The sequence below is a fragment of the Panthera tigris genome, chromosome D3, assembly GCF_018350195.1.
Source record: "Panthera tigris isolate Pti1 chromosome D3, P.tigris_Pti1_mat1.1, whole genome shotgun sequence".
NCBI classification, from domain to species: domain Eukaryota; kingdom Metazoa; phylum Chordata; class Mammalia; order Carnivora; family Felidae; genus Panthera; species Panthera tigris.
The window spans coordinates 56,893,413-57,035,903 of NC_056671.1; the positions used below are offsets into that span (position 1 = coordinate 56,893,413).

The 142,491-nt window shown below is 38.6% G+C and overlaps 2 protein-coding genes, 1 non-coding gene and 1 pseudogene across 11 annotated transcripts; 2 read left to right on the forward strand and 2 right to left on the reverse strand.

Moving 5' to 3' along the window:
• Positions 1 to 12,517: 12,517 nt before the first annotated feature.
• On the reverse strand, positions 12,518 to 12,628 carry LOC122232826. The gene has a single exon (XR_006210240.1). It is a non-coding gene; the product is annotated as a U6 spliceosomal RNA (small nuclear RNA).
• A 1,965-nt stretch (positions 12,629 to 14,593) lies between these two features.
• Positions 14,594 to 21,587, forward strand: CD3H18orf21 (chromosome D3 C18orf21 homolog). 3 transcript variants are annotated; one of them, XM_042962324.1, is made up of 5 exons: positions 14,594 to 14,682; positions 14,910 to 14,924; positions 17,835 to 18,034; positions 18,971 to 19,167; positions 21,401 to 21,587. In XM_042962324.1, exons 1-5 carry the CDS (start codon positions 14,628 to 14,630, stop codon positions 21,549 to 21,551), a joined length of 618 nt encoding a protein of 205 aa, XP_042818258.1. In that variant the 5' UTR covers positions 14,594 to 14,627; the 3' UTR covers positions 21,552 to 21,587. The 3 variants fall into 3 exon arrangements, with proteins under 3 accessions (XP_042818258.1, XP_042818259.1, XP_007090799.1); XM_007090737.3 differs by lacking the exons at positions 14,594 to 14,682; positions 14,910 to 14,924 and adding exons at positions 15,302 to 15,466; positions 15,547 to 15,569; XM_042962325.1 differs by lacking the exon at positions 14,910 to 14,924 and having other exon boundaries at positions 14,660 to 14,682.
• Positions 21,588 to 24,915: 3,328 nt separating this feature from the next.
• LOC122232612 lies at positions 24,916 to 25,798 on the forward strand (annotated as a pseudogene).
• A 14,591-nt stretch (positions 25,799 to 40,389) lies between these two features.
• On the reverse strand, positions 40,390 to 110,121 carry RPRD1A (regulation of nuclear pre-mRNA domain containing 1A). Of its 7 annotated transcripts, none has more exons than XR_006209699.1 (9): positions 109,805 to 110,121; positions 86,243 to 86,372; positions 83,174 to 83,280; positions 82,996 to 83,093; positions 79,922 to 80,048; positions 79,639 to 79,814; positions 43,699 to 43,896; positions 41,108 to 41,178; positions 40,390 to 40,525 (listed from the first exon to the last, which is right to left on the reverse strand). XR_006209699.1 is itself a non-coding variant. In XM_007090735.3 (8 exons), the coding sequence occupies exons 1-7, from the start codon at positions 109,953 to 109,955 to the stop codon at positions 43,747 to 43,749; spliced, it is 939 nt and encodes a 312-aa protein (XP_007090797.1). In that variant the 5' UTR covers positions 109,956 to 110,121; the 3' UTR covers positions 40,390 to 41,178; positions 43,699 to 43,746. The 7 variants fall into 7 exon arrangements, 3 of the variants coding, with proteins under 3 accessions (XP_007090797.1, XP_007090796.1, XP_015396865.1); XR_006209698.1 differs by having other exon boundaries at positions 40,390 to 40,550; XR_006209697.1 differs by having other exon boundaries at positions 41,108 to 43,896.
• Positions 110,122 to 142,491: the final 32,370 nt, after the last annotated feature.

Here is a 142,491-nt window from a genome sequence, read left to right on the forward strand (position 1 = left end):
AGGTTACACGTATACATATTTGCATATACCAATGATGTATTATTTAGAGGAAGTGTATACGAGAAAATTATGGGGGCACCTGGTTGGCTCAGTTAGTAGAATATGTTATTCTTGATCTCAGGGCATGAGTTAAAGCCCTATATTGGGTGCAGAGATTTCTTTAAAAAAAAAAAAAAAAAGAAAGCTATGGATAAATATATATAAAGAAGCTTATTTTTAGACAGAAATATAAAGAAAAATGCACATACACTTACACACACACACACACACACACACACACACACATACATGAACGTTTGAGCAGAGAGAAAGATATAGAAGGTTACAAACCAAACTATTCAGATTGGTTGCCTCAAAGGATGGAACTGGAGAGAAAGAGAGGATTATTTCATTTTTGTTAATGCATCTTTGCTTTGTTACACGTGCAACAAGGGCATGATTTTTTTGCCCAGTAATCAGAAAACATCTAGTCAAGAGAACGAGAAAATAAGACACAAACTGGGAGAAAATATTTGCCAAAGATATATCTGATACAAGAGTTTTAAAAGGAACTCTTAAAACCCAACAGTAAGAAAACTGAACCTGATTTTAAAAATAAGCAAAAAGATCTGAACAGACACCTCACAAAAACAGATATAAAAGTGGCAAATAAGCATATGAAAAGATGCTCAACAGCATGAGTCATTAGGGAATTGAAAATTAAAACAACAATGAGATACCACTACATACTTATTAGAATGGCCGAAATCCAAAACACTGACAACACCAAATGCTGGTGAGGATGTGAAGCAACAGGAACTCTCATTCATTGCTGGTGGGAACGCAAACTGGTACAGCCACTTTGGAAGACAGTTTGGCAGCTTCTTACAAAACTAAATATACTCTTACCATATGATCTACCAATCACATTCCCTGGTATTTTCCCAAATGAGTTGAAAACTTATGCCCACACAAAAACCTGCACAGGGATGTTTATAGCAGCTTTATCCATCATTGCCTCAACTTGGAGGCAACCAAGATATCCTTCAGTAGGTGAATGGTACTTCTCCACATTGGAATATTACTCAGCACAAAAGAGAAATGAACTATTAAGCCATGAAGTGACCTAGAGGAAACTTAAATGCACATTACTGAATGAAAGAAACCAAACTGAAAAGGTTAAATACTGCATGATTCCAGCTATATAACATTCTGGAAAAGGCAAAACTAAGAAGACCATAAAATGATCAGCGATGGGCAGGAGGGCAGAGCACAGAGGATTTTTAGGGCAGTGAAACTACTCTGTATATACTATAATGGTGGATACATGGCATTACACTTGTCAAAACCCATAGAATATACAACACCAAGAATGAATTCTAATGTAAACTATAAGCTTCTGATGATAATGATGTGTCAGTGTAGGTTCATCGACAAACGAACAAATGTCCCACTCTCTGCTGGGGATATTGACAATGGGGGAGACTAGGCATGTGTGGAGGGAGGGGTTATATGGGAAATCTTTGCACTTCCTGCTCAGTTTTGCTCTAAATCTAAAACTGCTTTACAAAAATAAAGTCTACTAGAACTTGGTTTAATAATTCTGAAAAATTCTAGCGAGGTGTTTAGTTTTAGATACAGCCTATTTGGAAATGACCACATGGGATTGGTCGATCCTGGTCCTGCCATTCAAGAGGAGGCTTTAGAGCAGCTAAAAAGAATAAACTGGAGCCATAGATGCTGCAGTGGAAACACATCCCAGCCCTAGAGATGGGTAAAGAAAATACGTCATAAGAACACGTACAGTGTGACCATTTGTGTTGAAATAGAAGCAAAGCATGCAAGTACATGTTTGTTGATGTACAGAAAAATTGCTAGAAGGAGGATAAGACACTCTTAGGAGTGGTTGCCTACCTCTGGGGGATGGAGGGAGGTCTCATACCCTCTTGTCCTGTCTGAACTTGATAAGAGTACATTAGCTTATAAATAAGTAAAAACTAATTGTTTTAGGAAAAGCGTTTTCCCCCCTTGCCTTTATCAACAGACTGCACAGAGATGTGAGTGTACAGTCTGACCAGTGGTTATAAAGCCTGTGTCAGGCTCGAGCTCACAAAATCAATCATAATTTTCTACATGTGGTACCCCCCTGGCCCTCCAGTGTTACAAAAAGAAATGTCACAACCAAGTTAGGGTATGTCCAACTTAAAGAATTACAGGGATGCCTACATTTAGATAGTGCTTTACAATCTAGGAAGGGCAAAAAGTCCCCTTTGAGGAATTTGTCTTCATGGAAGTAATATATAATAGAAGCAGTAATTTTAAAGGTATATATATCATAAGCAGAATGGCAAACCTGTACTCACTATAAACACTTACAAAATATATCCAATAAATGCATCAACAAACTGTATCATCCCTGCCCGTAGCTATTAAATAAGCAATTATGAGAGAATCCACTTTACACAAAATTTTAAACCCTCCCTGCATGGAAGATCACATGTACATTGGGTTAAGGCACAGCCTAGAACAAATTGAAACTGTGTCTTTAAGGGGTGCCTGGATGGCTCAGTTGGTTAAGTGTCCAAATCTTGATTTCAGCTCAGGTCATGATCTCACTGTCATGAGTTAAAGTCTCCACACTGGGCGTGACACCTGCTTAAGATTCTTTCTCTTTCTCTCTCTCTGCCCCTCCCCCATTTGCTTGTGTGCGCACATGCATGCACACTCTCTATTTAAAAAAAAAAAAAGTGTGTCTTCAAAAGCGCCCAGATGTCCCTGGTTTTTCTCTTCAGTTGCCTCTGTCCCAGGGGGAGCAGTGTAAGTCCCACCCAAAAGCTGCATTGGAGGACCATGTGACATGGAATGCAGAGGAACGCCTCATGCTTTCAACCTCCCCACTCACCCCAGACAGAGTGAAACCAAGTGTATGTGATATACAAAGACTTTTGGTTATCTTTAGTATATTATCAGACAATGTACCTTTCAATTCATGATTTTGAAAAAAAGATTTGCAGTATTTTAAAAGAAGTTTTTATTTTATTAAAAAAAATTTTTTTTAAATGTACATCCAAATTAGTTAGCATATAGTGCAACAATGATTTCTGGAGTAGATTCCTTAGTGCCCCATACCCATTTAGCCCATCCCCCCTCCCACAACCCCTCCAGTAACCCTCAGTTTGTTCTCCATATTTGTGAGTCTCTTCCGTTTTGTCCCCCTCCCTGTTTTTATATTATTTTTATTTCCCTTCCCTTATGTTCATCTGTTTTGTCTCTTAGAGTGCTCATATGAGTGCAGTCATATGATTTTTGTCTTTCTCTAATTTCACTTAGCATAATACCCTCTAGTTCCACCCACGTAGTTGCAAATGGCAAGATTGCATTCCTTTTGATTGCCGAGTAGTACTCCGTTGTATGTATATACCACATCTTTATCCACTCATCTATCAATGGACATTTGGGCTCTTTCCATACTTTGGCTATTGCTGATAGTGCTGCTATAAACATAGGGGTGCATGTGTCCCTTCGAAACAGCACACCTGTATCCCTTGGATAAATGCCTAGTAGTGCAATTGCTGGGTCGTAGGGTAGTTCTATTTTTAGTTTTTTAAGGAACCTCCATACTGTTTTCCAGAGTGGCTGCACCAGCTCGCATTCCCATAAAAGAAGCTTTTAAATGTAGTAATGTGGTTGAAAATAATCTTTTCAGTGAGAAAAAAAATTCTCATTTTATGACAGACATCTATGGGAAAGTATCACTTGACTGATAGCTAACTTTTCAAGATCATCAGTTCCATAAAGGAAGCTCACAGTTGCTTGTGTAAGTTACAACAAAACAGTAATTGCCATGGCCATCATTTATTGACCACACACCATGTGTTTACATGCACTCTATCTTTAATCTTCACAATAACCCTATGCAGTGGGTACCATTAGTTCCACTTTACAGATGAGAAAACTCAGGCAAAAAGCAAGAAAGCCTGCTCAAGTTCCCACAGCCAGCAAGGGGTGTAGCTAGGACTTGATCCAGGGTCTTCAGAGCTCAAGGACCACGTCACTCTCCTGACTAGGAAAGGGATAAGAGGTAAGGGATGTGCAGCAAATCCAGAGCACGGCAATGACCTTGCCATGGCCTGGTTGCAAAATAATCTGATCCAAGGTTTCCACTCTAAGAACAAGAGCTAGGTGACCTGACAGCAGCAGGGAGCTGCAAGCTCACAGTGTGCACAGAGACGGTTCAGGAGCTACCTGAGGGGTACAGGCACAGAAGCTTCAGAGAAAAAGGGCTGAAGCGGAACATAGGAACTCAGCTTATGTGGGTGATCCAATCTCATCAATGCCAAAGGATGTGAGTAACCATCCCAGGGGACGTGCTGGGATGTTGTACAAATTTCTACCGTGTCCAGTGCAACTGAGGACATCACTAATGAACCTCACTTCTTGGACATCCTGGCATTTGGAGGCAGGGGGCCAACTGATTGTGTTTCAGCCCAATTCAGCAATGATTTATTATCGCTGACAATTCTGTAAGTTGGCAGGGCTTACCTGGGTGGTTCTTATGTTCCATGTGGTGCCTACTGGCGCTCAGCTGGGGCTGGCGCATCCCAGATGGCTTCATGCACATGACTGAAACCTCAGCTGAGGATGCTGGAATAGCTGGGACTGGCTACATCTCTCCTCCATGGTTCATTATTTGGTAATCTAGTGCAAGCCTCTTTACATGGCAGCTAGATCCCAAGAGGGCAAACACAGAAGTAGCAAGGCCTAGTAATGCATTCTATTGGTCAGAGCAAGTCACAGGGCCAGCCCCCACTCCAGAAGAAATAAATTTCACTCCTTGATGGAAAAAGTGACATAAGCAAGAATTACTGGCAGCTATCTTTGCAGACAATCTACCACAAAATGTGAGTGGAAGTTGTTACATCTTATTCAGCTACAAGTGACCTTCTGCCCTTCTCCCTTTCCTCCTCATTCCTGCCTAGAATGTGGGTGCGATGACTGGAACTTCAGCAGTCATCTTGGAAGATGGAAGCTACACACTGAGCACAGCAGAAAGAGGCAAGGAGATTAGGTTCCGGGTGAGATAGAGGAGCTGCTATGCCAGCCAAGGGCTGCCCCTACTTCCAGAGCATCTACACATTTAAAAAAATTAGTAAATTTGTAAATAAATAAATAAAGTACAGACCTCTACCTTACTTAGGCAATAGTTATTTGGTTCTTCCAGGGGACATAGGCTCAAATGTGAACCACCAACAGAAGGAATCACATAGCCCACACTCATTTCCTGTTTAAAAAAAATAACTAATAGTACATGTTCTGTTTAATTGTTAAGTTCCATCAGAGCCATATAAAATGAGCTAAAGCAAGATTTAAGGTAATAGTTTAGTGACAAGTACCTTGCCTCCCATGTACTAGGATGCAGTCCCTGGAAGCTTATGAGAAAGTGCTAAGAGGCTCCTCATATAAACCCTGCCTCAGAAAAATACTTTAAATGTCTTTCGGCCAAAACTAAGCAGAGTACCTATTCTGAACACCTCACCGTGGAGGAAGAAATAGTATGCAAAGTTCAAATAGTTCAAATAAGATCACCATAGCCTCCCTCCCCACCCATTTCTCACTTCCATCCAGTCAACAAACCCTCTTCAATAACCGAGGCTTTATTGCCATATCTGATTCATGGATAAGTAACCTGCCTTTTCTTCCCCCTTTCAAATTTTTAAAAACATCACAAAAGGCAAGTTTTATAACAGAATAGGATTAAGAAGAAGAAGAAGAACAACAACAACAACAACAACAACAACAACCTAGGAAGACCCTCAGACTGGTAAGCTAAAAAGTGGCAAGGCCATTCAGGTATTACAAGCCTGATGGGCACACTGACGGGAGTCTGCAATGACAAATATCCACTCAGCCCTCAAATACAAGAGCGGAGGAAATGGCAGCATCCGCGCATAATACCTGTCTTTTGAAAAGTAGCTGAACTTGCCTGTGTTATTACTTCACTCATTTTCATGTAGCGTTTGGCAAATGTTCTCTTTGACTTTCGTATATATTTCAAAGTATTGGAATATTTTATATTCTCATCTATTTTAAACTAGTAGTTAGCTATCTAAAACAAATGAACACATTCTTGAAATACATTTAAATGTAATTAGAGTTCTGCTGCCATAGACAATATTGAGAGCTAGAGTAATGAATAATTTGTTGTGCTGGTTTTTACCACTTTAATCCTGAAGTCTAATTATTTGCACTAAATGCTTTTCTAGAGATTCCTCCTTGAACGTTCATCGAGGTATAGAAAAACACAGCACCTTGCAATTTATCTACTAATCCAATTACATATCTTATGATTATATCTTACCATTTGATCATTTGTCAAAAGAAAACTTGTCGCCTACATGCTGCATCCGTTTCTATACCTGCCGTGATAACTTTTAAAATCCCAGTGATTAACCAACGTATTCCTAACTAGAGGCCTCCTCTGACTCCAGGGATGGGTTCAGGGTTCTGTCCCCACACATTTCAGCCGGCACAGCTCTCCCGCGCTCTCCCGCGCGCCTCACCGAGCTGTGGGATCCACTCGGCTGTTTCCAGGTGGTTTTTGTTTTGTTTTCACTTCCCATATCTTTGCTTCTTATCTTTCTGTTCTTTGCTTTCCGTTTCCAATCTCTCTCACTGCTTCAGCATCCGCTGACTTTCAATCTTAAAGCACCCCTGAAGTGGTGGCTTTCTGCCCGTCTGCAGCTCATGATTTACTCACGCGGTTACTCAAAACTCAGGGGCACAGACCCAGGCTGTGCCTCTGGTTACAAAATAAACAGTTTAGCCAAGGTCCTCAAGGGAATGATTAATGCTCAGCACTAATAAAATAACAACTCAACTGCCTCTCCCATACACATCATCTCATTTGCATGATTTGTTTTCAAGGCTAAAATACTACGGACCCGCTCGGTGGAAGAAGGTCCTTTCAGATCTCCTGACCCCAGCCCTGGGAGGCAGAACTGTGCCCAGGCCCGGACCCTGAATCACCAGCCGGCCGCGCTCTTCACTTCAACCCATTTTGCCCACGGACTGCTTGAGTCCTTGGACCCGACTCTGACCGAGGCGCTGGAGTGGCCGGACGCGGGCTCACCTGGATCCGCCTGGGAGCCGGGCGCGGGCTCACCTGCTCACTCGCGGACTCACCTGGATCACTCTCAGACCCGGGCGCGGGCTCACCTGGTCACCGCGGGCTCACCTGGTCACCGCGGAGCCGCGCGGCCGCACCTGGGTTCGCGTCCTGCCCGCGCTGCCTGCGGCGGCTCCGGAGGCGGCTCTGCGCTGCGGCAGCCCTGCCCGCGGGGTCAGCGGGGAGGTCCGGCCAACTTATCCGTGTGCCCCTTAAGAGACGGCGGCTGGAAACGCGGACACCCCATTTCGCGGGGTCTTGGCGTTTTCAGGGACCCCTGGAGGCCAGTTCCCTCCGTACACTGACACAGACCTCCCCGGCGCTCTTCCCTTTTCCTGTGGCTAGGGAATTAGCGGCGAGGCGCGGGATCCATCGAAAACAGAAAACTAATTTCCCCCTGCTGGTGACTGTGGGGAACTGCATGTGCTGGAACAAACCTGCCACCGAGGATCCTTGGCCTCCCAGCTGCTAAGGTTGGGGTCCTTCCACCCCCCCACCCCCGTCAAAAGTTAGAAAACCTTCCTTTTATTCATTTTTTTAAAGTGTCGTATTAAGAGAAGGCAACTCCGTTTTAGCCTTCAGATTAGTGAGAATGAGAAAAATTAAGACATTGCACAAACTAATTTTTTTAACAATTTATTTCCAAGGAAAATTGTGAACATAAAAGGCAGCAGAAAAGAATAATGAGGTCCTAGCTTTTGGTATCGGTGGACTAAAGCTGAGTAAAACATTTAAAAGCAGCATTTGAAGGCCTTGGAGACTGACCAAAAGACGACAGAAATTGGGCAGGAAAGCAGTTTTGAAAGATGAACAGAAATTGTTGAGATTTGTGAGTTTGTGGCTTTTTACCTGAGGGCAACCTCCAAGCCATGAGCAGCTCCCAACTGCAGACAGCCACAGACTGGCTTGAAGAGGACAGAAAACAGTGTGAGGCCATGAGGAGAACTAGAAAGGGAGGGGAGGAATTCAGAGAGGAATCAGTGGAGAGGATGAACCCCTAAATATACACTGTATTAGATTTCTATGGCTGCCATAAGAAACTACAAGCTTAGTGGCTTAAAACAATAGATTTATTATCTTAAAGTTCTGGAGGTCAGAAGTCCTGAACAGGTCTCACCAGGCCAAAGTCAACTTGTTGACAGGCTTTGTAGAGGCTGTAGGGCAGAATCCGTTTTCTGCTCACTCAGATCGGTGACAGAATTCAGTTCCTTGAGGTTGTATGACTGAGTGTCCTGCCTTCTTGCTAGCCGTCAGCCGAGGCTCATTCCCAGCTCCCACAAGGCACTGCTGCATTCCACGACTCGAGGCTTCCTTACTCCATCTTCAAAGGCCACCACTTTGGGTTGAGTCTCTTTCATGCTTCAAATCTGTCCTCCTTTTTCTTCTGTCTCATCTCTCTGACCAACCAGGAAAGGTTCTCTGCTTTGAAGAATCATGTGACTAGACTGGGCCCACCCAGATTATCCAGAATAACTTCCCCATTTTAAGGTCAGTAACCTTAATCCCATGTGCAAAACACCTCTTGCCATGTCAAACAACATGTTCACAGGTCCTGGTGATTAGGTCACAAACATCCTCAGTGGGCCATTATGCTAACAGAGTCTGCCCTCCGCCCTCAAAGATCACCTCCTGGTATCAGGAAGTACCTTAAATACACGAGGCATGCCAATTAAATGAGATCGTCAGAATGGATTAAAAACAAAACAGAAACTTAAAAAAAAAAACAATTGCACACTATATACAAAAAAAAAAAAAAAAGGACCCTGTGTACAAAGACACAAGTAGATTGAAAGTAAAAGGACGGAAAGAGTTATACCAGGCAGCGAGAAAGAAGAAATCTGAACTAGCAAACGTGAAAAGATGCTCAACTTCACAAGTCATAAGAGAGATGCAAATCAAAACCACAGGGAGATATCCTCTCAGACCTACTAGATGGTCACCACTAAACAAACACACACACAAGTCAGGCAATAACAAGTGACGGTGAGCATGTGGAGGAACTGAAGTGCTTTGTGTACTGTTGGCAGGACTATGAAGTGGGGCAGCTGCTGTGGAAGATACTTAGTTTCTGGAGGTGCCTCCAAAAATTAAAAATACAACTACCATGTGACCCAGCAATCCCGATTCTGGGTATTTGTCTAAAAGGAATTTTAAAAAAGAAAATAATTTAAAACAGGATCTGAAAAAAATGTCTGCATACCCACGTCCGTTGCTGCATTATCCAAAGTGGCCAAGAAGTGGAAGCAACTCAAATGTCTGTTGACAGATGAATGAATGAAGAAAATCTGGTATATACATACAGAGGAATATGCTGCTTTTAAAATACAAAATCCTAGAACGTGTGAGTGGCTCAGTCAGTTAAGCATCCGACTCTTGATTTCAGCTCAGGTCATGATCTCACAGTTCATGGGTTGGAGCCCTGCATCAGGCTCTGCATGACAGCACCAAGCCTGCTTGGGATTTTCTCTCTCTCTCTGTCTCTGCCCTCCCCCACCTCTCTCTTTCTCTCTCAAAATAAATAAACTTAAAAAAATTTTAATAAGAAGCAAAAATAAATAAATAAAATGATGAAATCCTGTCACACGCTATACAACATGGAGGAACCTCAAAGACATGCTAAGTGGAATCAGCCAGTCACAAAAGGACAAAATCTGTGTGATTCCACTAATATGAAGTATCTACAGTAGTCAAAATCATAGAAATAGAAGATAGAAAAGTGGTTTCCAAGGGCTGGAGAGGGTGAGAAGGAGGGTTTACTAGCATTTCAGGGTATAGAGTTTCAGTTTAACAATATGAAATGGTACTAAAGATCTATAACCACAACAGTGTGGGTATACTTAACACTACCAAACTGTACGCTTAAAAATGGTTAAGGGGCGCCTGGGTGGTTCAGTCGATTGAGCATCTGACTCTTGATTTCAGCTGAGGTCATAGTCCCAGGGTGGTGGGATCGAGCCCCGCATTGGGCTCTGTGCTGAGCGTGGAGCCTGCTTAAGATTGTCTCTCTCTCTGCCCCTCTCCCCTGCTCAAAAAAACAAACAAACATTGGGGCGCCTGGGTGGCGCAGTCGGTTAAGCGTCCGACTTCAGCCAGGTCATGATCTCGCGGTCCGTGAGTTCGAGCCCCGCGTCAGGCTCTGGGCTGATGGCTCGGAGCCTGGAGCCTGTTTCCGATTCTGTGTCTCCCTCTCTCTCTGCCCCTCCCCCGTTCATGCTCTGTCTCTCTCTGTCCCAAAAATAAATAAAAAACGTTGAAAAAAAAATTTAAAACAAACAAACAAACAAAAGATTAAATGATTAAGATGGCGAATTCTATGTTATGTGTTTTTTACCTCAATTTTAAAAAAGGAATCTGAAGTGACTGTATTAATATTTGACAAAATAGACTTTAAGGAAGAACATTATTACAGATAATGGGGGAAATATCATAATGATAAATGGGTGAAAACATAACAATGAAAGTATTTATGCACCTAATATCAGAGCTTCAAAATACCTTAAGAAAAACAAACAGAACTAAGGGGAGGAATAAGCAAGTCCAAAATCATGGTGAAAGACTTTAAGACCCTGTTCTTGATAATATATAGAACAAGTAAATACACACAAAAAAATCAATAGAATATCTAAAAAACAATACAGATCAGGAATTGGTGAACTATGGTCTATGGGGCAAATCCCATGAATAAAGATTTACTGGAAAACAGCCACATTTACTCGTTTATGGATTGTGGACAGCTGTCTGTGGCTGTTTTCACGGAGTGGAGGGGAGGCAGCAGAGACCATAGGTCTTGCCTCAAATACTTACTACCAAGCCCTTCATGAGAAAAGCTGGTTTTCAAGGGTGTGACTGTTTGGTGAAGCAGTCGTACAATAGCTGTGGACAAGTCATTGCCAGATAATTCCAACATCTGTGTCAATTTTACTGTTGATGTCTGTTGATTGTTGTTTTCCCACGTGAGATGAGATTTTCTTGGTTTTTCATATGCCAAGAATTTTGGACTGTCTCCTGGAAATTATATTTTGTAATGAGACCCTGGGTCTTGTTTAAATCCTATGCAGTATGTACATATTTTTGTTTTAGGGAATAGACCTGCTTAGGGTCATACTACAAGCTCAACCTGCCTTTTGTGAGTTGTGGTTCACATTTAAGTTGTTTCCAAAGCCTTTGCAGTACAATTTGGATAGACCCTGAACAAGTTACTACTCAGTGGTCATCTGGAGCCTGGTTGATGGTCTGTTAGTTCGGTTCTCCAGTACTTTTCTACAATGCCCCTTTCTGGCTCTATGACCAGAAAGCTGGAGCTGGAAAGTTACTCCATGGTCATGTGCCTCTGTGACTGCTCCCATCTTTGGCCAAATGGCAGGAGGCAGAAAGAGAAACAGAGGTCTGCAGAGCACAGCTAGGCAATTTTGTTCCAGGTGCAATGAGGAGTCTGGAGACTCTGAGCAAGGACATTCCATGTCCAAAAAAATGACTTACATTTTAAGAAGGCCACTATGCCCTGTGAAGAATGGGCTGGGAGAGAGGACGCAGGAAAAGAATGTAGGGGGCCATGCTAGGGATGCAGGCAAAAGGAGAGGGTGGCCAAGGTGTGCGGAGAAGTGAAGAGTCCCCATCTGCTCCTGGTGGGGAGCTGGCACCCCAGAGTGGATTGGCTACAAGGGGTGGGAAGAGGATGCAGCAATGGTGCTTGGTGGGGCTGACACAGAGGAAGACTGGGTGGCTGGGCAGGCTGGTGGGGGAAATCAAGAGTGCCATCTGGGCCACAATGTGTCTGAGAAGACAAGTTGCAACGCAAGCAGAGATGCTGAGGTGGCATCTGGAAGTAGGAGTGTGGTGCTCAGAGGCGAGAGAAGAACTGAAGGAAAGTGTGGTGGAGGGCAGGGGAAGTAGGTGTACGTGCGCACACAGTGCATTTCTCCTCTTTTCTGCTGTATTGGTTAGTGAAGCAGATAAAGACTCTAGAAACAGATGCAACTGTGTTAAAAAAAAAAACCTTATGTGATAAACTGGCATTTCACCTAATGCCACGGGGTATGAGGATTATATGAGTTACAAGTAAGATGCTTAGAAATGCCTGGCACACATTCAGTGTTCACTGCATTGTTTAAATTTCAATTCCAATAGAAAAAGAGTAATTTACCTAGTAAGAGTTATTCACGTAACTTGCTAACCATCTGGAAAAAATGTCAGTTAGATGCTCTACCCTATACTTAAGTAGAAATACATTTCATATTGATTAAAGATGTGCATGGAAGAAGTCAAACTAGAAAAGCATGAGAAAAACATTTGGATGGATAGTTGGTTGTTTAGTCTTGGCATAAATGAGGCCATTTTATTTTATTTTATTTTATTTTATTTTATTTTATTTTATTTTATTTTTAATGTTTCACAAATTTGCATATCATCCTGCATGGGCAGGGAGGGGCCATGCTAATCTCTGTATCCTTCCAATTTTAGTATATGTGCTGCAGAAGCAAGCACTAAGCGAGGCTTTTTAAAGGTACACAGGAAACTCAGATCCAGTAACGAAAAACGTTTGACCACATACAAAATCCTATATGGCAAAAATGCTATAAACCATGCCAAAGAAAAATGGTAAGCAAGAAAGTACTGCATTCTATATGACAAGCAGAGGATAATTTTCCCCAAGACACAAAGATCTCCTAGAAGAGGAGAAGATTTCTCTTCACAAGAGAAAATGCAAGCATCAAGAAACATATGAAAAGAGACTTTATCTCACTTGTATTTAGGAGAACCAATGGCTTTCACATTTTCACCCATACAGTCGAACCCAACTTTCTCAGATATTATGCTTAGAGTACAAATTGCTACAACCTGTTTTGGAGGTCTGACAAATACAGATGCGCACATCATTCCACTCAGTAATTTCTCTTTTAGGAATTCAGACAAAAGAAATAAAAAGTACCAGTTCATACAAGATTTTTTGCTGTTGCAAAAATATATGTACTGACCTGGAAAGATGTCTGCGGTCTTTGGTTAAGGAAAAAGGCAAGTTATGTAGTAAGGGACTAACTTTCTAATTTTCGCTTAGCTTTTTTAATGTATGTTTTGGTTTTTTAGTGCGTGTGTATGTGTTCGTGGTAGTGGGGACAGTGGTTAGAGGGGATGTTTATACACGCATCCATTTACTTATGTGTGGACGTAGAGGAGAAGATACCTATCTGCTAAACGTCCATCAACCAGAGAAGTAGGATGAAAAGGTGGGAAGAACAGATGTAATAACTTTTCCTTTGAAAAATTAAAATACGTCTATACAGATGTAAATATATGCTTTCTTTTTACAAACTTCTGTATCATTTTGATGTAGACAGGCCAGGTCCAGGAACACAGAGGAGGTCCCACAGGACAAGTCAAGAGGGTCCTTGGCTTTGTGCAGGAGAGAAATCAGGAAGTGGGAAGTGAAAGCAGAGTTTATTGAACAGTGTAAGTGACAGAGTATAGCAGACAGAGTGGGAGACTCGGAAAGGAAACGAGAGTGAGTCTCTTCACCACTTGGGGTTAAGAGTTTATATTGAAAGGGTCTAGGGTATGTGTTCCTCCAGGAATCCAGGGTAGGGTTGGATTCGAGGGTGAGTGACAGGTGAGTAATAGTTGTTATTTCAAAAATCATCGCAGGGAGGGGATATCGATGCCAGCGGTGGGTGAGATTTGTTTGAAGCTAATGTCCTGAAACATGTTTGAAATCCAGTTCTTCTTAGATGTTATCAGGCATTTGGAGGCCTAAAACAAAACTCAAAGAATGATTAACTTTCTTGCCTCCTTCTTGGAGTGGGAACATAGGTTATTTGGTTTAGTCAGACGCAAGGTGAAATATAGAACATGAGTAAATGGGGCCTTGCAGAAAAACAGCAGAGATGGAGCCTTTCTAAAAATGGAATCCTTTCAGTTTCCCTATCTCAATTTGAGTCCTTTCAAATATTGAAAATGAAGGATAAATAAGGGTCTAGTCTCCAGAATATATCTTTTAAAACTCTAACAACTCAACAACAAAAGGCAAACAACCCAATTTTAAAATGAGCAAGGGACTTGAATAGACATTTCTCCAAAGAAAATATACAAGTTGTCAACAAACACATGAAAGGATACTTGGCATCATTATTCACTAGGGAATGCAAATCAAAACCACAGTGAGATGCCACTTCACACTCGCTAGGATGGTTAGAATAAAAATACAAGAAAACAAAACAAAAACCAAAGTGGAAAATGAGGGTTGGTGAGGATGTAGGAGAAATTGGAATCTTTGTTAAACATGGTATTACTTTAGGATCCAGCATTTTCACTCCCATTTACCCCCCCCCCCCAAAATAGAAAACATACATGTTCACAGTAGCACTATCCACAGCAGCCAAAAGGAAATAATCCAACTGTCTATCATTGATGAACGAATAAAGACTACTTGGTATACATACGACGTAAAGTCATAAAAGGGAATGAAGTTCTGATATAAGCTACAAGGCGAATGAACATCATAAACATTATACTAGGTGGAAGAATCCGGACACAAAAGATGACAGGTATGATTCCACTTACAAGAAATGGCGAGAATAAACCCACAGATTCAGAAAGCGGACTAGTGGTCGCCGGGGCCTGGCAGGGAGGGGAGAATGGGAAGCAACTGCTAAATGGGGAAGGGGTTTCTTTAGGGTGATAGAAATGTTTCCAAACTAGGTAACAGTGGTGTTTGCGCAACACTGAGAATGTACTGAATCGTCAACACTCTCCTATGTGTATTTCACTTCAGTTAACGGGGGTGAAGGTAAGCTCGCTTGTGCACTGAGAGAGGAGGCTGGCCAGCTGCCGCGCTTACCCCGGTGGCCTCCTTGCGGACCCAAGTCCACATCCTCGATGGAGAATCCAGAAGGCGGCGTGGGCTGAGGAAACAACAGGGGTATCACATAGGACGCCATCAGAAGCCAAAGACAGGCCGGCCGGTCACTCTTTTCCAGCGTCGAAACCACCGCCGGCTCCCGCCACTCCGCGCAGGCGTGGGTCTGAAGCGGATCCGGGGGGACGGGGCGGAGCCTGGGGGCAGGGCCAAGGGCGGGGAGGGGGTCGGCCTGCGCGCCGGGCGGGACTCGAGGAAAACCGGAACGCCTCTGCGGCGGGCGCCTGTTTCCGGAGGGAGCTTGGAGTCCGAGGTCAAAGTCCGGTGCGCTGGGAAGCCGGCTTCCGGAGTCCGCTGTCGTCTCCGGGGCTTAGCCGCGTGGGAGCAGTGGGAGAGATGAGGCAGAAGCATTACCTTGAGGCTGCGGCGCGGCAACTATACGAGAGCTGTCCGGGCCAGGCCCGGTATCTCCTGTAAGAAAGGGGCAGGAGGGGATGCGGGCGGCGGTGGTGGGTCTTCCCTCTTCGCTCACGGTTCTCCTCCTCCTTTACAGCTGGGCCTACAGTTCGTCACACGGTAGGGAGAACGTCCGACGGTTGCGGGTCAGGCGCTCGTCGCCCCGCTCCCCTCCATTCCGCACAGCGCTCAGGATGACCCAAAAGAGAAATCTCATCGACCCACTGCCCTCCTAACCGCCTCCCCCCGCAACTACCCCAGAGACTTCTGTTTCATGAAAAGTTCCAGTTTCCTTGGATCTCTTTTCGTTAACCTCACTTCTTTGTGACAGTTTTTCATCCAGTCTCATGGCTTTTAAATTCTGTATGCTGAGGACTTCCAAATTTGTACCCCCAACCAGGACTTCTCCGCATTCTAGACATCTATCCAGAAGCCTTCTTGACAATTTCTTTTGAGTGTCTGTTAGGCCAAACTCGAGCTTTACCTCCCAACCCAGCCTTCCTCTAGTTCTTACCAGTTCAGTTAGCGGGAATTCCATCCTTAGAGTTATCAGCCCCCAAACTCTGGGGCCATTTTTGACTCCCTAACAGCTCTCCTCCCCAAGCCAATATGCCAGCAAATCCTGTTGGCTTTAAAGTATATCCACAATCTAGCCACTTATCACCATCACTTATCATGTTACTATCCTGGACCACGTCAACAAGCTCTCATGCATACTACAGTCCATTCTCAATTGAGCAGCCAGAGTGAGCCCAGTAGAAACCTAAGCTAGATCATGTTATTCTTTGCTACAAACTCTCAAATAACTTCCCATCTCAAATGGGATGTTTGGACCAATGGGATTTAGTCCAATGATGGACTAAATCATTTAAAAGTGAAAATCTTTTAAATGGACTACAAGGACCTACATCAAAGTTCAAGGTTGCCTCTCCAACCTGCTCTTCCCTTTTGTTTACTCAACTCCAACCACTGTTAGCCCTCCTTGTTCTAAAGCAGCCTTTGCAGCTGTCCTTCCCTCTACCTGGAATTCTTAACCTCGTGTATCTTCATGGATTCCATTCTCACTCGCTTCCTTCTGCTCTCTACAGATGTCATTCCACAAAGCTTTCCGTGGCTACCTTATTTAAGACAACAGCAGCTGTGTGGGTGCCTGGATGGCTCAGTTGGTTAAGCATCTGACTTGATTTGGGCCCAGGTCGTGATCTCACAGTTCGTGAGCTCGAGCTGCGAGTCGGGCTCTGCACTGACAGGAACGGTTCACCCTTTCTCTGCCCGTCCCCTGCTTGCTTTCTATCTCTCTCAAGATACATAAAAATAAACTCTAACAAAAAAAAAAAAAAGGACTTCAGCACCTCCATTGCCACTCCCTATTCCCCCTTTTTTCCCCAGCACTTAGTATTTGGTGTTGCCATATTTACTTTCTCTCTCCATGAATTGTCCTTTATTCACTGTTTTATCTCTTGCACCCAGAACTCTTCCTGTCACTTTACAGTCACTGATAAATATGATTGAATTTAACATTTGGCAGAGCTGGGTTACAAGCATGGTCTTTAGTTGTATATGTAGAGTGCTCGCCAGTAAATATTTGTTGAATAAATTGATGGTGTACCCGCCTTCCTTTCCAGCTGCATCACTTCCCCAACCTCACCTTTCCCTAATAGCCATGCTTTCTTTTTCACTGTACTTCTGCCTGAAAGCCCTTTTCTAATAATAAACACCATTCTCTAAATATAGGTATTTGACCTCTCTCAGGCCACTTCTTTTGGAGTGTTTCTGGCTGGTCTATACAGAGTTTAATAATTTCCAGGGCATTTTAATTATGCTCTATTACAGTTCTTACCAGAACTGTATTTTCTTTTGCTTAGGGCTCACCTAGAATGTGAGTTCTTTAAAGATAGCAACTCTCTTACTCCATATTTATGTCTCCCTAGCCCAGTGTGGTAGATGGCTATCTTGACTGCATAAACAGTCTGGGGCAAGTCTGTTGTCCTTTTACCTTGCACTGAGAGTTATCTGCAGAAAGCCTGGCCCACAAATCACAAAATTATGCTAATTGTTTAAAAAAGAAACAATCACAGTATAATTTATTGTTTTATGATAAATATGTAAAATTGGCAAGATCGTCTTTTTTACTTAGTAACAAGTAATGAGTAACATCGCAAAGAGTGGGGACTTCACCTGTCGCTAAAGGAATGAATGGACAGAATTAGTGTTTTGCAAAATGAATTATTGCCAGTTTATCTTCTTGTAAGTTCTATTTTGAGTTTGCTTAAGGAAAATATGTATCTGCTCATATTAAACAATACACTTTTTCACATAATATTGGCTTGAGGTAACAAACTATTCTGATGGACTAAATCATGAGTTTCATTTGTATAATTTCAGATGATAACAACACTTTTGAAGGAACATGTCCATACTGTTTCCAGTTGCTGGTCTCGGATAACTCTCGAGTGCGCCTCAAACCCAAATCCAAACTGACACCCAAAATACAGAAACTTCTTAACCGAGAGGCAAGAAATTGTACACTCAATTTTAAAGAAGCAAAAATTGTGAAAAAATACAAAGACTCCAGAAGTGTATTGGTAAGATTTCAATTCTAGTATGTATAAATAAACTAGAATTTTCTTTTACTTAAATTGAAGTTGGTTAAAGATCAGACTACATATAACTCAGAAGTTTGTGATCATACATTCAGATTGTCAAAATATATACATAAGTTTTTCTTCTAGTGATGTTTCATCAAGAGTAAAGCTTATTTTTAAAAAATTTGTGATTGAAGTATATAGTTGACATACTAGTTTCAAGTTTACACATAGTGATTTGACAATTACATTATGAAATTCCTACTATAAGTCAGCCTCTGCAGCTAATGGAGTAAAGAGGTAGGAGAATGTGAGAATTCATTTGATTGGTTTTATAAACTAACTTAGACCTATATTTGCAGAATCACTAAGAGTTTGAAGGGGTCACTTAAAATTTCAGTGATAATTTGCCATGTTTTATTGGAAAACCACTTGGAGTTTGTCTGCAACAAATGTTAAATGTCAACTGCTGTTGTAAAGAACATCCTTCCAGATGTCAAAGGGTTTCAATCACAGTCTCCTCCATTCTCCCCAAACATGGTTTTATATTGAGAACGTAGAGGCTTTGTTATCTTTAAAAGGTGTTTTAGGGGAACCTGGCTGGCTCATTGATCTCAGGGTTGTGAGTTCAAGCCCCCACATTGGGTGTAGAGATTATTTAAAAGTAAAATCTTTAAAAATCAAATGAAAATAAAAAGGTGTTTTGAATTAAATACAGATGTTTAACCAGTAACTTTTTATCGAAGATTTTCTCATTTTAAATTTGTGTCTTGTCTGATTGCTGCCGCTAGATTATAAACTCCCTCAGGGGAGCCCCTGTTACTCACCAGTATTACCTGGTGTAGTCCCTTATATACAAGAATTTAATGAACATGTAGTTTATTGGATTAAATTGGAAAAGAAATCAGGCCCAGTATTTCTTCTTTTTTATGACAGTTGATTACTTGTAAAACATGCAACAGAACAGTTAAACATCATGGTAAAAGTAGAAGCTTTCTATCCACACTGAAGAGCAGTCCTACCACTCCTACGACTAAACTCAGCCCGAAGACACCAGAGAGAAAGACTCCGAGTTCCACAAACCTAAATCACACGTGTGGTTCCAAAGGCAAGAAGCCAGCCTTTGTATTCAGGTATCTGAATTCATTAAGCTATTTGAATTGCTGGTGTTAACTCTTATTTCTTCTAATTTCCTTTGTTTAATATACACTCCCTAAATTTGCCACGCAGGTTAGGCCTTGGCCCCTTTTTTCCCTCCATATCCTTTTCTTTTCTAATGTCCTATGCTCCCGTGTTTTTCATTCTCCTCTCTGTTTATAACTTCCAGGTATATTCCTCTACTTCAACCTCTCCTGGGCCCGTTCCCAGCTGCCTGCTAAATACATCCATTTTATCCCCCCACCATGTCCCCACAGCTGACTACTCAGACCTCTTCATCCTCCTAAGTTCCTTATTCTGTCAGTGAACATGCCCTTGACATTCTGACCTGACATGGTGAGTAGAGTTGAGAGCTCCTACTCCCTTGGTCCTTGTCCAGTTAGTTGCCAGTTTCCATCTGTCCTACCTCCATGGTGTTTGCACCTGTTCTCCTTTTTTCCTACTGCTGTGTTCAGGTCTGTATCCACCTTTTGCTGGGATTTACTACGGTAATGGATTACTGTATTATCCAGTAAATGGATTATTTTGCTGGATTACTATAGTAATTTCTTGCTTCTAGTTTCAAACCCTTCTAGCCCGATCATTTCCCTAACGCACAGCTCTGATTAGAAGCCTTTCACACTTCACCTCCGTAGCATTTGGGTCAGATGTTCCAGCCTGGCTTCCCAGCCCTTATTACCTGGCACCAATCTGTCTGCCTGTTGTACTTTACCTTAATTCATCTTATGTATCAGCAAAACTGAACCACTCAGTTTACTTTCTTGCTCTAAACCTTTGTTCTTCGTATTTCCTCTGATTTCCTGTCAGAAGTTCCTATGGAAATCTCTCTGAATAGGGATTTGTCAGGTGCTACTAAATTAACTGTATGACTGAGCACATGTCTTATTTTTGTAGTTCACAGTACTATATTCACTTTGATAGTCAGTAAATTTAGTTTCGTAGAAACTGGGAAAGGAATTTTTGGACGTTTTTTGCTGAAAGAGAAAACAGTCTGGTAGTTTCTTGAATATAAATAACATAAGTCAGCAAGGACTGAATTATCTCTGTTTACTGAATTGAGTTTTTTATATTGGTGTTTACATTTATCAAATTGGGTAAGAATTAAAATTTCAAGTCCAGTTTTCTCCATATTTTGATTTAATTATTTTGATATTTGGCTGGTAGGAATTCATCACAGAAGTTTCTACTTTATTGGACAAATATAGATAAAAGAGGATTTGGCATATTTAAAATAATTAACTTGTATTTAGACCAGACTGCTTTTTAGATATATGCAGGAATGGGAAAGATGTTTCACATTTATCATACGGATGGGGAGTGGAAGAGGGATCAGACTGACAAACCCCAATAAGGGTTCGTGGGTGTGGAACACAACTGGAGGGCATGAAATAGAAGGAAGCTAAATATATACACAGCAGCTGGAGAACCATTTATCCAGGGAATATTTTTAGAAGACCCCTTCTGTGCCTGGCACTGCTAAGTAGCGGGGGAATACTTGACTAGTAGTACACAGTCTACCCTGGGGAGCTTATGCAGGCGGGGAGATACGATGGAGTGGCACCTGCGTGTGGAGGTTGAGTTCTTCAGTTTTTGTTTTTTTTTTTTTTTAAATTCTTTTTTTCAACGTTTTTTATTTATTTTTGGGACAGAGAGAGACAGAGCATGAACGGGGGAGGGGCAGAGAGAGAGGGAGACACAGAATCGGAAACAGGCTCCAGGCTCTGAGCCATCAGCCCAGAACCTGACGCGGGGCTCGAACTCACGGACCGCGAGATCATGACCTGGCTGAAGTCGGACGCTTAACCGACTGCGCCACCCAGGCGCCCCGAGTTCTTCAGTTTTGAGAAAGGAAGTGATCTTGAGCTGTGAAGAAACAGGTTTTTAAAGTCCTTAGAATTGTCAGGAATCCTGATGTCAGACTTAAAGGGAACTCAGACCCGATGACACTTTACCTTTAGCCTTCTTGAGGTTTGATGGAAACTTCCAGAACCACCCAGCATACCTCCTGAATATTGCCTAGAGCCTCAGTAGTCAGGGAGTTTTTAACAAAATGGGAAATGAATGCTGGGTCCAGCCACTGCTCATATGTGGCCATAATACACAAGGGTAGAAAAGGATTCTAGTAGCAATTATCTAGGCTAAGCAGGAAAAACACTTTTAAAACTTACTTATCAGTATAACTAAGTGTGGTTTTATGTTTGTTTTCAGGACACCGACATCTGGACAGTCAACACCCACCTGCTCAAATAGTGTGAGCAAAACTAAGAAACACTTCTCTAAATTAAAATTGTTGCTTAGTCGGAGTGAATCCCAAAAGAATTCAAAGGTGGACTTCAGAAATTTCTTATTGTCTTTGTAAAGGATAGTCTGTGAAATAAATGTTTTGTTTTGTTTTTTTAATGTTTATTTACTTTCGAGAGAGAGAGACAGAGCTCAAGAGGGGAAGGGCCAGAGAGAGAGGGAGACACAGAATCTGAAGCAGGCTCCAGGCTCTGAGATGTCAGCACAGAGCCCGACACGGGGCTCGAACTCACGAACCGCGAGATCATGACCTGAGCCGAAGTCGGACGCTTAACCGACTGAGCCACCCAGGCGCCCCTGTGAAAATAAATGTTTAATGCAACTCTGAAACTAAAGTTAGTCAGAAAAACATCTTTTCTAAAACTTTGATTATTTAAATACATGGAAACTAAGGTCCAAGAGCAAACTTCTCTGGGCTCTTTTCAGTGTTGATGGAGAAAATGCTTCATTAAAATTAATAACTGAAACCTGTCTACTTCACAGGGTGGCTGTGAGGATCAAAAATATATGAAGAAAGGTCCTTGTCAATAGCAAAGATATTATGGACATTGATTATTATTTTCTCTTCCCTTAATTAGCAGTTTTCTTTCATAAGGAAATTGAGACCTTTATGAAAGGGCCTACTCCTTTCTAGGTGTCTATCATTGCTAATTCGGGAAAAGGATCAAGTGTCCTTGTTTTCCACAATCATCTGCATAACTGTATTAGAAGAGCTGAACATGATTCTTGTTTTGCATGCAAAAGTAAATATATGGAACATTCTTGATTCTAAATCATTCATATACACAAAATTTCATTTTTACAAATTTCTGTTGTTCCTAGTAATATCCTAGTAATATTTTATAATGTGTGGCATTTCATTTGCTTTGGTGAAGACTTATTTCTGTGCCTAAAATTTACAGCAGAATATAACATAGTAACAGTTTAGCTATCTTAAACCTTTTCTGGAACATAGATATACCAAAATGAAAGGCTGGGGTTGTATTCAACCTGTCTTTTAAAAATTCTTTAAATAAATAATTTAGATACTTTAAACTATAAACTGTTTCCAAGCCTCTCTGCTGCTTAAAAATTTTAAACTTAAGTTTCTCCCATGAGCACTTGGCAGACTGAAAGGCCAAGGTTATTAATGAGTTGGTCTTATATGAAGTGAAATTATACTAACTAGTGCCAGCGTCAGAGAGGGATGGCAAGAGTCATCATTTTGAACTTCTTTAGCCATAGGGAGGCTCGACCTTCCCTTTGTGTCCAGGGCACCTAGCACAATACTTTGGTCATGGTGCTTTACCATTCTGGCTAACTTCTCACTGGAACATGTTTCTCTTCTTGCTCCTGCTTCCTTACCACCATTCCTGATCACCCATAGTGAGCTCTTTGTAGTTCTTAGAACATATCATTTTCTCGTCAGCTTTGGGCCTTGGCATGCTTTTGCATACTGTCCTTCACTCCAACCCCACTGCATTATGAGGGGCCACTCTTATAAAAGTGGTGACCCGGTAGTTTCCTGTTTCTGATTGTGTCCTCAACTGCCTGTGAGCTCTTTGCAGGCCTGGGTGATCTCATTTGATTTGCCCCTAGCACACAGCACAAGTTTTCCAAATATCCCTAAGCCACCACATTTACATTTGAATTCCTTACCAGGTTTAGAACTAAGGTCCTTTTAATCACATGACTGGGAAATGGATAAGAAGTAGTAAAAGTAGGGGCACCAGGGTGGCTCAGTAGTGTCAGACTCTTGGTTTCAGCTCAGGTCATGATCTCATGGTTCATGGGTTTGAGCCCCACATCAGGCTCACTGCTGATAGCACGGAGCCTGGAGCCTGCTTCGGATTCCGTGTCCCCCTCTCTCCCTGCCCCTCCCCTGCTCACACTTTGTCTCTCAAAAATGAATAAATGTTAACATTAAAAATAAAAAGTAGTAAAAGGAACTTCTAGGTGGGGAGTTATTACCTCAGTTGCAAATGAAAAACCATGGATTCTTTCTTTTGTGTTTGGTAGAATGGTCTTTGGGCATCTCTAAAGAGAATATTAAAATTATACTGTGGACATAAAACTTTAGAAGAAAACCTAGAACTAAATCTTCATAGCTTTGGATTAAGCAATGGTTTCTTAGTTATCACATCAAGCACAAGCAACAAAAGAAAAAATAGATAAATTGGACTTCATCACGTTAAAAACTTGTGTTTCGTTTTTTTCTTTTAACGTTTATTTATTTTTGAGAGAGATAGAGCATGAGCAGGGGAAGGGCAGAGACAGCGGGAGACACAGAATCAGAAGCAGGTTCCAGGCTCTGAGCTGTCAGCACAGAGCCCAATGCAGGGCTCAAACCCCCACGAACTGCAAGATCATGACCTGAGCTGAAGTCAGACTGAGCCACCTAGGCGCCCAAAACCTGTGTTTCAAATGAGGACACCATCAAGAAAATGAAAAGCCACTGAATGGAAAAATGTTTGCAAATCATGGATCTCTTAAAAGACCTATATCCAGAATTATAAAAACTCTTAAAATTCAATAATAAAAAGACAAAACACGGACAAAGATTCTGAGCAGACAATTCCCCAGAGAAAATAAATGGCCAACAAGCACATGAAAAGATGCTGAACATCTTCTATCTAACACTCATTAGGGAAATCCAAATCAAAACAGAGATACCTACCAGTTCATACCCACTAGGATGGCAAAAATAACAAAGACAGTAACAAGTGTTAATGAGAATGTGGTGAAATTCAAACTCACATCACTGGGATTGTAAAATCTGTGCAACCACACTGTAAGAATTTGGCAGTTCCCGAAGAAGTTAAGCATAAAGTTACCATATGACCCACATTATATACCCAAGAGGACTGAAAACACAAAATCTTATATGGGAGTATTCGTAGCAACATTTGTAATAGCCAAAAAGTGGAAACAACCCAAATGTCCATCAACTGTCGAATGAACATATTCCATCCATATGGTGGAATAACATTCAGCTATAAAAGTGAATTAACTGATACATGCTAGAACATGGATGAACCTTGAAAATATGTCATTTGAAAGAATGCAGACACAAAAGGCCACATATTGTATGAGTCCATTTATATGGAACGCTTAGAATAGGAAATACGTAGAAATAAATTAGTGGCTGCCTGAGACTACTAATCTGGCTACCTGTTCCTGGGGGAACAGGGAATAACTTAACCAGTATGTAGTTTTTTTAGGGTGAGGAAAATGTTCTGGAATTAGGATCACACAACTCTGAATACTTGAACCCACTAAATTCTACACTAAAAGGGTGAATTTTATCTCAGTAAAGCTTTCATTAAAAAAATGAAAATAAACATTACCTAAACAGATTACAGTGTGGATACTTTGGTTTAAATGAACATGATAGTATTGGGCCTGGCATGGGAGGGAGCGTAGCAGCGCAGGCAGTGAACAAGATGCAGTGCTGAGGCTTGATCCTTGCCCTCCTCACCCTGCTGGTGCTCACCAGCACGGTGGCCAAAAAGAAAGGCAAAGTGGGGTTGCCTGGGTGGCTCAGTTGGTTAAGCGTCAGACTCTTGCTTTCTGCTGAGGTCATGATCTCACAGTTGGTCAGACAGAGCCCCAGTTGGGCTCTGTGCTGACGGTGCAGAGACTGCTTGGGATTCTCTCTCTCTCTCTCTCTCTCGTTCTCTAAGTAAATAAACTTAAAAAAAAAAAAAGACAAGTGAAGAAGGGCGGCCCCGGGAGTGAATGCACGGAGTGGACCTGGGGGCCTGGCACCCCCAGCAGCAAGGACTTCAGCGTGGGTTTCTGCAAGGGTACCTGTGGTGCCCAGACGCTGCGCATCCGGTGCAGGGTGCCTGCAACTGGAAGAAGCGGCTTGGAGCCGACTGCAAGTACAAGTTTGAGCTGGGGGTGGGGGGCGTGTGATGGGGCACAGGCGCCAAAGCCCGCCAAGGCACTCTGAAGAAGGCACAGACCAATGCCCAGTGTCAGAAGACCATTCCCGTGACCAAGTCCTGCACCCCCAAGGCCAAAGCCAAGAAAGGGAAGGGAAAGTCCTAGCAGCCAGGTCTGGTTGCCAAGAACCCAGGGCCCATGTCCTCCCTCCCACAGACCCAAGATCTAATTTACCAGTGCCTTTTGTCTGCTTATCAATCCTACCCTGCTTCTCCCCTCTCACTCCTCCACCCCCACCTCCAAGTGTCCCAGATGGGGAAGGACAGGGATTGTGGACAGCTTGATGTATTTCCCGGTACATCCCCACAGATGCCATTACTAAGAAACAAAATAAACCCTCATTCCCACTACCACCTCCCCACCAACTGGGACTAAACTTACAACAGAAATTTTATGAATAAAAATAAATTTGTATAATCATACTAGCAATTTGAAAAGAAAATTTTTCTTTAATTTAAAAAAAAAATTTTTTAGGGGCACCTGGGTGGCTCAGTCAGTTGAGCGTCTGACTTCGGCTCAGGTCATGATCTCTCGGTTGTCGGTTCGAGCCCCAGATCGGGCTCTGTGATGACAGCTTGGAGCCTAGAGCCTGCTTCAGATCCTGTGTTTCCCTCTCTCTCTGCTGCTCCCCGGCTCACGCTGTCTCTCTCTCAAAAATAAACAAACATAAAAAGAATTTAAAAATATTTAATATTTATTTTTGAGAGAGAGTGTGAGTGGGGGAGGGGCAGAGAGAGGGACACAGGATCTGTAGCAGGCTCCAGGCTCCAAGCTGTCAGCACAGAGCCCGATGTGGGGCTCAAACCCATGAACCCTGAGGTCATGACTTGAGCTGAAGTCGGATGCTTAAACCAACTGAGCCACCCAGGTGCCCTTTTTTTTTTTTTGAAATGTTTATTTTTGAGAGAGAGAGAGTGCGAGTGAAGGAGGGGCAGAGAGAGAGAGAGAGAGACAGGGACTCTAAAGCAGGCTCTGTGCTGTTAGCATAGAGTCCAATGTGGCGCTTGAACTCACAGACCGTGAGATCATGACCTGAGCTGAAGTTGGATGCTTAACTGACTGAGGCACCCCACATATTTTCTTTTAAAAGAAATTATGGGGACAAATTTTTCCAGAGACTACTTGCTTTAATTAAGTACAATTTTAATTTTCTATTTTGATGTTTAAATTGTTATATCTTGGCCAATGGGAGCCCCCTTTAAACTAGCTTTATTCTTTTAACCCCAACAGAGCTTCGTAAGTGCCCTCCTTGCTGTCTTACAAAGAAATTTCCAGGACCCTCTTCACTCTCTCAGGCCTATGGCATGGAGGCTTCCACTTTCCCAGAAACCAGGCTAATCTTGAGCAGAAAGTAGTGATGCCAGAAACAGAAGATAATTCTACTGAGGGACAGTAATGGTACTGCTACCAGATCCCTCCAGAGTAAGGGCTGGAAAAGATGAATTCTTAAAAATCCTGCGTTCTCATATTTTTAAAAAATTGTTTCAACGTTTACTTATTTTTGAGAGAGAGAGAGAGAGAGAGAGAGAGAGAGAGAGACAGCATGAGCAGAGGAGGGGCAGACTGAGAGGGAAACACAGAATCCAAAGCAGGCTCCAGGCTCTGAGCTGTTAGCACAAAGCCCAACACGGGGCTCGAACCCATGAATGGTGAGATCATGACCTGAGCCGAAGTCGGATGCTTAACCAACTGAGCCACCCAGGTGCCCCTGAGTTCTCGTCTTTAATATTTACCTCTGACATCATCAAATGCTTAGTTACATGTTTTAGCCCTTCAACCAAATGATAGTATCTTATAAACCATAAAATTATTCCTTTAATTATAATTCTTAATTCTGACCAAGAATTACTTGTTTGGGAGGCAGTACAGCCTGCTGGTCAAGACTGTAGTCTTTGCAGTAGGCAGTGCCATTTAATTAACGGTGCAATCTTTGGCACTCTTAATTTCTGAGAGTTTGTTTCTTTATATGTAAAGCAACACTAATAATAGTACTTTACCTGATGAGGATGCTGTGAAGACCCAATGCGATGGTACATGAAAAACACCCAGAAGAGTGGCATATGGAAAGTGTTCAAGCAATTTGTGCTGTTATCGTAATGGACTCCCCCAAATCTATAAGATACGAACATCAACATCAATTAAAAACATAATAGAAGAATAATAAGGTCTAGCATTATCCTAAGGTGGTTGTCCTTGGAATGCATCTCACTGATGTAGGCAAACTGTTTTGAGGTATTTGTAAAAAAATCGTTGCGATTATATTGATGAACACTCTCTTCTTGACCAAACATTACACAGTCTTCTCAGAGCCCCAGTTTTGACGAGGCATCTTTCTTGGGCTCTTCCACCTGCCTAGCCCCGTTTAAGCAAGAATTCCCCCACCCTTTTTATCTGATCATTGTGGCCTGCTTTTGACGAGAATCCCATTACCCTTGATGTCTCCCTTTACTGATATTCTACCCATTAACCCCCTCGGTCTGTTCCTTTGCTATAAATCCCAAGCTGTCTTTGACATCTTCAGAGTTGAGCCCCATAGGTCTCCCATGGGGATAATCTTGATACATAATACAAAAGTCCTGAAGAAAAGTCTTTCTTACCCTTTTAACAAGTGTTAGAATAATTTTTTTCTTGGACAATATCAACACCTGTCAAGTATTTCTTCGTCTAATTGTTTAAATTCACATTCAATTCCAAGCAGTTCAGTGTTCTAACACGTGGAAACTTACTTTGGCACTTGGTTCCTTGAGGTGGCATGTAAGTAGTGGAGATTAAGGGAAGTCTGATCTGTGAATTCACCTCAAGAAATGCAGAAAATCCAGTGGTTCAGTCTCCAAAGTTCTGTCTAAGGGTCCTTGCCACAGCAGTTGCATCCTCCTGGAGTGGCTCAATGCGTAGTTGGAAGTACAAGATTTTTATACACAAGTTTCTCTGGAATAATTCCAAATCCTCTTTTACTTTTCTCAAGGACAGAAACTGTAGCAACACTTTTGGAATTAACAAATTCTTTTAGAAACTGGGCATCCCAAAATGTTAGTTTTAAACCTGGGTACCATGATCAATTGTCATTAAAGTTAACAGACAAAAGTTTAAAGTATACAGTTTTTAATACATTCAATTCAATTTGTTAAGCCCTTTTACCCTTGTTTTGATATGAAATATTTTAAATTTATCTTTCCTGACCAATTAGCTTTTTAGAGAACATTTCCTTACTAACTTTAATATGCAATTACATACACACATATGCATCAAACATACATATAATTTACAATATTTAAAGTATGTCTTTAAATCCTTAACTTTGAAAAATATACAATCTTCAGGGATTCCTGAGTGGCTCAGTTGGTTAAGCATCCAACTCTTGATTTCGGCTCAGGTGAAATCATGATTTCAGGGTTGTGAGATCAAGCCCCCTGTAGAGCTCTGTGCTAGGAGGGGAGCCTGCTTAAGATCCTCTCCCTCTCTCTTTGCCCCTCCCCCACTCATGCTCTCTAAAAAACAAACAATTCAGTGGAAACATACCTCCTTGCTAATACTTGAATAGTATAGATTGGATAATGAATTCTTTTAGAAGTATTATACTTTATGTACTGTTACTTTATGTCTCAGTTTTAATTGAACACTAAGGGAATGTGGTACTTAGAGAGCGACAGAGAGAGAGTGTGAATGGGGGAGAGGGAGAGAGAGACACACAGAATCCGAAGCAGGCTCCAGGCTCTGAGCTGTCAGCACAGAGCCCAACGCGGGGCTCGAGCTCACAAACCACGAGATCATGACGTGAGCCCAAGTTGACTGTTCAACCGACTGGGCCACCCAGGTGCCCCAGGAATGCAGTATTTTAATTATAACTCTGTCAGTATCTTTATCTAGAGGACTGTTGCCATTTTTGTCCTTCATTTTTTGTCACCAAGCAGGATTACATTTTTTTTCCTTTCAGATGGAGTTGGTGTAGTGTGTTCTTGGTTATCAATATACTCATGGTTTGGGGACTTTGAAATGGTAAATATTCATGGTGTGTGAAAAAGCATGATACATAACTGTACAATCTTAATTACATGAAAATGTTTAGTTGTGTAGATACACATGGGACCTAGGAGTCAAACTGTGATTATGGATGACTTTGTTCTTTATTTCTTGTGTTTTTCAGTTTTCTTTCATGCACTCTTAACTTTAAATAATTTTTTAACCACCCCCCCCTCAAAAAAAACCCAGGAAATCATACTAATTTGAGATTGGTTGTTTCATCATTTCATTCTGAACTGAGGAAAAAGATCACACAAAACTCATGTAAAGGTTAGATAGTGGTGTTAAGTATCTATGTTTTGGGATTTTGTTTCAGTATCTTGGAATTACATTTACAGCGTATAGATCTAAATAATAATTCTGCCTGTTAGGATTAGCTAACTATACTACCAGCTACTTTTTTTCATAGACCCTCAAGGAAACACCAAGCAGGACACCTGGTATTTAAATATGATTGTATGTGACTAATAAAAAGAGACAAATAGAAGTTTTTTAAGTTAGGTCTAAAATTTTCTTGTAACTTTTTAACTTTGTAGCAAAAGCATACCTATTTTATTTACTTACTAGTGACAGTTTTTATCTTTTTAAAAGTAGTTTTGTGTTGAATTCCCAAGTCAATACAAGCAATGTTTCTGAATTTTAAATACATACTCAAACTTCTGCCTTTGCATTGATCAAATACCTTTTAGACACCTGGAATATAAAGGAATAATAGTTGGGCGCCTGCCTTCAAGATTCTGTTTAAACTGCTTAAACTGTTTAATTTTTTTAAAACTTTTTAATGTTTACTTATTTTTGAGAGAGAGAGAGGGAGACAGAATATGAGTGGGGAGCGGCAAAGAGAGAGGGAGACACAGAATCCGAAGCAGGCTCTAGGCTCTGAGCCATCAGCACAGAGCCTGACACAGGGCTTGAACTCACGAACCGTGAGATCATGACCTGAGCTGAAGTCGGATGCTCAACCGACTGAGCCACCCAGGTGCCCCTTCTTAAACTGTTTAAAACTCTCATTTGGACTTAGGGATTTTGCAGGGAGCGTACTCCTCTGCTAAGATTTCTGTTAAGTGCTGTGTTGTTTCCTCATATCAATTCAGTAAGAACTTTCACTATTCCCCGAGCTTCAACTATACCTCTAAGACGTACTATCTTGTCTAGGATAAAAGTCCTCATTAGACAGAATGGTTTATCTAAAATATTGCTGGTATTTCAATTCTATTCTAAAGAATTTAGGAACTTTCTAACCAGCCTTAATATATGTGCATCAAAAATGCTAATATTCTCTCTTAAGCATTTCCCTAAAAACTATAGTACTTAAGTGCATGAGAGAAAAATACTCGTAGTCTTAGTTTTACCTGGGGGAATTTGATAACCTCAATTAACATGTGAGTGCTTTAGGCTCACAGAAGAGTTATTAACTTTAATAAAAGCAGGAGAATACATTCTCAGTCCTTAGGTTAAACTAGCCAGTCCTTAAGTTAAAACCATAAACAGAACCGTCACTCAGGTCTTTATAACAAAGGTCCAGGTCTGAGAGACACAGCCAAAGCTGGGTGAAAGATGCCCCTCTAGAATTCAAGTATTTTACTTCAGCTACTACATAGTTCTGGCTGTTGCTTCAGATGCTTTACACAGTCACAAACGGCATTCTTCAAATGATGTGGTCAGACAGAGTTAGATGTTGCATTCACCCAAGAGTAAATCTACTAATTTTAGCAACAAGAGAAAGTGGCACGGTCCTTGGCCTAAGACAGTCTGTCCCACTGTCCCTTTGTCAAATACAATCAATCCCAGCCATGGCAACAGTATAGTGAAAGAAGTTGGATTGCCCATCATTTCATTTTTTCCTGTGAGGGTCTTTACTGGTCCATACTATTACAATTATCGCAATTGATTTCAGATAATGGAGTCATGTTCTAGCCATCACAGCATTTTGTACTACATGGACAGAATAAAAAACTGTATTGCCTTTTTAGCCACAGAGAAGAGAAAAATAAATACACAGCTGTGGCTTGGGGCGTGGGGGTTGGGGGCACAGGGAACAATTTTAAAGACAGCTTGTGTTGTTTGACCGAAGCAACACATGCTTGAAATCAGGCAACTACATTCATTGTTCTTTAAAACCTTAGTCTTCTATCCAGTAGACCTACTCTAAACTTAGCCATTTTATTCAGCATGAGTAAAAGTTAATGCCTTCAGATTTCCATCGAGCAAAAATCTATGTTTATGTTTGTTTATATATACTATCCCATTTAGTTTTTCACTTAATTCATCAGTATTGTTGAGACACCAGGTAAAGAACACATTCAAAAAAATAAAAATAGGGGTGCCCGTGTAGCTCAGTTGGTTAAGCATCTGACTCTAGATTTTAGCTCAGGCCATGATCTCATGGTTAGTTAAGTTCGAGCCCTTCATCAGCTCTGCACTGACGGTGCAGAGCCTGCTTGGGATTCTCTCTCTCTCCCTCTCTCTGCCACTCCCCCATTTGTGCTGTCTCTCTCTCTCTCTCTCTCTCTCTCTCAAATAAATTTTAAAAAATGTTTTAAATAAGAATAAATAAAAAATCTTTTAATTATGTTTTCAACCCATGGTCAGTTAACCAACTTTCAGAGATGAGTTCAAATGCCATTCACCTTTTCTATAACATTTTTTCACACCATCGTGTAGAACTTATGATATTTTAATATAGTCAGTGTGTGTCTCCCACATTAGATTCTGAGTTCTATAAAGGCAACACGGTATCTTTCTCTGTTTCGATTCTCTCAGCTTCTGGTATTGTATTTGCCACAAGTTAAAGGCTCAACATAACACATTCATTCAAAAACCACAGAAACTACATTTGCTTTATTAAATGGAAAAGGGGTATTTATTTAGATATATTAATTGGGCTTCTGGCAACTTAGGTCCATAAAATCTTGAAAAACTGAGGAAGTTATGGACTATGTATTCTTGGGAAACTACAATTCTGAGAACATATACCTCTCACTGGTTACTATAGTTCAGTTGGCACCATTCTTGAAACTGAAGAACTCATCAAAATTTTCACCTAGACAGCAAAGAAATACATTTCAATTCCCATTCCAGCTCCAGTCAATAGGTGATGGCTACAGTACATGGAAGTACATGGAAGTCAATGATAATGATAAAACCACAGCCCAAAACCTCTGGAATGCTGCAAAGGCGGTCATAAGAGAAAAGTATGTAGCAATCCAGGCCTTCCTAAAGAAGGAAGAAAGGTCTCAGATACACAACCTAACCTTACACCTTAAAGAGCTGGAAAAAGAACAGTCAATAAAATCCAAAACCTGCAGAAGACATGAAATAATAAAGTTTAGAGCAGAAATTAATGCTATCAAAACCAAAAATAAAAACCAGAACAGATCAATGAAACCATAAGCTGGTTCTTCGAAAGAATTAACAAAATTGATACACCACTAGCCAGTTTGATCACAAAGAAAAAGGAAAGGACCCAAATAAATAAAATCAAGAGTGAAAGAGGAGAGATCACAACCAACACAGCAGAAATAAATACAATGATAAGAGAATATTATGAGCAATTATATGCCAATAAAATGGGCAATCTGGAAGAAACGGACAAATTCCTATAAACATACACACACTACCAAAACTGAAACAGGAAGAAATAGAAAATTTGAACAAACCCCCATAACCAGTAAAGAAGTAGAATTAGTAATCAAAAATCTCCCAAAAAACAAGAGTCCAGGATCAGTTGGCTTTCCAGGGGAATTCCACCCAACATTTAAGGAAGAGTTAACACCTATTCTCTTGAAGCTGTTCCAAAAAATAGAAATGGAAGGAAAACTTCCAAACTCTTTCTATGAAGCCAGCATTGCCTTGATTCCAAAACCAGACAAAGATCCCACTAAAAAGGAGAACTATAGACCAATTTCCCTCATGAACATGGATGCAAAAATCCTCAACAAGACTTTAGCCAACCGGATCCAACAGCACATTAAAAAAATTATTCACCATGACCAAGTGGGATTTATACCTGGAATGCAGGGCTAGTTCAATATCCACAAAACAATCAATGTGATTCATCACATCAATAAAAGAAAGGACAAGAACCATATGATCCTCTCAATAGATGCAAAGAAAGCATTTGACAAAATACAGCATCCTTTCTTGATAAAAACCCTCAAGAAAGTAGGGATAGAACAATCATACCTCGAGATCATAAAAGCCATATATGAAAGACCCAACGCTAATATCATCCTGGGGAAAACTGAGAGCTTTCCTCCTAAGGTCAGGAACAAGACAGGGATGTCCACTCTCGCCACTGTTATTCAACATAGTATTGGAAGTCTTAGCCTCTGCAATCAGACAACACAAAGAAATAAAAGGCATCCAAATCGGCCAGGAGGAGGTCAAACTTTCACTCTTCGCAGATGGCATGATAGTCTATATGGAAAACCCAAAAGATTCCACCAAAAAACTGCTAGAATTGATTCATGAATTCAGCAAAGTTGCAGGATATAAAATCAATGCACAGAAATCAGTTGCATTCCTATTCACCAACAATGAAGCAACAGAAAGAGAAATCAAGGAATCGATCCCATTTACAATTGCACCAAAACCTGTAAAATACCTAGGAATAAATCTAACCAAAGAGGTGAAAAACCTATACACTGAAAACTATAGAAAGCATATGAAAGAAATTGAAGAAGACACAAAAAAATGGAAAAAGATTCCATGCTCCCGGATAGGAAGAACAAATATTGCTAAAATGTCGATACTACCCAAAGCAATCTACATATTCAATGCAATACCTAGCAAAATAACACCAGCATTCTTTACAGAGCTATAACAAATAATCCTAACATTTGTATGGGACCAGAGAAGACCCCAAATAGCCAAACCAATCTTGAAAAAGAAAACCAAAGCAGGAGGCATCACAATCCCAGACTACAAACTGTATTACAAAGCTGTTATCATCAAGACAGTATGGTACTGGCACAAGAACAGACACTCAGATCAATGGAACAGAATAGAGAACCCAAAAATGGACCCACAAATGTATGGCCAACTAATCTTTGACAAAGCAGGAAAGAATATCCAGTGGAATAAAGACAGTCTCTTCAGCAAGTGGTGCTGGGAAAACCAGACAGCGACATGCAGAAGAATGAACCTGGACCACTTTTTTACACCATACACAAAAATAAACTCAAAATGGATGAAATACCTCAATGTAAGACAGGAAGCCATCAAAATCCTCGAGGAGAAAGCAGGCAAAAACCTCTGTGATCTTGGCTGCAGCAACTTCTTACTCAAAACGTCTCCAGAGGCAAGGGAAACAAAAGCAAAAATGAACTACTGGGACCTCATGAAAACAAAAAGCTTTTGCAGAGCAAAGGAAACAATCAGCAAAACTAACAGGCAACCAAGAGAATGGGAGAAGATATTTGCAAACGACATATCAATTAAAGGGTTAGCATCCAAAATCTATAAAGAATTTATCAAACTCAACACCTAAAAAACAAATAATCCAGTGAAGAAATGGGCAAAAGACATGAATAGACACTTCTCCAAAGAAGACATTCAGATGGCCAACCAACACATGAAAAGATGCTCAACACCATTCATAATCAGGGAAATACAAATCAAAACCACAATGAGATACCACCTCACACCTGTCAGAATGGCTAACATTAACAACTCAGGCAACAACAGATGTTGGTGAGCATGTGAAGAAATGGCAACATTTTTACACTGCTGGTGGGAATGCAAATTGGTGCAGCCACTCTGGAAGAGGTTCTTCAAAAAATTAAAAATAGAACTAACTTATGACCCAGCAATTGTACTACTAGGTATTTATCCAAGGGATACAAGTATACTATTTTGAAGGGACACATGCACCCCAATGTTTATAGCAGCACTATCAACAATAGCCAAACTATGGAAAGAGCCCAAATGTCCAGATGGATGAATGGATAAAGAAGAGGTAGTATATATATACAATGGAGTATTACTCAGCAGTCAAAAAGAATGAAACCTTGCCATTTGCAACTACGTGGCTAGAACTAGAGGGTATTATGCCAAGCGAAATTAGTCAGAGAAAAGACAGATATCATATCACTTCACTAATATGAGGACTTTAAGACACAGAACAGATGAACATAAGGGAAGGGAAGCAAAAAATAAAAATAAAAACAGGGAGGGGGACAAAACATAAAAGACTCTTAAACATGAAAAACAAACAGAGGGTTACTGGAGGGGTTGTGGGATGGGCTAAATGGGTAAGGGGCATTAAGGAATCTACTCCTGAAATCATTGTTGCACTATATGCTATGCTAACTTGGATGTAGATTTAAAAAATTAAACAAACTAAAAAAAACAGGTGATGGCTACATGAAGCTCTGATTTTGATGGGGCTTCATAGAATTAGAAATATATACCATAAGCAAGAGGAAGAAACTTATGGGGAAAAGGGCATGTATGACATAGAGACTGTCACCCCTGCTCTAAAGAAAACGTGGCATGGGTTCGGGCACAATGAACATTTGCAGAGTACTTTGATAAATTTTCTTCAAGGATCAGAAGTACAACTTTGAGTTTACAACTATTTTGTTGGCTCCTACTGAGTACTTAAGATGGTATGTCTTTCTAGAAAATGAGACTACTTATTTTTTTAATCTGATGACCTCTGAGAACACTTGCTGAAATCAGGTTTCAGTTTTTTCCTTTAGAAAACAAAAGTACATTGTGCAGAAGCATTCTTAGAGAACATAAAATACAAATTACCATTTCATTAAGTGGCATACAATGAAACAAGTCTGTACATCCTTAACACTATTTTAATAACAAATGAGATTTCTAGTAAAGAGGTTTTAACGTGCCTACCAAATGCTGTCACATCCATATGATGCACTGAATAATGTAACAAAAATAGAAACCAAATCAAAGTTCGGAACTAAAAATGGAACAGGAATATTTTAACCACATGACGCTTAATACTGGTGCTAATTTTTACAATAAAAATAACGATTTAGAATTTGTAAAATGACAGCAAACAAGCACTTAATAAACCTCCTTACTGTACCTAATCTCATTATTCAAAGGTAATTATTAAGCTGCCAGAAATATATCTAGTGAATATTGTATTTCAAATATCACTATGACTAACTAACATCTGAAAATAAAATCCCATACTTACTGCCCTAGGTTATTTTAACTAGTTGTTTCATTGTAGAACTACAAGGATTTTTAGACTAATTTAAATAATATAGAGCTTTTAAAAAATTCACACTGAAAACACTTTATATTTAAAAAGGTTTTCCGCTCGAAAAAATTATGTATAAAAAAGGGGGCTCCTGGGTGGCTCAGTCGGTTAAGCATCCAACTCTTGACTTCGGCTCAGGTCAGATTCTCACGGTTCTGAGCTCGAGCCCCACGTTGGTCTCTGCACTGACAGCTTGGGATTCCCTTTCTCTCTCCCCAAAAAAATTAAAAAAAAAAAAAAACAAACATAAGAAGATAGGTTTTCTGTTTAATATTATCTTCAAGTCATCTGCTTTAAAAGAGATATTTAGCCTTTAAAAAAAACCCTCCTCTCTGCCATGTTGCAACTGCTGGCTAAGAAAAAATTCCACTTTAATCAGTCCATAAACTCAATCCTTGGCAGTTAGCTTTTTATTGGTTCCTGGTGAGGAAAATTATGCCCAACTGGAAAAAGAGCTTTGTGCTGTTGACACAAAATTTCACAATTGTAACCGTCTGTCCATCAATGGATATAAAAGCAACAAACCAACGATCAAGGAAGTAGGTATTTCTTCATCAAGCTTGCCAAGAGGAGGAGAGACTAGCAATTCAAACAGGGAGAATGTTAAGCACAAATAATGACATTTGCCTCAGGCTAGAGTATCTAGAGTTAGGAGCTAGGAGCTGGATAGGAAAAGGAAGTAGGCATGAACCTCACCTGAGTTCTTGCACTGCTCCACATCAGCTCAAAAAGCAGCATGAAACAGTTTAATTTCCCTCCATTAGGCACATTCCAGCTGCAGTCTGTAACTGCGGAACCAATTCCCACCTGAGGGGAATTATAACTGAATCATACAAAGAGATCTTAAGAAGACTTCCAACAGCATCAGTAGCACTCTGCTATTAACTTGATCTCCTGAAAGTACTACAAGATTTTATAACTTAAAAGCAAGAGCTGGGAAAAGGAGACCATAAATACTAATGTATTAATGCACAATTTAAACCTCTTAAAATCTCTCATTAAACTTGTGTTTCCATAAGTAAAAACAAAATTTCTTTCCTGAATAGGACGAAAAACTTCACTTGTACTGAATTTTTCTAGGATATCAGAATAAGCTAATGACTCTAACAATTTCACTTAACTTCAAAATTTCAGTTTTAGGAGCTCCTGGGCGGCTCAGTTGGTTAAGTATCCGACTTCAGCTCAGGTCATAATCTCAGTTTGTGGGTTTGAGTGTCGCATCAGGCTCTGTGCTGACAGCTCAGAGCCTGGAGCCTACCTTTCACATTTGAATTCCATGCATCATGATAAAGTACAGAACTGGATTTTAAAAAATATTTATTTTGAGAGAGAGAGTGGGGGAGGGGCAGAGAGAAGGAGACCCAGAATCCGTAACAGGCTTAAGTTGTCACTGTATTTCATTCCCACTAGGTTGTAAACTTTGAGAGCAGACATGTAGTTGAATAATCTCTCTATATCTCAAAAGATTAGACACTGTACCAGTAGGTATTCATTAAATATTATCTAGAACACCCTTATCAATAGTTCATTCTAACTCCACTTTGTTGATGTGAATATAAGTAACCCCTCTGAAAACAACAAATGGAAAAAAAACAACAACAAATGGAAATCAAAGCAGGAACTTGCACAGGTATTTGTACACCCATGTTCATTAGCAGTATTGTTCACAATAGTCAAAATGTGGAAGCAATCCAAGTGTCCATTGACAGACAAACTGATATACATAATGTGGCACATTCATATAATGGAATACTATTCAGCCTTACAAAGGAAGGAATTTAATTCTGACACGTGCTACATGGATGAACCTAGAGGACACAATGCTGAGTGAAATAAGCCGGTCACAAAAGGTCAGATATTTTTAATTCTACATATATGAGGTACCCAGAGAAGTCAAATTCACAGAGACAGAAAGTAGAACAGTGGTTGCCAGGGGCTGGAGGGATAGGGAGTTATTGTTTAATGGGTAGAGTTTCACTTGGAGAAGACGAAAAAGTTCTAAAGATTAATGGTGGTGATGGCTGCACAACAGTGTTAATGGTCAATGTACTTAATGCAAAGTACACTTAAAACTGGTAAATTTTTTATGTGCTTTTTACCTCCATAAAAAACAAAACAAAAAAACTCCCTGGATTTAACACCTTTTTACAAGCCCACTCCAGTAGTGCTTTTAACTAAGATGTTGGTTTTTAACTTGCATAATGTCATAATTTCACTATAGTTTGACACGTTATGCAAAACATGGATTTGGTGATCATGGAGCTGCTACACAACCTATCAGTGTTTCAGGCATCATCATGTAGCGGTTAAGAAGCACAGGCTCACTGGGGCGCCGGGGTGGCTCAGTTGGTTGAGCGACAGACTTCAGCTCAGGTCATGATCTCACAACTCGTGAGTTTGAGCCCCGCATCAGGCTCTGCGCTGATAGCTCAAAGCCTGGAGCCTGCTTCAGATTCTGGGTCTCCCTCTCTCTCTCCCCCTCCCCCACTCATGCTCTGCCCCCCTCTGTCAAAAATAAACATTAAAAAAAATAATAATAATAAATAAATAAAACACAGGGCTCAGAGCCAATCTGGGAGCTGGAGGTGAGTCCCAGCTTCACCATTTGACCCATTCAGGGGCACACAGAATTGACAGTGTCTTAGTTTCCTCATATGTAGAAGTGGAATGAATAATCAGAGTAAAGGACGTATGAAGTGCTTACAATAGTTCCAGATGCATATTAAGTACCATACATGTGAACGAACATTATAATAGACTACCATTTGCTTCGAAGGGCGTTGTTTCTCAAAGTGCAATCTACGAATGACACGCATCAAACAAAATCACCTGGGTACCTTGCTTAAAACGCAGACTTCTGAACCAGCATCTTTGGATATAGGTTCCACTGTGTAAAATGTCCCACTGCAAAGGTGGAAAACTGGAGTGGGGATGAGAAGCACCTGGATTCAGATAAAGTGACCAGAGGGCCTTCTAGGAATGGAGAACCAGGGACAGTGGTCAGAGGACAACATTTCCCAAACTTTCTAGACGCTAAGAATCACAGAAAAATCTTAGTAGATATGTGCCCTTTATGAAAATGTCCCAAGTGAGTCTTATCACGGAAGTTTGGCAAATGCTGCCCTAGAGATTCCCACAGATTTTTAGCATATCCCAATCCGCTTTAAATGCAATATTTGGTGAAGGCCTGTGCTCCGGAAGTTCAAAGTACCAAATGAATCCGTACACTCCAAATCACTTCAGCATTACTGGGCAGTAGGTCACAAAAGAGGAGGTGATCTTGTTCTCTCCCCATAAGGAACTTACTATAGGATGAGCTGTAAAACCCTTACTTTATTATCGCATTACTTGGAATTACAAATTGGGAAGTAAGTCATGGACTTCAAAGTTGGTCTGGAGTACTGGTTGTCAAAAATGTGGTCCCTAAACTCAGTGGCATCAGCATCAAATTGTTAAAAATATAAACCAGCAGGCCTTATCCCAGAAGCTCAGGGAGTGGGGCCCAGCAATCTGTAGTTTAACCGCCCTCCGGGTGATTCTGATGTTCGCTCCAGTTTGGGAAGCACAGGTCATGCAAAAGGGATCTCCTTCAGCGGTTGCTCGGCCAGAAAGTCACGGAATACTTCCAATCCCTTGCTTCCTTCCCAGTCCATTAATCTCTCCCCTCCCACGTCACATTCAATCAATCAGATTCACAGAAATTATCTACACATTTCAAAAACAACATAAAACTTTATTAAGAACATCTTATATTGTCATCAGATACAGCCAAAGAAAAAGGGGTAAACAGGGAAACTTCATCTTCCCATGTGCTACTGCCACCTCGGAACAGACTCACGTGCGGATGGCTGGAAGTACAGATGGCAACAAATGCTGTGTATAAATAAATTCAGTGTGTAACACAATGCTCCCTTTCTATACAGAGAAGAAATGGGTTTACACTTTAAAAAGCTTCAATATAGTGCAACAACTATGAAACAAGACTACATCTTTAGGAGCTATTTCTTAATAGAATACAAAGCAGTTTTGTAGCTTTATGTTATTTCATATAATACAAATTTGTAGAATGTAAAATTCAGAAAGGGCATTCTAACTTTCCCAATTAATTTGTACTTTTAAGTTTTTTCTTTCTAAAGATTTCTCAGAACCAGTTCAATGACTACACTTTAATAGATGAGCTGCTCATCTACCGTGACAACTGACAACCTAGTTTTGTTCTTTTAATTTTGCAAATCAAGACAACCAGGTCATCCCAACGTTTGCTGATTCTGAAGGAATTCTTATAGAAAAACCCTGATTCAGAGTGCATGTGAGAAGAGGTACCAAAATAGCTGCATCTGGACTGGTTTTCCTAGAGGGGGAGGGTGGCCTTTGAGCACAGCTGATTTTTCTCAGACTCCCGGGTTCCCCCATGTGGTTCTTTTACTTACTGTAGTGATGGAAGGAGCGGAGGGAACTCCAGGGAATCTGTTCAAATGGCCACTCCAGACAGCTCTCTGCACTGTTTGTGGAGAAAAGAGTGATGGTATCCATTCAAACCACAGTACCCCTGCGGCAAGTGTGGGGACATGCTTCTCTCTTGAGGGGCCGGGCCAAACTGCACTCAAAGATGCATGATTTGCCTCATGTTCATACACAGTGGAGAAAACACTCATGATTTCGAATGTGGTATTATAGTACCCCCATCTAACCCCATTTGTTGAGAAAATGTAAGTCTACCTTTTAGAAAAGAAGACCATTCACTGCTAAGGCTTACCATGTTAACATAAGGCTGAAAAGACAACTTCTAAACCAGACCGTATCATTTGTGTTTACAGTTAGTGAGTTAACCAACAGCTTAAAGGTTTGTGGAGGACTGGTCAAAGGGTGCGACTGGGGGCAGGATTCAGGTTGAGTACTATCACTTATCACAAATCGCATCGAGCTCTTTAAAAAAATAATGCCTTTTTATCATAAATATTTAGAACAGATACTGGCATTAAAATCAGTATCTAAGTCAGAAGTCTGTCTTAAATGGTGAAAATATTCCAACAAACTTCGAATAATTCAAATCTTCCCAGGAGTACATAGTTTATAAATTAGTTTTAAATGGAAAAAAATATATTTTGAATGGATAAACCACCACTTTAACAGATCATAAATAAGGTGAAGACATTGAAAATAAATTAATATACAAGTTTTTGCTTTCACTTTAACAAGAAAAACTAACTTACATGGTATACTTTTAGAACAGGTATAACTAGGTTTTTATAATTGTGCATTTGTTACCCCACCACCCCCATGCTGAATCTTCTTTTTATATAATCTACACCTAGGGACAGAGGTACACAAAACAGACAGACACCACAATGTGTGAATCTGGCTGCTGCACACCATTTCCTTAGTTAGAGTGATGTTACAAATGCTGATCAGGATCTATTAGTAATTGTCAACCACATTACAAGTTAAGTACATTCATGGTTAAGTGGATTAGGTTCCCTGGTGACCTTTGTGTGGTAGTGTTTATAGGGAACCTAACTACTACCATTCTTTCTGTGAGAAAATGTGCCCAGAATCCCAAAAGTTGACTAAAAGACTTTGGAATATAAGCCATATATGGATGGGGACTACTAATATGTGTCTATGTTCTGGAGAGAGGCCAAACTGTTAAAAGCACTGTTTCCAGAACTTTTGGCTACTGAAAATAAATATTCGCCTTCTTCACATAGAAATTCATTTTAACTATAATTTCTAATATTGAGAAAAAAAGAGTGAAGCCATTCAGACTAGAGAGACATAATTGGCTTGTGGGATTTAAAAGATGTTTTATTGACTATCTAATTTGAATCTGCTTACAAGGAAAAGCAAAATGTCTAATATGTAATGAATAAAAAAAAATGTTTATCCTAAGTCATTATTGAGTACAAATCCACAGCTTAACAATGTGATTTTAAAAAGAAAGCAGGAGAGCATGCAACTGCTCTAACACACAGGGTTAGAAATAAAAGGTAAAAGTACATTTGTTTTGGTAATTCTAAATATACAAATATAATATTTGCCAGATCTACCCTGTAGTGTAGCACTGCTTAATTTCCAAATATACAGTCATTCAAAAACCTTAAGGAAACATTAAAAATGTTCCAGGCTATTTTACTGAACTTTAAGGAATATTGTGTTGAGATATTAGAGCTAAAAATGCTATTGTTTTTAAAGTTAAATGGCTAAGCGAATAATAAAAGTATTTTACGGTTCTTTTAATCCCATAGACGGCTTTATGTTAAAGGGATCAATTATGTTAAAAGGAGACTGATTTGAAAATAGCAATCAGTTCCAGAATCAAAGTTGTCGTCTTGGTATAAGGTCAAATTTTACAACATTTCCAAAGCATTTTCATATTAACCTACTCAAATAATTCTAAATAGTTTAATCAAGGGGGTCCCTACTTAATACTCCTTTTATTCTACACTGGCAGCTGGAATGGAACCCCTACAGTACTATTGTGGAAAAGTTCTCTAAGCTTTGATCTGACCCTCAGTTTAGTGTTCAATTCCTGACCTCTGAGGAATAAGGAATCAAGGCATTAAGAGGCACAGAACTGCTATTTTGGTCAGGGAGAAGGGTGGAGTTTAAGTTGGAACATTTAGTCCCTTCTACAATCAAGTCCTAACTATACCATAATAAAGTCTCTACCAACTCCTGATTAGTTCTCACCCTTAGGAATTACATACTATACAGTGATTAGATACTGAAGAAAAAAAAAGGAAAAACACTTGAAAATACATGAAGAAATAGAAACATGGAATTTCTCACAAGGCCCTGGATCAAAAAAATTTACAAAAAGATCTTCTGAAAATAATCACTATTTGTGAGCTTATTAATACACAGAGATCATCACTTTGTTTAAACTAAGTCATGTTAACTTACCAATAAAATAGTAAACAAACCAACATTTTAAACAATTTTATAAATTACTTGTCACTTCTTTTGTTAGTCATTCTGTCAACCATATACAAAAATAACGCTACAGGACTGTCCACCTAACCTGTCTCCATCTCTTGCAAAGTCCTGGGCCCTGGAAAGAGACTGGTCATCAGTCTTCACTGTAGATGTCCCCTGCAAAGGGCAGGTGCATGTGGCTTCCAGTCACGTTGGGTAATCGGGATAAGTCTGGCAGGCTCTGGATCCGGGACCTGAGTTCTTTGCGCACCAGGGAAACTCTGGCTAACTTGCGCTTGTATTCCTATAACATCAAACCACTTTCATTAGCATTCTGGGAGTTGAGAGAAGAGCTATCTAGCTAATGGTCTGCATAAAATCTGGTATTACACTCAGTTAATGCTAAAAGAAAAAAAAAAAAGGATAATTACCAAGTTAGCATTAAGATCAAAGGAGGGGCTTTGGAAATATACTACTAGATAAACTCTATTATTATGAAAAACCATCATCTTAAACAGTTGTCACACACCTGTGAAAAGAAGATTACCATGTCAATATAGTTAACCTCAACATGTAAGATCTTCAGGTGTCCTTGAGCTTGGATAAGAAAAACCACATACCTGTTTTCACAAACCTAAACTGAAATTTAGCACTGTTTACAATTGTGAATTCTAGCAACAAATCACAGTATTATCAGTAACTGTGAATTTGTCTTCAATGGAAACAAGCTGCTATGATATTACATTACAGTTTTTTAAAGCTATCTTGAGCTGCTGACATTTATCATGACTTTGAAATTATGGTAATTCTCAGACCAAACATTAAATGTTATTTAATGTGTCAATAAAGAAGCATATATTATTGTACAAATATTATGTCAATAACTGTACTTTAATATAACTTGTTTCCTTTGTAATGCTAAGCAATTTATTTTCTACATTAAAATACTGAACTTGAGGTGCACCTGCTCAATCAGTTGAGCATTCGACTTCGGCTGAGGTCATGATCTCATGGTGCATGGGTTTGAGCCCTGCATTGGGCTCTTTGCTGACAGCTCAGAGCCTGGAGCCTGCTTCGGATTCTGTGTCTCCCTCTCTCTCTGCCCCTCCCCAACTTGCGCTCTGTCTCTCTCAAAAATGAATAAATGTTAAAACAAAATTTTTTTAAATATTAAACTTGAGAAGGGCCCAAAGCTTCACCAGACCACTAAAAGTTCCAGTGGCCCCCTAAAAGGTTAGGAAACCTTGCAAACAGTGGCCTAAAGACTCAGAAACTGGAAACCAATCAAGATCATGTTTGGTTTTGAGGGAAACAGTCCACTGTCTCTACTGGGAATATTTCCTTTTAATGGAAGTTTCCAGACTTCCACATGGAGAAACAGGATCCTTCTATACTCCATTACCTAGTAGAGGTGGGACAGGAAGGAGGTAATCTAGAATATGGGTATTCTTCCTTCCAGAAAAAATTAGAACATCCTCCTTCTAACCAAGGCTGATCTCACAAACAAGACAGAACAGGTGAGTGATAAGCTTTCATTCTGGGAAGAAGGCTGATCCACAAAGAGCTCTTCTTTAGTGTTCCTCAGCTCTATACATCAGAATCAGCTAAGAAATTCTTGAAGAAACAAATTTTTCAGGAGAGGCTCAGTCCTCCTACATATCAATTAAATGAGGATAATTTCTAGAAGTGGGTCCAGAGTTCATGGATTTTACACAAGTTCCCCAAAGGATGTTAATACACAGAGTTATGAGCCACTTTGTTAGTTTTTCTGCCTAAAATGAAATCAACTAGTGGGGTTTCTTTGAATGATTGAACCTCCTCCTTTAAAGAATAACCACACGAGGGGCACCTGGGTGGCTCAGCTGGTTAAGTGTCTAACTTCAGCTCAGGTCATGATCTCATGGTTCATGGATTCACGCACCACATCAGGCTCTGTGCTGACAGCTCCGAGCCTGGAGCCTGGAGCCTGCTTCAGATTCTGTGTCTCCCTCTCTCTGTCCCTCCCCCACTCGTGCTCTGTTTCTCTCTGTCTCAAAAATAAATAAACATAAAAAAAAATTAAAAAAAAAAGCGCATGTGGGGAAAGGGATTTGTCAGACTTACTGAAACTCCACTATTCTAAAGGAAGGAGGAAAAGAGACCTTGGAAGCATGGGGGACTGGGCACGGTGGCAGGCAAAGCAGGTAAAGTTGAAGGCTGGAAAAGTTCAAGCATAGCTTCGGGCACCTAAGAGAGGTATCAATTCTTGCCATGTCTACCTGTCCCTGCAATTCTAATTGATCATGAAGATCAAGATGGAGTAAAAGAGAGTTTAATAGAAATCTGTAATCTCAAGGTATGATTTTCTTCTTCCCCATCCCCTTCACCAGTGATACACGCTGGAACACCAAGTAAGTTTTAGCACAGCAGCTCAGAGTGGCATACGAAAGATTAGCACCAGGATATTTCACATTCCAGAGGCCTACTTCTCAGTAGGCTCTCATAACACACGTCCACATTTAGCACGTTTCTTCCTCAAAACACACCGGTATGGGGACAAACACTTGTCTCCATCTGTCTCACTGTTCTTAGCTGAATCACTCTTGAATACATAATACATAAAGCACTCTGGGGTCAGCATGACACATTTAGATGTTGATCAAACATGCTCAAAAGCAATCATTCTCTGCTAGAGACTTGAGAAATGTCATATGTGCTGTTAGTGGTCATTACTGCTCAGCCTAATTTTTAGTTTCTAGCATCCAGATAGGTTGTTCTTCAACTAAGATTTCATTCAAATGATACTGGCAACTAAAAGCCTTCAGCTTTTTTGGTATATACTGCAAACAAAATATTGGTAAATATAAACAAAAGCTACCATTTATTGAATGTCCATTATATGCCAGGCATTAAAATATGAACTCATTTAATCCTCTCAATAATCCCATGAGAAAAGTTATTATCCTTCATCAGCATGTGAAGTCATACTTTCCCAAAGCTTTCTGCTACTGTCACAGGCAGGATCTCCTACCCAGAAGATTTAAGGAACTGTGGCAAGCTGTCTGATGTGAGTCTGAAGAAGAACCTGGATTTCACCTTGTAACTACTCGATTACATGAACCAGGCCATAGTCCTAAAAATTTTAAATTGCTAGACTAGGTGGTCTAGAAAGAGGCTCTAAGATTTCACAGGTTGGTTTCATATGGCAACAATGCTTTCACCAGGATGTGTGTATTACTTTGATTCTGAGGTACAATAACGTCAGTACTTCTCTCAGATCAGAATCTTCACAGCACCATGAATGTACTCCCCTCTTTCATGGCACGGCAGTCCTGCCATTTGGCAAGTGTATATTTATTGAGTACTGGAGATACAGCATTAAGCAAAACAGATGAGGTGTCCTGCCTCCACAAAACTAACCTATCAGGAGGAAGGAGACATAAAACATAATCTCAAGTATAAATACAATGAAGAAAATAAAGTTGGGCAAAAGGAGAATATGATGGGGCAATACTGGGGAGGGTTAAGAGAGGATTAAAGATTGAAAGTGTTAGCTTTCAGAGCCACTGACCTAGAGGAGGCTGACTTCCAGCATGATACAGCCAGGAGCTCAAAGGCCCCACTCCTTGGTGAGAACTATTTTTTTTTATCTTTAAATTTATTTTTAACATTTATTCATTATTGAGAGACAGAGCATGAGCATGGGAGGGGCAGAAAGAGGAGGAGACACAGAATCGGAAGCAGGCTCCAGGATCTGAGCTGTCAGCACAGAGTCTGACGCGGGGCTCGAACTCACGAACCGCAAGATCATGACCTGAGCCAAAGTCGGACGCTTAACCGACTGAGCCACCCAGGCACCCCAGGTGAGAACTATTTTCAAAAACCCTACTGGCCATTTCAAGCCTTTGGAAATTATCCTAAAGGCAAAGGACCTATGAAGAAACATCTATTCCAGAAAATCCATTAAGAAAGGCAAGCGTCTGTGGTATGTAAACCAAGATATTCCATCCCTCCCTACTCCCAGCTCAGTAAGGCAGAGTCCCCTGACTGCCGCAGCTGAGAACCCAAGGATCACTCCCCAACAGACAGACTTTCCTCCTGAGAAGGCTAGGCCGTTAGCACGTAATCCTCCGCAAGCTACCTGTTGCTTACACTGTCTGCCTCAGGATAGTTTAGAAGGCATGGGGCTCGGTTCTACTCAGCCCCCACTGGTGACAAAAAGGCTCTACCTTGGATGTGGCAAGCTGAGAATGCTGGGGCACTCACAACCCTTGCCCCCGACTCAGGAGGTAATGTTCTAACCCAAAGGGAAAAGCTAAGATGAACACAGGCTGCCACCCACCTCTCATTTTCACTAAGAGCTCAGCTCCTACAGCAGGGGTAACCCTAAAGAAAAGTTTACTATGGTCCCCACCCCTAGTTACAGACCCCTGACACAAAAGATTTTTGCCTGACAGAAGAAACAGGCAATAAAACAGAACCTAATCTCTTCACAAAGGAACTGATTTTAGTTACAACAAAGCAAGAAGTTGTTCAAGCCTAAGGGTACCGCCAAGAACAGTGGAAGCTACGGTGAAAGGCAATTAGGAGATTCATTCATAACAGGGGCTAAACTGAAGACCAACTAGTTTGCAGGACAGAAACGCAGTAAGACAGTTGGAAGGTGCCGTCCTGGTGTCAGATATCTAACACTGGCCTCAGAAAGAAAATCAGTTATCTCGAAGAGGTAAGTGAACCCCCATGTTCACTGCAGCATTATTTACAACAGCCAAAATATGGAAACAACAAAGTTTCTATCAACAGATGAAGGGATAAGGATGATGTGGTGAATACACACACAGACACTCACACAATGGAATACTATTCAGCCATAAGAAAAAAGATAATTCTGGTATTTGCAACATGGACAAACCTAGAAGACATTATGTTAAGTGAAATTAGCCAGACAGAGGAGCATCTGGGTGGCTTAGTCAGTTAAGCATCCAACTTTGGCTCAGGTCATGATCTCGTGGTTCATGGATTCAAGCCCTGTGTTGGGCTCTGTGCTGACCACTCAGAGCCTGGAGCCTGCTTTGGATTCTGTGTCTCCCTCTCTCTCTGCCCTTCCCCCACTTGCACTCTGTCTCTCTCAAAAATAAACATTAAAATTTTTTTTTAAAAACTAGCCAGAGAAAGATACATATTGTATCATTTATATGTGGAATCTTAAAAACAAACAAACAAACAAACAAACAAATAAACAAACAAAACAAAGGTGAACTCATAGAAACTGAGTAGAATGGTGGTTACCAAGAGCTGGGATGGCAGGGGGAAATGTTGACTACAGTTAATAATAAGGCTGTGTACTTGAAATTTGCTGAGAGATCTTAAGTGTTCTCACCACATATACACAAAACTATGTGAGATGATGGATATTAATTACCCCAATTATGGTAATCAGTTCAACAAAGTACACATACATCAAGTCATCACATTGTACAGTTTAAATATATAAAATTTTATCTGTCTGTTTTATCTCAATAAAGCTGGGAAAAAAGAAAGCTCTTCTTATTACATTAGTAAACCACCCACACCCCCCCCGAAAAAAAACTAAAAAAGACGCACAAAAACCCCTAAGCATTGAAAGAGAAAACATACCTGTGGGCCCAGCGGCATACCTGTACTGTATCAGGTAAAGACAGGCGTGTGGAAACCTGACAAGTAAACCAATAGGTAAAGGCCAATACTGGTTTATCAGTTATTTTCAGAACCTTCTCATCCTTTTCTAACTAAACCTGCATTTTGCAAAAACAGCTTTCAAAAAATTTATTTTGTGTTGGGGTGCCTGGGTGACCTTTTGGTTCAGGTCATGATTTCACAGTTCGTGAGTTCGAGCCCCAAGGAGGGCTTTGTGCTGGCAGTGTGGAGCCTGCTTGGGATTCCCTCCCTCTCCCTCTCCCTCTCTCCCTCTCTCTCTCTCTCCCTCCCCTGCTCACATTCTCTCTCTCTCTCTCTCTCAAAATAAATAAACATTTAAAAAAAATCTGTTTGGTGTATAAACTTTTTTTTCCTAAAAGAACTTAATTGTGTTCCAGCATCAAAGGGAGGAACCTGAATTTTAAGATTTAAGATAAAAAATTTCTGGCACAAAAACAGACACATAGACCAATGGAATATAATAGAAACCCCAGAACTAGACCCACAAACGTATGGCCAACTCATGTTTGACAAAGCAGGAAAGAACATCCAATGGAAAAAAGACAGTCTCTTTAACAAATGGTGCTGGGAGAACTGGACAGCAACATGCAGAAGGTTGAAACTAGACCACTTTCTCACACCATTCACAAAAATAAGCTCAAAATGGATAAAGGACCTGAATGTGAGACAGGAAACCATCAAAACCCTAGAGGAGAATGCAGGAAAAGACCTCTCTGACCTCAGCCGTAGCAATCTCTTACTCGACACATCCCCAAAGGGAAGGGAATTAAAAGCAAAAATGAACTACTGGGACCTTATGAAGATAAAAAGCTTCTGCACAGCAAAGGAAACAACCAACAAAACTAAAAGGCAACCAATGGAATGGGAAAAGATATTTGCAAATGACATATCAGACAAAGGGCTAGTATCCAAAATCTATAAAGAGCTCACCAAACTCCACACCCGAAAAACAAATAACCCAGTGAAGAAATGGGCAGAAAACATGAATAGACACTTCTCTAAAGAAGACATCCGGATGGCCAACAGGCACACGAAAAGATGCTCAACGTTGCTCCTTATCAGGGAAATACAAATCAAAACCACACTCAGATATCACCTCACGCCAGTCAGAGTGGCCAAAATGAACAAATCAGGAGACTATAGATGCTGGCGAGGATGTGGAGAAACGGGAACCCTCTTGCATTGTTGGTGGGAATGCAAATTGGTGCAGCCACTCTGGAAAGCAGTGTGGAAGTTCCTCAGAAAATTAAAAATAGACCTACCCTATGACCCAGCAATAGCACTGCTAGGAATTTACCCAAGGGATACAGGAGTACTGATGCATAGGGGCACTTGTACCCCAATGTTTATAGCAGCACTCTCAACAATAGCCAAATTATGGAAAGAGCCTAAATGTCCATCAACTGATGAATGGATAAAGAAATTGTGGTTTATATACACAATGGAGTACTACATGGCAATGAGAAAGAACAAAATATGGCCCTTTGTAGCAACGTGGATGGAACTGGAGAGTGTGATGCTAAGTGAAATAAGCCATACAGAGAAAGACAGATACCATATGGTTTCACTCTTACGTGGATCCTGAGAAACTTAACAGAAACCCATGGAGGAGGGGAAGGAAAAAAAAAAAAAGAGGTTAGAGTGGGAGAGAGCCAAAGCATAAGAGACTCTTAAAAACTGAGAACAAACTGAGGGTTGATGGGGGGTGGGAGGGAGGGTAGGGTGGGTGATGGGTATTGAGGAGGGCACCTTTTGGGATGAGCACTGGGTATTGTATGGAAACCAATTTGACAATAAATTTCATATATTGAAAAAAAAAAATTTCCCCAGAGCAAAACCATTAAGAAATTAAGTTCTCTCCCTTAGCAATAAATAATGAGCTGATATATATGGCTTTTACTGCAAATGTATAGTATTCTGGCTACTCTGTGGGTACGAAAAACTTGTGATGCAAATCAAAACCACAATGATACCACTTCACAACTACAATTATGGCAATAGTCAAAAAAGATTTGACAATAACAAGTGCTGATAAACATCTAGAAGAAATGGAACCCACACACAGTGCTGATGGAAATGTAAAATGGTCTGGTAGTTCCTAAAAAATCAGAGTTACCATATAACCTGGCAATTCTGCTCCTAGGAATATATAAGAAGAGAAATGAAAATGTATGCCCACACAAAAATTTTAACATGAATGTTCATAGTTCACAATAGCTAAAAAGTAGGGGGAAAAAATCCAAATATCCCTCAATTGATAAGAGAAACAAAAATATGATATAGTCCTACCATGTAATATTTGGCCATAAAAAGAAACAAAGTACTGACATATGTTACAACATGAAAGACCCTTGAAAACATGCTAAATTAAAGAAGCCAGTTAAACAGATCATATACTGTATGGTTCTATTTATATGAAATCTCCAGAACAGCCCAATTTTTAGAGACAGCAAACCCGAGTTTGCTTAGGTTTGGGGTGGGATGAAGTGAAATGGGTAAGAGGTTTCCTTTACGGTAGACAAAAATGATCTAAAATTATACATTGTAGTGATGGCTACGAAATCCTGCAAATATATTTAAAACCTGTACACTGTAGGGGCACATGGCTGGTGCAGTTGTAGAGCATGCGACCCTTCATCTCAGGGTTGTAATACAAAAAAAAAAAAAAAAAAAAAAAAAGCCCCACATTGGATATAGAGATTACTTAAAAATAAAATCTTAAAAAAAAAAAACCACAACACCCTGTACATTGAAAACACCAAGTTACATGGTATGTGAGTTACATCTCAATAAAAATGTTAAAGAGAGGGGGAAAAAAACTCTTTGTGAATTAGTCTGAGGACCTCAGTGCCACAAACAGTATTGCTTTTAATGGCAAATGGATTCCAAGTTTTGCTACTTTACAAAAAAATCCCCTTAAAAAAAAAGCATTAAGGATAGGGGCGTCTGGGTGGCTCAGTTGGTAAAGCATCCAACTTGGGCTCAGATCATGATCTCACGGTTCGTAGGTTTGAGTCCCATGTCAAGCTCTATTGACAGCTCAGAGCCTGGAGCCTGCTTCAGATTCTGTGTTTCCCTTTTTCTCTGCCCCCACCCCCTCCTCGTGCCCTGTCTCTCTCTGTCTCTCAAAAATGAATAAATGTTCAGGGGCGCCTGGGTGGCTGAGTCAGTTGGCTGTCCAACTTCAGCCCAGGTCATGATCTCAGCACTGGGGAGTTCAAGCCCCACATCAAGCGTCGCCCTCTCTCTCTCTGCCCCTCATCTGTTCATGCTCTCTCTCTCTAAAAAATAAACTTAAAAAAAATGAATGTTAAAACAACTTAAAAAGCCGTTCAAGGATAAATTAAAGGTGAGCTGGTTATTCTAGGTGCAGTAAATGCCAAGCTCATACAACACACGTTCCACCAAATTCCAACCTGACTTCTTGGAAAGACCAATCTGTTAATGCAAATATTACATAAAACCCAGTGATGAACATGAGTGATGGTCCAAAGGGTCAAACAAAAGGAATTCCATACAAAATAAACAGATATTGTTTATAATAACTGTCTGTATTATACATCACCTGCAACTTCTAACACCTACTGATTTATATACCAACAATTGAGCTGTCAGTGTGACAGTTTTCTGAGTTGAGATTCTAGCTCTTACTACATATTATTTGCAATTTTCAAACAAACGCATCATTCTGCTGTTTGATACTGAATTCGAAGGTCTCAAGTGATCTACTCCATACTTCAGTTCCACTAACATTTCTTGAGCATCTACTATAGAAGGTGCCAGTCACTATCCTGGGAACACAAAGATGAATCATAACCCTTACCGAGAACATACAATTTAATAAGCATGCAAACAAATGAGTAATTACAATAAGTATAAGATGTTCCATCAGAGGTGAAAACCGCTATGACATACGAGAACTGGAGGACGGAGGACTTTACCACAGTTCAGGGAGGGTTTTCAGAATTAAGGATAGGTGAAGAGAATACAACAGGATTACGGAAACAGCAAGATAACAGGCTAGAGAGGATAAATAGCATGACAGGAGCACGACAAGTCACTATTAGACAGTGCATGGTGCAAAGTGAAGAAATTAGTTCCATTACCAAATACAGTCACATTTAAGTCATGAGAGAACTGGTCTGGATATAGTATAGAAGAGGATGAACCTGAGGAAGAATCCCAATCAGGACTTGACAGCAAATGTCCAAGGAAGAAAGACTAGGGCCTGGACCAAGCCTGTCGCGGTACAGCACTGCACAAATCACACCGTTCGTCAAGTAGCAATGCACTTCACACACTACATTGGATGCACATAATACCTTAATTAAAAAGACAAAAACAATGTGTATTAAGAAAACTCAGGGAGCGCCTGGGTGGCTCAGTTGGTTGAGCGTCCAAGTTTGGCTCAGGTCATGATCTCGCGGTCTGTGAGTTCGAGCCCCGTGTCAGGCTCTGTGCTGACAGCTCAGAGCCTGGAGCCTGCTTTGGATTCTGTGTCTCCCTCTCTCTCTGCCCCTCCTCCGCTCCTGCTCTGTTTCTCTCTCTCTCTGTTAATAATAAATAAACATTAAAAAAAAAAAAAAAAAGAAAACTCAGCAGCACTGGTTGTAGTTCTGATGTGAGGAATGAAGAAGTCTCAGGCTTGATCAGTGGCTAGATGGAGTGTTGTTACCTAAAATAGCAAAAATAGGCAGACACTCTTTTGGGGAAGATAAACAGTACAGTTTTCATCATGTGAAGTGTGAGTTATCCTTGAGGACTTCTGGTAGTAGGTACTTGGAAATAGAAATGTGGTTTCTAGCATTCTGAACTGGAAGTAAGATTTCGGCTTGGGCAGCAGCAAATAAAAGTCTATGGCCCATTAAGCCTACATGGGTGTATACAGAAATGTTTCTGAGTCATTTTAAGCCATTTTGCCTCACCCTAACACAACTCTATCTTCTGAATATCCACCATCAGCCAAGATTCTGTGAAACTCTGGTTTTTGTGGTTTCAGAACAAACAAATCTCTACAAACCTGATTTCCTGAATTATCTACCATACCACACTAAAGCCTATGATTCTAATGTGCACCAAGAATATGGCTTGTCCCCTCCCATCCTTGGCTGGGAATCAGACATACAAGAAGAAAGAGAAGTAGGCTAACGACGGAAGGCAGAAATGTTCCCAGTATTAAAAAGAAATGAAGGGGCGCCTGGGTGGCTCAGTTGGTTAAGCATCCGACTTCAGCTCAGGTCTCGATCTTACGGTCCGTGAGTTCGAGCCCCGCGTCGGGCTCTGGGCTGATGGCTCAGAGCCTGGAGCCTGCTTCCGATTCTGTGTCTCCCTCTCTCTCTGCCCCTCCCCCATTCATGCTCTGTCTCTCTCTGTCTCAAAAATAAATAAACGTTAAAAAAAAAAAAAAAGAAATGAAAAAAGCAGTCAAAGTTAATCAGGAAAGTATATACATGGAAAGGTTTGAAATTTTTTTTCTCAGGGAAATACTAATTTTCCCAACACATGCTTCGTGTACTGTGACTAGGACTATCCAACCCTCAGAAGAACAATATACCATTTATGTTCATCATCTGAAGAACTCAGCAATCATACTTAACCAACTCAAAATATCTGCTCTCCAAGTTCTTACGAGAATTCAATTCAAATTGGTTGTAATTTGAGATTTCAAAAAGATCCATTTAAAGCATTTCAAACTTGAAAAGTTTAATGGATTGCCACTGCTCAAGTGTGGGCTGCACACGGTGACTTATTTCTCAAGAGTAGAGTATGAAAAGAGAAAAAATCAACTAAGTTTACAATGAAGAAGCCTGACAAATACTGCCTCAGCCAGGTGATCAAGGGCACATCAACACTGATCAGTCATTTGAGAGTAAGTATCCCTGATAAAATGTGGTGCAATTGACAATTTATGTCTGTGCTCTTCCTTTCCAAGATGCATGAACTCCAGTCTAATTTTAAGAAAAACATCAGACAAATCCCAACAGAGGGACATGCTAAAAATCCCTGAGCAATATTCCCCCAAACTATGAAGGTCATCAAACACAAGGAAGGTCTAAAAAAGTGTCACAGCCAAGAGACTAAAGAGACATGACAATTAAATGTAATGTGATAACCCAAATGGGATTCTGGAATAGAAAAAGGGCATTAGATAAAATTTGAAAAAAGTATGGAATTTAGTTAATAAAATAGATCTATATTGGTTCACCAACTGTGGCAAATGTACCATACTAATATAAAATATTAACAATAAGGGAGGGGCAGTCGGTGGCTCAGTTGGTTGAGTGTCCGACTTTGGCTCAGATCATTATCTCACAGTTCATGAGTTCGAGCCCTGCGATGGGCTCTGTGCTGACAGCTCAGAACCTGGAGCCTGCTTCAGATTCTGTGTCTCCCTCTCTTTCTGCCCCTCCTTCGTTCACACTGTATCTCTCTCTCTCAAAAAATAAACATTAAAAAATAAGGGAAAATGGATATAGGCTATATGAGAACTCTGTACTATCTTCAAACCTTTTCTGTGAACTTAAAATTGCCTAAAATAGTTTATTTAAAAAGAAGTCTAATGGACAAATTAAATATTTTCACAGATTACCAAAGCCACTTTGCATACATTCTTATCTTAAACTTCACAAAAATCCTGCAAGAGGTATCACTATCCTTGTTTTATGGATGAAAAAACTAAGAATTAGAAGACTAAGCATAAATTGCTCGAGTTATAAATGCCAGAAGCCAGCCATACAACACATTTTGTTTAATAACATTCATCAAAATTAATGAATAACAAACTAATAGATTAGTTATTCTTGGTCAAATGCTACAACAATCAGCACGCAAAAAGATGATATAATTAAATTTTTCAAGATGTTTTGTAGAATACCATTTGTATTATTCACATTCTGATGCAGATTTGCTAAGAATATTGCAAAACCAATTGTAATTTCAGATTCTGAATAACATATTAGAGCAATATACTAAATTTATTAATAAAAATATGAGGAACTGGATAATATTAAGCCTGATCTGGATACAAAATTTTTGTGAAGTCAAAAATGGTACATCTTTAGAATCTTTTGTCCAAATTATTCCTCTTTTACCTGTCCAGGATCCTCATCCCATTCTTATCCTTCAAGTGCCAGCTTAAACCCCAAGCCGTCCAAATGAACCTTCCCTGATTACTTCTCCCACACTGAACTTTCACTATTTGACCACTCAACAACATCCTGCTTTGACATGCTGCTAACTATTCTCTATACTACACATAGGATACACTTAAAAAGTTGATGAATGAGAACACCAAAACAATAGAAAAAAATTTGAATCATCTGAATGGCTAAAGCCCTTTCACACAAATATATATACACGTTTCTGAAGAAATGCAATATTCATAAGAAAATACAGATCTTTTCTTCATATAATGGTTGAGTTACATCCTCTAAAAAAGTTTTGAGAAGAGGATATAAATAAAAAAATTTACCTGAATGTTTTTCTACTAGGAACAAATAACATACTTAAATTAACCAGAGGCAAACTTTACATCTTTTTCCTCTACAAATTCTACCCTCTTTTCCATCGTAACCACCTTTGTTTAGCCAACAGCTATTTATAATATTTTATTTAATTTTAAGAGACAGAGAGAGAGAGAGAAGAGAGAGATGGAGAGTGAGCAGGGGAAGGACAGAGAGAGAAGGAGACAGAGAATCACAAGTAGGCTCTGCACTGTCAACATGGAGCCCAATGTGGGACTCAAACTCACTGTGAGATTATGACCTGAACAGAACAAAAGTCAGATGCTTAACTGACTGAGCCACCCAGATACCCCCTACAATATTTTAAATGAGACACAACTTAAACCCAGAACTAGTTTTTAAAAGTAGTCTCTACGACCAGTGTGGGGCTTGAACTCATGACCCCAGGATCAAGAGTCACACAGTCCACTGACTGAGCTAGTTGGGTGTCCCCATAAGTGTATTAAGTACACACTATACTCTTGCTAGTGTATATGTTATGTATCCCAAACTCTACATCAAAAGATAGATTTTTTTCAGAACCCCAGGCTTCCTCATACCTTCTTCCAACTTTTAATCAGCTTTGTTGGGCTACTTTGGATTTAACTCACTCACTGAAATAAACACAACTACTAGAATAAATGTTCTCAGGCAGCAGCATGGCATGAGTATCACCTTGGGAATGAATGCTTTACAACTCACTCCTGTCAACTTTATTTAAGTCATTTACATCTCCTTCATTACTTCCTTCATTTTAACAAGGCCCATATTTCTGTCTTTAATTTACTGCAACTATCTCTGTGTTTTTTCATTTACAGACACACACCTGTCTCCATCCCAAGGACTGAAAACTATAGCACCAAGTACTTCAACATTAATGAATCAGGAGGTCTGATCTGCCTTGTGTACACTCAAAGTGGGTTAATCTGAACCTTAAGAAAACGCTTTCTTTACAGCTGAGTGTATATTGAGTGTCCAATCTTCCCCATTTTAAAAGACCTACTTTAACGCCAGACACTGCCACAGGAACGTTTTCTACTTTAGTCTCACACTAACTTCCTATGTTCTGCTACTATTAGAGTTATTTCTGAACTTAAATACTACTATAGGGTTTACTAGTGGAAACACACTTTGCATCCAGCAGAGCACTGGGTATGAACAGGTCCCAGTCAATATTTCTGGGCATGAGGTCAGAAGATCTGGGTGCAAGTACTGCTTCCTGAATTTACTACCAAACGATTTGTTTGCAAGACTTTATGCAAGACTCCTTAGTATTACCTAAGCCTCAAATGCTTTCTTTATAAAATAGGGGTACATATTTTATAGAGTTGTGAGGATTAAATAAGTTAATGCACAAGTTTTTAAATTATGAAGTGCAAAGAAAACAAATGTCCCAAAATTTGTTCTTATTCATTTTAGGGCTGACCCACATACCGTTGTTCCAATTGCTTTCAATGTTTTAACTATTTTTTGAATTTAAATATTTATATGGCTGCCTTTTTCTTGCATATGCTACTAATAATTCCTCTCTTGTGTCTTGACTGTGACTTTTTAAAAAAAAGACTTGGGATGTATGTAAGTGATGAATCACGGGAATCTACTCCTGAAGCCAAAAACTACACTGTATACACTGTATGTTAGCTAACTTGTCAATAAATTATTTAAAAATAAAATAAAATTAAAAAAGACTTGGGAGAATTTCAACTGCTTCCACATGCGGTCATTAAAAACCATGGTCAACAACTACAAGCATCATGCCTACCAGGTCACAGCCCCCTGTTCCCTATACACTTCCTGAGAGCCGCTGTAGCAGGAAGAATGCATCAAGCAAGGAAACCAAATCCCGATTCTAGTCAGCAAGTTGTGCAGTGTTTGTAGGATGCAAGTTTGAGCAGGGTCCAGTTTTCAGAATGCTCTGAAAACAGGGCTTTGAGAAGTCATTCTCTCACTTTTCATTTGTAAAATCAATCTTTAAAAAAATTTTTTTAATATTTATTTTTGAGAGAGAGAGAGACAGGGTGAGAGCAGGGGAGAGGCAGAGAGAGAGGGGGACACAGAATCTGAAGCAGGTTCCAGGCTATGAGCTGTCAGCACAGTGCCTGACGCAGGGCTTGAACTCACAAACCAAGGTGAAATCGGACACTTAATCAACTGAGCCACCCACACACCCCTGAAAAATCAATCTTCAGGATCCCTTTCAAGTAAAACAGTATGATGGGACTGGAAAGCACCCAATAAAAATAAAAAAGATATACTAGGATATTTTTTCAGCAAAGAAAACAGGAACATCTGAGCATGATGGTTAAAGACCACCCCACCCCAAAAGTATTTCTTAAAGATAGAGATAGGGTTGTAGTATTCTCATAACTCCTTATTTCCAACATATTCCAGAAGGCAAATATCTAAGCAATTTAATTTCTCCCTGTATATCTCAATATATGTATTAGACTGAAATATGATTTAGTTCTATTTAAAATTTATCTATTTTATCATTATTATTAGTCCTTATTATAACTAAATATTTGAGAATTAAGTGAATTCTTGGGTCACAAAAGAACTAATGTTGAACATAAGGCTAGTTATCTTCACTCAAAATAAATATCGAGACATAATCTTTATATTACAGAACCTCACTTTCACAATCGTGGTTCCTTTTGTTCTCTTGCAAACCCCTAAATGGTTTTGTTCTTTGACATGTATTTATGTCCTTTGCCTCTCTTAAAAAGTTAACACAAACATTTTTCTTAAGCCTCTCTCTTCAATTAAACTATAAGCTTTGATTCTCATTTTTCAGGATCCACTATAATTTATTTCATTTTGGTTCTCAGATTGGATCTCTTTCCTAGGATACAAAAAGTTAATAAAAACCCACAAAAGGGCAGTTTTTTTCTTTTAAGGCAAAAAAAATTCCATGATGTTGGGGACTTTCTGGAGACTGATTAGTCAAGTCGGTTGCCATCTCTAGGAGAAAGAGGGAAGATCTCAGTGGTTTGCTCTAACTTATCTTCTAAAAACAAATACCCAGGGGTACCTGGGTGGCTCAGTTGGTTCAGTGTCCAACTTCAGCTCAGGTCATGATCTCACGGTTTGGGAGTTCAAGTCCCACATCACGCTCTGTGCTGACAGCACGCAGCCTGGAATCTGCTTCGGATTCTGTGTTTCCCTCTCTCTGCCCCTCCTTCACTCGTACTCACTCTCTCTCTCTCTCCTCAAAATAAATAAACATTAAAAATTTTTTTTAATAAATAAAAATACCCAAATTTAGCTTGGAATCCAATCCTGCTTTTGATAATTTTTTTAAAATATAAAACACAGGTATCAAATCCTCTCTCATTTCTTCTCACATCCCAGTCCTCTCTGATGGAGTTATTTTTCCCTGACAGTGTGCAGCTTTACCATTTAATGGGAAATACTTAGGGTAAATGAATAACCTCTACACACCCTCTGACATCCTTTGAAGGCTTACTATCATTCTCTTAAATAAGTTTTCTAAAGGCAGATTTTACTTTAAAAATATCCTTGAAATGAGCAATTTCCACCTGTTAAGTTTCAATTCTATTACTGCAAAGGTTCATTAGCCTTCTAAATTGTTAGCAAACAAGTGGAAAAGACAGTTTACTCAGGGACTAATTTTTCTGCAAGGAACCCAATGCCCACCTGGCTAGCAACTGAGGTTTGCAAAATCAATGTTAACTTGTAATGAGAATAGATACTGTTATAATTAAGTTTATGTATTTCTAGATGTAATTTAGTATACTGTGACCCTAACTAAAATTTTGATATACTTACTAAATGTCAATCATTGTTCTAAGTGATCCATTTAGTCTTCATAAGTAGAATTATTAACCATGCGTTACATATAATGAAACTAGAGCACAATCAACCACTGATTAAGAAACTTCCTCAAAGTCAACAGATTAAGGAGCAAAAAGGAATTCAAACCTAGACAGTCTGGGTTCAGAGTCTTCATGCTTAACCATTAAGCTACCCTGCCTTTCATATCTTAGAATTATTAATGGGATGGGTATTCTGAAGTAGGTTATCCAACTGAAAGCTACTTAATACCAAATACAGGACCACCACAATGACAGGGCTAATTCATATCCATAAAACAAAATCCTGTAACTAAACGAATTGTGACTTGTATTAGGTAGTCTAATTCTGCCATTAAAACATCTCTGGAGGGGGCGCCTGGTGGCTCAGTCAGTTAAGCATCTGACTTCGGCTCAGAGTTCGATCTGCTGGCTCAGGAGTTCGAGCCCTGCCATGGGCTCTGTGTCAACAGCTCAGATTCTGCATCTCCCTCCCTCTCTCTCTCTCTCTCTCTCTGCCCCTCCCTCTTTCACACTCTGTCTGTCAAAAATAGAAATTAAAAAAAAAATCTCTGGAATTCCCAATAGTGGCGAGTTGTCCTTTTCTTATGAATTATAGCACATGGGCCTGTTAATGTTTTTAAACACAAGAGACCAATAAAAAACAGCAACACAAAGACACAAGGGAAAAGACACAAGGGGCTAGTCCAATTAGGAATGATGACGAATATTCCAGGAAAGCAGAACCTGCTGATAATGTTTTGACTTTGGTGGGGAAGAGGCTGTCCAGAAGCTAATAGCATATAACTTAGGCTGATTCTGTTTATTAAACAACTTAAAAATCAAGTAAGGAGGGTTGCCTGTGTGGCAGTCAGTTAAGTGTCAAACTCTTGATTTTGGCTCAGGTCATGATCTCACAGTTCATGCCATCAAGCTCTGCACTGACAATGCGGAGTCTGCTTGGGATTCTCCTCTCTCTGCCCCTTCCCTGCTCATGCTCTCAAAATAAAATTTAAAAACCAAGTGGGGAGAAGAAATTTAAGCAAATGAGCTGTAACAATCAAGGTGATTTTTTCTATTTGTACTAAAGTTTAAATGAGGAGGTAGACTTAGTCATGCTATCTTTATTCTCGTTTTCCTGTCAAGTTTTTAGCCTCACTCCCTTAGTATGTATTATCCACTTACTAAAGAATGACTCTATCTCAGGGTCATAAAGATCAGCTAATCTGGGGCTTCCCAAATTGGGTGTCTCATGGAACACTGCTGCACAAGGTTTTAACAGGCAGACCATAACTTAGAGATTTTGGCCTGTTTTGAAGCAAAAAATAAGTTTCTTAGCTACATCCCTGCTCCAACCCTTAATATGCTCATGTCCAGAGCAAAGCTCCAAAAGCAGAATCTGCTTTGTAAAATTCCTCAAAATCACTGAAACACATTTTTGATGAATACATCCTACCATCTCGCAGGGCTAATAGTTTATATATAGAATACAAACAAGAGACCCAACATTTCTCTTGTCCTGGTCATTTAACCTCTTCTTGACAACTTCCAACAGCAAATGCACTACTTTATTTAACCTTCATTCTTGAAGAATAGTTTAATTGGATATAGAATTTTAGGTTGGTGATGTTTTCTTTCAGCACTTTTCATTCCTCTTCCCTTCTTTCTTGAGTGGTTCAGCTGAGAAACCCGCTCTACTTTTCATCCTATAGGTAAGAGGTCTCCCTTGCCCCAGTTCTTTCAAGGTTTTATCTTGGTTTTCTACAGTTTGAATAAGATATGTCTAAGTGTAGACTGTGGGGTTTTTTTTGTTTCGTTTTTTGTAATCCTGCCTCGTATTTGTTCTTGGAATTTCCTAATCAGTGGCTTGATGTCAGTCATTAATTTTGAAAATTCTTGGTCATTTCTTCTTCAAATACTTCTACTTCAATTGTTCTCCTGGTGTTCCAAGAATATGCATGACATCTTTCCAAAATGATCCCATAATTCTTGAATCTTCTGTGTTGGGCTTTTTTTTCCTTTTTGCATTTCAGTTTGGAAATTTCTATTGACCTATTACATAGCTGATAGGTCATTTCCCCAGCAATGTCCAATCTACCGAGGTGACCACCAAAGGCACTCATTTGTCAGTGTTTTTCATTTCTAGTATGGTACCTACTTTTCCATTAGAGTTATTAACATATTAATCAGTTACTTTAAACGCCTGGTCTGACATCTCCAAAAGTTGTGTCCTACATTAGTCTGTTTTGTCTCTTCAGACCTTTTCGTGACTTCTGACATGCCCTGTAATTTTTTCAAAAGCTGAACTTGATTATCAGGAACTGGGGTAAGTAGGCCTTTATTGTGAGGTTTTATCTTAATCTGGCCAAGAGTTGGGCTGTGTTTGCTGTAGATACAGACGGCAGAGGCTGAAACTCATTACTTTAATAGTTCTTTCATATTAATGTCATTTCAAACTAGCAGAATGGTCTTGTCACCTGTAACATACCCACTGGTCCTAGTTTTGCGCTCTTGCCTAAACCCAACTCATCTCTTCTGATAGTTTTCAAAGCATGTGAAGATAGGTAGCACAAGTCTGATCTCTGATATCCCCATTTCCTTCAACTGTTCTCCAAGGTATTTTGTTTCTATTTCTTTGCCATCCTGGCCCCTACCTCTGGATACGCTGTAGTTAATTCCATTAGCCAATGTGCAATCCAGAGTTGAATACAGAAACCCAGCTGTGACTGAACCAGCTTTCAAAGAAACAGAACTTACTTGGCATATTCTGAAAACTTGGTGTAGCTTAACCCTGTTTATACCAGCTACGTCACAATGCTAACTGCTACATGACCAGTGCTTTCTCTCATGAAGTGATGCCAAGCCATGTCCTAACTGTATTGATGCAGTGAGTTTAGGAGGAAATAACTGGAAGTTTTTAAGCAGAAAAAGTAATGCAAGATTCCCACAGATCCCCATTAATTTTGCACTGGTTGCGAACAAAGGTCATTAAACTGTGAATCACTGTTCGTCTCAGAGGTGGCCCTAATTCAACTTAAGTTGTAAGCAAATTTATGTGCATATGTGGATTTTTCAAAGATGCTGGCAACTCAGAAAAGGTTAACAACGTCTATGTTCTTCTCGTATTCTATAATCTTCCTGATTTTCATGAACACTCATTTTTTTTAAATAAAAAAACCCTAAACACACTTAACCATATTCCCAAAAGTCAAACAGTAACTAGAATTTTATGAAGAATTAGAATACAAAACATATTAACTGCAGCATAATGTTACGTCTAGCATCTAGTAAGTCATCAAACTGATCAAGTTTACTGATAATGAGCTGCCTTAATATCTATGCATTTTGTTGTATGTGCATTGTTTGAAAATGTATTGTTAAATGAATGTATTGCTTATTAATCCTAAAAACCTCCCAAGAATATTACTTTATATTAGAGTCAGATGACTGGATGGATCTTAGAAAGGTTCCAAGAAGAACAGGCTTTGCTCTGAAGCAGTTACTTTCTCCAAAAACTGATCTAAACATGACCAGATTCAGGAGATGCTTAAAAAAGAATTCTCGGGGCGCCTGGGTGGCTCGGTCGGTTAAGCATCCGACTTCGGCTCAGGTCATGATCTCACGGTCCGTGGGTTCGTGCCCCGCGTCGGGCTCTGTGCTGACAGCTCAGAGCCTGGAGCCTGTTTCAGATTCTGTGTCTCCCTCTGTCTGTGACCCTCCCCCATTCATGCTCTGTCTCTCTCTGTCTCAAAAATAAATAAACGTTAAAAAAAAAAATTTAAAAAAATAAATAAATAAATAAAAAAGAATTCTCATGTTAGGAAGTTAAGTCTGACAGAGCTCTAGGAGACTGTTAGTACAAATGATGCACAGTTCTCCTTAAACTTTTCATTTACTGAACTACGTGAGAGGTTCACATTTTACTTGAACAAGTCTGATGTGTGCAATGGTATTAAAATTATCAAGACTTAAGTTCTAGTTCTAACACAAATCTTACTTCAAAAGCAAGAAGTGGATAAATTAAATGGCATAGTTACAAGTAATACCACTACTCCCCTAATTACAATGGTGTGAAGGAATTAGACATAAAGAGGCAATGACTTTATTAAAATTTAAATATTCTTGATAGTACACATTCCTCCACAATTTTGTCACAGAGATCTAGTTCTTTAAATAGGTCCAACAGGTATAACTTATTTAACTTAATATGGATAAATGGTCTTTTTCCCCCTTAAAGCTCCACTCCTATTTGAAATAAAGGAAACAAAAAAAAAAATAAATGCTGGCCAGCAGCTGTCAATGTTTAGAAAATCACTTACACAATTTAAAAAAATGAAACTGAATATACACAACTACTTAAAAACAAAAGAGTGGAACAAGTACATCAAAATATTAATTAACAAATGTTTTCACTGGTTCATGTAAACCAGTGAATGTTTTTTTGTTATTTCTTTTTCAGTATTTTCTGGATTTTTTCTTCTCCTTTTAAGTAGGCTCCACGCCCAATGTGGGACTTGAACTCACAACCCTGAGATGAAGAGTCACATGCTCTACCGACTGATCCAGCCAGGCGCCCCTACTTTCTATAATAAACATGTATTGTTTTTATGCTGGGAGACTACTGTATGAAGAAAATGGCATATTGCTTTTATAAGCTGAATTAAGATAAAGTACTTAGAAATTCCCAAGTATAACATAAGGAATAGGGGGAAAAGTCAAGAGCACTGAACTTTAGAACGTTAATAGACCTTATAATACATCTACATCCTAAGGTTGAGAAAAGAACAGGTTTGATACTATACAATTTCTTCAAGTTCATATAGTAAATTCTAGAACCCATAACCCTTAAGTTCTAGGTTCATTAGTCTAAATCCATACTCTATTCATTGAAGACTAAGATATCCAAGTAGAATGTAAATTTGTACATACAGTATGGCTATTAACTGTTTTTCAAGATAAAATCTTTTTGTTTACTTATTTTGAGTGAGAGACGGGGTGGGGGGGGAGGGGCAGAGAGAGGGAGAGACAGAATCCCAAGCAAGCTCCACACTGTCAGTACAGAGTCTGACATGGGGCTCAATCTCATGAAACCATGAGATCATGACCTGAGCCGAGAGCAAGAGTTGGGATGCTTAACTGACTGAGCCACCCAGGCACTCCCCGCCCCCATTTTTTATTACAGTTTACAATGTTTCAAATCTATGATTTTCATAAGACAAATGTATGAAAATGTTCTCAGGAGCTAAGTGGTTTTAATGTATTCATTTAAATGGATTTTTCAAATTTCCTTGGAATATATTAGTATTTCTGAGCCTCAGTGTTCATTTGTAAAACATGTGTAACTATAGTTATCTACCTCATAGAGCTACAAATAAAAACTGGACCAATACTTAGAAAAATTTTGTTCTAAAATGTAATTTACTTTTATTCACATTTTTAGGAATGCATTACATGGAAGGATGGAGCACTGACTTACTATATTAAGTTTAAACTTCATCAGTAGCTTTACTTTTTCAGAATCCCACAAAGTAGCTCACTTGTCCCACTGTTTCAGTCTTATACTCCCATTTTACAGCCATTATGACTTTAATGCTATTGCTTATAGTTTGCTTGCTTACTTGCCTAGAATTCCCAACCATTCCTTTGTTGATAAGAATGAAAAAAGTAGAGAGCTTTCCCTAACAGGACTATGAGGACACTCTATCTGCTGATGGCTACTCATTAGGGGCGGGCTGGGACCTCCAGGTGTTTAGGCATTTTCAGCACATCACAATGCTGGGTTTTCTTTTTTCTAAAGTTTATTTATTTATTTTGAGGGAGACCGTGGCTGAGGGGAGTGTCAGGGGGAGAGGGAGAGAAAATCCCAAGCAGGCCACATGGTCAGCACAGTGCCTGACACAGGGCCTAATCCCATGAACCATGAGATCAAGACCTGAGTTGAAATCAAGAGTCGGACATTTAACTGACCGAGCCACCAGGCGCATCCTTTTTTCCCCTCAAGTTTACTTACTTTGAGAGGGAGAGTGAGAGAGAGAGAGAAAAGGAGACAGGTTTCTATGAACTATTTCCTAGGGGAAATTTCTTCCCTCTGATTCTACTTACATATTGTCTTTCTGAAAATGCTTGGTGGTTCTGGTGATATCATCTTATGTAACTACAGACTGTAAGTACAACCTGCCTGGGTTGTCAGTAAAGTGGGCAAGATCCAACATGGATTACAGCAGTGAGTGGTTTTCCAGATACAGATGATCACCATCACTCCTGGGCCTCACCAGGCAGAAGGAACACTGCTTTTCCTCTGCTCCAAGATCCCATACAGACAGGTTCCTCACCACTGCAATCTGGTCCAAGAAAGGAGATGCACAGGAGCTGACCCTCCTGGTTGTTTCCACTGGAGCACTCTTAGTTCCAACCTCCTGCTTCCAGGTGTTCAATGTGGGGCAAAGAACATTTGTGTAAACGCTCCCACCTGAAGAAGAGTAAATGCCAAGATGTGGTTCCTCTCAATTCCTGTTCCGTATCTGCCTTCTAAGAATACTGCCATAAGGGGCACCAAACTGCATTTCTTCTATTAGAGCAGAGCTATTACATATTTTATATATAGTAAATAAAATTTTTATTTCCCATATATCTATCTCTCCATTTTATCTATACCTATCTTTTAAGCAAGGCGGATCAATCATTACAAACAGAACTTTCTGTGACAATGAAAATGTTTTGTATCTACACTATCCAACAAAGTAGCCAAAAGCCACACGAGGCTATTGTGCATCTGAAATCTGGATAGTGCTGAGGATTTAAACTTTGTTTTATTTAATTTTAATTATTATTATTTTTTAGTTTATTTATTTTGAGAGAGCTAGCAGAGAGAGAATCCCAAGCAGGCTCCAGAGCATCAGAGCAGAGCCTGATGCAGGGCTCAAACCCACAAATTGAAATCATGACCTGAATCGAAATCAAGAGTCAAATGCTTAGCTGACTGAGCCACTCAGGCCCCTAATTTTAACTAATTTAAATAGCACAAACAGCAAAGGGCCTACTGAATAGTGCATGCAGCTATCTCTCTATATTTCACCTCAATTCCTTCATCTTGTCTTTCCATTTTATTTCTCTCCCCTCACTTACCCTCTTTTCATTAGATCTTTTTATTTTGCGTTTATGCAAATAAGATACGTAACATAATATATAAGGTATCTTTATATACATCTTTATTAGTTACACTAAGTTTTATATATTTATTCTAACATCTTAAAATAGAAGTCATGGGTAGAATGTCTGAACAACTATCCTGCTTTTGTTTTTTCTATGGAATAGAATGAAAATCTAAATCATCAAGGAAATCATGTGACACTTTGACTGCAAGTCTCTTAACGTAATCAACTACACTCCAGAACACTGGGGTGAAATATAGAAAACATTTTAGACTAACTTAATTTCTGAGACAATTACCTTCAAGAAATCATGAAAAATTACCAAAAGGGTGAATTGTACCTAATTTTGCAAATTATTACAGTATTGCAAATACCGTACCTAATTTTATTTATTTATTTGGTACCTAATTTTAAAGAGGTAGATTCCATAAACAGACAAGTAGGCCTTGATACAGATAAATCAGAATTTCAAAAAATGATTAAACATATTGTTTAAGAGTTTAGGAATCCAGGCACAATCCCTGAGATGCTAAGAATATAACTAGCAATATAAACATCTCCTTTTTTGAGAGGAACTATAGATACAGTAAGACAAGACACAGGCTGGCTAGAAAACCTCCACGTTTTCTTGTTTGGGCCGGAACTTCTGAGGTAGTTACTATAAGCTGGGCAGTTTTAAGCACCCAATTCATGTAAATCACATAATAAACATATAAAGCAGGTATAAGTATTATCCCTATTTTACAGACGAGGAAATTGATGTACAAAGAGGTCAAATGCTTTGCTGAATGTCAGTGAGCTAATAAGCGGTGAAGCCAGAATTTAAACTCCTATAATCGAGAGTCTTCACTCGTCATCACAAAGCTAAAGTACTTCCTGAAGTGTTCACTGCTCTAAGGCCAAAGTCACCTAAGAAAAACTTCTAACCACAGACCTATGTCCTGGCCTTATATCTTTAACACATAAAAACATTTTAATCTTTAATTCAGAATAAATATATTCTTAAGAAATCTAAAAAGCAAGCCAAAATAAGAAATGACAAGTCAAGTTTTTAAGAAATCCCATAGGATGAAACACTAAGATAAGAAAGATATATTATTTTAAAAATTAATTTTATAAGAATCTGATGAACAACTTCCAAGAATGGCTGATGTTAAAAAAATAAAGAGGTTTAGGGGTGCCTAGGTGGCTCAGTCGGTTAAGCATCCCCAAACTTTTGATTTCAGCTTGGGTCATGACCTCACGGTTTGTGGGATGGAACCCTGTGTTAGACTCCGCACCAACAGCACAGAGCCTGCTTAGGATTCTCTCTCTCTCTCTCTCTCTCTCTCTCACTGCCCCTCCCCCCTTTCAAAATTAACAAACTTAAAAAAATAAAGTGATGAAGTAGTACCAAAATTAACATGATCAAAAATGCTGATGCTACATTGTCAAAAATATTACAGCTCATAAAAAAAAATACTTCAGAGCTTAGAAGTAAAGCTTATACACAGCAGAAATAAATACCATAAATTATTCATGCTGTAGTAAAAAACTGTATTTACTGGACCTTACTTAAATACTCTTTATTTTAAAAATAAGAAATATAAAGACACATTATAGGTCTTACTGTAGTTACATGTTGTTTACTGAAATGATGCTTAGATTCTTTCTCAGAGCCCATTGCTTTCATCAGACATACACTTTCACATATTTACTTGCATAATTCCTAAACCCATGGATTAGAAAAAGTAATGTAAAACCAGGGAGAGCAAAAGCTTTAAGCACTCATTGCAGAAAAAAAAAAAAAAAAGATAAACAAAAAAAACCACATTAAGGTTTATAAAACTTAGTGTCTAATTAAACAGTATTTTACATTTACATTAAATAGGTCCAAACACTGCTGCAGATTGTATCAAGCTTTTCGAGGTGTAACTAACTTGTTAGGAACATTTATACTTGATTCTCCTATGGGTCACTTCAACAGGGAACCTGTGCCTGCTGGGACTCCCAATACCATGATGATCCAGGGACTGCAATAACCAAATCAGTACTGAATGCTGCGGTTGGTGTGCTGGCAAAACAGAGGTAAGGTTCCAGCCAGATCTGGGCTGACTTGTCAAACTCACAAAACTCTGGCACTACCATCTCCTCTGACTGATTTCCTTCTGACTTGTCCCAGAATGGGAGGATCTGTGAGTTGTCCAAGTAAAAGCTGTAATAAATCCCTTTGTTTCAACAGAGTCCCATAAAAAGGTGAGAAAACAATCTCCACTCCCAACATCAGACAAGCAGGCTGTAAGGAAGAATATAACAAAAACAACAAACTCAAGGGAAGAGGCACCTGGGTGGCTCAGTCAGTTGAGTACCCAGTTTTTACATTGGCTCAGGTTGTGATTCTGGGGTCATGGGATCAAGCCCCATGTGAGGCTCTGCACTGAGTGTGGAGCCTGCTTAGGATTCTCTCTCTCTTCCTGTGCCCCTCTCCCACATACTCTAGTCAAAAAAAAAAAAAAAAAAAAGTTTGGAGCATCTGAGGGGCACAGTTGGTTAAGTGTCAGACTTTAACTATTTGTCTATTTGTGAGCTCGAGTCCCGCACAAGGCTCTGGGCTCTCTGTGCAGAGGCAGCTTCAGATCCTTTGTCCCTCTCTCTCTCTGCCCCTCCCCAGTTTGCACGCATGCTCTCGCTCTCAAAAATGAGCATTTAAAAAAAATACAAGGGATGGGGCACCTGCATCCAACTTCGGCTCAGGTCTGATCTCCCTGTTTGAGTTCGAGCCTGTGTCAGGCTGTGTGCTGACAGCTCAGAGCCTAGAGCCTGCTTCAGATTCTGTGTATCCCTCTCTCTCTGACCCTACCCCACTCTTAACTCTCTCTCAAAAATAAACCCTAAAACATATATTTTTTAAACACTCTAGGGAAACTAAAGGAAGATTATAGACATGAGGAAAAATGAAAAAAGATAAACATGAAGTCAAGATTCAGAATACTCAATATACACGTAAGTTAAAGAGAGGGGTGCCTGGGTGGCTCAGTCTTTTTGGCGTCTGACTTTGGCTCAGGTCATGATCTCACAGTTCATGGGTTCAAGCCGTGTATCGGGCTCTGTGCTGACAGCTCAGAGCCTGGAGTTTGCTTCGGATCCTGTGTCTCCCTCTCTCTCTGCCCATCCCCCATCCCCTCTCTCTCAAAAATAAACATTAAAATTTTTTTAACTTAAAAAAAAAGGAGAAACCATAAAAAATCAGAAGCAAAAATAAAAGGCGACTTAGATCTTTGCAATTAAAGGGAACATCAACATCAAACAAAATTACTTTTTTAAATGTTGATTTATTTTTTAAGAGGGGAGGCAGAGAGAGAGGGAGGCAGAGAGAGAGGGAGACAGAGAATCCGAAGCAAAAGCCTGATGTGGGGCTCCAACTCGTGAACTGTGAGATCATGACCTGAGCCAAAGCAGGACACCCAACCAACTGAGCCATCCAGGCACCCCTCAAACATCAGGCAAAATTAAAAGACCAATATCCTATGTATGTGTAGGCAAAGTGTTAAATGTGCAAGAGAAAGCAAAAATACATTAACTAGGCCAAAAGAAAAAAAGAAAAGACATGATCCAAGAATTCTACATTCAGTGAAGCAGTCAGTGATGGGTGAGCAAAAAAGGAAGCTGTTCTCAGACATGCAAGGACTTTTTGTTACTTTTCATGACTGCTATATCCTGTCCTTTATTTTGACATAGTTGACAGAAATAGCTATTCACGTAAATTTTTTCATGACAAATAATACATGAATGGCAATAACACAAAAAAAATAGGATTCTTTACACACCAATAAAAGGATCTAAGATCCTATAAACAAAATTGGGTCTATAAAAAGGAAGGGAAGAGAGTAAGGGGCTATTATTTCAAATTATGCATTTTCAGTATCAATAGCAGATTTTGGTTTTTATCTTCCATTCTGGATTTTTGGTATTTTCCATTTTCCCCAATGCACAAATGTGTATGTATGTATACACACACACACACACACACACACACACACACACACACACACAAATATATATATATGAGCAAATACATTTGTGAAAATGTTAAGATAAAAAAGTATATATGTTCTAGCAGTTTTCCAGAAAATGAAAAAGACTGCTCTCAAAACAGTGTGTTCCCTTTACATCAGAAACATTCAAGTAGAGAATGTGTTTTGGGAAATGTTCTAGAATAATTTCCAGCACTGGTGCATTAAATTATCTCCAAACTCTTTTTAATAACAAGTATCAACTTTAGACTATATCTATCTATCTATCTATCTATCTATCTATCTATCTATCTATCTATCATCCCTTTATAACAACGATGAAACAAACAGCCCATTTAAAAAATAGACAAAGGACTTGAACAGACATTTCTCCAAGATGATAAACAAATAGCCAATCAATTAGGATGGCTACTATCAACAAAAACCCAAATAAAAAGTGCTGTCAAGGATGTGAGGAAATAAGAACCCTGTGCATTTTTGGTAGTAACATAAAATGGTGCAATTGTTATGAATGGTATGCTATGGTACATCAGTTTCTCAAAAAATTTGAAAATAGAATTGTCATATGATCCAGCAATACCATTTCTGGGTATAAACCCAAAAGACCTGAAAGTAAGGACTCAAAATAGATACATGCTAAGACCCCATGTTCATAGCAGCATTATTCACAACAGCAATAAAGTGGAACCAACCCAAGTATCCAAAGACACATGGGAAAACAAAATGTGGTATATACATACCATGGAGTATTTCAGCCTTAAAAGGGAAGAAAGTTCTGGCACACGTTACAACACCAATAAACCTAGAGTACATTATGCTGAGTGAAGTAAGCCAATCACAAAAAGTGCATGATTCTACTTATATTAGGTACCTAGTCAAATTCAGAGACAGAAAGAATGGTGGTTGTCAGGGCTGGGGACAGTAGGGAATGAAGAGCTGCGTAATGGGTATGAGTTTCAGTTTGCAAGATAAAAGAATTCTGGAGATACGCTGCCCAACAACGAGAATGTATTTAACACTACTGAAGCATACACTTAAAAATGGTTAAGACAGTCACAGCACCTGGATGGCTCAGTGGGTTAAACATCCTTGACCCTTGATTTTAGCTCAGGTCATGATCTCACAATCATGAGATCAAGCTCCACCATCAGGCTCCCTGGTGGGCATGGTGGCCTGCTTAAGATCCTTTCTCTCCCTCCCTCTACACACTCTCTTTCAAAAAATAAAACTTAAAAAAATGTTTTTAAATAGTTAAGATGGTCAATTTTACGTGTATTTTACCACATGTTTTTTAAGTTTTTAAATTTATTTTGAGAGAGAGAGAAAGTGTAGGAGGGGCAGAGACACGGGGAGACATTGTTAGAGTGGAGCTCAAATTCAGGAACCATGAGGTCATGACCCGAGCCAAAGAGTTGGATGCTTACCGACTGAGCCACCCCGGTGCCCCAACTACGGTTTTTTAAAATACAAAAGCAAAAAATGTACCATCACTTTAATGGCTCCCAGAATTTGCCCTACCAACTAGCTACTCTGAGAGCATTATGCAATTTAAATGACCTGATAAAAGGAAAAGAGCAGAAAAAATCATTATGTAAAAATAAGGGTTTCTGATACTTATTATCAACTGTCTTCACACACGTTGTGTCATTATGAATTTATATCAATTAATATGCAGTTGAGACGTCTCCACTTCCACCTCCCTTTGTCACCAGACAGAATATCATTTTGTTTTCTTAAATTCTAGAAGACTGAGCATTAAAATTACCTTTGCCTCACTGCTTTCATTTTTTCCCCCTACATCTAGGACTTTATGAAAAAATGATCACAGTGTCTGGGTAGCTCAGTCGGTTAAGCGTCCAACTTCAGCTCAGGTCATGATCTCACGGTTCGTGGGCTCAAGTCCCACGTCGGGCTCTGTGCTGACAGCTCAGAGCTGGAGCCTGCTTAGATTCTGTATCTCCCTCTCTCTCTCTGCCCCTCCCCAAGCCGTGCTCTGTCTCTCAAAAATAAACAAACATTAAAAAAAAGAAAAAATTATCAAAAATAAGCAAGGATTTACCTAAAGTGCAATTCAAAACCATGTTTTTCTAATAACAAGAAACTGGAAAAAACAAACGCTAAACAGTAAATAGCTGGTTAAGGAAATACTTCATTTTAGATAATGAGAATATAATCATGAGAAAATGTTTACTGTAAATGTGTAAAAAAGACTACATAAAATAGCATACACTGGGATTCCATCTCTCAAATCTTATCAATGGTTCTTTAGGAGGTAATGAGATTTTAGGTGGCATCTGTGTGTGCTTATGAATGGTTTCTAAACTATGAGGAACATGTACTACTTTTACAACTAGAAAAACTCTGGTGTCAACTATATTTCAATTTTTTAAGAAAGCCAAAAAAAAAAAAAAACCCTTTAATTCACTCATATGCCAGTTATCTCAATAAAGCTGGGAAAAAAATAAAAATAATATACCTCACTGCACAAAAATGAAAGTGAAAAAGTTAAAAAAATTTGACCTGCCTAAAACCAAATCATCCTCCTCAGCAAAACTAGTCCCTTATTTTAGTATCCTTTTAGTCAATGCCAGTTTCATTTGCCCCATGGTTTCCAAAATTTCATTTATCACTGATTCCTTCTACTCTCTATGCTCAGACGCAGTTAAATTATGATTCAATTGTTCCCATCCCGCCCACTCCTTTATTTTCTCAGTGCTATCACCAAGTAAGGTTCAGGCCTACATTATCCACAATATAAAACTTTCTAATTAAGCTCTGTTTCCCTATTGAAATTTGTCCCCATTGTAATCCACTCAGCAACTTCAATCAGGCTGTCAAACACTGCCACTGCCACCATTCCTCTCCATCCTTTGGACTGTTACAACCAGCAGCTCAAGCTGCTACAATGAAGGTAAACACCTCCAGCAATAAAATTTTAATTTAAAATTTTCAGTACTATTTAAAACATTATTTCCTATAGTAAGAGAGTTAATATTAGAAATTTCTAATCATTAAATATCTTAGGGAAAGGGCAGCTGGGTGGCTCAATTGGTTAAGTGTCCAACTCTTGATTTTGGCTCAGCTCACGATCTCACATGAGTCTGAGCCCCACATTGGGCTCTGTGCTGACAACGCAGAGTCCTCTTGGGATTCTCCCTCTCTCAGCCCTTCCACCCACTTGCGCTGTTGCTGTCTCTCACAATAAATAAATTAAAAACAAACAAACAATAAATGCCTCAGGTAAAACAAAATTTTTCTTAAGCATTTAAAAAATGAAAATTAGGTTAAGCATCGGGGGGCTCAATCCCACAAACCTTGAGATAACGACCTGAGCTAAAATCAAGAGTTGGACAATTGATCAACTGAGCCATCCAGGTGCCCGAGAAAATAAAGTTTTATGAAATTAAATACTTTTGAAAATCTAGGAAAATACCATCTAGCAGATAGAGGGGAAGGATAACAAGAGTAAACAGTACATTCAGAAACAGGTAAAAGGCCAAGTAAATTAAGAAACATCTACTTAGCAAAATGGCATGAGAAATATCAAGTATGAAAGCTATTAAATATGTATAAAGTGGGAAGAAAGTAAAAATTCATGTATACAATAATCATTATTTAAATTGTAGATACAAACAATACCAAAAATAATACAAACAAAAATCTGCATAAGTAAAGGTGGGTAAGACAAATTGGCCAATAGAATAGAAAAGGGACTAACTACATTCCCATGTGTACACACACACACACACACACACACACACACACACACGAATTAAGTATAACAGAAATGGCACTTCACAACATAATAAGAGACAGACTGAGTCATTGATTAATCATTAATACATGACAAGGGACATTCACTATCACTTTCAATTAGATCTCTATGTCACATCATAAACAAAAAAAAATCCTAATGGATAAAAATATTAGGGGAAAAAACAAAGAAAAATAGCAAAGTATTTTTACAGTAATGAATTAAGAAGACCACCTTAACTATATCCAGAAAGCCCAAAATCTACAAAAACAAAGACAAATATTAACATACAAACTTAGAACCAAAGAGAAAAGTAGTTAAAGGATATAGGAAATTTGAAATGGAAAAAAATGGCTAGATTTTTTTTTTTTTTAAGTAGGCTTCATGCCTGACACTGCTTCATGCCCATCACAGGACCCAAACTCACGACCCTGAAATCAAGCAACTGAGCCACCCAGGCGCCGGGCAAGAAATATTTTTAAAAGATGACCAATCTGAGTGAACAAAAAAATAATTTTTAAAGTATCAGATATGCAAAAATTTAAAAGATCACCGATAGTAAGTGCTAGGTTACACAGGAAAAGATGTACTCCTACGATACGGAGTTTAAAAAGGCAGAACCTGGGGCACCTGGGTAACTCAGCTGGTTAAGTGTCCGACTTCAGCTCAGAGCCTGGAGCCTGCTCCGGATTCTGTGTCTCCCTCTCTCTCTCTCCCTCCCCTGCTCACACTCTTGTCTTTCTCTCAGAAATAAACATTAAAAAAAAAAAAAAAAAAAAAGGCAGAGCCTTTACACCTGAAACTAATATAACACTGCATCAACTATATTCACACATACATACATACATAAATAGATGCAGCACAAAAAAATTTAAAAAATTAAAACGGCAGAACGCTTTGGTGGGCTTGAGTATACTGTCAACACTTAAACATACATTCCCTTGGACCCAGATTATTTTATTCTGCTTCTAAGAATCAATCCCACAGATATACCTGCACAACTATACAGGCCTGATCACCAGGATGGGATGTTCTCTGCAGCACTATATATAATGCACAAAACTAATAAAAGCAACTCAGTGGCTGCAATCTAACACCATGAGAAGAGGGACAGACTTAAATAAACAACATTCATACAACTAATATTATGCCTCATTTTTAAAAATGAGCTAAATAAGAATATACTGATGTAAGACTGCAAAAGATAAACACAGTCCTCTATGAAGTCCATCCTGACTTCCAAACCTTAGAACTACAATTTAAGAGCCATCAATCGAATTGTGAGAGACAATTTTCTATGTAAAACTACTCCATAAACTAGACAATTTTCTATGGAATCCTAGCACACTGTCAGTGTACAATGACATGATAGGGATTTGATAAAAGCATGTTTTCTTATACTGACTGCATCATGAAAAAGAATCCAAAATTGAGCATCAAAGACATTACCTTACTGAATGTGAAAGAATTTCTGATCTCTGTATTTTTCCCTCTCCAACAGTATCAAAATCAAAATGTCACTTTACGTTTCCTATCCGTGAATGCCTTCCAAAATAAGCTAGGTGAACAAAAGTTAATGCAATAATTTTAACTTCTAAACGGTGAAATATGATTTCTACAACAATCTATGACATGTATTTTATAAATACAAATTAGATTAATAGTCCATTTAGACCGTAATCTGCTTAATAACCAGCTAAAGTTCCAAAAATGATTCATAATACCCAAAATTTTTAAAACCACTTCATCTTTTCATTCATTACAAATGCTTTAACAGCAACCTCCTTAAAAAACATGAAATAGACAATCCCTGAACTGATACTTTAAATTTTTGTTCCATTTAAAGAAAAAAAAAAAAACCAAAAAACGAAAAACCAATGACTCATCAATACCTGGTCAATGACAGGTGATGCTCAAAGATGCAGATAACTGAAAACTGTTTGATGACATCACAGCTTACATGGGAAGCATAAATCTTGACCTCTCTGTCTCAACTTCAAAGTGATGCCACCTACTTGACACAAAAAATGTCTAAATATCTAAAATCATTTCCATAATCTTCTGAGAAAGAAATCAGTTATAAATGATAATTTACAGAGGTTCTGTGGAATGACTTCCTGATTTATCAGAGATCTAAATTTTTTTTTACTTGTAAAAACATGTTTAGCATAATTTAGGTCGTCTCTTTTTACTATGATAATATCCACGCTGAAAAACAAAAACGTTCCTAGAATACTTTAAGACAGTGATTTCTCTGAAGAGTAGATTCCTCTGAAGAGAGAGGAAGCAGAAAGAACTGGATAGGGTTTCAGTTTTTGCTTTGATCTTACATTTCTTTAAGTAAAACCTGGAAGCAAATGTGTCTTTTGGAGGCGGAGTCCCTGGGTTCTTAACAATTTACAATCTCTTTGTGACCTTGGGCAAGTTATGTAATTTCCCTGTGCCTCAGTTTCTTTACCTGTAAAGTGGGGATAAATCTTCCTGCTATGTAGGATTACATGAGCTGACAGATGTGACATGCTTACAATAGCACCTGACACATGGTAAATGTTACTGTTACTGTTATCATCAACCTCATCACCAGAACTATCAACTACACAATCTAGCTTAAAGGAACTGGGAAAAGAGGTAACTGGAGGGTGACATCTGATCTATTCCTACACTTATATTTCAAACATAAATTCTATTTTTGTAACCAGTAATAAATAACCAACTTAAGTGAAAAAGCATACAGTAGAAAAGCAAAGTTTCAGTCTTAAATCTTCAAAAACATGAGACGATACAGGCTTTGGAGTTTGATATTTATTTTTAGCAGGAAGAATATGCTAATGATGATGACATCGTTAGAAGATACGCCCATGTCCAATACCTGCAACAGAAGCTCAATAGAAGTTAAAGAAACCATACCAAAAGACTAAAGACAAGAATTGCACATTACTTACCCTTAATTCTGCTAACAGTAAAACAAGTACAGTAGGTTTAAGACAAGTTGCATCACAAGATCAAAACTGGCAAGTTACGTATCACATGTATCTTTTTAAAACTGTTTACCTTTTCCTTTTTATGTACAATTGGGAAACCTTTCTAAAGGTGGAGCATGGTGCCAACAACTTTGCTCCACACTGAAAAGGGGTAATGCTAAACGAAGAGCTGAGAATTTGGGGTGGGAAAGCTCTTGATCAAACAGCAGGTCTCACAAGTAGAAGGGACAATCCTCTTTGGCATAGAGACTGCTAAAACAAGAACACTACTAAAAGCAACTTAATAAAGGCAGTATCCTAACAGACCTACAAATTTACAGAGAACGGTTTAAATAAAGGGATCCAGACAAGTTAGAAATTCTATTACATCGAATTACAATAGGAAATTGCTACAGCAATAAACAATTTAAACAAGAACTGGTCAAAAAAGATTCTTAAAAAAAACAAAAACAAAAACAAATCTGGCCCATCTACCAACAACAGCTACTCTGCTCAAAGAAAATATGAGAATGTTTCTTTTTTCACCCTGCACCTCCAGATTCATCAACTGTAGCAATCACCATTTAATTTAAAGGAGCGACTTTCTACCTAAGGGTGTGTATGAGCCAGGAGTGAGGTGGCAATATGTTAAGCATCAGAATCAGGGATGGAACAAAAGAGTAACTTGAAGACTGACTTTGTGAACAAAACTGATGAATTGTTCAGGGACTGGGAGAGGGGACTAGCATACCCACAACAAATTCTATGCCAGAAAAACTCTTTTTATTTCTTAACTGTATACCTAAAAGCCTGCATGTACTCTAAACAGGAATTCAATAAATCCAACCATAATTTACTATAGATGACACCAGACTTCATACTAACTGCTATTTTCCCACTAGTTTTGTTCTTGAAGAGTTTAAACTCTTATGATGAATTACTATTACTGGGATTTCACATCAATAATTTTAAAAAGCAGCCCGTTTCTGTAATTCCACATTTCTAAGTTTACTTAGGTTGACTTGGTTCAAGTAGAAAGAAGCCCTTTCCTGCAAGGAGAAGCTTACCTGGGTCACTGTCTAAAAATATGCAAAATATACAGGAACAGAAATATTTTGAAATTCCTACCAAAAAATAAATTAAGCAAATAAGCACTAAAGAAGGAAAAGGTTACGCACTTCCAATTTATGCTCTTTCTCTGCAAGGGCTTCCTTTTGACAACGAAGAAAATCTGCTAACATTCGAGTGAGTTGCTTCCTATCATCTATTTCAGCCGCCAATCTGCCATTGTAATCTGCCAGCAACATACAAGCATCCTCTACCATTTTAGAAAGCCTTTCTCCAGATTCTTTATCTAAGAAAAGCACAAAATAATAGAATTATTACACAACAAAAACAATGCCATATGCCGTTCCCTCACCCTGACTTCCAAAAAGTTCCAGATCACATTTCTTTTCTTACCTGTTATTTTATCTAGTAGGGATACTTCTTGGACTTCAACAGGCAAAGACGCTATCCTCTGATGAACTGCTGCATCACCTGAAGCTGCATTCTCTAGATCTTGTAATGCTCTAACAAGATCTAGAGTCTAAAAAGTTACACAACTTTAGAACCAAAATAAATGAAGCTTAAACAAACACAAAAGACCTCAATTTTATTTCATATTCCTTTATCCTTACGGGCTATATACTTGTTTAAAGTTTCAAGTATAAACTGCTTTTAAAGATAGTCCATTTCTTTTGTATATTAAGAAAAAGAAACTATACTATGTTAGGCATTGGAAATATATAAATTGGAAACTAAAATAAGACATGGCCCTCAGCTTTGAAGAAGTCATACTCAAGCAATGGAGACAGTGTAAAAATAATTACTGGGCTCTGAAAGTGACATGGTTGATTTATATGCCAAATACATACAGTGGTAGAAGGGAAAGCAGGCTATAACTTCAACCTAGACGTTACACGTTTTACATATGACATATTCATTATATTATTATACATGAGAATTTTTAATACTATATTAGATATTGAGGGAAGGAGGATACAAATCATGTTCTACTACAACACAGAAGGGTCTCACAAAGTCTATTTCTAAATGATGTACTTAAAGCACAAAAGCAATGTAGTTTTGGAATATGTTCAAATATGGTTATCTTCAACTATCCTACAGTTTGCTAATAAGATCATTAAGAGATCACAAAATTCCATATATCTGACGGCTAATACTTATATAACACTTAACCAATGTAAAAATTATTTTATCATTAGAATATTTACTTATACTGTTGTCATATAAGATATAATTAGGAAGAAACGGCAAGTCTTTGCTGATAATTTCACAATTCATAATATTTATAAATTTACTCCAAAGAAAAATGAATATTTTATTTTTACTGGTTTCCATCCCCATCCACCTCCTTTTTTTTTTTTTTTTAATCTCTAAGACTAGTTCCTGGAACAGTAGAAAATTATACACACACTTGAAAAATATAGGATATAACCAATTCTGTGAATACATTGAGATGACACTGATAGATAGTTACTGATTTTTCTTTAAGCTATTCCCTGACCAAAAAAAAAAAATGCTATTACTGGGGTCTAGCACACAGTAGATGATCCAGCATGATAACAATGAATGACGCCTAATAAATATACTATCCCATGTATGCTTTTAATTCATTACTATGTTTTTAAAATTCTAATATTTTACAAAATAATTTTGTTATAAGATACATCCCCCCTACAAATGAAAGTGAGCTTCCCCCTGCAAATGAAAGTGAGCTTAAGAGCAATGACGATTATCATGAAGCTTTTTTTCTCGTGGGCCCCAATTAACTTTTATATTGTCATTTCTTAATCAGTCCTAGAAAGTTCTAAAGCTTTCTGAAGTTCTGAAAAGTCATCTGGCTTTATGGTCCCGATACGCATGCTTTCATCTCACATTCACATTCCCACATGAGTTAATTCTAAGTTTCTAGTGCTGGGTCAAAGATCAGACAAAAAAGCACAGTTGTCTGAAAACAACACTAGCCTACAACTTTCTAATAGAGGAGAATGAAATGAGTTCAAGCGGATCCTACGAAGAGAAATTTTAGTCATTCTTATAAAGAATGACACAAAATGGTAACTACAAAGCTGAACCACTAAAAATTAAGCAGTACAACTAATCTGAAAATAGTCATCATAAAATGAAAAGCAACAGTGTTTTATTTAAGTACTAGATACTCCTAAGAAGTACAACTGGAGTTAGTCTGTCATCAGGGAGAATAAAAAAGGATCAGACTCTGTATCTAAAACTCAGATAAAATACTGTTCATGGAATCATAAAAGGGCTTGTTGCACAAAGTGCTTTGTCTTAAATTATTACCAAATAGAAAAAAATATACACCTTAAGGTTTGGTTGTTCAAAACATTATGTTCTTATTACTTTTTTATTCAAGCTCTTGTCCCTGGTGATCATATGGGCTTCAGTACCTCCTATCAATGAGTGAACAGGTAGTTTGGTTCAGGTCCCAGCTGAGCACCTTGGTCAGATTCTTTCTGCCTCCCCAGTACTACTACGAATATACACACAAAGTTCTAGGCAGTGATTGGTTCTATCTTTCTTTCTAGCTCCTTTCACTGGGGAAAGAGTTTCAACCAGCCTCTGGTTGCATGCAGTGAATTCAGGTCCAGTCCTCCAACTCCCATGGAGCACTGTGAGTTCTTATTACCCTACAGGATACTTATTTCTGGAAATCCATGTCTGTTTCCTGACCAAAGCTCAGAAAAACCAGGCTCTGGCCCACATATTGAATTGTGCTTCTGTACCATTTCTAGTCCACAAAGATATTTACCTTGTTTTATGAGTATGGCTATGTCTTCATTTTCTCCTTTTAAATTTTATCTGTCCCTCCTATATGTTTGAAACATAGAAGGAGGAAGCTTTAACACTCAATGCCCACATAATTAAAAGTTAAAAATGTTTTTCTGGAATCATTTGATGGCTAAGGAATGCTATACTGTACCAACCTGGGAGGACATGGGGTATTAAGATAATAACTCTAATCTGTCTTATTTTACCATGGAACTATATGGTTCTATATAGTTACATAGAACTGTATGAGTACATGCTTGCTGCTATAACACTCATTTTTACATGTTTAAAAGCAAAAATACAGTAAAGGGGAGTTGTATATCTCTAAGAATGGCATTCTCAGTGTACTTAAATCATACAACAAAGGGTCTTATCATACAATGTTTTATTTATTTAAAAGGAAACTATTTAAGTGACAGATATCTCACCAGACCTAATCATACTTAGCAATCAGATAACCTCTTTCTATGTAAAATATAACTGCCTAATATAAAACATACAACATACTATAATAAACATAAGCAATCTGTTAATCAGAAGAGATATTCACAAAGCTTCTTTCTTGCACTCAGAATTATAATAAAAGTCCATTTATATTAGTAAAACCTCAAAATTAATAAAGCTTAGTGGCCACATGAAGTAATAGTAACACAACTCCCTTAACAGAGAAAAACTTCTACCTGTGGTGGTTCACTTGGAGATCCCAGAGAGGAACAGTTTTCATTTTCATCCACCTTTATCTGTTCATAAGTTCGCTTCCTAGGCTTCTTATCGCCATCTGAATTGAAAGAACATCAAAAGTTTTAATGAAAGGAAACATTTTAATGGAGAGATCACGATAAAAGATTACACACTTACACAGAGCTTGCTTAAGTTGTTCTAACACATCATTCTCATAAACAGACCTTTCTTCCCAAATAGATAATACCCTTCCAAGGTGCTTCTTACAACTTTCATCAGTTTCACTAAAGAAAAAATAAAAATATTAACAATTAACAGTGTTACTGAAAAGGCAATGGTGATTTAAAATACAGTCAGACATTCACTCTCTGAGAAAAAGCAGTCCAAATTTTTACTGAGCACGACTATGTGATCAGAAGTTCAGTGAAGTGATCAAGACAGACATACTCCCAGCTTCCTTTAAAAGTTTACAGACATTTTTGTTTAAGATTTTATTTTTAGGTAATCTCTACACCCAACATAGGGCTCAAACTTACAACCCTGAGATCAATAGTCACACGCTCTGTCAACTAAGCCAGCCAGGAGCTCCCAGACATCTTAATAAACAAAAAATTACCAAAAAAAGTGCTTGTACAAGCTACAGGTGTTTATAGAGAAGATGCCCTTAACCTAATGGTGGCTGATTATGAGGCCAAGAAGATTTCAAATAGGTGATTTTTAAATTTATTTAACAAATATTTATTGATCAAGGCACTATCTTTGACACTGGAGACACAAATGGAGCTTTATGGCAGCTGTTATTTACAAGTGCCACAAAAAAGAACCAAGTATTAAAGAGAAGCATCATGCAGAGATCTGGCCCAGTTCAAGAGAGATTAGAAAAGGTATCTGAGCAAGCGGTATTTGAGATCTGAGGACTGGAACATCAAGGAAGTGGCAAACAGACTACTCCCAACCACGTCCTACTGCCTTCATCACTACCACTGCAGACTGAACTGCTATTACCTCTTGTCTGGATTTTTAAAGTCTTCTCATTGGTGTCCTCAGCTCTTACTCTTCACTCTATGCTCTACTATTGTAAATCAAATCATAATGCTCTTGAATCTGCTAAGAGCTATCAATCATACCAAAAATAAAACCAAAAAGCCTTATCCCAGACCATAAGGTAGATATGTTCTGCTTTCTGGCTACTTCTCAGTCCACATTCCCTTAATACCTTCTGCCATACAATTCTCCCTGCTGATGCTCAAACATGCCCAGCACACAACTGTCTCATTGTTTCTGCCAAGTATTCCCTCTACCTAGAATCCTTGTCTTTTAGATGCTCAAGTGTCTCATTTTATCCTTTCCTTCAAATGCCACCTCTCCAAAATAGTCACTCTTTATCTCATGAGATAAAGTTCTCATGAGCACTGTCATACTCTCTAGTTCTTCCTTACTTTGCTTCTTCACATTACTTATCTACTGGCATAATATATATTCATCTGTCCACCTAGTTACTACTTTGGTCATCAACTGAAATGTAAGCTCCACTAGGACAGAACTTTATCTTATTCACTACTGTATCGTCAGGGCTAGCACACAGTAGGCGGTCAAGAAATATTTTATTGAATTCCTTGGGAGAGGCAACATATATAAAAGCCTTAAGGGAGAAAGAATTTAAAGAGGTTCAGTTAGCTTCAACTGTGGACTATAAAGCGTGTGTGTGTGTGGAAGGAACGTGAGACATGTGTCTGAAGATGTAGACAGGGCCATGAAGAAGCATCATCACCTTAAGTCCTGCTCAGGACTTCAGACTTGATCTCTGGGATCAAGTTTTGAGAACTCAAAGGCAAGGGAGTGTTATGATCAGCTCTGCAACTGTGGCTAGTTTCCTAAATGGATTAAACAACACTAGAGGTTCTTGCAAATTATATAGAAATGACATTATAGAAAAAATCTAAACTGTGGGAACTATATATACTACATGGATAAGGGGAGTGAAAGAGAAAGGAGAATGTGATACACTATAAATTACACTATCAAAGAAAGTTTAAGATGACACCTAGTTTCTCGTATGGGCATCCAGATAGACAGAGTTGCCATTCACTGGGTGAAACCTGAAGGAGGAGCAAGTCTGACAGGGTGCAGTGACGTGAATTCAATATGAGACAGAGTCCATCGGAGATGTCTGGAAGCATACAACTAGAAATTCCTTAGGCAATTAGACACACAGGTCTAAAACAAAACACATCCAGTGGCCCCTGGATGGCTCAGTCAGTTAAGCGTCCAACTTCGGCTCCGGTCTTGATCTCACAGTTAATTGAGTTATTAGGGTGTGTAATAACTAAATATATGCAGTGTATGAAATCACCCAAAGGTCAAGCGAAGAATATGACCATAGGAAGAGGGACTAGGACTGAACTCTTAAAAAATGGCAACATCTGAAAAGATGGTAAGATAGTATCTAAATTGAAAGATAAATAATATTCATTTAAGAAAGTAACATATGGTAGTATTTCATACACTGTAATTTTTAAAAAATGCATCCACTATGACTGAAGTTTTTGGGCATGTGGTGAGCATATTTTCATCCTTAAATCATTCAACACAGATCTTCACTTACCACTGAATTCTGTAATTTAGACTGATTTAACAGTCTACCCCAATAATGTTTACCCAGAAATCTACCAAATATTTGCATATGTTTGGAAATAAGCATTTAAAAAGAGCATAAGCCAAAGCACCAACTTTTACCCTTAGAACTTTTCTGTAGCAAAATTTTTCAACAGGCTTATAATTATTCTAAATAAATTCCTGTACTTCCAAAACACTTTGAAGTATTATCATATATACCCAAACACTAAAAAAAACTTTCAAATTATATGCAAGTAAAGGGTACAACGTTTATCCAGAAATAATACCTGGAAAACAGACAGCTTTATAAGCACACAAATTTTCAATTCAATACTCATTCATTCTTAATGAAGTCCATTCCAAAATGGCAGTTGCTTTTTTTGGTCTCTTAAAGGAAAATTGTTAATTCAAGTACTCCAAAAGCCTACCACTTTGTGACAGTTCAAAAATTTTCCTTTACAGAAAGTATTTAACACATTTACAAATGCCATTTATAGTTAAGTCTTTTCAAATGAAAATTTCAAAGAAATACATTCTCTGTTTTTTGTTTGAATGGCTTACAGTAAATTTTAACAAAAGGACATATTATGCATTTAAAACATTACCAAGTACCCAAAACAATTATCATACCTTGAAACATGTTTAAAAGCCTCCACTATAACTGGCGCAAAATCTTTTGTAAACTCCGGCCCCTTCCTTTTGCTGTTCTGAATGACATCATTGGCTAGGTAGAGAAAAGTAAGCTTCCTGTTTGGTTTGGCTGAAAAATAAAAAAATTTAAAAATCTACTTAAAATATCCTCATTTAAGTTAGACAAACATTCTCGATATCTGAATGAAGCAGTTTGAGAACTACAACATGGCTACTAACCTTTATGTAATATATTCAACTCTAGCTTCTCATTCTACTACCAAAGTCACAATTCTTTACCTCACTAGGTTTCTATAATTTCTGGAGATGGATCATGTGAGGAAAAAAGAGGACTCAAGAGGCAGAGAAAATCAATAATTAATCTGCTTCCTTGCACTTTTACCAAACTGCCCAAAATACTTACCCTTGATTCCTAGTCTTATCACAATTCCCAAATTAATAGTTTTATACACTGAATCCTCATGTCTGTAAAACTGCATCTCTGTAACTCTATCTGTACTAAATTTTGCTAAAACTATTAAACACTACCTGAAATAAAGCTTATTTAAAGTAAGATGGGACGCCTGGGTGGCTCATTGGTTAAGCATCTGACTTTGGCTCAGAAGTCATGATCTCATGATGTGTGGGTTCAAGCCCTCCATCAGGCTCTGTGCTGACAGTTTGGAGCCTGGGGCCTGCTTCAGATTCTGTGTGTCCCTCTCTCTGACCCTCCCCCGCTCATGCTCTGTCTCCCTCTCCCTCAAGAATAAATAAACATTTTTTAAAAAATAAAATAAAGTAAGATAGCAACTGGTACCATTAAAATGGTACCCTAAATCTTGAATTTGAATGTTTTAATACCCACGTTGACTTTACAGTCGATCATTAAGTTACTGTGAAACAAGAGTACAAAACGTAAAATAGGTTGAAAGAAACATCACTTCAATAATTATGGATTTTTTGTTCATGAAATAAATATTTCCCAAGCTAACGGACTAAATGTTAGAGAGACCAAATGGGCAGTTTAGATTTTCTCCTGCTTTGAATTACATGAACTTAAATAACCGAATTCATCTTGACAAAAATATGTCCCTACTCACTATATTCTGTGGGAGTAGTCATCCTTCTAAAAAGAACAGAAAAGATTTCAACAATTATGGGCCAGAATACATTTTTACTGGTTACAAGGTTAAGTGGCTTATTATTAAGTATGACTCAAATAAGAGTCTTACAAATGGGTAAAATTTAGTTAGTTGAACATAATCTTTTGTACTATTTTCATAACATAATTTTATTAGAATTAAATCTAAATTATTCAAAGTTGTACCATCATATTTAGAAACACTGTACTTTGTGGCATCCACATTCAATGATGGAGGAAACTTCTGGTCAGGAATGATAATCCAGTGCACCATTAATGTGGCCACTTACTGGTTTTAAGACAAAAACAGGCAGGCTATATTTGGTCCTCTAGATTTGAGTATTCAGTTTAAGTGTTCAATGAATTAAAAGCCATTTCTGAGTTCACATCTTTCTTGAGGGGAAACTAGTAACACGATCTTACAAGAAACTAAAATACTGAGTTAGAGATGACCAGACTTTACAAACCTATGCTATCCGCTGCAGAATCTTGTTTGCCTATCTAAAGATGTGGCCCCACACTTTTCATGTTTTTCAAAGTCTTGGAATAGAATAGAGATATGAAAGAGATGGCAATAACAAAGACCAACTTCTGATTTGTTTTTGGCTTGTCTGGTTAGATAAACTATACAGTGTAACTGGTGAAGATACTAGGACCTTTTCCCATGAAGATGACAATAATGTCAACTTTCCCAATATTCAACCCTATTTTTTTTTTTTTTTACCTAACTCTGCCCAAAGAAAATCTTACCCAAAGGAAAGGTTAATATTACTTAATCCAAGTATTTGCCTTCTCAGCATCAAAATGATTTTAAAAATTCAAATTTGTGTTATTACCCAATTGGGAGAGCATCTGCAGTACTTTGAATGGGTACCTGAACCAATGGGCTCCTTTTCCTAAATAACAGTAACATTCAGCAAACTTTTACTATGTGTTACACACTACCCTAGGCACTTTACGTATAATTTACATTTAATACCTAATTTAATCCAAGGAATGTGAGGTACCATTATTACCTTCATTTGGCAGTTTAACAAATTGGCATCAAAAGGGTTAATTGCCCACAGTGAAATATCCAGGAAGGGATCAGCCAGGATTTGAATCCAAAGTCCAACACCCAAGCTTCCCTCTTAATAACTGGACTATGCCTCTCATGACTATGTTATAAATGAAAGAGAATGTTACCTTTGGAAAAGATCAAGGAGCAACTCAATCAAAGTATTTTAAAATGTTAGCAGCATTATTCACAACAGCAAAAGGTAGAAACAACCCAAGTATCCACGGACAGATAAATGAACAAAATGTGGTACATCAATACAAATGGAATATTATTCAGCCTTAAAAAGAAAGGATCCTGGGGCGCCTGGGTGGCTCAGTCAGTTAAGCAGCCGACTTCAGGTCATGATCTCGCGGTTCACGAGTTCAAGCCCCGCGTTGGGCCCTGTGCTGATAGCTCAGAGCCTGGAGCCTGCTTCAGATTCTGTGTCTCCCTCTCTCTCTCTGTCCCTCCCCTGCTCAAGCTGTGTCTCTGTGTCAAAAACAAATAAACATTAAAAAAAAATTTTTAAGAAAGAAAGAAAGAGAAAGAAAAAAGAAAGAAAGAGAAAGAAAGAAAGAAAAGAAAAAGAAAGAAAGAAGAAAGGACATCCTGACACAGGCTACAACATGAATGAACCTAGAGGATATTACGCTAAGTGAAACAAGTCAGTCACAAAAAGACAAATACTATATGGTCCCGCTATATGAAGTACCTAGAATAGTTAAATTCAGAGACAGAGAGTACAATGGTTATTGCCAGGGGCTGGGGGAAGAAAGGCATAGAGAGTTACTGTTTAATAGGTATAGAGTTCCAGCTTGGTAAGATGAAAAGTTCCAGTTTTGGAAATGGATCATGATGATGGTTTCATAACAGTGTGAATGTACTTAATACCAATAAACCAAACACTTAGAAATGGTTAAAATGGTAACTTCTGTTATGGGTACTTTACTATGCAAATTAAAAAATGTGTATTTGACAGTATTTTTTAAATCCATGGGCTACCATCTCTTAAAATTAATGCAGAAAAGTTACTACAATATACATTAAAGCAAAAATTCACAAGATTTCAAACTGCAGTTCCCAGTGTATTCCAAAAACAAACCATACCAGGAGCGTGGATTTGGTATGGGGTACAAATATCAAGACATTATTTTCATTTTGTTTCCCTTGTGGAATCCAGGCTAAAATATGAGACATACCTAGAAACTGCTGTAATGTATACTCTTTTCCAAGTTTTCAGTGAAAAAATTTACTTTCATTTAAAGCTAGGTGTACCTTTATGTAGAGCAAATTAAACTAAAGGAACTAATCAAAACAAGCAATTCCAGAAGAAAATTACAAAAATGACTTTCAAGTGAATTTTGATAATTTGAAAATAACAGGGCCATAAATTTTTATTAAGGCATACAAAATTAACAGAAAGAGCAACAAACCATTTCATAATTCCTTAAAGAAAAACTGTTGACAATAAGGCTTAAAACCAAGTCTGATCTAGTCACTTCCTTTATTTCTACTGTCACAGGGCTCCTTATTTTCCAAATCTTCCATTCAATTTAAATAGTGTCCCATGCTGGGCACAGATCAAAAATAACCTTTCCTATTCAATCAAGAGCTTGTAAGCTCTATATAAACTGGTACGTGATACGTCACATCACTAAAAATGTAAGTTCTCTTTCTTTATTCCTTCTCTCCGACGATGTATCACACAAACACTGGAAACAATCTTAAATACAATATTATGTCCCAGTGTATCTGTATGTGTCTGTACTGCTATATTTGAACCAATAAAGTATAAGCAATTAAAGACCGATCAATATTTATATTGTGAAGAACCATTTTCTTATATCTCACCTGTCTGAACTGTAAATTTTAAGCTACTATGGGTATTAAGTATAGCCCCTTTTCCTCAGACCTTGTATGTAAATAGGTACATCAAAACAAACAAATAAAAATAATAAAATCTGGCCAATATGTGAGGACATAATATTACCTAAAATGTTAAGCATATCCCCTAAAGGGCAATACAAGTTCAGTTCGTCACACAAGTAAGAAAGAGTTACATAATTCACATAATTCAAATTAAAAAAAAGATCAACTACAAGGCTTCAAAAAGAAGAGTCTGGGCTATTAGATAAACAATATGAAACAAACTTAATTAGTCAAAGTACTACATAAATTCCACCTAGTTTCACTAATTCATAATCAGTTCAGAATTCAGTTTTACTTATTCATAATCAGGAACCAACAACATTACTTATTTTCTTACACTGTACAAACCATATACCTATTCATTTTGACATAATACAGAATATTATAATATAATTTAATCACCCATGTTTTTACAGGGACTGAAATTTAAAATCACAGATAATAATGCCAATAAATACAACAAATAGCTAAAATTTTACTGTGTTACCTATTAACACAAGAACACTTTACAGAGGAAGCCCTATTAATGGGAGAAGCAGCAAAAAAACTGAATAAATGGGTGTCTGGTGACTCAGTGGGTGGAGCATCAGACTTGGCTTCGCCTCAAGTCATTCGTGGGATCACGTGGGGCATTACACTGAGCATGAAGCCTGCTTAAGATTCTCTCTCCGTCTGTCCCTCCCCTGCTCTCATATTCTCTCTAAACAAACAAAATAACTGAATACACACACACACACACACACACACACACACACACACACACACACCAATGAGCATTACTATAGGTCTTACAGAAAGAAATCAGAAGAAAAGCCATTACCTTGAAATAAAATTCTATTAAAGACTTACTACTGACTGTTGGACAGCCTCATTTATTTCCCTGGTAAACTGATTATCACTACAGACTAGAAGACATGCTCATATAGATAAATAGTTGGTTATATGGCAGAAACTAATTTTCTTTGTCACAGAAACTGTATAATCCACAGGTGATTCCTGAATGGATTCTGTCCCAGACAGGACCAGCTGCAGCTGGCTGCTTAACAGCTGAGGTGGGTGAAAAACGAGGTGGATAAAGCCAGCGTATTCCTGCACCATTGCCACAGTGCCTCAGATTTTTGGCAGCCCACCCTTTGCTTTAAAATCCTTCAAAGATTTTCTATTATTCTCCAGATAATATTTTAAATCCTTAATATGAACCAAAGGCCCAAAAATGTCTGTCTCTGCCATCTATACTACTCTCTTCATGCCCAATACAATGCCTCCTCTAACTTCCCCAACTCCTACCCATCCTTTAGACCTCAGTTAATAAGTTCTTCTGGTTTCCCTTGACCACCTAGTACACACAGGTCAGGCAACTCTGATATGCTCTCGGAGCACCCCATACTTTACTTTGAACACTTAATCCCAAAGATATCATTTTTATTTAATCTAATGCTTCCCAACACAACTAAGTTCCATTGAAAGCAACAACTGTCACTCTCATCTACCAATCTATGGAATCAAGCCCAGCAGTCGATTCAAAATTTGTTCAGCTATTTACTAAATAACTTTTGGCCTAGACCTGTGCCTTTAATTATCTGTTCTACTAAGTTGGCTCCTGGTCTTTACCTTGCCCAACATAACAGAAGATGGGAACAAGGAAATAATTAAATCACACTGCTCTCATAAACCTCAACTTCAAATTCAGATTATGAAAGACAAACTTTCTTACAGATCTAGCTAATCTTGCTTATTTTCAATGTATTGAATTCAAATATTTTTATCTCCCCCTCCATTCTAGAGTTCTCACAAATCAATAACCTACAGAAAAATGGGCTAGTATGAATGGAAAGGTCAAAGAAACACAAATACTAAGCAATTAAAACCAACATCATTTTCCACCTATTAAAATGACCAAGATGGAAGTCTGACACTAAAGTTGGCAAAAGCATGAGTAAGATTATCACCTTTAGACAACTTCAGACATTGGTGGTTAATAAATAAATTACTGCAACCTCTCAGAAAAATCATTTGGCAGTATCGATGAAAAATGTAAACACACAATCCCCTGACCCTGCAAATTTCATGTCTAGGAATTTACCCTATGGATATATTCTCATAAATGCACACAGAAATAATTAAGGACACTCATGACAACAACAAGAAAAAGATAACTAAATAAATCATGCTATATCCATATAATCCAATATCCTACAACTGTTCAAAAATGAGATATTTACATACTGATATGCAAAATTATCTCAAACAGACATCTCAGACGTAGTGTTAAGTTATACATATTCACACAAACACAAACACAAACACACAACAGACAGACCTACTTTGAGGGAAGACCAAGAAGTAATTTGGGGAGGCGTGTGTGTCAAGAGTTACCGACAACTCATGTGTTGGTATATTAAACAATTAACTTGAACCTACATGCTGAAAACGCCTTTTGGGTAGTGCTGACTCAGTGCTCCTCCACCAATATGACTTTGTCCTGTAGGTGTATTTATCAATGGTCTCTCCTATTTCAATGTTTGGTAAAAACAAACAAACAAACAGGCACACCTCCACCTACACCCAAACAAATGGACATCTTTCCCAGTCTAATAGGTTAAAATCAATTCAAGTTCCTGAAGTAACTTTAAATTTTTTTATTTTGATATATGCAACAAATGAATTTTTTAAATCTTAAAAAGAACAAACTTCATCCTGAACCATCAGACCACTATAAAGGACACTGTCAAATGGAAGAGTTCTGTTAGAATACACACTATATGGTTTGTTCACATTATGCCACTACAGTAGGATGGAGACTAAAAATTTTTTGCTCCTTTAAGAATAACGTTTTAAAAATAATATTGTGGAATTCTCACAGCCACTGTGGAAAATACGGGGGTATTTACCCAAAGAAAACAAAAGCACTAATTCAAAAAGATCTACGCACCCCTATGTTTATTGCAGCATTATTTACAATAGCCAAGATATGGGAGCAACCCAAGTGTTCACTGGTGGATGAGTGGATAAAGATGATGGATACACTATGGAGTATTATTCAGCCATAAAAAAAGGATAAAATCTTGCCATTCGCAACACAGATGGACCCAGAGAGTATACTCCTAAATTAAATAAGTCAGAGAAAGAAAAATACCATATGATTTCACTCATATATGGAATTTAAGAAACAAAGAAAAAAAGAGACAAACACAAAACCAAACTTATAAATACAAAGAACAAACTGATGATTGCCAAGGGGAAGGGAGTGGGTGGGTAGATGAAATAGATAAAAGGGATTAAGAGTACACTTATTTCGAGGAGCACAGAGAAATATATAGAATTACTGAATCATCAGACTGTAAACCTGTAACACTGTATGTTAATTATATTTGTATTAAAAAATATATGCATTGACTATTTCCTTATAACTAGGCACTGAAATTTGGTATTTTCCATATTCAATGATTTTATAATTTTATTAGCCAAATCTATTTCCTACAAGACCTCTTGGACCTTATTTAGAAAATCTTTGCACAGTGCAAGACTAAAAATAACTATAAACATGTTTTCCTTACAGGATTCCACAGGTGATTTTTTTTTCAGTGTTGTATCTTTAACTTTATATATGGTATCAAGTAGAAACCTAAGAATCATTTCATATTCTAGCCTTTTCCGCATGAATTTAAAGTGCTTACTTTACCAAATTAATGATTACCAAACTACTACATAAAATGGGTTTCCTCATAAATCTCTGGTCTGTTCCTTCCACATATATTTTTATTTCTGTTATCAACATCACACTCTTCTACCTTCAGTGCCTTCACAGTCTGTGCACAATACCTCCATTACTGTTTTCCCTTCAAAACTGTCAAAATTCACAAAACAAAAATTAAAAATTGCCTTGGCTGTTCCTCCACATTTACTTTTCCCAATGACCTCTAGATTTAGAGGTCTTTTTTTTTTTTTTAAACCTTTTTATGTTTATTCATTTTTGAAAGACAGAGGGAGACAGAGCACAAGCAGGGGTGGGGTGGAGAGAGAGGGGGACACAGAATCTGAAGAAGGCTCCAGGCTCCAAGCTGTCAGCACAGAGCCCGGTACAGGGCTTGACCTCACAAATGGCAAGCTCATGACCTGAGCCGAAGTCAGATGCTCAACCAACTCAGCCACCCAGGTGCCCCTAGATTTAGAGGTCTTATAAAAGACCTTGCCTTGTAAAATGTCTTGTAAAAGAACACATTTCTTATAAACTGCCCTGACTTATAAATTAATTTGGGGATAACTGGCCTCTTTGCAATACATTTTTACTTAGCAATTTACATACTACTGTGCTGTTTTAAATTTTACAAGTGTGTGTTTTAAAACAATAAAAAGTAGAACTGTTTAGCAGTTATATTAAAATAAGCTTATTAAAATACTAATACCAGATGCAAACCAGAAAGTATCTTATAATATCTCGGACAAGAAAATACTAGTAAAAATACCAGTAAAACTGATGTGTCCCAGTTCCAATATAAAGACCAGTTTTGTAGGGAACATCTGCTTCCAGGAAGATAAGAGCAGATGTAGTTTTCCCTATTTTTCTTGGAAAGTACAACTATAAATCCTGGGCATTATAACTAAAACAAATATAAGACGAAAAAAGGCAGCAGACAGGCTAGGGACCTTGCAACCCAAAGAACAACACAAAATGAGCTCTCGGGGTTTTCTTTTTGCCTTTATCTCAAATTGGGAGTTGAAAAAGTCAGCAACCCAGAAATCCTAACAGGTGCAGACATAAAGAGTTCCAACACAAACTTTCTCATTCCAACCAAAGGACCAAGAAAAGGACAGCCTAGAAAGACAGAAAACTTTTAGACAATAACCAATCTACTCCAGCCAAACATGACAGGGGAAAACCAAAAACACAAAACAGTGCCCCACTCACATCCATACCAGCAAAGGCTAAGTAGGAAACCAGGCTGTGATATAGAGACTAACACCTCTCAAGAGTGGTGTCAGAGAAGGCAAAGTTAGAAAGGCCTGGACTTCCACCCTTACCCAGGGGTAAGAAGGCACTCCCCCTGGGATGTGCCAGTGAAGAGTCAGGATTTTCACCATGGCCCAGCAATACTAACACCACACATTCCTAAACCCCTTACTCTGTGGTGTCAGCCAAACTCTCACTTGCACTCAGCAGTAACAAAGAGTACCTAACCTTCCCCTGATGGGTTAATGTCACAGAAATCCAGATAAAACAGGAACATAAAGTCCAGAGTTTCAAAACATAATACATACAAAAAATTATGAATCGGGGCACCTGAGTGGCTCAGTCGGTTAAGTGTGTGACTCTTGATTTTGGCCTAGGTCATGATCTCACACTTGTGAGATCCAGCCCTGAGTTGGCTCCAAGTTGGGCATGGAGCCTGTTTGAGATTCTCCCTCTCTCCCTCCCTCTCCCCTTCCTCCACTCCTCCCATTTGCACAGGCACGCGCTCTCTCTTAAAAAGAAAAGTATGAATCAATCAAATATCACTCATTATACCAAGAACCAGGGGGATGTGAAACTGAATGAAAAAGGACAATCAATAGATGCTAACGCCACAATGACAAAGGTATGAGAATTATTTTAAGGTATCCATCATAAGAACACTTCAATTAACATATGCAAATAAACTGAACAGACATCGTTATCAAAATTTGTGGGATAAAGCTGAAGCAGGGCTGAGAAACTTTTAGCACTAAATGCATATAATGGAAAAAATGAACAAGTCCCAAATCACTAATCTAAACTCTCACCTCAAAAACACAGAATAATAAGAGCAAAATTAACCCAAGGAAACAGAATGGGGAAAAAAAAGTAAAAGCAGAAATTAATGAAACTGAAAAGAAAACTAGAGGGAAAAAAAAAATCAGTGAAACAAAGAGCTATTTTCTCCACCAGTTTTATTGAGATTTAATTGACATACATCATTGTACATCAAGTTTAAGGTGTGTAGCACAATGGATGGACTTGTATTGTGAAATGCTTACTACAATAAGTTTTAACATCCATCATCACATACAGTTGCAAAAAAAATATTTTTTCTCCATAGGATGAGAACTCTTAGGATTTACTCTTAATAACTTTGATTTATATAACACAGCAAGGTTAATTACAGTCACCATGTTGTACATTATATCCCTAGTACTTATTTACCTTGTAACTGGAAGTTTGTACCTTTTGATCATCTCCTTACAATGCCCCTTCCCACATTCCCACCTGTGGTAACCACGCCCCGAATGATCTCTTTTTGCTGAATCTGGGTTTGTTTGTTAACATATAAATAAGATCATATAGTATTTGTCTTTCTCTGACTTATCTCACTTAGCATAAAGCCCTCCAGGTCCATCCATGTTACAAGAGGCAGCATTTCCTCATTTTTTATGGATGAATAATATTCCATTGTGTATATATAAAACAATTTGTTTATCCATTCATCTGATGATAAACACTTAGGTAGTTTCCTTGTCTTGGCGATTGTAAATAATGCTGATATTATTAACATGGGGATGCAGACAGCTTTTCAAGTTGGCATTTTCATTTCCTTTGGATATATTCCAGAAAGGGAACTGCTGTGTCATATGGCAGTTTTATTTTTTAAGTTTTAAATCTATTTTAATTCCAATTTTAATTTTCTTTCTTTCAAAAAAAATTTTTAACGTTTATTTTTGAGAAAAAGAAAGTGCGTGCAGGAGAGGGGCAGAGAGAGAGGGAGACACAGAACCTGAAGCAGACTCCAGGCTCTGAGCTGTCAGGACAAAGCCCGATGAGGGACTTGAACTCATGAGTGGTGAGATCATGACCTGAGCTGAAGTCAGATGCTTAACCAACTGAGCCACCCAGGCACCCCTCCAATTTTAATTATTTAATTTATTTTTAATTCCATAGTAACTGTACCAGATTATAATCCCACCAACAGGACACAAGGGTTCCCTTTCCTCCACATCCTCTCCATCATTTCTCTTTTTGGTGATGGCCATTCTAACAAGTGTAAGGTGATATCTCATTGTGGTTTTGAGTTGCATTTTCCTAATGATTAGTAATGTTGAGCATCAAAGAGCTGCTTCCTTGAAAATATGAATTCAAATGATAAACTTCTACCAAGAATGACAAAGGAAAAAAGGGAAAACACAAATTTTCAATATGAGGATTACCACTGGTATTGAAAGGACAATTAGGATAGTAAGGGCAAACAATGAAAAACCCTGGACACATAAATTTGACACTTAGAAAAAATGGACTATAGTTCCTCAAGAAAAACACAAACCACTGCAAACTCACCAAATATATGAATATACAGAAAATATACAGAAAACCAAATATATGAATATACAGAAAATATATAGAAAACCTAAACAGCCCTGTAACAATTAATAAAATTGAATATGCAACTTTTTAACTCCCAAAAAAGAACTTTCCAGATCCAGATAGTTTCTGCCAAATAATTCTACCAAGCATTTAAAGAAGAATTTTAAAAATTCTACACCTCTTCCAGAAAATAGGGGAACAAACCTCAATTCATTTTATGAAGTCAGTACTACTCTGATTTCAAAACAAGACACACATGTGCATGCGCGCGCGTGTGCGCGCACACACACACACACACACACACACACACACACTATAGACCAACAGTCCTCCTGAATACAGATTTAAATACCCTTAACAAAATTAAGCAAACAGAATTCAGCTATATATATACGTAAAGAATTAACAACCACAAACAAGTGGGATCTATTGTAGGGATGCACAGCTGGTTCAAGATTTGAAAACTGATCAACATAATGCACCATATTAACAGGCTAAGGAAAATAAATCACATGATCAAATTGATGCAAAAAAAGCTTTTGACAAATTTCACCAACATTTTATTTTAGTATCTCTCAAAAACCAGGAACAGAGAGGAAGTTCCTCAACTGGATACAGAATCTAAAAAAATAAAACTACAGCTAACACTATATGTAATGGTGAAAACACTGCTTACCCACTAAGGAAAAAGACAAGGATATCCACTCATCATTCTTATTCAACACTGTGCCTGACATGCCAGCAAGTTCAATAAGGTAAGAAAAAGAAAAAACCACAGAGGTCAAAGATGAAAAAATAAAACCATACCCATTTGCAGATGACATGACTGTCTACACAGAAAATCCCAAGGAAACCTACCAAAAAAAACTCCTACAGCTAATAAGTATGTTCAACAAGGTCACACAAAACAAGATAAATACTTTTTTTAAAGCTTATTTATTTTTGGAAAAGAGAAAGAGTGCAAGTGGGGTAGGGTCAGAGAAATAGAGAATCCCAAGCAGGCTCTGCACAGATAGTAAAGAAAGGGGAAGATATGCCATGTTTATAGATTGGAAGACTCAGAGTAATAAAGGTCAATTCTCCCTACACTGATATACAAGATTAAAGAACCCTTATCAAAATCCCATCAAAATAATTTTTATTGATATAGACAAGAATATTTTAAAGTCTATACAGAAGAACAAAGGAACTAGAATAGCTATAATTTTGAAAAATATAGAAGAAATAAGTTTACTCAATTTCAAGATTTATTACATAGTTATAATAAAGACTATGTGTGATATTTATTGGTACAGGAAAAGACACACGGATCAATAGAATAGAGAACCCAGAAAAAGATGCATACAAATAAGCCCAAGTCAATTTTAACAAAGATGCAGAAGTAATTCAATGAAAGAAAGACAGCCTTTGAACAAACTGTACTGGAGATTCTGAACATCCACATACAAAAACTGAACCTTGACCTAAATTTCACCCCTTCCACAAAAATCGACTGAAAAGGCATCATGGACTTAAATGTAAAACTATATAAACATTTTAGAACAAAATGTAGAAGAAATCTTCAAAATACAGGGCCAAGCAAAGCTCTTAAACTTGATATCAAAAGCAAAATTCAGGGGCGTCTGGATGGCTCAGCTGGTTAAGCATCTGACTTGGTTTCAGTTCTGGTCATGATCTCATGGTTCGTGGGTTCAAGACCCACATGGGGCTCTGTGGTGACAGCATGGAGCCTGCTTGAGATTTTCTGTCTCCCTCTCTCTGCCCCTTCCCTGCTGAGAAAAGGTCTAGGATGGATGATGATGCCAGTTGCAAAACAATGTGAAAATACACAGTGCCACTGAACTGCACATTTTTTTTTTAATTTTTTTTTTAACGTTTATTTATTTTTGAGACAGAGAGAAACAGAGCATGAACAGGGGAGGGGCAGAGAGAGAGGGAGACACAGAATCTGAAACAGGCTCGAGGCTCTGAGCTGTCAGCACAGCCCGACGCGGGGCTCGAACCCACAGACCGTGAGATCATGACCTGAGCTGAAGTCGGACGCTCAACCGACCAAGCCACCCAGGCGCCCCTGAACTGCACATTTAAAAAATGGTTAAAATGGTAAGTGTATATTATATATAACCAAGAAAAAACATTAAAACATTAAATTTTATGTTACATATACTTTACCACAATAAAGAAATGTGCACGTGTGTGCACACACACAGAGTCATGCACTCAAGGGTCAAGATACAACAAAATTAGTAGTGTGCGCTGCTTTGATAAGCAGTCAGGAATGTGATACACTTTTCAGCTGTGAATGTCATGTGAAAGATACAATGAATTTCAGTAGAATGGTCCCTCTACCTTTATTAATATTTAGGCACTAACCGTTTTCACCCACACCTGCTTTTTACACTGACGTCAACACAGTCAAAAAGGGGAAAATATCTTAGAAGTATTACAAAAATAATTTTTACCTTGTGGACTCATACATTCCCTAAAAGGGTCTTGGTGATTCACTGACCACACTTTAAGAACCACTACCCTAAGAACTGATAAATATGGGAAAAGCAGAACAGTATGACAGACTGAAAATGGTGGAAATTTTCCAAGTTTTTCTCATTAAGGGAAATATTCATAACTGGAATTCATTATTTGTCTTAAAATGTTGGAAGTTCCTAAATCAGGCACTATCTTTAAAAGAAACTGTTTAAAAGCAAAACATTAATACTCCTTCCAAGCTCTAAAAATCTCAGATTCTACACACTTTCCAACATTCATTAACTCATCACGTATTTTACTTCATGCTAGATTCTGAGGCAACGAAGAAATAGGCTCAGTCCTCTAGCAATAGGAAACTCAACACAGAACCATTAAAATACAGTACAATAAGTAGTATAAGAATAGCAGTAGCAAGTACTTGATGTCAGAGTTGGGAGACCCAACAAATTTGAAAGAAGACCACTGAAATGGGAGTGTGGAGAGCAGAAAGAAAAAGAATGAAGAAAAATGAACAGAACCTTAGGGTTCTGTGGCACACCATCAATACAACAAACACACACATTACAAGAATCCCAGAAGGGAGGAGGGTGCATAAAGAATATCTGAAGAAACAATGGCCAAAAATGTCCCCAAATCTAGGAAAGACATGAATCTACAAATCCAAGGATTTCAATGAACTCGAAGTAAGATAAACTCAAAGAGACCCACACTGAGACACAGAATCAAACTTTAGGGCAAAGAATTATGAAAACAGCAAGAAATAACTCACTTTCACGCACAAAAGAGACTCAATAAGACTGAGTAACAAGGACAGCCAACTTATCAGAAACTATGGAGGCCAAAAGATGCCAAAAAATACTGAAAGAAATCTGGCAAAACTATCTTTCAATACAAAGGAGAAAATAAGACATATTAACCTAAACAAAAGCTGAGGGATTTTGTCACTAGCAGATCTGTCCTACAAGAAATGGTAAAGAGACTCCGGCGGCCTGAAATGAAAGGATGTTAGATAGTAACTAGAAGAATATAAATAAAGATCATCAGTAAAGGTAACTATATAATTAAATATAAAAGCCAGTATTAATTGATGTTTTAATCTGTAACCCTCTTTTTGTTTCCTATATGACTTAAAAGACAAATATATAGAACAGCAATTTTAAGTCTTTTAATGGGCACACAACTTACAAAGATGTAACTTGTGACAGTAATAACAAAGGGGGGGGAGACAGCTCTATAGGAACAGTTTTTGTATGCTATTGAAGAAAAGTTAGTATCAATTCAAACTAGATCATTATAAATTTAGGATGTTAACTGGAATTTTTATTCCCAAAAAAGCATTAGGGACTATAAATGGACAATTAACTCTTCCTGGGGACTAGGGGAAGCTGCAGAGAGGAGTAGGTAGACACCAGAGCTTAGAGGCTAAGAGACAGAGTAGAAATAGAAACAGAGTATATAAAAGCACAGAGACACATAAAAGTGCAAGGTGTTTATATGACTTTTTTTTTTTTAGGAAATTACATAACAAAATTAACCACATTAAAGTATCTAATTCAGCAGCAGTTAGTGCATTCATAAAGTTCCACAACCATCACCTATACAGTATTTAGTTCCAAAACATTTTTGTCATGCCCCCAGATGACCTCATACCCATTAAAGTCGTCCATTTTCCATTCCTCCCCTCCTCCCAGCTCCTGACAACCACTTTCTATCTCTGTGGATTTATCTCTTCTGAATATTTCATATGAATACAATCATAAAATGTTACCTTTTGTCTCTGGTTTCTTTCACTTCACATGTTTTTGAGGTTCATTCACAATGTGGCAGAATTAGCCCTTCGTTCCTTTTTATTTACTGGCTGAATACTATCCTACTGCATGAATTCCACTGCACCATATAAATTCATTCATCCATTGATGGACATCCAGGTTGTTCCACCTTTTGGTACTCTGAATAGCACTGCTATAAGCAGTCTTGTAAAATATATGTTTGAATCCTTGAATATTTCAACTCTTTGAACATATACCTACAAGTGGAATTACTGGGTCATATGGTAATTCTATGCTAACACTGGTAAGGAGGACAAGCAGATGGCTGAAGAGACTAAACACAAGGAAATTAGATGGGAGGCTATTGCAAGGGTGTTAGTGAAAGATGAGGACTTGGGCAGTAGAGATAGTGCTAAAATAGCAACAAAATAGCTCAAGGTGAGGCACGTATGGAAAGGGGCCAAGCCAAACTTAAAGTTCTGAGCTTAGGCAACTGGTGGACAGTAATGTCTTTCACTGGAACAGGAAAGCCCCCCCCCCCAAAACAAAACAAAACAAAACAAAACAAAACAAAACCAAAAAAACAGTGGGATGAGAGTGGGGAAAGATGACATAAAGGGTTGTTTTGTGCAAGGTGAGTTTGTAGTGCTCAAGAAATACCATTCAGTAACATTGAAACAGGGGCTAAAAAAAGGGATCACTAAGTGTGATCAGCATATTGATGTTTCTACCATCACTTAACATCTAAAGCACCAAATTATAAACACATAAAATGAAATTATTTTTAGTCATGAAGAGTTTTCTATGTGCTATATGTTAGTTATAGCATATCAACTGCTTTTTAAAAATTCTCAAACAGGGACTTATTTGGATTAAATCCACAATTAATATAGTTGATTTACTAATGAAATCGTAGTAAATCCAGATAAAGCTGCTATGTTATAAGGGTTCTCCATAGAAACATAACCAATAAAATATGTGTGTATATACATATAAAGAGATTATAATATTAAAAGGAAGTAGCTTATAAGATTATAGACGCTGACAAGTCCCAAGATCTGCAGCTAGGTCCCGTGGGTCCCGTCTGCAAGCAGCTCCAGACCCAGGAAGAGTCCATGTTTCAGTGTGAGTCCAAAGGCAAGAAAGAACAGTCAGGCAGGAAGAGTTCCCTCTTACTTACAGGAAGGTCAGCCTTTTTTAATTCAGGCCTCCAACTGACAGAGGTCAACTCACATTAAAGGAGGGCAATCTGCTTTACTCAGTCTATACATTCAAATGTTAAATTTCCAGAAATTACTTCACAAACATACTGTATGACCCAATATCTAGCTGCCTCGTGGCCCAGTCGGCATGACACATAAAATTAACCATCATTAAGTGCTGTTAAAGATAATAATTCATGATACTCTGCTAAGAAAACTGAATTTTCTGATAAGCAAAAATATGGTCCTTGACTACCCAAATAAATTTCAGTTATTTTAAAAAGTAATATATAAAACAGAACACAGTACACAGTACGATTTGTACAAATACTAATGAAACAAACACTGTTGAGTAGATGAGGATTTTAAGCCACGCTCTTGAAGCAGATTGATGTTCCCTGAGCTAGACCAAAGCATGCCATCACAAAAATCAACTAAGGCAAGCCATTTTCTCAATTTGCAAAAAATATTTTTTCAGTTTTAAGTCTTTCTGTGTAATGTGGCTTAATCCTTTGACACATCCTTCTGTTAGTCTGTACTAGAATTAAACAAGATACATTTAGCACAAAATTATTCTAAAGTTAAGGGTGCACTGCACAATAGTCTTTACAAACCTTTATAAATATCAAGAACTGATATATAAACAAGCTTGAGAACCACTTATTTAAAGAATTATAATAAATACATTTAGAGTAAGACAGCATGATTCTCAGCCTAAAATGATTTACCATTAAAAAGATGTGAATTCTCTTTAAGCTAATATATAAACTGAAAAGGTCATGATCTCACAGTTTGTGAGTTCGAGCTCCGCACCAGGCTCTGTGCTGACTTGTAGTCTGGAGCCTGCTTCAGATTGTCTCTCTCTCTGCCCTTCCTCCACTCATGCTCGCGCTCTCTCTCTCTCTCAAAAATAAATAAACATTAAAAAAAATGGTACAATACACTAAGGCCTAACCATTTCTATCATGGTCTCTCTTTTTTTTTTTTAATGAAATTACTTTAAAAAAAAATTTTTTTTAACATTTATTCATATTTTGAGAGACAGAGCATGGGGGGGGGGGGGGGGAGGGGTAGGGGCAGAGAGAGAGGGAGACAGAATCCAAAGAAGGCTCCAGGCTCTGAACTGACAGCACAGAGCCCGACCGCAGGGCTCGAACTCACAGACCGTGAGATCATGACCTGAGCTGAAGTCAGACGCTTAACTGACTGAGCCAACCAGGGGGCCCCTCTATTATGGTGTCTTAAGTCAGCTGAAACCATTAAGAAAAACACTAGAATATTTAGTAACAAAAATTAATATATAAATATTAATATTAAAAACAGACCCATCCTATATGTTCATCAATAAAGAAACAGTTATAAATTTTGATGCGTCCAAAAAACAGAATACAATGCAGTATTTTTTTTTAATGAAGCAACACCATTTTTATCAATATGCAACAATCTGAAAGATATATTAAAAGGAAGAAAAGCAAAGCAAAGCAAAGTCTACATGTTGGTCTATGTAATACTCTACCATTTGTCTAAACAAGAAAGAAAAAAATTACATATATGACTGTATATACATAGAAAATTCTGGAAAAATATATAAACTGTTAAATTGATTCTAGGTGGGGAAAATCTGTGGGTAAAGAAGAGAAGAATAATCGGAAGGAGTCTTACCCCTCTTTATAACCTTTTTTGGCTTTTGAATTTTACATTATGTGCATGTTGTTACTAAGATATATCTGTGTATTTTTTAATACACCTGGAAAGTCCAAACATCTAATGTAAGCACAGTAAAATTTTTACTTAATTTCTCAGTTATTAAAGAAGGGACTAAGGAAAAATTATAAAAAGAAGATTCTAGGTACCTGAGAGCAGCCAAGAGTTATGCTACAGAACCAAAAATGACCAAATGACCTAGAAGACAGCAAGGTAACTAAATAATTCATTATAATCCTCCTAACGCATTTTATAAACATAAAAATTTCAAATATCTTATGGGCACATGGGTGGCTCAGTCCGTTAAGTGTCCAACTCTTGATTGCAGCTCAGGTCATGATCTCACAATTTGTGCGATCAAGCCCCGAGTCCAGCTCCATACTGAGCATGGAGCCTGCTTGAGATTCTCTCTCTCTCAAAATAAATAAACATTAAAAAATATGTATCTTAGGGGTGCTTGGGTGGCTCAGTCAGTTAAGTGTCCAACTTCAGCTCAGGTCACGATCTCATGGTTTGTGACTTCTAGCCCCATGTCGGGCTCTGTGCTGACAGCTCAAAGCCTGGAGCCCACTTCAGATTCTGTGTCTCCCTCTGTTTGCCCCTCCACTGCTTGCACTTACTCTCTCACATTGTCTCAAAAATAAATAAACATTAAAAAAAAAAAAAAAAAGAGATACAAAGATTTGCAAAAATGTAAATCACTCCAATCCTTAATATTTTTAGGAAATCGTTATCTTTTACTAAATGTTATTTTACATTAACATGAAATCAATTTGGGGCATCTGGGTGGCTCAGTCGGTTAGGTGTCCAACTTCAGCTCAGGTCATGATCTCACAGTTCATAAGTTCGAGCCCAGCCTGTGTCAGGCTCTGTGCTGACATCTCAGAGCCTGGAGCCTGCTTGGAATTCTCTGTGTGTGTGTGTCTCTCTCTGCCCTTCTCTTCCCCCCTTTCAAAAATAAAAAAACATTTTAAAAAAATGTAAAAATGGGCAAGAATCTGAACAAACATTTCTCCAAAGTCAACATACAAATAGCCTTAAGCACATGTAAATGTGCTCAATATCCTTAGCCATCAGGAAAATACATATGAAAACCACAATCATACTTTACAACCCAATAGGATGGCTACAAAAAAGACAGGTAATACAAGTGCTGACAAAGGTGTAGAAAAATTGGATCCTCATACACTGCTGGTAGGAGTATATGAAGCAGTCACTGTGGAAAAGTCTGGCAGTTCCTCAGAAGGTTAAACATAGAGTTTCTGTATGACCTAGCAATTCCACCCATAAGTATATATTCAAAAAAATGAAAAAACATTCACACAAAAACCTGTATGCAAATGTTCATAGCAATATTACTCATAATAGCAAAAAGCATAAATAACCAAATGTCATCAACTGATGTATGGATAAATCCATATAATGGATTATTATTTGGCCATGAAAAGGAATGAAAAATGCTACAACACAGATGAGCCTGGAAAACATTATATTAATCAAAGGAAATCAAGCACAAAGGATGACATGTTGTATACTTCCACTACGTGAAATGCTAAGAATAGGCAAATCTATAGACAACACAAACTAATGGATGCCTAAGGCTAGGGAAAGTGGAGGGGTTTGAGGGATAATGGCTAAAAGGCATAGAGTTTCTTTCTGGGTGATGAAAATGTTTTAAAATTGACTATGGTGGTGGTCTCACAACTTTACGATACACTAAAAACCACTGAACTATACACTTTAAATGAGTGATTGTATGATACGTTAATTATATCTCAATAAAGCAGTTAGAAAACAACAAAATCCTTACGTTTTTTGGTTACACTCTATCACATTTCTCAGGGAAAATATGGCTACTTTATAGTCTTCATAAAGGCCTTGGGATATATACCTGCAAACAGAAATTCTTTTTTTGTCCCCACCCCAGAAATTCTTTAAAAGAGGCAAAAATAAGGAAGGTAGAACAAAAAAGGAAATCTGCATAACTGGATAATTACCATGTGTGACATTACCATTTTACCTGATTCTTACATTTTGAACAGTAATTTTTCCTACCCATGTCACATTTGTCTTCTTTAATCACTTCAAGAAACTAAAGAATGCCAAGCTTAATACAAAATGTTCTACTGATTTTACTTATTGATTTCTTTATTTCAAATTTGACCAATTCCTTTTATAAATATTTATTTTATAGAGATTATGTGAGGATTCACAATATCACAGTAAGATGGTAAGATAAAACAATGCTGATATTCAGTTAACCATTCGCCTTATCATTATGCTACAGGCCATGGAGGATCCTAAAGCTGATGAGGAGGGATGCTGCGGTGGCTCAGTCAGTTAAGAGTCCAACTTCGGCTCAGATCACGATTCCTCACTTCATCAGTTCGACCCCCACGTCAGGCTCTGTGCTAACAGCTCAGAGCCTGGAGACTATTTTGAAATCTGTGTGTGTGTCTCTCTCTCTCTCTCTCTGCCCCTCCCCAACTTGCGCGCATGCGTGCGCACACAAACTCACTCTCTCTCTCTCTCTCTCTCTCTCTCTCTCTCCTCTCAAAAATAAACACTAAAAAAAAATAAAGTTGATGAGCAAAACACTGCAAAGCTGGGGGAACACAAAGGCTCTACCTACAAAGGTACAGTCATGTCAAGGAAAGGAAACTTCTGGCAGATAATGCAAAACCAAACAAAACTGCAGCAGCAGCAGCATGATCATCATCACCATTACCACCATTACCATCATCACCATCATCACCCAACACCACTCTCCTCCTACAGTATCTATTTATATGCCTTCAATTTTTTTCTAATTATAAATCGTTTAAACATATGGAAATAACCCCAAGCCCAGTTAATAGCACATCTTATCACTTTCCCACAGGTATCAAATGATTTTAAAAAAATACGAAATGTAAGATACCACAGATCCATTTTCACTTCCTCTCTCCCTTATGGTAAGCACTATCTTGCAATGTGATGTTAATCATCACTATGCATGTTTTTCTAACTGTAACTACAGGTATCTGTGAACGAAGCAGAGTATTGTTCCTGCATGTTTTCAAACTTTACCAGATGGCATACTGGTCTGCACCTTGCTTTCTTAGCTCAACATTTTGCTTGTTTGTTGTTTTTTTAATTCAGTGATGTTGTTTCATGGAGCTCTAGTCTGTTCAGGAAAACTGCTGGTTGGTATTATATTCCATGAATGTTTCAATATATTCGCCCACAGCTGTTTCTAATTTTGTTACTAAGAAGCTACAATAAACATAACTCCTTGAGGACATGTATTAGTTTCTAAGACACATTCCTAGAAGAACTGCTAGGTCAGAGGATATATACCTTCAACTTCATTAGGAAGTCATGGAGTTTATCTCCTTTTTACACTTCAACCAGTAGTGTAGGAGAGTTCCTGTTTCTCCCCATCTTCACCAATTCTTTTTTTTTTTCATCTTCACCAATTCTTGCAAACTGAAGGGTATAAAGTGGTACCTCATTGGTTTATTCTTTCCTTATCAGTAAGATTAAGTATCATTCATTGGCCTTTCAAGGTTTCTGCTCATGGGACACCTTTAATAGTACTGCCATTTTTCTATTGCTTTGTGGTAGTTCTTAAGATAGTCTGGGTACCAATCCTTTACTGATTATGTGTTTCTAATATTCTTCCCTAACCCCCAAAAAAGTATAAGCCTTTTGCTTATTTCGAAATCTAGTAAAGTATAGGAGCAAAGACAACTACTTCCTTCTCAGAGTTCAGCTATTTTCCAGACCTTTATATCTTATGTTTCTCAAACCTTTCTGGTCACTCACAGAAGATGAATTCCTCCCTGAGCACCAATACAGAGACACACATATGAACTGAAAAACCTCACTCCAAGGTCCATTTCTCTTAAGAGATTAACCACAAGCAAATACACAAGAAAAGGACAGTTTGTTTCCATTCCCTATAGCCAATGCCACATTTTAGCTCCCATGTTAATACATCACATCATACAGCTTTCATATAGGTCAGTAAACAAGCATCCATTTTGATTAATAATGGCTGTTAAAACCCCTAATTAATAAATAACCAGCATATCGATACATGAGAATGTCTGAAGCAATAACGAGAAGCGCACATTCTTTCGACGCAATGAATTAAGAATTACGGTTAAAACCCAGACTCTAAGCAAATGATTTAGTCTCACTGACAATCAGTTCTTACAGATAAAGTCGCTCTGCAGAAGTGAAATGATTCTGAGTATTTTAGCGAGAGCAGACTACTGCTCAAAAAAGTTAACTTCATTTACAGGACTGATGTTTTGCAAAACAAACATGCTGCCCTGAAAGTACATAATCATGGAGCAAGAAAAGACTTTAGGTGACTCAATGTAACTCCCTCATTTTCAGGTGAGGCAACCGCAATCCAGAAATTAATAATAAATTCACCGAATGCTAGTCCTCTAAAATCTACAAATTCAGGGTTCCTTCACTGCATCAGGCATGGATGCAATTTCACATTCCCCAATTCTAAAATTCCGATGCCTCTATTAATTTTTCAAGACTGAGTTGATGCGTTATAGAAATGATGGAATTAACTCCCATCCGCACGCCAATCTTTTCCTTTCCACTTCCCTTTTTTCACCCTTACCCTCCATTATAACCCACAGAATGAAAAAGATACCTGACTGCCTGAATTTCTGGCCCTAATTAGAGGCAGAGTCCTGAGTTCCTGGCTACGGCCTCTGTGTTAAATCAGAAGGAGTTGTGTTTTGTTTTGATCCTTCATTCCTTATGCAACAATACCTACTAACCGCAGGTTCTGCGGGAAGCGCAGTGCACGCCGCTCCTCCTAGCCGGCGGACCACCGACGCCAGGAAGCCGGGCACGCTGGGTAGGGCGGTGCCGGGCAGCGGGGAGCTGGGGTCGCTGGGGAAGTGGAGCTCGCGGGGAGGGGGGTCCCGGCGGCACCAGGGAACAGGCCGGGTGGCGGGGCGACTCACCTTTACGCAGCTCCCGCTCCCACACGGTGACGATGGGCCGGGAGTGCTTGCGGTGGTGGATGAGCCACAGGGACAAGGTCTGCACGCTCTGCTGCGAGTTGCTCAACTCCGACAGCTTCTTCTCCAGCGCCGCCTCAGAGAAGGCTGACATCCCTCCGACACCGCGTTCACGCCGTCCCACGCGGTGGGGCTGAGGGGAGGAGAGTTTCGCCGCCCGCGCCGCGGCCTCGCCCCCTCACCCCACCCTTCCCCACGCCCTCACCACTGCTGCCGCCACATCCAAGACCGGCCGCAAACCAGCAAGATGGCGTCTGGCCGGCAGTGACGTCACGGCCGACCCACGCCCCGCCCCCGGAAGAGGCGAGGCCAAGCGGCAGGTCTTCTGAGCGGAAGGGCGGGGCCAAAACTGGCGCTAGGGAGGCATGTGGGGGCGTGCCGCTTGGGCCAGGCTGGGGCGGAGTGGGGTTTGCCCAGTCTGGAACCCTCGTGGGTTAAAACTGTCTGCCAAGAAAGGAGTGATTAAAAATATCTACATAGGCGTGAATTGGCATAGCCAATTTGGAAGACTATTTGGCGTGATAATTACATTTTAAAATTACAATTTCCCTGTGACCCTGCACTTTCGCTAATTGACCTCAGTGCTAGGGAAATCGCATGCTTGCCCAAGGAGCTGTATGCTAGTTTCTTGTCAGGCTTACTAACCCTAAAGAGATGGGACATTCACAACAGATAGATGGCTAAAAATTGTAATACTGCATATTACAGAGTACATGCAGCAGTTCAAAAGATTAATAAATCCAGTGGTGAATTGGAGGGTTTTTTTTTTAAGTTCCTGGGGGAAAATACAGTATAACATTTGTTTTTTTAATATAAAAGTGTATATTTTATATGAATTCATAAGTATGTAAATGCAGGGCAAAAAGTATGGAAGAGTATACACTACATTAATAGTGGTGTCAAAGAGAGGATCAGAATCGGAGTCCTTAAGCTATGTTTCTATTGTTTTCATTTTTTTACAAGAATGGTTTCACATATTCCTTGTATAATTAAAAACTAATTTCAGAAATCCCATAATTGGGGCGCCTGGGTGGCTCAGTTGGTTGAGTGCCCAACTGCGGCTCAGGTCATGATCTCACAGCTTGTGAGATCAAGCCCCTTGTCGGGTTCTGTGCTGACAGCTCAGAGCCTGGAGCCTGCTTCAGATTCTGTCTCCTCTCTCTGCCCCTCCCCACTTGTGCTCTGTCTCTCTGTCTCTCAAAAATAAATAAATGTAAAAAAATTAAAAAAAAAGAAATCCCATAATTAATCTAGCATTTTGACATATGACAAATGACATGATGTGTGACAAATCCATACGTTTTGACATAGTACTACAATAGTTCACAAAAGAAACAGGTACTGTCACATTCTAAATATTAATACAAACTTCTAGAAAGATACATAAAAAAACACAGGAATTCTTATCTTTTGAGAAGCAGTGTTCAAGAATTTTGCACCAACTGGGCATCAAATACGTTTTTTGTTTGTTTGATCGTAAGTATAGTTTATCTTTCCCATTAAAAAAAAATAGCATTTATTTTTGAGAGACAGAGACAGAGCACAAGTGGGGGAGGGGGAGAGAGAGAGAGAGAGACACAGAATATGAGGCAGGCTCCAGTCTCTGAGCTGTCAGCACAGAGCCCAACGCAGGGCTTAAACCCAGGAACTGTGAGATCATGACCTGAACCGAAGTCATATGCTCAACCGACTAAGCCACCCAGGTGCCCCTCCCCCCCCATTTTTTTTTTTTTTTAATGTTTATTTATTTTTGAGACAGAGAGAGACAGAGCATGAACGGGGAAGGGTCAGAGAGAGGGGGAGACACAGAATCTGAAGCAGGCTCCAGGCTCTGAGCTGTCAGCACAGAGCCCGATGCGGGGCTCGAACTCACAGACGGCGAGATCATGACCTGAGCCGAAGTCGGACGCTTAACCGACTGAGCCACCCAGGTGCCCCTCCCCCCCCATTTTTAATGTTACTACAGCTTGAGGTTCTGCCATACCTCAAAAGGTGAGATGACTTCTTTCTCTTCCTCTCACTCCTAGGTCTATTCCTGTCTCTACACTCTTGTCTTTCCCTATTGTACATCCTTTGTTTTTCCAATCTACTTAGTCTAGTTTTTGGCCTTCACTTTGTTTAGGTTTAACTTACCTGTCTTCTGAGACCTCAGTGTATCTTCTACACTATTCTCGTTCAGCCACCAGAATTCCTACATATCATCTCCCAAATTATGTCTTTACCTAAAATTCTGATTCTTCCCACTCCCTCCTTCTCTACCTCAATTCTACCTGAAATTTAAAGACCATCTTAAATTCCACCTTCTTTTCCTTCCCAGCCAGTTCAATGCATGTAAAAAGTTCCTTTACTGATTTGAATGCCTTCTTTAGCACTTACACTACTAATCTATGTTATGTATGCTTATATAGTTTATCTGTTCTCTCTCCAGCGAGATTTTGCTCTCAGTGACCCAGTAAAAGCACCAACTCTTCCGTCTGCCTTAGTCCTTGGTCTGATTTGGCTGTTCCTGCTCTGAACTTCTACAGTATTCTGTACATGTATGTGACATGGCTTTCCACAGTAAGCTGTTAGTTCTATATTTACTGACATTGGTACTTATTGCTGTGTTTTAAAAATATTGGCTGTAACTGCATATGCCCTTAGATAATTATAACTTGTTTTCATAATATACTCTGACTATACTTCTTTAAAAAAAAAAAACCTTCAAATTATGTCACTTTCTTTTTTTTTTTTTTAAGTTTATTTATGTATTTTGAGAGAGCTAGAGACAAGCAGGGGAGGGGCAGAGAGGAGGTGGTCAGAGGATCTGAAGCAGGCTCTGTGCTGGCAGCATAGAGCCCTATGTAGGGCTCAAACTCACAAGCAGAAAGATCATGACCTGAGCCAAAGTCATGCTTAACTGACTGAGCCACCCAGGCACCCCTCCTCTGACTATACTTCTTGATTTGCCTTTCCAAATACAGGCCTCAAATTCAGAATAATGTTGGGACACCTGGGCGGCTCAATGGTTAAACATCCAACTTGGGCTCAGGTCATGATCTCACGGTTTGTGAGTTGGAGCCCCACATCGGGCTCACTGCTCTCAGCGCAGAGCCGCTTCAGATCCCTCCCCTGTTTGCAGTCTCTCTCTCTCTCTCTCTCTCTCTCTCTCTCTCTCTCAAAATAAATTTAAAAAAAATTTAAATCAGAATGATGCATTTTCCCCCTATAAATTATCTTTGGCTTGGGGCGCCTGTGTGGCTCTAACCATTAAGCATCCGACTTTGGCTCAGGTCATGATCTCCCAGTTTGTGAGTTCAAGCCCCACATCAGGCTCTGTGCTGACAGCTTCAGATTCTGTGTCTCCCTCTCTCTGCCCTTCCCACTCGTGCTCTGTCTCTCTCTTTCTCTCAAAAATGAATGAACTTAAAAAAAAAATTAAAGACAAAACTATCTTTGGCTTTCTTGGAATGGCCACTAAGTAACAAACAGATGCGCTCCTTCAACTTAAAAAAAAAAAGAAGATTGTTGCAAGAAGAGACTAGACCAATATCACTTATGAATATGGAAGCAAAAATCCTTAACAAAATACTACCAAACCCAATCCATCATCCTATTAAAAGGATTATACATCATGACCAAGTAGGATTTATTCCAAGAATGCAAGGGTAGTTCAAATACAAAATCCAATCAATATTATACATCATATTAAAAGAATGAAGGTAGGGAACCTGGGTGACTTACTCGGTTAAGCATTTGACTTTGGCTCAGGTCATGATCTTGCAGTTTGTGGGTTTGAGCCCCTTGTCAGGCTCTGTGCTAATAGCTCAGAGCCTGGAGCCTGCTTCAGATTCTGTGTCTCCCTCTCTCTCTGCCCCTCTCCAACCCCCCCATCTCTCTCTCTCAAAAATAAATAAACATTAAAAATTTTTTTTAATTTAAAAGAATGAAGAAAAAACACGTGATCATTTTAATTGGTGAAAAAACAAAAATTTTTGACAAAAATCCAGCATACTTTCATGATTAAAAAAAAAAACCTCATCAAAGCAGGAATAAAAGGGAACTCTCTGAACATAATATTATATAATAATAATACATATATAATGTTATATATATAGCATAATAAAATGTATGGGAAAGCCCACAGCTAACATTATACTCGATGATGAAAGACTGAAAGCTTTCCTCCTAAGATCAGGGACAAGACAAGTATATAAATTTTTGCCACCTTCTGTTCAACATTATACTGGAAGTTCTAGCCATAGCAATTAGGCAATAAAGAGAAATACAAGGTATCCAAATTGTAAAAGAAGAGATAAAATTATTTCTATTTACAGAGGACATGATCTTACACATAAGAAAATCCTAAAAAAAAAAAAAAAAAAAAAAAACCTAAGGAATCCACCAAAGCACTGGAGCTAATAAATTAATTCATCAGGGGGCGTCTGGGTGGCTCAGTAGGTTAAGCATCCAACTTCCACTCAGATGAAGATCTCATGGTTGGTGAGGTTGAGTCCTACATCGGGCTCCGTGTTGACAACGTGAAGTTGGGAGCCTGCCTTGGATTCTGTGTCTCCCTCTCTCTGTGCCCCTTCCCTGTTCATGCTCTGTCTCTCTTTCTCTCTCAAAAAGAAATAAACATTTTAAATAATTTTTAAATTAATTCAGCAAAAAAACAAGACTAAGGTGAATACACAAAAATCAGTTGTAGTTCTATGTTCTACATACTAGCAATAAACAATCTGAAAATGAAATTAGTAAAACAATCCCACTTACAATAACAAAAAATAATAAAACACAGGAATAAATTTAAACAAGGATATTTTCAGGTATACACTGAAAACTGCAAAAATATTTTTGAAAGAAAGCAAAGAAGACCTAAATAAGTGGATAGACATAACTTGTCCATGGATTAAAAGACATATGTTGTTAATATAACAATATTACATAAAACAATCTTCAAGTCCAATGCAATTCATGTTAAAACCCAGTGGCCTTTTGTGCAGAAATGGGAAAGCTGATTCTAAAATTCATGGGGAATTGCAAAGGAGACTGCATAACCAAAACAATCTTGAAAAAGCAAAGCAAAGTGAGTTTCAAAACTTACTACAAAGCTATAGAAATCAAAACAGCGTGGCATATTATTAAGTGGAAAAAAAGGAATGAAGCAGCAATAAATGCCAGAAGATAGATGAACTTTAAAAGCATTATGTTAAATGAAAGAACTCCTACACAAAAGGCACATACTGTATGATTTCATTTATATGGAATGTCCAGAATAGGTACATCCAGAGCTAGAAAATGGTTGCCAGGGGCTGGGGGAGGGGGGAACAGGGAAGTGACTGTTTAACGGAGTTGTTTTTTGCAGTGATGAAAATGTTTTAGAACTAGATAGAAGTAATGGTTGCAGCGCGTTGTAGATGTACTAAAAGCCACTAAAGTTTACACTTTAAAACGGTTAATTCTGGGATGCCCGGCTGGCTCAGTTGGAAGAGCATGCGACCCCCTAATCTCAGGGTTGTGAGTTCAACCCCCATGTTGGGCATAGAGATTACTAAAAAATAATAAATAATAGGGGCCCCTGGGTGGCTCAGTTGGTTAAGTGTCAGACTCTTGATTTCAGCGCATGTCATGACCTCACAGTTCATAAGATAGAGCCCCCCATGGGGCTCTGCACTAACAGCACGGAGCCTGCTTGGGATTTTCCCTCCTCTCTCTGCCCCTCCCCTGCTCATGTGCTCATGTGCGAGTTCTCTCTCTCTCTCTGAAAATAAATAAACTTAAAAAATAAAAAAATTAAAAAAACCTAAAAATGATTAATTCTATGTTATGTGCATTTCACTTCAGTACTAAAAAAAAAAGGGAAGTCTAATAGAAATAATTAGATTAATGGTTTATTTCATATTTCCCAAATTTTTTTTTATTTTAGAGATAGAAAGAGAAAGAGCTCACGAGCAGGAGGACAGGGACACAGGGAGAGAAAGAGAGAATCTTAAGCAGACTCCACACTCAGCACAGAGCCCAATGTGGGTTTTGATCCCACAACCATGGGATCATGGCCTGAGCTGAAATGAAGAGTCAGACACTCAAACAACTGAGCCACTCAGGCTCCCCCTTCCTTATGATTTTCTTGGTAACAATTTCTTTTCTCTAGCTTACTTTATTATAAGAATATGGTATAGAATACATCAAACACAAAATATGTGTTAATCATTTGTTTATGTTATTGGTAAAGCTTCCAATCAAGAGTAAGCTATTAGTAGTTAAGTTTTAGTTATAGTCAAAAGCTATGTGTGGATTTTTGACTGTGCAGGGAGGTTGGCACCCCTAAACCTTGCCTTGTTTAAGGTCAACTGTACTTATATCCCTATAGACTTCTCTGAAATCATTAATATTACTAAAATGTTCCAGGAAACAAAGAAATTAGGAGATCGGGTACTTTGGCTGTTTTTCCCCGTACGTGTAAATACAGCCATGGTCACATCAGATGACTCAACAGCTCCTGTTCCAACAGAAGAAACATGATTACTGACTTCAGTGCAATAACAGATGATGTTCTCTAAGCAACCTTCCAATCAATGAAATCTTGACAATGGGTCTGAACATCACAGAATAGCATATCCTGCAGGCTGACTTCATCTGCCCTTGCTAACATGGGGAACTGAGAAAGGAAAAAGATAACCCTGGAAGCTGATAGCTGGGCTGTAGTGTTCCTAACAAAACATCAACTATCCTCAGAGGATATAAAGAGTAACTGGACAAGGTCATTCTGTGACTGTTGTGGAACAAAACAGAGTCAAGGCCACCTTGAAACCACAAAAATCACTAACGTCTTCCTCTTATAACAAACATAAATGATTACAGCTCCTTTACCAATGATATCTCTAACCCCACCCACCTTAGTCCTTTGGCATTGTAGATACAAATTACCAAAGATCTACCCACTCACCAAATTCTCCCTGCTTCCTGACAGCATCCAATCCAGAACAGATCCCTCCTTTCCCTAAAATCTCCATAGAATCACCCAACTCAAGCTCAAATCTTATAAGCCCTTCCCAATTCTTTCCTAAAGACGCACCCACAGTGTCTCTGATGTGTGTTCTTCAGTTTCAGCAAGCTAAATCAACCGAACTTTAACTTGATGTGGTTCTTGTGGTCTTTCAGCTAGACAGCTTTAATATAAGATATACATCAAACTGTTAACTAGTGGTTAGCTCTCTGGGTAAGAAAACAGGTAATGTCTTCTTTACAATGTAGACATTTCAGTAAGGTTTGAGTTTTTGACCACAAGCATGCACTGAGAAAAATAATAAGTATATTTTGATTGGGGCAGGTGAGGGACCTCCATTGGCTCCCTTTGCTCTAAGAAAAAAACCACGTCCTTAGTCTGGCGTACAAGGTTCACATTAATTGAATTCTACTAGTCTTGGCAGCCCCATTGGTCACAACTCCCCTATGTTCTCGAGCCTCTAGCTGTGTCAGACTCCCCAATTATTTCCCAAATCCTATGCAATTCCATTTTCCACTGCTTTCGACCCATTTAAACATGCAAACAATATCCTTCCTGCACCTGCCTGTTCTCCCCCACAATGAGGAACTTCCTTTTGAAGTTTAAATTGGCTTGAAAATTGGTCTGAATCTGGGGGCGCCTGGGTGGCTCAGTCGGTTAAGCATCCAACGCTTTATTTCAGCTCAGGTCTTGATCTCCCGGTTTGTAAGATCGAGCCTTACATTGAGCTCTGTGACGACAGCTCGGAGCCTGCTTGGGATTCTCTCTCTCTCTCTCTCTCTCTCTCTCTTTCTCTCTCTCTCTGACCCTGCCCCATGCGTGTCCCACTCCCCACTCAAAATAAATAAATAAATAGGGGTGCCTGGGTGGCTCATTTGGCTTGGCATCTGACTTTGGCTCAGGTCTGATCTCACCGTTTGTGAGTTGGAGCCCCGCATCAGGCTCTGTGTTGACAGCTCAGAGCCTGGAGCCCGCTTCAGAGTCTGTGTCTTCCTCTCTCTCTGACCCTCCCCCACTGGCACTCTGTGTCTCTCTGTCTCTTAAAAATAAATAAATATTTTTAAAAAATTTAAAAAAATTATAAATAAACTTAAACAATGGTTTGAATCAATAGAATGAATGTACAAACAAAATGCAATACATACATACAATGGGATATTGTTCAACAATAAAAAGAAATTAAATTCTGACACGTTACAACATAGGTGAACTTTGAAAACATTATGCTAAGTGAAATAAGCCAGACACAAAAGGACAAATATTGTAGGATTCCACTGTATGATTACACCAGGAACCTAGAACAGGCAAATCCATAGAGACAAAAAGTAGAATAGAAGTGACCAGGGGCGCCTAGGTGACTCAGTTGGTTAAGTGTCTGACTTCCACTCAGGTCATGATCTCATGGTTCTTGAGTTCAAGCCCTACATCGGGCTCTGTGCTGACAGCTCAGAGCCTGGAGCCTGCTTCAGATTCTGTGTCTCCCGCTCTCTCTCCCCCTCTCCTGCTCACGCTCTGTCTCTTTCTCTCTCTCTCTCTCAAAAAGAAATAAACATTAAAAAAAAAAAAGTGACCGCTACTGGGTGGCTCAGTAGGTTAAATGTCAGACTTCAGCTCAGGTCATGGTTTGTGAGTTCGAGCCCTGCATCGGGCTCTCTGCTGTCAGTGCAGAGCCCGCTTTAGATCCTTTGTCCCGCGCCCCCCTGCCTTTCCCCCACTCGTGCTCTCTCTCTCTCTAAAATAAATAATAATTTTATGGGAATGCAAGATGGTGCAGCCACTCTGGAAAATAGTATGGAGGTTCCTCAAAAAATTGAAAATAGAACTACCCTATGACCCAGCAATTGCACTACTAGGTATTTATCCAAGGGATACAGGTGTGTTGTTTCGAAGGGACACATGCGCCCCAGTGTTTCTAGCATCACTATCAACAATAGCCAAAGTATGGAAAGAGCCCAAATGTCCATCGATGGATGAATGGATAAAGAAGATGTGGTATATATCTATCTATATCTATATCTATATCTATATCTATATCTATCTATATCTATATCTATATCTATCTATATCTATATCTATATCTATATCTATACATATAGATATAGATATATCTATCTATATCTATATCTATATCTATATATCTATAGATAGATATATAGATATAGATATAGATAGATATAGATATGTGTGTATATATATATATAGATACATCTATCTATCTATCTATATATATACACAATGGATTATTACTTGGAAATCAAAAAGAATGTGAAATCTTGCCATTTGCAACTACATGAATGGAACTGGAGGGGATTATGCTAAGTGAAATTAGCCAGTCAGAGAAAGACAAATATCATATGACTTCACTCATATGAGGACTTTAAGAGACAAAACAGATGGACATAAGGGAAGGGAAACAAAAGTAATATAAAAACAGGGAGAGGGACAAAGTATAAGAGACTCATAAATATGGAGAACAAACAGAGGGTTACTGGAAGGGGTGTGGGAGAGGGGATGGGCTAAATGGGTAAGGGGCACTAAGGAATCTACTCCTGAAATCATTTTTGCATTATATGCTAACTAATTTGGATGTAAATTTTTAAAAAAATTAAATAAAAAATTAAATTAAATTAAAATTTAAAAATAAAATAAATAATAATTTTAAAAAATTAATGACCAAGGGCTAGAGGGAGGAAGGAATGGGGAGTTATTGTATAATGGGTACAGAATTTACGTTTGGGATGATTAAAAATTTCAGGAAATAGTGGTGATAGTTGTACAACATTGTAAATATACATAATGCCACTGAATTATACCCTAAAAAATGATTAAAATGGAATTAAAAAAATTTTAATGTTTATTTCTGAGAGAGAGAGAGAGAGAGAGAGAGAAAGAGAATGAGCAGGAGAGGGGTATAGAGAGAGATGGGGAGGGGTATAGAGAGAGATGAAGACACAGAATCAGAAGCAGACTCCAGGCACTGAGCTGTCAGCAGTTAGCCCAATGTGGGGCTTGAACCCACAAACCATAAGATCATGACCCGTACTGAAGTTGGACACTTAGCCAACTGAGCCACCCAGGTGCCCTTAAAATGGAAATTTTTTAATTTAAAAAAAATTAAAAATTTGTTTTCATGTTTATTTATTTATTTTGAGAGAAAGAGAGAGAGAGAACATAAGCAGGGGAGAGGCAGAAAGAGAGAGAGAGAGAGGGAGAGAGAAAATCCCAAGCCGGCTCCATGCTGTCAGCACAGAGCCCGATGGCTCAGCCTCACCAACTGTGAGTTCGTGACCTTAGCTGAAATCAAGAGCCAGACACTTGACCAATTGAGCCACCCCAGTGCCCCTAAAAATTTTTTTTAAGTAGGCTTCATGCCCAACGTGGTACAGGGCTCAATGCAAGGCTTGAACTCAAGATGGTGAGATCAAGACCTAAGCTGAGATACAGAGTTGAATGCTTAACCAACTGAGCCACCCAGGCACCCCTTAAAATGATAAATTTTATGTAATGTATATTTTACCACAATAAGAAAAGAAAAAACTTGATTTGAATTTTTATTATACAAAATTTCAGGAATATACAAAAATTAAGAGAAAAATTTAATGAGCCTCCATGTACCCATCAACACTCAGAACAATTATCAATCCCTGGCCAAACTTCTACCCTTTCTCACACCCTCCCCTCACCATACATACACTGAATTATTTTGCAGCAAATCGTAGACATTATATCATTTCATCAATAAATATTTTAGATGCTCCCTCTAAAATAATGTCTTGGGGCACCTGGGTGGCTCAGTCAGTTAAGCATCTGACTTCAGCTCAGGTCATGATCTCTTGGTTCATGAGTTCAAGCCCCACATCAGGCTCTGTGCTGACAGCTTGGAGTCTGGAGCCTGCATCAGATTCTGTGTTCCACCAACTGAGCCACGTAGGCAACTCATGGCTTCTACTTCTAGATACAAGTAGCATCTCCCTCCCCTTTGTGACAACCAAAAATGTTTCCAGATAATTGTCAAATGTCCCATGGGGAGGCAAAACTGCCCCCAGTGAGAACAACTTCTTCAGAACTACCCTTAAGAACAACACTGACTATCAAAAAATTAAAGGGGCGCCTCGGTGGCTTAGTCGGTTAAGCATCCGACTTCGGCTCAGGTCACGATCTCACGGTTTGTGAGTTCGAGCCCTGCGTCAGGCTCTGTGCTGACAGCTCGGAGCCTGAAGCCTGCCTCAGATTCTGTGTCTTCCTCTCTCTCTGCCCCCCCGCCCTGCACACGCTCTGTGTCTCTCTGTCTCTCAATAATAAATAAACGTTAAAAAAATTGTTTAAAAAAATTAAAAATAGAACCACCCTATGACCCAGGAAATTGCACTACTAGGTATTTATCCAAGGGATACAGGTATGCTGTTTTAAAGGGGCACATGTACCCCAATGATTATAGCAGCACTATCAACAATAGCCAAAGTATGGAAAGAGCCCAAATGTCCATTGATGGATGAATGGATAAAGAAGATGTGGTATATATACACAATGGAGTATTACTCGGCAATCAAAAGGAATGAAATCTTGCCACTTGCAACTATGTGGATGGAACTAGAGGGTATTATGCTAAGTGAAATTAGAGAAAGACAGATATCATATGACTTCACTCATATGAGGACTTTAAGATACAAAACAAATGAAACATAAGGGAAGAGAAGCAGAAATAATACAAAAACAGGGAGGGGGGCAAAGCATAAGAGACTCTTAAATATGGAGAACAAACAGATGGTTACTGGAGGGGGTTGTGAGAGGGGGGACGGACTAAATAGGCAAGAGGCACTAAGGGAGACACTTGTTGGGATGAACACTGGGTGTTATACATAGGGGATGAATCACTGGAATCTACTCCTGAAATCACTGTTGCACTATATGCTAACGAACTTGGATGTAAATAATAATAATTAAAAAAATTATGGCTGAAAATAGTGATACATTTTGCTAACTGCCGATTGTGGCACAAATATTTCCACTTTTAACATCTGAGTTTGCCACCAGGGAGCTGTGCCTCATGCAGAGCAGAAGGCCCACCTACTTAAAAACCACCCCTCCCTGTGCACCAGCATTGAAACCAAAATGTAACAGGAACTCTCATGTTGATGACAACAGCAGAATAAAACAAAAAGGAAAAGAAAAAGAAGGTGGATACAGTATATAAGAGAATGTTGGAAGAAATACTTTAAATAATGACAGAATTGGTGGGAAGGCAAGCTGGTGCTGCCCCTCTGGAAGAGTGTGGACGTTCCTCTAAAAATTAAAAATAAAACTACCCTATGAGCCAGCAATTGCACTACTAGGAATTTATCCAAAGGCTATAGGAGTGCTGATTCGTAGGGGCACATGGACCCCAATGTTTATACCAGCGCTTTCAACAATAGCCACATCATGGAAAGAGTCCAAATGTTCATCAACTGATGAATGGATAAAGAAGATGTGGTTTATATATACAATGGAATACTACTTGGCATTGAGAAAGAGTGAAATTATTCCATTAGCAACAACGTGGATGGAACTGGAGAAAGACAGATATCATACGTTTTCACTCATGCGTGGAACTGGAGAAACTTAACAGAAGACCATGGGGGAAGGGAAGGGAAAAAACAGTTTCAAACAGAGAGGGAGGCAAACCATAAAAGACTCTTAAATACAAAGAACAAACTGAGGGTTGATTAGGGTGGGGCTGAAGAGGAGGGAAGTGGGTGAGGGGCACTGAGGAGGGCACTTGTAAAAAAAAAAGAACTACACTGCCTATGTTTGTTTCCTGTCTGTCTTCACTTCTAGACTGTGAAATCCTTAATGACATAGACAGTTTCTTCTTCATTTTAGCGTCACCAGTGTCTGATTCTTACTGGGATCTTCACAGGAAGAAAGCTGGGAGGCCAAGTGAGTTTTGGTAGATCTTTACGGAACTTCACAAAAATCTGAAGCTATTAGGTCTAGCCTTAGTTACTTCTACAATATCCTAGTCCACTATTCCTGCAGCTTCTCTCAAGAAGTCAAGTCATTGGGATTCATCTTCCTGCAGAGGGGCTCATTTTGTTAAAATTCTTAGGGTGAGTGGAAGCTTGCTCACTCTGTTACTTTATCCATTGTCTCAACTCCACCCTCTGAATTCTTATAAAATGAACTTGATTTCAGTCAGGTTCATACGGCAGCCCTTCAGGTATGTGAAGACCACCCTTATATTTATTCAGTAAATCATTCAAACATATACCTACTTGAACAAGAAAAAAGCCTCTCTTCCTTGAAACCTACCCCAAATTACCTACCAAAAAGTCTGAATGCTTTAAGCCCTTTAAGTGAGCCGCTCCCTGGTTCCCTCTAGTGTACATTCTCCCTCATTACAACAGCTAAAAACCCAACTTGATCAACTACCCGTTGTATTCCTCATGGTCTTTGGCAGGAGGACATTGAGATATGAAACACCTAACATGAGCCGGGTGCTGCGGATACAGCAGTGAATGAAACAGACAAAAAAACTCTGCCCCTCATAGAACTTACATGGAGGTAAATAATGAGCCATGTATGTAAGTGTAATACAAGGCATGGTGGAGTAAAGGCCATGAGCAAAAGTAAATAGGGGGGGAGGTAGCTTATGTTAGAATTTTATTTATTTATCTATCTATCTATCTATCTATCTTGGGTGCAGAAGAGATCCTCTTTCTCTGCATCCTCGACAACTTGTGTTAGAATTTTTAACTTGCTTAGCCAGGGAAAGCCTTACTAAGATGATATTTTGAGATCTGAAGGACAGGGAGCAAGGGTCAAGCAACTATTTCAGAGTGTTCCCGGCAGAGGGAATGGCAACAGCAAAGGCCCTAGGACAGGAATGTGCCTGTTGTGGCTCAAGAAATAGCAAGGAGAAGTCCTAGGGTTGGAGGGGGGTGATCAGAGAGTAAGAGGAAGCAGAGAGTAAGATGAAGTCCGGGGGCGGGGAAGAACGAGCATACAGCACCTGCAGACCACTGCAGGGACTTCAGCTTTTACTCTGAGATGGAAAATTGTGGGAAAGTGTTGAACAGAAATGTAACATGATCTTATTTACATTTTGTTTTATTTTTTTAAAAAATGCTTTTAGGGGCACCTGGGTGGCTCAGTCGGTTGAACATCAGACTTTGGCTCAGGTCATGATCTCGTGGTCCATGAGTTCGAGCCCCGCATCAGGCTCTGTGCTGACAGCTCAGAGCCTGGAGCCTGTTTCAGATTCTGTGTCTCCCTCTCTCTCTGACCCTCCCCCTTTCATGCTCTGTCTCTCTCTGTCTCAAAAATAAATAAGCATTAAAAAAAATTTTTTTAATGTTTTTAAATGTTTATTTATTTTGAGAGAGAGAGACAGAGACAGAGCACGAGCAGGGGAGGGGCAGAGAGAGAGGGAGACAGAATCTGGGCAGGCTCCAGGCTCTGAGCTGTCAGCACACAGCCTGATGTGGGGCTCAAACCCACTAGCTTTGAGATCATGACCTGAACTGAAGTTGGACTCTCAACCAACTGAGACACCCAGGCTCCCCATTTACATTGTAATGAAAAACAACAACAACAACAACACTCTAGCTGCTAGGTTGAGGAGTCACCAGGTGAGGGGTAGCATCAAGCGAGGAGACCAGGTACTTGTAATAACCCAGTGAGAGTTGATGGTGCTTTGGACCAGGTCAGAAACACAGGAGATGAAAAGCTGACAGATTCTAGATCTATTTGGAAAGTAGAACAGGCCAGATTTACTGGTAGGGGGTAGGAGTGAAAGAGAGAAGAGTTACAACTGGAAGGCAAGTAGTTACCATTGACTGAGGAAGGATAGTGGGACAGCAGGTTTTTTAGGAGGAAAGAATAGGAATTCACATAACATTTGCAATTACCAGTGGAGATGTTGGGCAGGCAACCGAATAGCCCAGAATCCAGAAGAGAGATCTGGGTTGGAGTTATAACATCTGAGTTTGGTGATGGACAGTATTTAAAGTCCTGAGACTGCATGAGGGCAGCCAGCTGGGAATGCAGGGTAACAGAGAAGGTCAGGGATTGAACTCAGGGCACTCCAGTATTTAGACGTTGGGGAAAGGCAAAGAAATAAGCTAAACTTATCCAAAGGAATTGCCACTGAGATAAGAAACTAGCAATGTGGAATCCTAGAAACCCGAAGAACGCATTTGAAAGGGAATGATCAAGTGTCAAATGTTGCTAATAGACCAAGATAAGGATGAGAGTTGACTATTAGATTTAGCACTATCTTCCTTGGGACTTTTCTTTTCAGGAGAATATTTTATTCCATTATCCACACCCCCCCCCTTTCTTTGTAAAATAGCATTTTTTTAAAAAAAGTAAGCTCAGTGCCCCACATGAGGCTCACACTCATGACCCCAAGATCAAGTCACATGCTCCACCAACTAAGCCAGCCAGATGCCCCCAAATATCACTTTCTAATACACTACGTAAGTTGCTTATTTATCTTCTTGTCTGTCTATTCTTGCTAGAATAATAAAATAAATACTAAGGCAGGAATTTTTATTTATTTTGCTAAATAACAAAATACTGCATAGAGCAGCATCTGGTCATAGTAGGAGCTCAATAAATATTTGTTGAATGAATGGTTTTCAGATCCATCATTATGTTGGTCTGACATTTATGAACACGCTTGTTTGGCAATGTTTCTCTGAAGCTATTAGAATATGTTCTAGATAAGTCTTAAAATACTAAGGTGGTTCTCCTTTGTTTATAGCCTTGAATTTTATGGCAAGCTCAGCCTGTCTGGCGGACAATCGTCTTGCGACTTCATGCCTCCCTATCTGGCACCGTGTACTTCTACTGACCTGAAGAAAAACAAATCCATAGCCAGCCAACCCCACAGAGCTCAGGGTATGTTCCTCATCTCTAATAATGGAATCACATGTTTCAGAGGAAATGGAGAAAAAAAGACATTGGACATCAGATGGGGAAATCTCTTTTAAGACAAGGGTGCCCAACCTGAACTCCCAAATTTTTCAGCTTTTGAGGCTAATGGGAATTTAAGCGTCTTCTGTGGCATCACGTGGCATTGAGACTTTCGTCAAACCAATGAATCTAACCGAACTTCATTTTCTTCATCTGCGACTTGTAACTGATCAGGTCTACACAGCAGCGTTGTCATAAAGATTGAGAGGATTATGTATAAGCCTACAAGAGACTTTAATAAACGCTATCATTTTTACTTCATAACCCCTTCCCATTTGCCAAGTGTCTTCAGCCATGATAAAGTGGAAGCAGAGAGCTTTTTTTTTTCCCAGTAACATCATACAATAAAAAAGCACAAATACGGTATGTGTCCTTTTGTGTCTGGTGTATTTCACTTCGCATAATGTTCTCATCATGGTTCATCCATACTGTAGACAGTGAAATTTTTGAGTTGTATTTTTTCTCATGAGTGAGAAATTTTGTAATACGCCATTTTTTATACAATGAAGAGCGATTTGAATCTTTGCCCGTGACCCCACAATTCATGTCATATGTGACTTCCTCCTAGCCAAGAACAGGAAATACCTTTACGTTTATTCAAATATTTGTGTCCATTAGCAGCATTTTATCTTCCCATAGATCTTGCACAGATACATTAAGTAAAACTGGTTCTTTAAATTTAACACAGGAGAAAAACCTAATAGTTGAACACAGAGAGCATCATCTATAAATTCTAGTCATCCTCTCAATTTGTACAATTTAAGTTGCAGTAAAATTCCACAAGGCGGCAGACTGGTTCCATTAAATTGGCCTCAATGCACTGATTTTTAAATACATTCTAGATATTCCCAATATTGGCATCCCCAAGTATAAAACAAATTTTTAAGCCAACAAAGGGAATCTATGAAGATATTTTCTCCCAGAAACAACTTTACAAATCTAGTTGACAAGTTTTACCATTAAATTAGTTGTAATAGAATCATAGAACTTTGCATTTAAACCACGAGAACATGACCTGAACCCAAACCAAGAGCTGGACACTTAACTGAACCTCAGGTGTCCCGAAAACTTGATATTTTAAATTGCGTAACTAGTTTAAGAGACAAAAATCTACCTCATCCTTGTTTTGGAAAAAAAAGTTTGAGGCACCTGGCTGGTTCAGTCAGTGGAGCGTGTGAATCTAGATTTTGGGATTGTAGGCTTGAGCCCCACACTGAGTGCAGAGATTACTGAAAAATACAATCTTTTTTAAAAAGTTCTGTTGTGTTTTGTTCTGTTTTTTAAGTTTATTTATTTTGAGAAAGAGAAAGAGAGAGCGGGGGAGGGCAGAGAGAGAGAGAGAGAGGGAGAGACAGAGTCCCAAGCAGGCTCTGGTGTCAGCATAGAGCCTGACTCGGGCTTCATCTCACAGTGAGATCGTGACCTGAGTTGAAATCAAGAGTCAGACGGTTAAAGGACTGAGCCACCCAGGCACTGCCCACCCTCTCCACAGCCCCCCACTCCCCACCAAAAAAGTTTAACATACAGGACAATTTACTTTAAAAATTTTCAGTATGGTTCTATTCATTCTAATACAATATAGATTTGTGTAACTGCCACAAGAATCAGAATACAGAATGGTCTGTCACTTCAAAAAACTCTTTGTGTTACCACTTCATGGTCATACCTTCCCTCTGAACGCTAACCTTGGGAAACTACTCGTGTATTCTCCCTATCTTACTATTTTTTCCAGAATGTTATGTAAATGGCAACATCCGATAGGTAACCTTCTGTATCTGTCTTTTTCTGCTTAGCGTAATGCCTTTCACATTCATGGAAGTTGTTGCCTGTATCAATGGTTCATTCTTTCCATTACCGAGCAGTATTGCATTGAACAAATACACCAGTGTTGGCTATTCATTCAACACTTGAGGGACATTTGGGTGGTTTCCAGTTTCTTGCAGTTATGAATAGAACTGCTATGCAGCTTTTTGTGAAAATGTGTTTCAATTACTCTAGGGTAAATACACAGGAGAGGGATTGCTGGGTCATGATGTGGGTGCATGTTTACTTTCATAAGAAATTGCCAAAAGGTTTTCCATAGTGGCGCATACCATTTTGCATACCCACCAGCAATGTATGAAAGTTCCAGTTGTGCTATATCCTTGCCAGTAATTGCTATTTATTTATTTATTCATTTATTTATTGTGAACTTGATACCACACGTGGGGCTCGAACTCACGACCCTGTGATCAAGAGTCAACTCAGCCAGCCAGGTGTCCTGCCAATACTTTTTATTTTGGCCATTCTAGTAGGTGAGTAGTGATATCATGGTTTTTAAAAATCATTTTTTGTTTTTAATTTTTTGATGTTTATTTATTTTTGTGTGTGTGTGTGTGTGAGAGAGAGAGAGAGAGAGAGAGAGAGAGAGAGAGACAAAAAGTGCAAGCGGGGGAGGGGCAGAGATAGAGGGAGACACGGAATCTGAAGCAAGGTCCAGGCTCCAAGCTGTCAGCACAGAGCCTGGTGTGCAGCTTGAATTCATGAATCATGATATCATGACCTGAGCTGAAATCGGATGCTCAACTGACCGAGCCACCCAGGCCCCCCTTAAAAATCATTTTTAAAAGTTGTGTTCTATGGATCTTTAAAGGGAATATTTTGATAAGAAATAATTTTTCTTGGCGTGCTTGGCGTGCTCATTTGGTTAAGCATCTGACTCTTGGTTTCTGCTCAGGTCATGATCTCGCGGTTTCATCTCATGGTTTCCTGAGTTCGAGCCCCACATTGGGCTCTGTGCTGGCAGTGTGGGGCCTGCTTGGGATTCTCTGTCTCCCTCTTTCTCTGCCCCTCCTCCGCTTGTGCTCTGTCTCTCAAAAATAAACAAAGGTAAACAAAAGCTTTGTAAATAAAAAAGACACAATACAAATTCTACACAAACTGTTCCAGAAAACTGCAGAGGAGGAAATATTTCTAAAAGGCTAGCATTACTCTTTCAATTAGTATACAGCATTTATGGTTGTATTTCTAGTTTTTTCTAGATATAAGCACTTGGCATTTCTTAAGCCTTGCCACTAGAAATATGCTACTAGTTTCAGAACTCAGTAAGAACTTCGTCCAAAACAGCCAATAACATTTCAAAAACATTGTTCTACCCCTGACATGATTTACTAATTTGTATAGGATACTTCCATAGTTGGGAGATATTCAAACATCTTTTTTTGCTACCACTCGTGATAGAGGATTTTCATGTGTGGGACACTCTCTCAAGTAGTAACAGAGACATGAGTAAGATAGACTATGGCTTTTAATCTTTCTCAGTACTCTATGTACATAAATTACTAAATGTAATTTCATAATGTTATAGGATTGACTATGAATCTACTCCCAATTTATTTTTGAAAAGTAAGTTACTGGGACACCTGGGTCGCTCCGTCGGTTGGGCATCCGACTTCAGCTCAGGTCATGATCTCACAATTCGTGAGTTCAAGCCCCACATTGGGGCTGACAGCTCAGAGCCTGGAGCCTGCTTCAGATTCTGTGTCTCCCTCTCTCTCTGCCCCTCCCCCGCTCACACTCTGTCTCTGTCTCTCTCAAAAGTAAATAAAACGTTAAAAAAAATTTTTTTGAGGGGCTCCTGGGTGGCTCAGTCCGTTAAGCGGCCGACTTCGGCTCAGGTTATGATCTCGCGGTCTGTGAGTTTGAGCCCCCGTCGGGCTCTGTGCTGACAGCTCAGAGCCTGGAGCCTGTTTCAGATTCTGTGTCTCCCTCTCTCTGACCCTCCCCTGTTCATGCTCTGTCTCCCTCTGTCTCAAAAATAAATAAAAACCATTAAAAAAATAAATAAATAAATTTTTTTTTGAAAAGTAAGTTACTTCCAGATTGTATTATTTTTAACCATCATTGGAAACATGTTGCTTGCAGAAAGGCTCTTAACTAATAGTAACAATGTGACATATTGTTGGACTATTAGAGAACCACTACTCTATACTATTTGCTTATTTTATGTAAATTGTCTAATTTATCGCCATATTTTGCTTATAACATCTTATCCTTTTGACTTCCATAGGATCTATCTTTTCTTTAATTTATAGCATTGGGAATTTCTGTCATATCTTTTTCCTTGATCAATTTGGCTAGGAAGCTTATCAATTTTACTGATCTTTGCAAAGAAAGATCTTTTGGGCGCTTGGGTGGCTCAGTTGGTTGAGCACCTGACTCTTGATTTCAGTCCAGGTCATGGTCCCAGGGTCATGGGATGGAGCCCTGAGTTGGGCTCTGTACTGAGTGTGGAGCCTGCTTGAGATTCTCTCTCTCTCTCTCTCTCTCTCTCTCTCTCTCTCTCTCTCTCTCTCTCTCTCCACCCCTCTGTCCCCCCCCACCCCACTCACACTCACTTTCTCTAAAATAAAAAATTAAAAAAAAAACACAGCTTTTGGTTTTATTGATTTTATCTATTATTGGTCTATTTTATCTGTCACTGGTTTTTACTTATGGTTTTAGTTTGTATTTTCCTAATGATTATTTATGTTCAACATCTTTTCATGCCCTTATTTGCCACCATACATCCTCTTTGGTGAAATATCTGTTTGAGTCTTCTATCCACTTTAAAAATTTTTGCTTTTTTCCCCCTTTGTGTTATGAGAGCTCCTTACACACTCTAAATTCAAGTAACTTTTTGAACATGTGATTTGCAAATATTTTTCTCCCAGTCTCTCTTTTGCATTCTCACAAAATATTTCAATATTTATGAAGTTCAAATTATGTTTTTTAAAAATCTATCTATCTATGTATCTATCTATCCATCTATCTATCTATCTATCTATCTATCTATCTAGTGCTTTGGTGTCATGTCTAAGAACACTGCCTAACCTCAGGTATTGAAGATTTTCTTCTATAAGTTTCATTGGTTTATGTCTATGACCCATTTCAGATAAATTTTTGTACAAGCTGTGAGGTTTAGGTAGATATTTATTTTTGCTCCAAATGTTCAATTTGTTGGAAAGACTATTCTCCATTAAACTGTCTTCTCACTTTTGTAAATAGCAAGTGGCCATCTTTGTATGGGTCTATTTCTGGACCCTCTATTCTATTGCACTAATTTACGTGTTCATCCATTGGCCAATACCAGAGTACTGATTATAGTAGGCTTATAGTAAGTCATAAAGTCAGATGGTATGATTCCATCAACTTTACTCTTCAAAATTGTTTTGGTTATTCTAGTTCCTTTGCCTTTCTATAGACATTTTATTTTTTAATGTTTATTTATTTTGAGAGAGAGAGCACGCACCCATAGGTGGGGGAGGGGTGTATAGAGACTCCTAAGCAGGCTCTGCTCTGTCAGTGCAGAGCCTGACACAGGGCATGCCCTCACGAACCGCGAGATCACGACCTGAGCCCAAATCAAGAGTTGGATGCTTAAAGCGACTGAGCTATCCAGGTGGCCTGTATATAAATTTTGGAATCAGCTTGTCTACCTTAAAAGATCCTGCTGGAATTTTGACTGAAATGGACTTACTTTTATGTCCAGCTTTCCAATCTATGAACATGGTATGTTTCTTAGTTTTTTTTTTTCTTTTTTTAAAGCATTTTCTAGTTTTCAGCATATTTTGTTAAGATTTGTAACTAGGGTTGCATTTTGAGGGGAGCCATTGTAAGTGGAATTTTATTTTTAAATTTGTTTCCAATTGTTCATTGCCAAAAATAGATATGATTAACTTTTGTTTGTTGACACTGTATACAGTAACCTTGCTGAAACTGCTTATTAGTTCTTGGAAACATTTTTGTAGATTTCTTTGAATTTTGTATGTAATTATGTCATCTGTGGCGAGGAAAAATTTTTATCTCTTATTTTCCAATTCATATGCACTTTAATTTTTTTCTTGCCTTATTGTACTGGTTAGGAGTTCCAGCAAGATGTTGAAAATGAGTGCTGAGAGTGGACATCCTTGCCTAATATCCAATTTTAGGGGAAAAGCATTCATTCTTTGACTAATAGGTATGATGCAAGCTATCATTTTATTGTTTTTTCTTAATCATAAATGGTTGTTAACCTTTGTCAAATATCTTTTGTGCATCAATTGATATGATCATTTCTTTCTTGTAGTTTTCTTGGTTTCAGTATCAGAGTAATGTTGGCTTCATAAAATGAGTTGGGAAGTGTTCCCTCCTATTTTCTAAGAGAGATCATTTACTGTTGGCATTATTCTTTTTTTAAATATTTGGGAGAATTCACCACTGAAATGATCTCAGCATGGAATATTTGTTTTCAGAAGTTTTTTTTTGTTTATTTGTTTTTCGTTTCGTTTTGTTTTCAGAAGGTTTTAACCACAAATTCAATTTCTTTAACAGTTATGGTACTATTTAGGTTGCTTATTCGTCTTGGGTGAATTTTGGTTATTTGTAGTTTTTTAGGAATTGGTTTATTTGCTCTAAGTTGCCAAATTTTTGTGAATATAGTTTTCCTTGATCCTTTATTTTGAACTAAAAATGAAAATGCAACATATTAAAATGTGTAGGTTGTAGCTAAGGCAGTATTTAGAGATAAATTTATGATATTAAATGAAGATAAGTAGAAGTGTTTCAAATCGATAATCTAAGCTTCCACTTAAATAAATTAGGAAACAACAAAATAAACCCAAAACTTATTTTAAAAAGTGCCAAAATTAATGCAACTGAAAACAGATAAACAATAGAGACAATCAATGAAACCAAAAAGTGTATTCTTTGTGAAAATCACAAAAATTGGTTGATAAACCTGTAGTCAGACTGATCAAGAAAAAAGAAAAGAGACACGTTATCAATAATAGCAATGGTATCACTACTAACTTACTGCTGTTATTAGGAGGATAAGTGAATACTTTGAACAACTCTGTGCCTATAAATTTGCAACTTAGATGAAAGGGATTAATCCCTTGAAAGACACACAGTACCAAAACTCACTCAAGATGAAATATCTGAATATTCTTGTTATCTATTAAATAAATTGAATACAGAGATTAAAAACTCCAGGGTCAGATTGTTTTAGGAGTGAATTCTAACAAATATTTTAAGGAAGAAATATCAATACCATTTCTACACAAACACTTCCCGAAAATAAAAGAGGAGAAAACACTTTCCTACTCATTTTATGCAGCCAGCATTATTCTAACACCGACACCAGACAAGGAAAGTGCAAGAAAACTACAGACCAATATCCATCATGAACAAATACAGAATAAAAATACTCAATATCTGCACACTGAACTCAGCAATACACAAAAAAGATAACATATCATCTACAATGGGATTTATTTTAAGAATGCAAGGCTGGTTCATTTAAAAATTAATTAACCTACCATATTAAAATTACATTATCATATCAATTGATACCAAAAAAGCATTAAATTTTTTTTTAATGTTTATTTTTGAGAGAGACAGAGTGTGAGTGGGGGAAGATCAGAGATAGAGGGAGATACAGAATCCACGGCAGTTTCCAGGCTCTGAGCTGACAGCACAGAACTGATATGGGGCTTGAACTCACGAATCGGGAGATCATGACCTGAGCTGAAGTTGGACGCCTAACCGACTGAGCCACCTAGGTGCCCCACCCCCCTTTAAAAAAATTTTTTTTTTTTTTATCAAAAAAGGATTTGACAAGATTCAACATTCATTCATAAAAATTCTTAGCAAACTAGAAGCAGAAAGAATTTCCTCAATTTAATAAAGGACATCTACAAAAAATTATAGCTAACACTTTATCTAATGGAGAAATACTGAATGCCCCTCTAAGATCAGAACAAAGCAAAGATGTCCATTTGCACCATTCCTATTCAACATCATACAGGAAGTCCTAGTATAATGTAGTGTAATAAAGGAAAAGAAATAAAAAGCATACAATTGGAAAGAGAGGCATATAATAAGCTCTTCTCATAGATGACATTACTACATAGACAATCAAAAACTATCTACAAAAATCTTAGAATGGGGTCTGTGGGTGCCTTGGTCAGTGTAGCATGTGACTCTTGATCTCAGGGTTGTGAGTTTGAGCCCCATGTTGGGTGTAGCTGAGTGTGGAGATTACTGAAAAATAAAAAAATCTTTAAAAATCTCTCAGAATAAATAAGTATATCAAGGTTGCAGGATATAAGGTGAATACACAGAAATCAATTTTATTTCTGTATACTAGAAAATAAATTGGAAATTGAAATAAAAACCAGAATGATTTATTAATGGTACCCAAAACATGAAATACTTAGGTATAAATCTAACAAAATGTGTGGAGGATTATGCATGCTAAACACTATACATCAATGAAAAAAAGATTTTAAAGACCTAAATAAATGGATAAACATGGTTGTTCATTGATTAGAAGACTCAATATTATTAACTTGTCAATTCTTCCCAAATTTACCTATAGTTTTAACGTGATCCTAGTCAAAATCCAAGCACAATATTTTTGGACATTGAAAAAGTGATTCTAAAATCTTTATTGGAAAATGAAGACTAGAATATCCTAAACACTTTTTTTTATCCTAAACATTTTTGAAAAAAGTAAACAAAATTTGATATGTCATGATTTCAAGACTTGATTTCAAACTTGTGAAAACTTAGGGGCACCTGGTTGGCTCAGTCAGAAGAGCACATGACTGGTGATCTCAGGGTCATGGGTTTGAGCCCCACATGGGGTGTAGAGATTACTTAAATATATAAACTTAAAAACAATTCAGGGGATGTCTGGGTTGCTCAGTTGGTTGAATGTCCAACTCTTGATTTCATCTTGGGTCATGATCCTAGGGTCATGGGATTAAGCCCCTGCACTGGGCTCTGTGCTAAGCGTGGAGCCTCCTTGAGATTCCCTCTCTCTCCTCCTCTGCTCTTCCCTGCTCTTGTGTGCTGTTTAAAACATTTTTAAAAATTAAAAAAATTCAGTAATCAAGACAGAATAGAAACTTCAGTAACAGATTCAAATAGCCAGAAAGTTATAATAGGCAAAACAGTGTGGCACTGCATAAAGACAGATAAACAGACCAGTGGAATGAAATTGAGATTTTGTATATATGGTCAAATTATTTTCAACAAAGGTAAAGACTATTCAACAGAGACAGGACAGTCTTTTCAACAAATGGTGCTAGGGAAACTGGATATCCACACCCAAAAGAATGAAGTTGTGCCCTTACCTAATATGATATATAAAAATTAATTCAAATTGGATCAAAGAAGTAAGAGCTAAAACTATAAAACTCTTAGAAGAAAGCACAGAGGAAAAGCCTTGTGACATTGGATCTGGCACTGGTTTCTTAGATATGATATCAAAGGTACAGACAACAACAACAAAAATAAACAAATTGGACTTAATCAAAATTGAATACTTTTGTGCACTGTAGGACAATTTAACAGAGTAAAAATCCCCTAGAGTGGGGGAAAATATTTGGAAATTACATATCTGATAAGGAGTTAATATCCAGAATATGTGAGGAACTCCTACAAGTCAACATGAGCACGAAACAAACAGCCCAATTAAAACACAGGAGAAGAACTTGAACAGACAATTCTCCAAAGATACAGCAATGGCCAACAAGCACATGAAAAGATGCTTACGGTTAGTCATTAGGGAAATGCAAATCAAATCCACAATGAGACACCACTTCCCATCCAGTAGGATGGCTATTACCAGAAACTAACCTACAAACAAACCAGAAAACAAATGTTGGTGAGGATGTGGAGAAATTGGAACCCTTGTGCACCGATAGTGGGAATGTGAAAATTGTGCAGTCACTGTGGAAAATGGTATGATAGTTCCTCAGAAAATGAAAGCTAAAATTCCCATACAATTCCACTTCTGGTTATATACTCCCAAAGAACTGAAAGTAGGGAAACAAGATATTTGTACCCCTGTTCCTAGCAACATATTTACAATAGCTAAAAGGTAGAAACAACTCAACTGTCCATCAATGGATAAATGGACTAACAAAATGCAGTATATACATATAATGAAGTAATATTCAGCCTTAAAAAGGAAGGAAATTCTGGCGCGTGCTACAACAGGGATGATACTTGAAGACACACTAAGTGAAATAAGCTAGACTCAAAAGGACAAATTGTAGGATTTCACTTACATGGTATACGTAAATAGATACATAGAGACCAAAAAAAAAAAAAAAAAAAAAAAAGTTGGACAGTAGTTACCAGGGGCTGGAGAGGAGAATGGAGAATTACTGTTTAAAAGTTACAGAGATGCAGTACAGGGTGATGAAAAAGCTCTGGAGATGGATGGTGGTAATGGTTGCACAACACATGAAGATAGGTGATGCTTTAAAAATGGTTAAAATAGTAAATATTATGTTTATTTTACCAGAATTTTTTTAAAGGAAAAATTCTTTCTAGTTATCAGTAACATAGTGTTTATGATGACAGCTATGAAATTGTGGTACTTTGCTACCTCCTTTCTCATTATACTTTGTATACTTTAATGGGAAGTTCAAGCTCTGATGTTTTTGGACTTGTAGTTTCTCTCTTTTTGGTCTACATTAGTTCCTCCTTCTCTGCACAGTTCCCCTCCCCTCTTTTTTTTGTTTTTACAAAAATATTTTGAGAGAGAGCATGTGTGTGTGCACACGAGTGGGGGAGTAGGGGAAGAGAGAGAGGAAAGAATCCCAAGCAGGCTCTGTGCTGACAGCCTGACGTGGGGCTTACGAACTGAACCTTAAAATCATGACCTAAGCCTAAATCAAGTCAGATGCTTAACGAACTGAGCCACCCAGGCATCCCTCTCCTGTTCTTTCTCAAGCCCTTGACTTCATAGGATGGGGACACCAAAAAGGAGCCAAGTTTTTAAAAAGGCGAAAGATTTATACAATTTGAAGAGAAACCAGAGTATATAAAGGAGACAAGTTTTTAAAAGACTTCCTGAATTCCAAAACATTTCTTGTACTCTTAATATGCTAAAATGTTTTCCTTTAATCCTGAAATATTAAACTTTAAAAAAAAATTGTTTTAATGTTTATTTTTGAGAGAGAACGCGAGTAGGGGAGGGGCAGAGAGAGGGAGAATACAGGAGAATACAGAATACAGAATCTGAAGTAGGTTCTAGGCTCTGGGCTGTCAACACAGAGCCTGATGTCGGGCTCGACTTCACGAACCGTGAGATCATGACCTGAGCTCAAGTTGGATGCTTACCTGACTGAGCCACCCAGGTGCCCCCTGAATTATTTAATTTCTGATCCAGTTACGATTGTGTTTTTCTCTCTTTAACATAGATTACAGCAACAGGGTTTCTGATGAACAATGCCTACATTCCTAGGATCACCTTACCTGATGATATTATAAACAGAGTTAGCTATTTAGGATTCTTGTACCTAATGACTCTAAACCCATATCTTCCTATAATAACACTGAATGTAAATGGACTAAATGCTCTAACCAAAAGACATAGGGTATCAGAATGGATAAAAAAACAAGACCCATTTATTTGCTGTCTACAAGAGACTCATTTTAGACCTGAGGACACCTTCAGATTGAAAGTGAGGGGGTGGAGAACTATCTATCATGCTACTGGAAGTCAAAAGAAAGCTGGAGTACCTGTACTTATATCAGACAAACTAGACTTTAAAGTAAAGGCTTTAACAAGAGATGAAGAAGGCATTATATAATAATTACAGGGCCTATTCATCAGGAAGAGCTAACAATTATAAATGTCTACGTGCCGAATATGGGAGCTCCCAAATATATAAAACAATCAAAAACATAAGCAACCTTATCGATAAGAATGTGGTAATTGCAGGGGACTTTAATATTCCACTTACAACAATGGACAGATCATCTAGACACAGGATCAATAAAGAAACAAGGGCCCTGAATGACACATTGGATCAGATGGATTTGACAGATAGATTTAGAGCTCTGCATCTCAAAGCAACAGAATATACTTTCTTCTCCAGTGCACATGGAACATTCTCCAAGATAGATCACATACTGGGTCACAAAACAGCCCTTCATAAGTACAAAAGAATTGACATCATACCATGCACACTTTCAGACCACAATGCTATGAAACTTGAAATCAACCACAGGAAAAAGTCTGTAAAACCTTCAAAAGCATGGAGGTTAAAGAACACCCTACTAAAGAATGAGTGGGTCAACCAGGCAATTAGAGAAGAAATTAAAAAATATATGGAAACAAATGAAGATGAAAATACAACAATCTAAACGCTTTGGGATGCAGCGAAGGCAGTCCTGAGAGGAAAATACATTACAATCCAGGCCTATCTCAAGACACAAGAAAAATCCCAAATATAAAATCTAACAGCACACCTAAAGGAAGTAGAAGCAGAACAGCAAAGACACCCCAAACCCAGCAGAAGATGAGAAATAATAAAGATCAGAGCAGAAATAAACAATATAGAATCTAAAAAAATTGTAGAGCAGATAAATGAAACCAAGAGTTGTTTTTTTGAAAAAATAAACAAAGTTGATAAACCTCTAGCCAGGCTTCTCAAAAAGAAAAGGGAGATGACCCAAATAGATAAAATCATGAATGAAAATGGAATTATTACAACCAATCCCTCAGAAATACAAGCAATTATCAGGGAGTACTATGAAAGATTATATGCCAACAAACTGGACAACCTGGAAGAAATGGACAAATTCCTAAACACCCACACACTTCCAAAACTCAAACAGGAAGAAATAGAAAACTTGAACAGACCCATAACCAGCAAAGAAATTGAATCACTTATCAAAAATCTCCCAACAAATAGGAGTCCAGGACCAGATGGCTTTCCTGGGGGAATTCTATGAAACATTTAAAGCAGAGTTAATACCTATCCTTCTCAAGCTGTTCCAAAAAATAGAAAGGGAAGGAAAACTTCCAGACTCATTCTATGAAGCCAGCATTACTTTGATTCCTAAACCAGACAGAGATCCAGCAAAAAAGAGAACTATAGGCCAATATCCCTGATGAATATGGATGCAAAAATTCTCAATAAGATACTAGCAAATCGAATTCAACAGCATATAAAAAGAATTATTCACCATGATCAAGTGGGATTCATTCCTGGGCTGCAGGGCTGGTCCAACATTCACAAATCAATGTGATACATCACATTAATAAAAGAAAAGATAAGGACCATATGATCCTGTCAATCGATGCAGAAAAAGCATTTGACAAAATTGAGCATCCTTTCGTAATAAAAACCCTTGAGAAAGTCGGGATAGAAGGAACGTACTTAAACATCATAAAAGCCATCTATGAAAAACCCACAGCTAATATCATTCTCAATAGGGAAAAACTGAGAGCTTTCCCCCTGAGATCAGGAACATGACGGGGATGTCCACTCTCACCGCTGTTGTTTAACATAGTGCTGGAAGTGCTAGCATCAGCAATCAGACAACAAAAGGAAATCAAAGGCATCAAAATTGGCAAAGATGAAGTCAAGCTTTCGCTTTTTGCAGATGACATATTAGACATGGAAAACCCGACAGACTCCACCAAAAATCTGCTAGAACTGGTACATGAATTCAGCAAAGTTGCAGGATACAAAATCAATGTACAGCAATCAGTTGCATTCTTATACACTAATAATGAGGCAACAGAAAGACAAATAAAGAAACTGATCCCATTCACAATTGCACCAAGAATCATAAAATACCTAGGAATAAACCTAACCAAAGATGTAAAAGATCTGTATGCTGAAAACTATAGAAAACTTATGAAGGAAATTGAAGAAGATATAAAGAAATGGAAAAACATTCTGTGCTCACGGATTGGAAGAATAAATATTGTTAAAATGTCAATACTACCCAAAACTATTTATACATTCAATGCAATCCCAATCAAAATTGCACTAGCATTCTTCTCAAAGCTAGAACAAGCAATCCTAAAATTTGTATGGAACCACAAAAAACCCTGAATAGCCAAAGTAATTTTGAAGAAGAAGACCAAAGTGGGAGGCATCACAATCCTAGACTTTAGCCTCTACTACAAAGCTGTAATCATCAAGACAGCATGTACTGGCACAAAAACAGACACATATACCAATGGAATAGAGACTCCAGAATTGGACCCACAAAAGTATGGCCAACATAATCTTTGACAAAGCAGGAAAGAGTATCCAATGGAAAAAAGACAGTCTCTTTAACAAATGGTGCTGGGAGAACTGGACAGCAACATGCATAAGATTGAAACTAGACCACTTTCTTACACCATTCACAAAAATAAACTCAACATGGATAAAGGACCTGAATGTGAGACAGGAAACCATCAAAACCCTAGAGGAGAAAGCAGGAAAAAAACCTCCCTGACCTCAGCTGCAGCAATTTCTCACTTGACACATCCCCAAAGGCAAGGGAATTAAAAGCAAAAATTGCTTTTTGGGACTATTGGGACCTCATTAAGATAAAAATCTTCTGCACTGCAAAGGAACAATCAACAAAACTAAAAGGCAACCAACGGAATGGGAAAAGATATTTGCAAATGACATATCGGACAAAGGGCTAGTATCCAAAATCTATAAAGAACTCTCCAAACTCCACACCTGAAAAACAAATAATCCAGTAAAGAAATGGACAGAAAACATGAATAGACACTTCTCTAAAGAAGACATCCAGGTGGCCAACAGGCACAGAAAAGATGCTCAATGTCTCTTATCAGAGAAATACAAATCAAAACCACACTCAGATACCATCTTACACCAGAGTGGCTAAAATGAACAAATCAGGAGACTATAGATGCTTGAGAGGATGTGGAGAAACGGCAACCCTCTTGCACTGTTGGTGGGAATGCAAACTGGTGCAGCTGCTCTGGAAAACCGTGTGGAGGTTCCTCAAAAAATTAAAAAATAGATCTACCCTATGACCCAGCAATAGCACTGCTAGAAATTTACCCAAGGGATACAGGAGTGCTGATGCATAGGGGCACTCGTACCCCAATGTTTATAGCAGCACTCTCAACAACAGCCAAATTATGGAAAGAGCCTAAATGTCCATCAACTGATGAACAAATAAAGAAATTGTGGTTTATATACACAATGGAGTACTACGTGGCAATGAGAAAGAATGAAATATAGCCTTTCGTAGCAACATGGATGGAACTGGAGAGTGTTATGCTAAGTGAAATAAGTCATACAGAGAAAGAGAACATATATTTTCACTCCTATGTGGGTCCTGAGAAACTTAACAGAAGACCATGGGGGAGGGGAAGGAAAAAAAGAAAAGGTTAGAGAGGGAGGGAGCCAAAACATAAGAAACTCTTAAAAACTGAAAACAAACTGAGAGTTGATGGGGTGTGGGAAGGAGAGGAGAGTGGGCGATGGGTATTGAGGAGGGCACATGTTGGGATGAGCGCTGGGTGCTGTATGGAAGCCAATTTGACAATAAATTTCATATTAAAAAAAAAAAGGATTCTTGTACCTATATCCATTTTTTTCTTTCTCTACACAATCCTATAGTTTTGTGAGGGCCTGAGATTTTATCCAATTTAGGAGCTGCAAGCAAGCCTGAGATATTTCAGGGATAATGGCTGAAGACATGAGACTTCCAGGACACAAAGGATTTGACTGCTCACAGCACAGCAAGCATTTGCATCGGTACTTCTTGACCCCAAATCCTACAGTAGCAAAGTGAAAGGTCTCCAGTGGATGTTGTACATGGTATAAATCTGTGTAGCAGCTGAACCTGGGGAATTCACCTCATATACAAGCCTGATCTTTGTCTCTGACCTCATCCTTCAATGTTGTTCACTGAGAAATGACCCAAGCAAAGAGTGGTCAGGGTCCTCCATTCTTGACCTAGCTAGCAAGAATGTAGAGAGTCTTAGGGTACCAGGTAGACTGCCTTTCCCAGCACGGTTTTATTTCAAGCTTACACTACCCTCAATTAACATGGTGAACATTCTTTTTTTCTAATCCCAGAAGCTATTTAAATAAATAACCTAGGGATTTATGTGCTGCTTGAAGTTTTGGGAAAATTCACAGCAAACAATGCCTTGTCTGGGAGGAGGAAGGCGGGAGTTTTGACAGGATTATTTTAACAGTAATTGACTTTCTATTTTTTTCTTGAGTGGCCATTTTCCAGAAAATTAATCCATAAAGTTTTCAAGTATACATGATCTACTCTATGCATTTTTCATTCAAGGTATTACTTGTGCCTTTTTCTATCAGTCTTTTAAGTTTTCCCTACCCTTCCCCCACTCCCTGCCTGATCAGCTTGTTTCATATTCTACAGCTCCTACATTTTTTTTTTTTTTTAACATTTATTCATTATTGAGAGACAGAGGGAGATAGAGCATGAGCATGGGAGAGGCAGAGAGAGGGGAGACAGAATCCAAAGCAGGCTCTATGAGCTGTCAGCACACAGCCCGGCGTGGGGCTCAAACTCACAAACCATGAGATCATTGCCTGAGCTCAAGTTGGACACTCAACCGACTGAGCCACCCAGGCGCCCCCCTACATTTTCTTCTCATCTCCATTCTCCCCCATATGGAGCCATAGAAACTACTTAAATCTTCCACATATCTACTAAGGAGTTTAACCTGGAGTAGGAATTATTTCCAGTTCATTGTTTTGTGGGCTGGTCCTGCACACCTTCCACCTTCAGAGTCTATGAAGTCTGTGTTCCCCAAACTCAAGGAACATTTTCAGCTCTTCCAGAACTTCCTCATCTTGCAGTGATTTAGTAGTAGCAGTAAGGTAGGTCTGTGGGCAGAAGTCTGAAGCACAGTAATCATTGA

Bases quoted from the DNA above. Each gene is read 5' to 3' on its own strand.
- CD3H18orf21 (XM_007090737.3), top strand. From the start codon at position 15,390: ATGAGGCAGAAGCATTACCTTGAGGCTGCGGCGCGGCAACTATACGAG. The intron at 15,570-17,834 runs GTAGGGAGAACG...GTATAATTTCAG, and splicing joins GGCCTACAGTTCGTCACACG to ATGATAACAACACTTTTGAA. The intron at 18,035-18,970 runs GTAAGATTTCAA...TTTTTATGACAG, and splicing joins AAGACTCCAGAAGTGTATTG to TTGATTACTTGTAAAACATG.
- RPRD1A (XM_007090735.3), bottom strand. From the start codon at position 109,955: ATGTCAGCCTTCTCTGAGGCGGCGCTGGAGAAGAAGCTGTCGGAGTTG. The intron at 80,049-82,995 runs GTAGAAGTTTTT...GTAACTTTTTAG, and splicing joins CTCCAAGTGAACCACCACAG to ACTCTAGATCTTGTTAGAGC. The intron at 43,897-79,638 runs GTGCGTAACCTT...TTGATGTTATAG, and splicing joins AGAAAGAGCATAAATTGGAA to GAATACAAGCGCAAGTTAGC.